Source organism: Coregonus lavaretus (genome assembly GCF_964263955.1).
Source record: "Coregonus lavaretus genome assembly, chromosome: 1".
Classification (NCBI taxonomy): domain Eukaryota; kingdom Metazoa; phylum Chordata; class Actinopteri; order Salmoniformes; family Salmonidae; genus Coregonus; species Coregonus lavaretus.
Window position 1 is genome coordinate 64,576,099 of NC_139988.1, and position 144,179 is coordinate 64,720,277.

The window sequence follows — 144,179 nt, forward strand, 5'->3', positions numbered from 1 at the left end:
GTTCCAACCGCTGTTTCTTTGTGAGACGCGGTGTGGGTGAACGAATGATCTATGCATGTGTTGTTCCCACCGTAAAGCATGGAGGAGGAGGTGTTATTGTGTGGCGGTGCCTTGCTGGTAACACTGTCTGTGATTTATTTAGAATTCAAGGCACACTTAACCAGCATAGCTACCACAGCATTCTGCAGCGATACGCCATCCCATCTGGTTTGGGCTTAGTGGGACTATCATTTGTTTTTCAACAGGACAATGGCCAAACACACCTCCAGGCTGTGTAAGGGCTATTTGACCAAGAAGGAGAGTAATGGAGTGCTGCATCAGATGACCTGGCCTCCACAATTCTCCGACCTCAACCAAATTGAGATGGTTTGGGATGTGTCGGACCGCAGAGTGAAGGAAAAGCAGCCAACAAGTGCTCAGCATATGTGGGAACTCCTTCAAGACTGTTAGAAAAGCATTCCAGGTGAAGCTGGTTGAGAGAATGCCAAGAGTGTGCAAAGCTGTCATCAAGGCAAAGGGTGACTATTTGAAGAATCTCAAATATAAAATATGTTTTGATTTGTTTAACACTTCTTTGGTTACTACATGATTCCATATCTGTTTTTTCATAGTTTTTATGTCTTCATTATTATTCTACAATGTAGAAAATAGTAAAAATTAAGAAAAACCCTTGAATGAGTAGGTGTGTCCCAACTTTTGACTGGTACTGTATGTATATGTAGATCCAGCTGAACACAGACCTTATGACTTAAGAACCACTCCTGGACATGACTCCAAAATCGAGCCACCGAAGGACAGTATCAAAAGAGATGATCTGTTGACTCTGTTTCCTCGTGGCAGAGTCTGCACAGGGCTGACTGTTCAATGCCCCATTTGTTGAGCATTCTTTATGTGGTAAGAATTTGTATCTAATAGTTTAAATTAAAAAGAACGGAGTGATGTTTTGTATATCAGTTCATAAACCCGATGACATGGTGTTGGGACATAAAAAATCTGTTCCCAACTATCTTGAATTTTATGCGGAATAGTTGTCAAACCTCTCGACCTTAAGTAAAACATGCAATTTACGATATATACTAGCTAGTCTTTTTAAGCCATGCATGGTTTTTCATTGGAGGCAGACAGACCAATTAATTCATTTCTCTTTTAAGTAATTACCTCTTCCATTTTTGTGGCAAAGCTGCAATGAGTTGCTTATACTTTTGTATTGAGGATACATCTCTCCCTCACTGTGTACCATGTGGGTCACATCAGACAGGCTAGTTCTAGAATACTTAAGTTATTATTTTTGTTCTCAAACAGTATGTACTGCAGTTTGACAATATGTTCTCTTTCTCTGTCTGACCCTCTTTCTTTATCTCTTTGTCACCTTCTCTCTCTAAAAAGTTGACCCTTGACCTCCCAGGGGCATCTCCTGTTTTCTTCCACTGTTCTGTCAGATGAACAGAAAAAAAGAGGTGTGGAGGGCTGGTAATGGATTCTCCTCTCTGACACCCCTGCCATCATCTCTGTACCACCCAGGCTGGCCCCTCCTCCCGCTGCAGTGCCCAACCCTACCGTCTTCCTCTCCTCTTACCCTCCCATATCGGTTAGACATCTGGAGAGAAGCTTCATCTTATATTAGATTACCAGTGACTGGCGACATATGAACCGGATAATTGGTAGGAGTTATACTCACCAGAAATTAAATTGATTTTTTTTTTCTTTCTCTTAACTAAATTAACAAACGTTGGTGCTGTTGAACACATAATAAACTTGACTCTCTCTCTACCTTTAACTGATGTTTACACTGTGCATTTTCTGTGATCCTATGGTTTTGGGAAAATCTGAAATTCAAGAACTGCATTGTTTTGTCTGCAGTCCTATGGTCATAGATGAGTAGTCTACTGTAGATGACATGTCATGTCATATTCAGACCAGTAGGTGCTAGAACACCTAGCTACTCGTGGTACTGTAGGGTTATTTTATGATAAAGACCTCAGTGATGGCAGGAATTAAAATAAGAAAAATAATCTCATCTATTCAATCAAAACAAAATAGCCTAAAATAAAAGCCAATAGTACTACTGATAATATGTCCGGATCAGAGCACATCCATGTTAGTGGTCTTACAGTTATTATGGCAACAAACAGACACGGTATGTATGTCTACTTAAGTGAGTGTTTACTCAAGATAGTGGTTATACCTTTACTCACATCTAATCTCAGGGGACCACTCTGGCCCTAAATTACCTGTTTCTCCAGTAGGCTACATGTGTGTCAGTGTAGACTAATCTAATGCCCGTCATTCAGTGTGGTACGAGAATAGCCAGGCTACTTAAGACGCCGGGCTTCTGGAAAGGAAGTGACAGATACTCGCTACACACAATCGGGCAGATTAGCGTTGAGGTCAGTAATCTGGTTTCAGCACCATGGATAGCGACACTCGCGGCCAGACAGCGCTCGGCCATTCATTCGAAATACACATTTTGGATTTGTTTGAGAAGTTATTTTTAAATTGCTAAAGCACTGCTAAAACAACGTATTTTCTCATCTCGATTGTGTAAAATGTAGGCATGGGAAGTTTTTGTTCTTTTTTCTTGAATTTCTACTCACGGCTCACTTTGGGTTGAATTAGGCTAGAATAATCACCAGAAAAGGGAGGACCAGCATAGCGGGGTGGACCAGCTGGTTGATAAAGGGAGGCAAGGTTTAATGGTATGTGAGTGAGAGGTTAAGGGCGGAGGGAGAAGGTGATAGTGAATAGGGCTGCGCGCTCAAGCGGGAGTGCGCGCGGACAGCAAATCGGTCGGAGCCTGGAGTCGCGAGGATGGAGATCCGACCAGATAGGTTTAAAATCGTCGCGGGCCAGACCCTCGGAAAATTACACAAGTAAGTTAAAACAACAGCTTTATTACTTTTTCTGTATGGTTTATTTGTGCAAATTGTGTAGCCTACTTTGAAATCCAGATCAGCACCATCTTGATTTTTGATTACGAAATAATCAGTTGTCATCTCGCCCGGCATGCATTTAGAGTTTATATAGAGTTTAAATAAATGTATATTCAATTAGCCTAGGCCTATTAAGCGTTGTAAAAGAGCAAGTAATACTTTTATCTGCACTTTTGGCTAAAAGGGAACCGGTGGGCCGGTAGACAAATTTGGCTATAGGCTACGGAAGATCAAGATGCCCAAAGGCCTGAGCGGGGTTGGATGACCTGACGAAACATCTGTTTGCAATTATAAATTTGGCCTTTCAGTCAATTTAGTAAAACAAACATTATTACATTTGAGGCAACTCTAACATTTTTTTTCATGTTCAGGAATGTATTTCACGAGTAGCCAACTGTTTTTAATCTGGGTTATTTGATGATCTTTCATGTTAAATTGTTCATTCAAAAAGGTTTATGGTTGCTCTAATAGAAAATATTTGATTTCCAACGTGTGTAAATGTATAGCTTCTGTTCTGTGTCAACTGTCGGAGCAAGGACATGGCAAGGAGGTACATAGCTACCTCAATTACCTCGTACCCCTGCACATAGACTCGGTACTGGTACTCCCTCTATTAGCCATGTTATTTTTACTCGTTATTTGTATTCGTAATTCACTGTGTATTTATTCCTCGTGTTACCATTTCACTGTTAGTGTACACCTGTTGTTTACGAAGCATATGACAAATATAATTTGATTTGAAGGATAGCTAACTAGATTAACTAAATTCAGGCCCTATTAATATCGACGTGGGAATGTCCTCACATTTACCTGTTAACTTGAGACAGTTTCCGTTCCGTCCATTCTAAAGTCTATGGATAGGCCTACCTCAAATAGTTTCCTAAAGGCGTAGATTTGAACCTACGGTATCTTCGAGTTCATGGACGTTTTCTGAAGTCCGACTCTAAATAAAGAAGTGAGCCTCAGCTCACCTAGGTGCGCAAAGCTCAGTTAGCTTGTGATGGGATGGATGGATGAAGAGGCCCAATAGCCTACATTAGTTTATTCTAATTTGACATGTAAATTATTTTATATAGATAGACCATAATGATCTAAACATGATTATACACTGGATGGTTTGAGCCCTGAATGATGATGGTATATCAGACCGATATAAAAAATAAATAAAATACTTTTACTGTTCTAATTAGGTTGGTAACCAGTTTAAAATAGCAATAAGGCACCTCAGGGGTTTGTGGTATATGGCCAATATACCACGGCTAATGACTGTATCCAGGCACTCCGCATTGCATCATGCATAAGAACACCCCTTAGCCATGGAATTCTGATCTGTTGTGTGAGAGAGCCAAAAAGTGTCTTGAGGAGAGAATAACAGAAGACTGAGAGGTAAGAGATACACTACATGGATTCGGCTATTTCCCCCACACCCGTTGATGACAGGTGTATAATATCGAGCACACAGCCATGCAATCTCCATAGACACATATTGGCAGTAGAATGGCCCGTACTGAATAGCTCAGTGACTTTCAACGTGGCACAGTCATAGGATGCCACCTTTCCAACAAGTCAGTTAGTAAAATGTCTGCCCTGCTAGAGCTGCCCCGGTCAACTGTAAGTGCTGTTATTGTGAAGTGGAAAGGTCTAGGAGCGACAATGGCTCAACTGCGAAGTGGTAGGCCACACAAGCTCATAGAACAGGACCGCCGAGTGCTGAAGCGTGTAACGCGTAAAAATATTCTGTCCTCAGTTGCAACACTCACTACCGAGTTCCAAACTGCCTCTGGAAGCAACGTCAGCACAATAATTGTTTGTTGGCAGCTTCATGAAATGGGTTTCCATGGCCGAGCAGCCGCACACAAGCCTAAGATCACCATGCGCAATGCCAAGCATCGGCTGGAGTGGTGTAAAGCTCGCCTCCATTGGACTCTGGAGTAGTAGAAACGCATTCTCTGGAGGAGGGAATCACGCTTCCCCATCTGACAGTCCAATGGACGAATCTGAGTTATGAGGATGCCAGGAGAGCGCTACCTGCCCCAATGCATAGTGCCAACTGTAAAGTTTGGTGGAGGAGAAATAATGATCTGGGGCTGTTTTTCATGGTTTGGGCTAGGCCCCTTAGTTCCAGTGAAGGGAAATCTTAACGCTACATCATACAATGACATTCTAGACGATTGTGTGCTTCCAACTTTGTGGCAACAGTTTGGGGAAGGCCCTTTCCTGTTTCAGCATGACAATGCCCCCGTGAAAAAAGGGAGGTCCATACAGAAATAGTTTGTCGAGATCAGTGTGGAAGAACTTGACTGGCCTGCACAGAGCCCTGACCTCAATCCCATCAAACACCTTTGGGATGAATTGGAACGCCGACTGCGAGCCAGGCCTAATCGCCCAAAATCAGTGCCGACCTCAATCTCGAGGTGAAACCACAGGATTATGTCATCATGGTAACCAAATTTGAACATAGATAAACCTTGTATAAAATATGTTGAATTTGTACCTGTTATATCAACAACAAACATAATAGGCTGGACAGCACCTACTACTGGAGAACTGATCTATCTACAACTACCCTTTGGTTTTAACCAAGCCCAGCCCAGCCCTGCTTAGCTATGATATTTGTCACTGACTATAACCAATGTGCTATCGTGAGAATGATTGTTGCGAGATCTCCACTTAAAACTACATAGATTGACTGTTGCTATCAAAGCCATTCCAAACGGTAGGTTTAACAGAGCAAATTAAATGTGGCCATACTTTATCACTCATATACATTTACATTACATTTATGTCATTTAGCAGACGCTCTTATCCAGAGCGACTTACAAATTGGTGCATTCACCTTATGATAGCCAGTGGGACAACCACTTTACAATATTTTTAATTTATTTTTTATTATTATTATTATTTGTATATATTTTGTGGGGGTGGGGTGGTTAGAAGGATTACTTTTATACTATCCCAGGTATTCCTTAAAGAGGTGGGGTTTCAAGTGTCTCCGGAAGGTGGTCAGTGACTCCGCTGTCCTGGCGTAGTGAGGGAGCTTGTTCCACCATTGGGGTGCCAGAACAGCGAACAGTTTTGACTGGTCTGAGCGGGAACTGTGCTTCCGCAGAGGTAGGGGGACCAGCAGGCCAGAGGTGGAAGAACGCAATGTCCTCGTTTGGGTGTAGGGACTGATCAGAGCCTGAAGGTAAGGAGGTGCCGTTCCCCTCACAGCTCCGTAGGCAAGCACCATGGTCTTGTAGCAGATGCGAGCTTCAACTGGAAGCCAGTGGACTGTGCGGAGGAGCGGGGTGACGTGAGATAACTTGGGAAGTGTATATATAGTATATATTATTAATTTGTAGAAAAACTGGAATTAAAGCCAGACTAATAAATCAGTGGCACAGATGGAACTATCAAAGCAGAAGAAAAATCCCATTTAAATGTTGATATTTTGTTGCGTTGACAAGCAAACACAATATATTATCAGGTTTGAAATACAATAAATAGCCTATTAATTTGTCGACAAGTTAACAAATGATATCTTGGATTAATAATAATAATATGCCATTTAGCAGACGCTTTTATCCAAAGCGACTTACAGTCATGTGTGCATACATTATTGTGTATGGGTGGTCCCGGGGATCGAACCCACTACCCTGGCGTTACAAGCGCCGTGCTCTACCAGCTGAGCTACAGAGGACCACGTCTCCAACTCAACCAAAAATAAAAGTTAAACAATGGGATTAAGCTAGTGGCTCAGATGTAATACAGTAAATAGCCTAAAGTTAAGGCTATTTTACAAACTAATGTAACATTCAACCTTAAAATTAGTAACACATCCATGGTCACATTTTGAGGTTACTGTGATTATACATTTCTTCCTATGTAATCATTTAAAGCATGCATGTTCAAGATAGCCTGCATAGGTTGTCAACAGGTCTGTGGAGATCTTCACAATTGCTTTAATAATCTGTGCAGAATCTCGAACATCATTGATCACTTGCGCCAAGTACTTTTAATGTAATCTCAACTGCAATCCAGGTCATTTGGTTCTGCTATTAGATGAAGCACAGTGATAACACATTAATCAGTTGTATAAATAAACTAAATATCTGACATTGTATTCCTATCCTATTTGACCTTTGCTGTGCTTTTAAGTGGTTGAAAGCGCAGTGATAGACATTTGGGTGACAAGTTAACAAAAAATCGGACATTGTTTTTCCATTGGAATTTGGTTGTGCTTTTAAATGATAACACATTGGAAATTCAACTATCTTTTGGCTGTCTTTTTAAGTGGTGAATATAGGTTGTAATCTCATTGATCAACGTCTCAACCAAAATAGTATCCAATTATGTGCCCAGTCGGATTGCTCTCTGCAAGTTTCAAACTTAAAGCGGTGGCATTAAATGAAGGCTATAGCCTAGAACTTCTGTATCTTCGTTTTTAGAACTTTATGAAGGACGAGACATAATGGATCATCTAAGTTTATGATTGGTTCATATTTTACCCCCCAATAATCATGGTTACATTTACGTCATTTAGCAGACGCTCTTATCCAGAGCGATTTACAGTTAGTGTATACATTATTTTTTTTCATACTGGACCCCGTGGGAAACGAACCCACAACCCTGGCGTTGCAAACGCCATGCTCAACCAACTGAGCTACATCCCTGCCGGCCATTCCCTCCCCTACCCTGGACGACGCTGGGCCAATTGTGCGCCGCCCCATGGGTCTCCCGGTCGCGGCCGGCTACGACAGAGCCTGGATTCGAACCAGGATCTCTAGTGGCTTAGACCACTGCGCCACTCGGGAGTAACAAATCAAATGATAACAAATCAAATCAAATCAATTTTTATTTGTCACATGTGCCGAATACAACAGGTTTCACCTTACCGTGAAATGCTTACTTACAAGCCCTTAACCAACAGTGCAGTTTTAAGAAAATAGAGTTATGAAAATATTTACTAAATAAACTAAAGCAAAAAAAAAAGTGACACAATAAAATAAAATAACAATAACGAGGCTATATACAGGGGGTACAACAAGCTAAGCTGATCTCTATGTGGCTTTGTGCCCAGAGTTTGTATGCATTTTAGTAGTTTTTTCTGTGCAAAAGAATGGTATACACTGAGTTTACAAAACATTAGGAACACCTTCCTAATATTGAGTTGCACCCCCTTTTGCCCTCAGAACAGCCTCAATTCGTTTGGGCATGGACTCTACAAGGTGTCGAAAGTGTTGCACAGGGATTCAAGTTGGCTGGATGTCCTTTGGGTGGTGGACCATTCTTTAAATACACACAGGAAACTTGAGTGTAAAAAAACCCAGCAGTGTTGCAGTTCTTGACACACTCAAACCAGTGCGCCTGGCACCTACTACCATACCTGTGTTGAAAGGCACTTAAATATTTTGTCTTGCCCATTCAGCCTCTGAATGGCACACATACACAATCCATGCCTCAATTATCTCAAGATTTAGTAATTCTTTAACCAGTCTCATCCCTGTCATCTACACTGATTGTGGATTTAACAAGTCAATCATAGCTTTCACCTGGATTCACCTGGTCAGTCTATGTCATGGCTGTGTTCCTAATGTTTGGTCCACCCAGTGTATAGCCTATTGTGTCCAGTTGGCAATAGGCTATACATTGTAAAAGCATTTGGAATTGGCCTAGGCCTACATGCAATAAAAGTTAGATCAGCAGCTAATTTGCCTAATGAGATACAGTGTGACCACTTGATAGAGGCAGCAAGTGCTGGCTACTCTGCTCAAGAAATGTGAAAGACACATCTTTCATAAGGGAACATAATGTTTATTTGGCACGCCCATGATGCAAGAAAAGGTATGATGAATCTTCAGAAACATTGATGGATATCGGAGCGCAAAGAGTTTGCGGTCTCTCTTTCTCTCAGGATTTGAAGATGCGTCTAAACACATAAATCCTCTTCCGAAATAACCCTCCCCCTCCAAGCTGTTGGCCCACATAAATCCCAATCACCATATACCCCACTCTCTTTCTCTCTCTCTCTCTCTCTCTCTCTCTCTCTCTCTCTCTCTCTCTCTCTCTCTCTCTCTCTCTCTCTCTCTAATTCAAAGGGCTTTATTGGCACGGGAAACATGTTTACATTGCCAAAGCAAGTGAAATAGATAATAAACAAAAGTGAAATAAACAATCAGCAATGAACAGTAGGTCTAAACAGTGCACTCAAAAAAGTTTCAAAGGAATAGAGACATTCGAAATGTCATATTATGGCTATGTACAGTGTTGTAACAATGTGCAAATAGTTGAAGTACAAAAGGGAAAATAAATCAACATAAATATGGGTTGTATTTACAATCTCTCTCTCTCTTTCTTTCAGTAGCCTACACCTCTCCAGGTTCGCCTCGTTCGATAACTCGTCATTGTCCCTTCCCCTCCCCCAAAAGCATTTACACTCAGGATTACTGTAGGTTACTGCCCTACGCGATAGTGTCCGGTAAACCTCCACTTCCACTTCCTCAGCGCGTGCGTGCGCGGAAGTGTTTCCCAGAGGTGTTGGTTTGTGGCTATTGTAACGAGCATATGCATATCAATATAAAGTTATAGTTGTTATGTGTGGATTTCTGTGACATTTACTACGGTTACTTGATAGATATTACTGCACTGTCGGAGCTATGAACACAAGCATTTCGCTACACCCGCAATAACATCTGCTAAACACGTGTACAGTGGGGAAAAAAAGTATTTAGTCAGCCACCAATTGTGCAAGTTCTCCGACTTAAAAAGATGAGAGAGGCCTGTAATTTTCATTACAGGTACACGTCAACTATGACAGACAAAATGAGATTTTTTCTCTCCAGAAAATCACATTGTAGGATTTTTAATGAATTTATTTGCAAATTATGGTGGAAAATAAGTATTTGGTCAATAACAAAAGTTTCTCAATACTTTGTTATATACCCTTTGTTGGCAATGACACAGGTCAAAAGTTTTCTGTAAGTCTTCACAAGGTTTTCACACACTGTTGCTGGTATTTTGGCCCATTCCTCCATGCAGATCTCCTCTAGAGCAGTGATGTTTTGGGGCTGTCGCTGGGCAACACGGACTTTCAACTCCCTCCAAAGATTTTCTATGGGGTTGAGATCTGGAGACTGGCTAGGCCACTCCAGGACCTTGAAATGCTTCTTACGAAGCCACTCCTTCGTTGCCCGGGCGGTGTGTTTGGGATCATTGTCATGCTGAAAGACCCAGCCACGTTTCATCTTCAATGCCCTTGCTGATGGAAGGAGGTTTTCACTCAAAATCTCACGATACATGGCCCCATTCATTCTTTCCTTTACACGGATCAGTCGTCCTGGTCCCTTTGCAGAAAAACAGCCCCAAAGCATGATGTTTCCACCCCCATGCTTCACAGTAGGTATGGTGTTCTTTGGATGCAACTCAGCATTCTTTGTCCTCCAAACACGACGAGTTGAGTTTTTACCAAAAAGTTCTATCTTGGTTTCATCTGACCATATGACATTCTCCCAATCCTCTTCTGGATCATCCAAATGCACTCTAGCAAACTTCAGACGGGCCTGGACATGTACTGGCTTAAGCAGGGGGACACGTCTCGCACTGCAGGATTTGAGTCCCTGGCGGCGTAGTGTGTTACTGATGGTAGGCTTTGTTACTTTGGTCCCAGCTCTCTGCAGGTCATTCACTAGGTCCCCCCGTGTGGTTCTGGGATTTTGGCTCATCGTTCATGTGATCATTTTGACCCCACGGGGTGAGATCTTGCGTGGAGCCCCAGATCGAGGGAGATTATCAGTGGTCTTGTATGTCTTCCATTTCCTAATAATTGCTCCCACAGTTGATTTCTTCAAACCAAGCTGCTTACCTATTGCAGATTCAGTCTTCCCAGCCTGGTGCAGGTCTACAATTTTGTTTCTGGTGTCCTTTGACAGCTCTTTGGTCTTGGCCATAGTGGAGTTTGGAGTGTGACTGTTTGAGGTTGTGGACAGGTGTCTTTTATACTGATAACAAGTTCAAACAGGTGCCATTCATACAGGTAACGAGTGGAGGACAGAGGAGCCTCTTAAAGAAGAAGTTACAGGTCTGTGAGAGCCAGAAATCTTGCTTGTTTGTAGGTGACCAAATACTTATTTTCCACCATAATTTGCAAATAAATTCATAAAAAATCCTACAGTGTGATTTTCTGGATTTTCTTTTCTCAATTTGTCTGTCATAGTTGACGTGTACCTATGATGAAAATTACAGGCCTCTCTCATCTTTTTAAGTGGGAGAACTTGCACAATTGGTGGCTGACTAAATACTTTTTTTCCCCACTGTATGTGACCAAAACAATTTGATTTGATAGCAATAGTTCTCCTTATACATATATGTTTTAGGTTGCCAGACTCATTCAATTTATTTTGAATTGTACTGTGTGCGGAAAATACTCTGAATTCTGTTGTAAATATTGTGGCATAAATTATGTGGCTTTAAAGGAAAACAACACCCAAAAACTATCTTTTGGTATTTGTTTCATAAGTCCATTGTTGACATAGTCCCAACATGTTTGGACTGTCAGCAATCAAGTTTTCAAGATATGTAACTTTCAAAATACATAAATCATCCCCATATGATGCATTTTGCTGACATTCAAAACATTTAGGACTATGTCAACAATGGACTTATGAAACAAATACCAAAATAAAGATTTTGGGTGAAATTTTCCTTTAACGTGACATTGCTCTCTGCAAGTTTCAAACACAAAGAGGCGGCATTAAATGGAGGCTATTGCCTAGAACTACAGTATCTTTGTCTTTAGAACTTTTAGAAAGCACGAGAGAGTGTCTCATCTTGTAGTAAAATACCAACGCAAGGTCAGTGGCCCTAATTTGATATAACCAATCCATGTCATAATTCATAACTTACAAAACATTGTATAAACAGTTGCATAATGACTTATCTATAACTGCTATTTTATTTTTCAGATACTCTGGACAGACGTTGGGTTGACATTGTCCCCAAGACAGAGAGTATATAGTTAGATGTAGCTGTTTTGTCAAGCATTGGGGTCTTAACAATATCAAATGTAGCTGCTGAATGCAATTGATATTCTTAAGGCTGAGTCCCTTGCCCACATGATGATAATACTCTGGGACATGTTCTGTAGATGAACTTGTGTCTGCGGTATAGTTTGTCTTATTTACACAATCCACTGGGCACACACTGGTTGAATCAAAGTTGTTTCCACGTCTTTCAATTCAATTTAACCAACGTGGAATAGACGTTGAATTGACATCTGTGGCCAGTGGGAAGTAGCGACTGTTTTTGACCATGTAATGCATTTAAAATGGATTATTCATAATGTCATGTCATTTTCACAAAATATTATCAGTCATCAATCACCCATCTATTGTGAGTTTAGAGCAGAGTTTTCATAAACTAAATACAAAATTGATGAATGTTTCTAAAGCTCATTTTGGCCTAGTACAGTGTGTGGATTGTTGAGAGAATAAGGTGTTTGGATATTGTATTCATAGAGATGTATTTTAATTCCTAAATTTATGATTGTATTATTCAAGAGAGAGTTCCATTGCCCTTAGCTGACTTTTCACTCTGTGTTGAAAGGTTTTCCTAAGCCATTTCAAATTTTTCTAAACTATTGACTTAACTATTCCGTTGTGTATTCAGAAGTCTGCAACCTCATATCAACAGGGTCTATGTCATATTCACATATAATAATATGCCATTTAGCAGACGCTTTTATCCAAAGCGACTTACAGTCATGCGTGCATAATTTTTTTGTTTATGGGTGGTCCCGGGGATCGAACCCACTACCTTGGCGTTACAAGCGCCGTGCTCTACCAGCTGAGCTACAGAGGACCACTGGTACAGTATCTTGAAAATAATACCCATACTAGTTGCTTCCCAGATCTAGTCCTACTCCACATGTACAGTAGAACTGATTCTTCAATCCATCATCTTCACCTGTTGATTGAACTCTGAACTGCACTGCTGAACTGTCCTCACGCCTGTGTCCTTGACGAATGAATTAAGAGATGAAGTTGGAGAGAACCTGGTTATTTGACAAACCAGTGAAAAGTATTCAGAGTCACTGACCTCTATTTCATTTCCTCTCCTGTAATATGTCTCAAAGAGTTTTGTGCAGACAGACTTCCACATTTACTACACAGGTATGTCTCATTCTGTCAGTTTGTGTGATATTATTTAGAGAGTCAAAATGAGAGGGGTTAGTGAAGAGCTAAGGATTCAAAGGGCTATACGTCTCAGGGCCAGACGAAGGCAACCGGAAGTTGAGACATGGTGGAAAAAAGACAGAGAAATAAATACTTTTCAAAAATCAAAGTATCTGCTGCAATGATATCAAATGAGTAATGGCCTGTCTTCTACTTCATTACTATGGGACAGTTGGCTCCTAGCACTTTTTCAACTGTTGTTTGCAAGACAATGGTGTTGAGCACGTTTCACCTTGAACACATTTCATAAACACCTGACAGGTATCAAAAGGACATTGTTTCACCAGCACAGATGTGCCCTTCTATATGTGTTGCTGTTTAGACAGGGAAGGTTTTCTCAGGACTCAGAAAGGGGAATTGGTGTTAAAAGAAGAACAGTGGTGCAAGATGGGTGTGACGATGTGAGAGGAGAGGGAATTGAGGATGAAAGGCAAGGACTGAGATGAGACCAGAAAGATGAACGAGGGACTGGAAGAATAGAGAGAAAGAGAGGCCCACAAAGACAGAAATAGGAGGAGATGTTAATAATTAATCGTCAGCGAAAGTCATTAATACTTAATCAATGTCAAAGAATGTTGGAGCCATTGCTTGTGTGAACTGTTATTGGTAAAGCACCATAGTGGTAGTCTGGCTGATACCAAATTCAAAGTCCTCCTGACTTCAGAGTCTGGAAAGGCTGTTTTGATGTTGTCGGCACAATGCGTCGATAATGAAGGGGGCTGTGCTTTTACTGGTTGGTTCTCATTCGTACCTTTCTCACGCAAAACCCACATGAACAGCCATGGACAGCCCCTGAGCACTGTCCCCTTCCATTACAACTGTTGGATCTTCAAATCCAAAAAACGAGAGGTCTCAACCCACCAAGATAAAACATTTTGTTGAGAGAACTAATCAAAACGTCCCCTTCATTTCTGAGCGAATATTGCATTATCAAACGGCTTCCTGTCCAGACCAGTGTGTCACAGCTCTCCCTCGGTGTGTCGCGTGGGTCGCGTCAGCCAGGCTACCGTAATGGCACCCATTTTGTGGATGTTGCTTCCTCACATGTCAAATCAAATCAAATCAAATGTTATTTGCCACATGCGCCGAATACAACAGGTGTAGACCTTACAGTGAAATGCTTACTTACTAGCCCTTAACCAACAATGCCGTAAAAAAAAAAGAAAAAAAAAAGTGTTAAGTAAAAATTAGATAAGTAAAAAATTAAAAATAGCAAATAATTAAAGAGCAGCAGTAAAATAAAATAACAGTAGGGAGGCTATATACAGGGGGTATTGGTACAGAGTCAATGTGCGGGGTCACCAGTTAGTCGAGGTAATTGAGGTAATATGTACATGTGGGTAGAGTTAAAGTGACTATGCATAAATAATAAACAGAGTAGCAGCAGCGTAAAAGAGGGGGGTAGGGTGGGGGGGGGGGGCAATGCAAATAGTCCGGGTAGCCATGATTAGCTGTTCAGGAGTCTTATAGCTTGGGGGTAGAAGCTGTTAAGAAGCCTTTTGGACCTAGACTTGGCGCTCCGGTACCGCTTGCTGTGGGGTAGCAGAGAGAACAGTCTATGACTAGGGTGGCTGGAGTCTTTGATAATTTTTAGGGCCTTTCTCTGACACCGCCTGGTATAGAGGTCCTGGATGGCAGGAAGCTTGGCCCCAGTGATGTACTGGGCCGTACGCACTACCCTCTGTAGTGCCTTGTGGTCGGAGGCCGAGCAGTTGCCATACCAGGCGGTGATGCAACCAGTCAGGATGCTCTCGATGGTGCAGCTGTAGAACGTTTTGAGGATCTGAGGACCCTTGCCAAATCTTTTCAGTCTCCTGAGGGGGAATAGGCTTTGTCGTGCCCTCTTCACGACTGTCTTGGTGTGTTTGGACCATGATCGTTTGTTGGTGATGTGGACACCAAGGAACTTGAAGCTCTCAACCTGTTCCACCACAGCCCCGTCAATGAGAATGGGGGCGTGCTCAGTCCTCTTTTTTTCCCCTGTAGTCCACAATCATCTCCTTTTGTCTTGATCACGTTGAGGGAGAGGTTGTTATCCTGGCACCACATGGCCAGGACTCTGACCTCCTCCCTATAGGCTGTCTCATCGTTGTCGGTGATCAGGCCTACCACTGTTGTGTCGTTGGCAAACTTAATGATGGTGTTGGAGTCGTGCCTGGCCATGCAGTCATGGGTGAAGTACAGGAGGGGACTGCGCACGCACCCCTGAGGGGCCCCCGTGTTGAGGATCAGCGTGGCAGATGTGTTGTTACCTACCCTTACCACCTGGGGGCGGCTCATCAGGAAGTCCAGGATCCAGTTGCCAGTTGCAGAGGGAGGTGTTTAGCCCAGGGTCCTGAGCTTAGTGATGATCTTTGAGGGCACTATGGTGTTGAACGCTGAGATGTAGTCAATGAATAGCATTCTCACGTAGGTGTTCCTCTTGTCCAGGTGGGAAAGGGCAGTGTGGAGTGCAATAGAGATTGCATCATCTGTGGATCTGTTGGGGCAGTATGCAAATTGGAGTGGGTCTACGGTTTTCTGGCACATGTATTGGCGTACACAGGTTCCACATACCACAGCAGTTTTTGACTTGCCACAATGTACAGTTTGTAAACTGAAGTTTGATGCCAAATATGGTATAAAGTTTGCTTTCAAAGGTGTTATAGAGGGCATGTCTATTTTAACCTCTCATCATTCTCAAGCCTCCACATAGGACGTTCACCTTCTAAAATGGCCTTGCATGTTGATGGGGTGACAGACACACACCTTGTGCCCAGTGACAGTGCTGCTGTGTGACAGATCGTTACGACATTGTGACATTGGTCTACATACTGCTTTGGTGACACTGTCAGTAGATTACCCTAGCTTGATTTATCATGGGTTTGACTAGCCGTGATTAGTCTTTCTCAGTAGATATTGCCCTGTAGGTTCTGAAATTCTGGTCAAGGTTCTGGTAGGTAAGGATATCAGAGCATTGACCCAGTATGATAAATACTTTTGTCTTGATATGGAAAAATTTATCCAAAACTGTTTTCTGTACCGTTTTCAGGGATTATATTTGCGAGACATTCCATCTAAGCATCACCTTTCCCTGTTTCATGTGAAGCTTTTTACCTTAATCAGCAGTTTCCTCCTTCCACTTCATATTACGTTGTTTCTGATACGTCATATCAAATCACAGTGTGGTTCAAGGCGGTACCCATTTGTTACCATTCCCAAGAACTATACCCAACTAGCTAAAATATATACAAAACCAATAGTCTGATTCCTCAGATGAGAAACGGTCAACTTTGCAGTTCAAACAATACTGGCTTCACCACTGACTGATTGACAGTTTAGTCATCTACCGCTTCCTACAGTCTGCTCTTAACCAATGTAAACTCTTCACTTCCAAAGCAGAGATGACATGATTGGCTCTCCTTCCCCCGAATCACTTGAGCATTAAAAACATATGACCAGAATGTAAATAAAGCAGGGGCATGTGAAACCTCAGTCTCCCCCACATCCCCCCATTCTCCCTGGCCTTGGAGCAGAGGTACAGCCTCGCACTGGGCCCGGGCAGATCTCATGCTTAATGGATGATGTGCCTCGGCTGAATACATATTTGATGTTTCCCAGACTGGAGGCTGGCGCAGGTCGTTAGCATGTTTGCTCAGTGAGCTGGATGAATCGGGAGAGAGCAGGAGAGAGCAGGGTGGAGAGAAGGGGCCTGAGATGTGCCAAAGAGACAAGTACTGTTTTCCCCGTATGGTTTCAGCTCTACTGTACTGCAGCCTGCCTGCCAAGGCCTGTCAGACAGGTCATGTCAGCAAAAAAGCTGTCTGAAAACAAATATCACTGCAGGGCTTGGCCAAGGTGACATTGAAGTATCCTGAGGTGGTTTACATTATTTAAAGAGGTTTACAGGAAGGAAAGTCTCAGTCTTGGAAGAGTCTTGATAAAAAAATAAAAAAAATACATTAGCAATGAATACAACCTCATGGAAGTTTAATACCATGCAAAATAACTTACATAACTAATGCATGGAAGACACACACAGAAACCTACACAATCATTGCCATGAGATACCTCAGACTGATGCTAACAAGAACATGCAGCTAACTGCCAAAATATAGGAAACACTTGAGTAAATTAGGGTACAAAGTATATTGAAAGCAGGTGCTTCCACACAGTTGTGGTTTATGAGCAATTCCTAAGTAATTAACCATCATGGCATGTATAAAAATGCTGGTGTCACGAATTCCGCCGAGGCTGCTCCTCCTCCTTGTTCGGGCAGGCTTCGGCGTTCGTCGTCCCCGGAGTACTAGCTGCTACCGTTTGATGTTCTCTATGTTTGTTTGGTTTTGTCTTGTTGGTGCACCTGTCTCGTATAATGTATTGATTATGCCACCTATAAGTTTCCTTTGGTTTTGTTTGCAGTTGTGTGTTGTTGTACGCCTGTCCGTTTGGTGTATCGTTATTGTGTTCTCTAGGATTTAGTCTTTTACGCACTGTTAGCGTAATCGCTCGCCTCCTGTGTTAGAGGCACGTTATTTTGGTTATTGCCTTTTTAACTATTAAAGTCGTTGCGACTAAGCTTCTGTGTCCTGCGCCTGACTCCCACACCGCATCCACATCAGCCGTGACAGCTGGGCAGGCCCAGTTGCCCATTATTTTGGCTACCATGGCTGTGCTCCCTTAGGATGACAATGCCCCCATCAACAGGGCACGAGTGGTCACTGAATGGTTTGATGAGCATGAAAACGATGGAAACCATATGCCATGGTCGTCTCAGTCACCAGATCTCAATCTTGTGGTGCCCCAATGCCCTATTAAGATACTTTGTGTTGGTGTTTCCTTTATTTTGGCAGTTACTTGTAAATGTAACATTATATGTCTCCAGATACTTTCAATTAATATCAACAAAATTCTCGACCCTGCAATGCTGCTGAATCATGTCTCTTTGACGTCTGTACGCTACAACTGTCTCTGTAAGTCACAAGCCAACTGTCTCTCTCTCTATATATACAGTATATATTCTCTCCTCTTTGTTCTCAGAATCCTAGAGAAGCGGCAGGAAAATGGCGAGACCATTGAGCTCACCGATGAGGGCCAGGCGGTTCTCGTGGAGGAGAAGGAGATGCCCGTGGTGGACTGCACCTGCTTCGGCCTGCCCCGGCGCTACATCATCGCCATCCTTTCCGGCTTGGGCTTCTGCATCTCTTTCGGTATCCGATGCAACTTGGGCGTGGCCATCGTCAGCATGGTCAACAACCAAACCATTTACAAGGGCGACAAACCGATTCTCGTGGTGAGTCCAAGAGTCAGAGATATACAGTAAAAAAAGGGTTCTAAAAGGGTTATATAAATGCAACGTGTAACAATTTCAACGATTTTACTGAGTTATAGTTCATATAAGGAAATCGGTCAATTGAAATACATTTATTAGGCTCTAATCTATGGATTTCACAAGACTGGGCAGGGACGCAGCCATGGTTGGGTCTGGGAGGGCATAGGCCCACCCACTGTGGAGCCAGGCCCAGCCAATCAGAATTAGTTTTTCCCCACAAAAGGGCTTTATTACAGACAGAAATACTCCTCAGTTTCATAAGCTGTCCGGGTGGCGGGTCTCAGACGATCCCATAGTTGAAGAAGCCAGATGTGGTGGCCCTGGGCTGGCTTGGTTACACGTAGTTTGCGGTTGTGAGTCCGGCTGGACGTACTGACAAATTCTCTAAAACGATGTTAGAGGTGGCTAATGGTAGAGAATAGAACATTCAATTCTCTGGCAACAGCTCTGGTGGACATTCCTGCAGTCAGCATGCCAATTGCACGCTCCCTCAAAACTTGAGACAACTGTGGCATTGTGTTGTGTGACAAAACTGCACATTTTAGAGTGGCCTTTTATTGTCCCCAGCACAAGGTGCACCTGTGTAATGATCATGCTGTTTAATCAGCTTCTTGATATGCCACACCTGTTAGGTGGATGGATTATCTTGGCAAAGGAGAAATGCTCACTAGCAGAGATGTAAACATATTTGTGAACAAAAGTTGAAAGAAATAAACGTTTTAATGCGTATGGAATATTTCTGGGATCTTTCATTTCAGCTCATGAAACATGGGACCAACACTTCACATGTTGCGTTTATATTTTTGTTCAGTATACATGGAACCTTTTCCATCGTTTGAGTGTTCTTTGTTGGGTGAAAACGTTCTACCTGAAACCAAAAAGGGTTCTAGGTATCACCTTTGTTTCCATGACTGATATGTGTGACTTGTTGGGAGACTGAATCCCTATTGTCAGTGGTGGTGTTGTATGCTCTCAAAGGGTCAGAGAGTTGGACCAATCTGGCTGGTTTGGCTTTACCTCCTTCTCCTAAATGGATAATGACCTTATTGGTTGTAATGACCAGCAAACACGAGATGAATGCCTTGTTGCACTAGCTAAAATATGATTTTTACAGCCAGTAAAAACGTGGTGGCTCTCAAAGCTGCTAGGTCCATCTAATCGCAATTAAATAGTTTGATTGTCAACTTTTATTGGGTTGATAAGGCTTTGATTAATGATTACCGTTGAAGGGTGCTAGAAAGGGTCACCTACTTTGGTTCAGCGATCTCACATGTATTTTTTCTCTTCCTATTTCTTTGCCTTGAACTCTCCTTTAGTTTTTTTCTCACTCTCTCCATCTCTCCATAGAAAGCTCAGTTCAACTGGGAACCAGAAACGGTCGGAATGATCCATGGGTCATTTTTCTGGGGATACATAGTAACCCAAATACCCGGGGGATTCATCTGTCAAAAATTTGCAGCCAACAGGTCAGCTGCTTATACTTATATGTGAATAATATGCTGTGAATATTTCAATAACTATTACTGTACACTCTTAGAAAAAAGGGTTCCTAAAGGGTTCTTCGGCTGTCCCCATAGGAGAACCCTTTTTGATTCCAGGTAGAACCCTTTTTGGTTTCAGGTAGAACACTTTTGAGTTCCATGTAGAACCCTCTGTGGAAAGGGTTCTACATGGAACCCAAAAGGGTTTTACCTGGAACTAAAATGGTTCTACCTGGAACCAATAAGGGTTCTCCTATTGGTACAGCTGAAGAACCCTTTTAGGTTCTAGATAGCACCTATTTTTCTAAGAGTGTAGGTCCATATCTGATTCTATTCCCTCTTTTTTCCCCTCTATCACGCAGAGTCTTTGGCTTTGCCATAGTGGCCACCTCATGCCTGAATATGTTGATCCCTTCGGCAGCACGAACTCACATTGTCTGCGTTATCCTTGTCAGGATATGTCAAGGACTTGTGGAGGTGCTTGGCTACATTCCATGGCTTCCCCTAGCATACATCAGAGTTCACACTTGCACTATGCTGACAACTGATTGTTTTCTCTATGGTGAACTGGTCACTGGCCATGTGTCATACACGACGAGAATGTTTTCTTTCTCGTGTAGAGTGCATTTCACCTGAAACACCCTATGAGAGAAAGAGTTACACTAGGAAGTGATGTCATTGATTTTAGGAGATCAATAACTTTTCATATTAGAAAGAAAACATTATCATTGCGTATGACACATGGTCAGTGGCCAGTTCACCATAGAGAAAACAATCAGTTGTCAGTAACCTTTCAGTATAACTGCAAATATGAAGAGTTCTTAGTCACTTAACTGTAATTCTTTCTCTCGCAGGGTGTTTCATACCCAGCGTGCCACGGCATTTGGGCAAAGTGGGCCCCACCTCTTGAAAGAAGTCGATTGGCCACGACAGCCTTTTGTGGTGAGGTCATCTTACTCTTCTGTCATCCTCTCTGTCTCCCCTGTCTTTGTCTGGACACTACAAAGGGTCACAGTTGTGCTCTCTACTACAATTAATATAATTTATTGTGATTACGTAATTCTCCATAACCCTACATGACTTTAACCATCTCAACATCTACTGTGACTATTTCTACCATTATAATCATTAATAATCATGCTAGGATTGCTCAATATAGTAGTTCTAGTTCCACAGAAATGCTGTTTAATGATGTGCACTTCCATATGACTGACCTTTCTGTCTCACTCATGTTTGAGTGTGTCGGTCTCTGTATCTCAGGGTCCTATGCAGGAGCCGTGATAGCTATGCCACTGGCTGGAGTACTAGTCCAGTACTCAGGGTGGTCGTCTGTTTTCTATGTCTATGGTTAGTGACCTCTGTTTGTCATAAATGTTCCTAACTTAAAGTGATACAGGTGTATGATATTAATTGTATCACCCTGTTGCAGGAGAACTTTCCTGCAATGCAGGACATTTTAAACTTGTAATGTATTTAAGGTTTAAAAAGGGTTCTGAAGTTTGTAATTTCCACTTTGTAATTTGACTTGATTTTCCCTTACGAAAAATCTATCAACCCCTACAAAAATGTCCATTAATTATAATCCTCATAATAATTCACATTTCCTGTTGCTGCAGGATTATATCCATGCTTTAGCAAACTGGCTCAGATTAAGATCCTACATGTGTAGTTCACTTTTATGTGAAGTTAAGTTTATCTTCGACTGTGGTCATTTCCTCCAAACTGTTTTAAAAGGTTCGCTGCAGGGTTGGGGTCAATTCCATTTAAACTCCAGTCAATTCAAAATGTGAACTAAACTCCAATTCAAATTCAAAATTTTCCTCATTGAAAAGCATTGAAGAGAATTTGAATTTTAGTGTACTTCCTGAATTGACTGGAATTTAAATGGAATTGACCACAACCCTGGGTAGTTGGTTATTTAGCAACGTCCAGAATCTCCTGGCTTGCATTTTTGGAGAATGTAGCAATGCTAGTGAAAATGGATTGTGTCGGATAGCGGTGCAAAAGTGAACAATCCCTCAGTTCAGTTCAAGTATGCAAATGCTACAAAGGCTTATGAATTGGTTGTGAAACGTATGCACTGTAGCTCTGACCCTCAGTCTGTCCTAGTTTTAGAAACCTCCTTTTCTCTATTCTTACTCTGTTCTCTCCACTCTTTCCACTCTACCTTCCACCTCCCAGGCAGCTTTGGGATCTTCTGGTATCTCTTTTGGATCCTGGTGTCGTACGAGAGCCCAGCAGCCCACCCCACCATCACAGAAGAGGAGCAGAAATACATTGAGGAGGCTATCGGAATGTCAGCCGCTAACTCCACACCTGTTACGGTTAGTCTACACCAATTCATCTATCCACTAACTCGCTTTTGAGCTAATCATCACTTTGTTTCACTTCCTCTCCAGATCTACTTTTCATGGCCCCTCATTGCTGTGTTCTGACGATGTGATTTAGGGTTTTTGAGCCTTTGAACTAGTATTTGTTTTTAACAGTGTCTGCATCTGAAATGGCACGCTATTCCCTATATTATGCACTAGTTTTGGCCCGAGCTCTGGCCAAAAGTAGTGCACTATATAGGGGATATGGGGTCTTTTAGAGCACACAATGGAATCATGATAAGATGATCACGATCAACCCTGGTCTCAACGTGGGGGTTGTTACAAAAGCTCTAAAGGGATAGTTCACCCAAATTACAAAATTACATATTGGTTTCCTTACCCTGTAAGCAGTCTATGTACAAAGTATGACAGCAATCCATGCTTTGGTTTAGTTTCCCTGGCACTGTTTCCAAATGTTCAACATTTTAGCATTTCTTGCACAAATCCCATGCAAGTCATGGTATTTACAGATGTAGGATCTTAATTTGATCACTCTTTTGTTGCTGAGAATTATTTTCCTGCATAGCAGGAAATGCAAACTGTGTATTCAATGTTTAAAAAGGCTTCTAAAGTTAGTAATTTCCACTTTGAAATGTCAGACTAGATTTGCCCTAATAAAAGATGTATCAACCCCTACAAAAAATTTACATTGATTATAATCCACATAATAATTCACATTTCCGGTTGCTGCAGGATAATATTCCTGCTGTAGCAAACTGGCTCAAATTCAGATCCTACATCTGTATAGTAGCATTTGTCTCACATCAAGTCCAACTCATCTGTAAATGACTTTGTTGAGATACAGAATCAATTTCAGATACTTGATTTGGATTTGGACATGATGTGCGAAAAATGCTAATATCGGTATCTTGTATTCTATCGAGTATCTACTCAATATTTTATTTTTATTTTACCATGCACTATTGCATGCCACCTTACTGTACATTGAATGTTTTCTGGTCCTTCTAGAAATGGAACACGCCTTGGAGAGCCTTTTTCACTTCGATGCCGGTTTACGCCATCATCGTGGCCAATTTCTGTAGAAGCTGGACCTTCTACTTGCTCCTCATTAGCCAACCTGCATACTTTGAAGAAGTGTTCGGGTTTGAGATCAGCAAGGTGACTAAGACAAGGAATATCCATGTAGAGCTGGCCTAGAGCTAGTGCTGTGCTGGTGCAGGTTTATCTGGCCCTGTGTGATCCCAGGGATGTGGGATCCCGGGGTACACAAATTGACTTTTCAGCTTTTCTTATAAGGACTAGTAACAAGCACTGTTATGCTCCTCTAAGTCTGGTCTTATTTGTTGTACAGTACTAAAAAATATCCTTCCTCCTCCACTCTCTGGCCACCTCCTATCCATCCACCCCTCCTCACATCCCAGGTGGGCTTGGTGTCGGCTCTCCCCCATCTAGTGATGACCATCATCGTGCCGATCGGGGGCCAGCTGGCTGACTACCTGCGCACAAACAAAATCATGAGCACCACCAACGTCCGGAAGATGATGAACTGCGGAGGTAAGAGAGAAGGTAGAAAAGAGAAGGTAGAAAGGACGAGGAAGGAAAGAGGAGGAAGGAAAGAGGTGGAAGGAAAGAGGAGGAGCAGGCAACAGGGCAAGACATGTCTTTGATTTAGTGATTCGCTATCAAGAACCATGAAAGATTATTAGTCGGTTCGTATCAGCCATTGATTGGCAGTTCGTGCCAGTTTTGTCGTATATAACCTCAGTCTACTTTTACATGAACAAAACTATTCAACTACAAGGAAAAACAGAAGGTAAAAAAAGTTTAACCAAAAAATTTACGCGAGATATTGACCTGGAAAATACAACACCTCGTTTTGTGGTAACCATGGTGTCCGGTCGGTGCGTGAGGAAACGATCACTGCATAAGGCAAATGATGACTTCCAGTAAAGCAGCATTGCTTGCCACAGTAAACTATTTTTGGACTGCATAGAATACAGGAGTGAGGGGAATGAGAAGCGTATACATATCTATATCACTGTGGGAAGCTGCACCACATGGAGCCACATTTGGGGCAGACTACCCTCAATACCTTTTAACTAGAAGGAAACAAAGGAAATAATTTCTTAAAGAAGAATATCCTCTATCCCTCTCAAGTTTCACCACTCTCTTTTTGTGCTGTTGTTTTATCCCTGTTCATTTACCTGAATATTCAAAGAATGCTCACTTGATTCTTGACTTCCTCCATTTGTTTATGTGTCTTAACGTTCTTGTGATAGGTTTCGGAATGGAAGCCACCCTACTGCTAGTGGTCGGGTTTTCTCATACGAAAGCTGTGGCTATCACCTTTTTGGTTCTGGCTGTGGGCTTCAGTGGGTTCGCTATTTCAGGTGAGACTTGGGTTGTTCTCTTTTAGATCTCTCATATCTCTCATATACACTACATGGCCAAAAGAATGTGGACACCTGCTCGTCAAACATCTCATTCCAAAATCATTGGCATTAATATGGAGTTGGTCTCCCCTTTGCTGCTATAACAGCCTCCACTCTTCTGGGAAGGCTTTCCACTAGATGTTGGAACATTGCTGCGGGGACTTGCTTCCGTTCAGCCACAAGAGCATTAGTGAGGTCGGACGCTGATGTTGGGAGATTAGGCCTGGCTCGCAGTCGGCATTCCAATTCATCCCAAAGGTGTCCGATGGGGTTGAGGTCAGGGCTCTGTGCAGGCCAGATGGTGAAGTGTGATTCATCACTCCAGAGAACGTGTTTCCACTGCTCCAGAGTCCAATGGCGGCGAGCTTTACACCACTCCAGCCGACGCTTCGCATTGCGCATGGAGATCTTAGGCTTGTGTGTGGCTGCTCAGCCATGGAAACCCATTTTATAAAGCTCCTGAAGAACAGTTCTTGTGCTGATGTTGCTTCCAGAGGCAGTTTGGAACTCGGTAGAGAGTGTGCAACCGAGGACAGACGATTTTTACGTGCTACGCGCTTCAGTACTCGGAGGTCCTGTTCTGTGAGTTTGTGTGGCCTACCACTTTGCGGCTGAGCCGTTGTCGCTCCTAGACGTTTCCACTTCACAATAACAGCACTTACAGTTGAAATTTGACGAACTGACTTGTTGGAAAGGTGGCATCCTATGACGGTGCCAAGTTGAAAGTCACTGAGCTCTTCAGTATGAGCCATTCTACTGCCAATGTTTGTTTATGGAGATTGCATGGCTGTGTGCTCGATTTTTATACATCTGTCATCAATGGGTGTGGCTGAAATAGCCGAATCCACTCATTTGAAGGGGTGTCCAAATACTCTTGGCCATGTGGTGTATCTCTTACCTCTCAGTCTTCTGTTATTCTCTCCTCAAGACACTTTTTCTCACACAACAGATCAGAGTTCACTCCAGCTCCTCACAGAAACGGATAAGCTCCGTCAGCAGAACAGCTAACCTTGATCTGTCTATAGAGAATTGCATAATCTCTCAAGCGCAGTTATTTAGGGGATTGTCTCTGCTATCTGAAATAGAGTTTGGCTACTGTTATATCATACTCTTGAAAGTTGATGGTCTGTGTCGGTACAACAACAACAACAATGACAACAACAACAACAACAATTTAATGGTGACCTTCCTCTCTGTTTCCCCATTAGGCTTCAATGTGAACCACCTGGACATTGCTCCCCGCTATGCCAGTATCCTCATGGGCATTTCCAATGGGGTGGGCACTCTGTCAGGCATGGTGTGCCCACTCATTGTTGGTGCCATGACCAAACATAAGGTACAAAATGACTCTGCTTCTACACTACATCATACAGCACACTGCCTACTGCATAGCCATTATTAACTATCACACATCATTATAAATCACGATCTATCATAACACAGCAAGTGACTCATAGAGGGATAATAGATACAAATTCTTACTCAATATTCATCCCTCTTTTATCACTTGTTTTAGTTTATTTCTCTCACTCCCATTCATTCTCTTGTTATTTTCTCTCTCCCTCACACACACACACACACACACAAACGCACACACACACACAAACGCACACACACACGCAGACACTCTCTCACTCCCTATCCCACTGTCTAACAATCACATTAGGTATTTCACTGTACTTGTGCACGTGACAATGAAACTTGAAACTCTCCTCTGTATCTTTTGTGATGGATATTTTAAATACTATCAAATGAGGAGAGATACACTTATCACACAAGTCAGAGTTCTAATTAAACTAAATCTTTATCCTAATAACTAATCGATAAGGGAGCTGGTCGCAATACCCACACAACCAAGTCGATAGAGTGACAGCCCAACGAACAAGAAATGCTGAGGTCTTATATAGTGGACCTAAAAATGCTTAGTCATGGTTGGTTCCACCCCTCCCCGTCAGATCAGGAGCTACCTTGTTTTCTTCTTGTGGCTATGTGTATCGAGTCATAGCGCACAAACAAGTGATAACGTTAGTTCCGTTACTTATCATATCCCCACACAGCTGTGCATTTGGAAGATAGTAAAAGACAGGATGAACTGAAAAACTGTGGTCACTGAGGCTCTTTGTCTTATGCCGTGTGACCAGGTTACTCAGAAGCAACGAGAAATTGAAACAAAACAGGTCTATCTGTTCCTCAAGTTTATCTCTATTCCATGTCCTAGACTACATTCCCAGACCAGCTGCAGGGAGCTATTAGGAACCATCCTTATGAAAATCACAGCATTGGTAGTTAAGAAATGTCTCTACTATTGTTAAGCATATTAATTGTTAACTATTCATATTAAACAAACCTAATTTTTCTCACACACTTTCTTCCTCCCTCACTCGCCTTAGACTCGGGAAGAGTGGCAGTATGTGTTTCTCATTGCTGCACTCGTTCATTACGGAGGTGTTATATTCTATGGTATGTATTCGCTCTGTTTTCTTTTTTCCCCCCTCCCCTATCGTCGCACATCGTAATGAAGCTGTATAATGATGCAACAATTGTTTGAATTGACCCTGAAGTAAATTGTGTTTCATTTGTATGAAACGTATTTCATGCCGAGCAAGCTAGATTATTCATTAAAAATCAAACATGTATTATCGTATTGATATTCCCTCTTGCGCGATTGTATTGCATATTGTCCTAAAATTAAGATATAATAAATGTTGGTCCTATTTTTTAATTTTTTTATGTTAATGGAACCGTTTAGAGTTGAGCTACATAATCTAGATCCAAGTCAAAGTAAGTACAGTTTTGGGAAGAATGATTTCATTTGTCTTTTGTATTCTAGGACTTTTTGCCTCCGGAGAAAAGCAGTGGTGGGCAGAGCCCGAGCAACTTAGTGATGAGAAGTGTGGTATTCTGGATGAGGATGAGCTGGCCAATGAGACGGAGGAGTTGTACCGTACAACCGGAGAAGGAGGCTACGGAGCAACGATCCAAGCTCAGGATCCCAATGGAGGAGGAGGCGGCGCAGGAACCTGGGTCTCAGACTGGGACAAGACTGAGGAGTTAGTACAACCACCAGGAACCGATAGCTACCTATACAGAGGAGAGAAAGACAGGGAGCTAACATAGAGGGACTTACAGGTAGGAGTTACGGAGTGGGGTAGCAGACAGAAAGAGTAGATAAAAGTTTCCTTTTGGCACAGGAACTTGGAAAGAGGTGGGGTGGGTGGTTGGGATGAGGGTGAGGAGTGGAAGAAGGGGGGACCAAAGTATTACGGAGAACTGAAAATGGTTGTACAACAGCGGAAATAGGATGAGCCATGTACTAAGCGTGGGTACAGTGCATTCGGAAAGTATTCAGACCCCTTGACTTTTTCCACATTTTGTTACGTTACAGCCTTATTCTAAAATTGATTAAATTGTTTTTTTCCCTCATCAATCTACACACAATACCCCATAATGACAAAACAGGTTTTTAGAAATGTTTGCAAATGTATTACAAATAAAAAACGTAAATATCACATTTACATAAGTATTCAGACCCTTTACTCAGTACTTTGTTGAAGCACCTTTGGCAGCGATAACAGCCTTCTTCCTACAGTATTCTTGGGTATGACGCTACAAGCTTGGCACACCTGTATTTGGGGAGTTTCTCCCATTCTTCTCTGTAGATCCTCTCAAGCTCTGTCAGGTTGGATAGGGAGCGTCGCTGCACAGCTATTTTCAGGTCTCTCCAGAGATGTTCGATTGGGTTCAAGTCCGGGCTCTGGCTGGACCACTCAAGGACATTCAGAGACTTGTCCCAAAGCCACTCCTGCGTTGTCTTGGCTGTGTGCTTAGGGTCGTTGTCCTGTTGGAAGGTAAACCTTCGCACCAGTCTGTGGTCCTGAGCGCTCTGGAGCAGGTTTTCATCAAGGATCTCTCTGTACTTTGCTCCGTTCATCTTTCCCTCAATCCTGACTAGTCTCCCAGTCCCTGCCGCTGAAAAACATCACCACAGCATGATGCTGCCATCACCATACTTCACCGTAGGGATGGTGCCAGGTTTCCTCCAGACGTAACACTTGGCATTCAGGCCAAAGAGTTCAATCTTGGTTTCACCACACCAGAGAATCTTGTTTCTCATGGTCTGAGAGTCCTTTAGGTGCCTTTTGACAAACTCCAAGCGGGCTGTCATGTACCTTTTACTGAGGAGTGGTTCTGTCTGGCCACTCTACCGTAAAGGCCTGATTGGTGGAGTGCTGCAGAGGTGGTTGTCCTTCTAGAAGGTTCTCCCATCTCCACAGAGGAACTCTGGAGCTCTGTCAGAGTGACCATCGGGTTTTGGTCACCTCCCTGACCAAGGCCCTTCTCCCCCGATTGCTCAGTTTGGCCGGGCAGCCAGCTCTAGGAAGAGTCTTGGTGGTTCCAAACTTCTTCCATTTAAGAATGATGGAGGCCACTGTGTTCTTGGGGACCTTCAATGCTGCAGACATTTTTTGGTACCCTTCCCCAGATCTGTGTCTCGACACAATTCTTTCTCTGAGCTCTACGGACATTTCCTTCGACCTCATGAATTGGTTTTTGCTCTGACATGCACTGTCAACTGTGGAACCTTATATAAACAGGTGTGTGCCTTTCCAAATCATGTCCAATTAATTGAATTTACCACAGGTGGACTCCAATCAAGTTGTAGAAACATCTCATGGATGCTCAATGGAAACAGGATGCACCTGAGCTAAATTTAGAGTCTCATAGCAAAGGGTTTGAATAGTTATGTAAATAAGGTATTCCTGTTTTTGTTTATCTTTTATAAATTTGCAAAAATGTCTAAAAACCGGTTTTCACTTAGTCATTATGGGGTAATGTGTGTCGATTTATGACATTTTTATTTATTTAATCAATTTTAGAATAAGGCTGCAACGTAGCAAAATGTGGAAAAAGGGAAGATGTCTGAATACTTTCTGAATGCACTGTATGTGAGTGTGTTTTGCATTTGTGCACCGTGTGTGAGACAGGATCACAAAGAATATTTAAGGGCACCAAAGCTGTCAATAGTGGTACAACACCTCTGTTCAGTATTGCTTCACAGTGTCACTTCGATAAGTACACTTTTACATTCTATCATGTCAACGAATTGTATATATTAGGCCTAACCTGTCTGCCTGGTTGAAAATGATTGTCTATTGAGATGGGAAGAGAAGGATGAGAAAAATAATTGCTTCAAAGACCAACTCAGAATCTCCACCCAATCCAAGCTCTACAAAATACAGTGAAAGAAGTATATGGTATATATTTCACATATATTTGTTGGACACTTCAGGACATTTATGATCTGTTTTACATTATATATGGCTGTATGAACGTGTTTTGGGAAAGGAACATTCACAATCGTATAAAACGTAAAAAAGTCTGCATTCCATATATACTGTATTCTCCACCTCCAATAGTCTCGTAGTTATGTTATTGTAGCATTGTATCGGTTTCCACTGTTTGTCTTGCCGGTCACGCTTGATATATTGTAGTGTCAGTGCGCTCTCACCGAAGAAGCTGTTTGCTTGCACCAAGGAGCCAAAAACCCACACACGCCAGCCTGTGCCCGCCATCACTAAGCAATAACACACAGAGGGAGAGAGACTATGGCGTCCTGATCCCAACAAGCACCCACCACGACCCTATCAATCACTCATCAAATAGTGACTGCTTTGAAGGGCAAAATGGTGCATGACACTATATACCAGTCAATGGTTGACAGTACATGTCAAACATGGGATTGATGGAGCCCCTGCCTCCCTCTCCTGCAGGGCCATGTTCATTAGGCACCAAACGGAAGAAACCAGATTGAAACAGGGAGGGACAACCTGGACTCATCCTACAAGAAATGCTCATTCTTGTTTTTCTGTTGCAAAATGTTTTCCGTTGTGCGTTCTAATGAACACGACCCTGGTGTCCATACAGAGCAGAGAAGGGTAACCGAGATCTCTCTCCTATGGAGGAATATCTCTCTCTCCAATTCCTTCCTTTATATTATAGTCTGCACTGGAGTGTTACTCTGGATATACTTAAAAACGTTGGTAGGCTAGTGCTTTTTACGCACTTAGTCAAAAAGCAATAAATAATAAATTATGTATGACACTGTAAATGTTGAATTTCTGTACATAAATAATACTTTTTCTGGTAAGCATTGTGAGTTGTTTAGTGAGCCTCACAGCCCAAAGATAAAACCCATGTTTTCATTGGTATTGCAGAGAGGTGTATCACTTTCAGACTTGGGTCAAATACATACTCTATGTCAAAAACTTGAAAGTATTTGAGGTGCCCTTGATTTAGCTTGGAGTTTGCACTTTTGGGACTATTCCATTGACTCTTTTGTAACAGGCAAACTAACTCAAGAGCAGCTCAAGTATTTAACAGTTTTTGACTTTTATATTTGACCCAGGTCCGATGACTTTGACTGGAGAGTTTCCTTCAGTCCATGGAGATACTGTAAACAATAAAAATTGTATTTCACATTCCAGGAAAAGAATAATAATAACTGTTAGGGATTTTACTGTTGTCTTTGTGAATTTTTGTTTATTTTCTTTTTGTGTGGTTCTTTCCTGTAAAATGTACAATTGTATATGTTCAAAAACATATTCATGTGAAAAAATATTGTGAAAGAAAAGCTTGAGTACAATGTTATTATTACTATATTATTACTTTTATCGTTACTACTACTATTATCAACATTATTACAAATTATTCAACATTATTTTTGAACATTACATTCTATTTTCTCTATGAGCCTGTTCAGGTTTGTATATGGATGTGAATTGTGAAATGACCTTTAAACAAATGCTTAATGAACAAATGAATATTACACAAAGCCTCCTGCTTGTCTGGTTCCCACTTTGTCAGCCCACAACTTTCCATTCTTCACCCCCTGCTTTCCTCTCCCTCTGGTTTGGCTGCTAATAGGCAGAGAACCCTTCTCTCCAGATAGGAGGTGTCATATTACTTATATGCTCTGCCTATTTATTCTCCATCTATTGATCACTGGGCTAGAGATATTACCCCAGAGAAAATGTCAGAGAGAAATAAAGATTTTGATGGGATCTGAAAGAGGCCTTTGCCACTTTGCCACTGTCCAGGGAGTACACTTTTAGAAAAAAAGGCGCTATCTAGAACCTAAAAGGGTTATTCGGCTGTCCCCATAGGATAACCCTTTGAAGAACCCTTAATGGTTCTAGGTAGAACCCTTTTGGTTCCAGATAGAACCTTTTGGGGTTCCATGTAGAACCCTTTCTAAAGAGGGTTCCATGTAGAACCCTTTTCTAAAGAGGGTTCTACGTGGAACCCGAAAGGGTTCTTCCTGAAACCAAAAAGGGTTCTACCTGGAACCAAAAAGGGTTCTCCTATGGGGACAGCCGAAGAACCCTTTTGGAACCCTTTTTTTCAAGAGTGTAGGGTTTATGTCGTCATGTCAGAGATGGAAGAGTTTTCTACACTGGCCATACGGGACAGGACTCTCTCTCGCCCTCTTTGTTTCTCCCTCTCTCTTTCTCCCTTCCTCTCTTGTCGTTGTCTCACATCAGGGAGAGATCATCTATTTGCCCGAGACAGAGAGAAAAGGAGGGGGAAGGGAGAAACATTGGTAAGTGATATCAGATAATGGTACTTTAATATGACACCTGATTTCTAGCTGTGTATTCTCTTGGCATTGCTCTGTGAGGGGAGGGGGTGGAGGGGAGCAAGACTAGGAGTGAGGCAGGAGGGAGGAAAGAGACGCTGTCAGGTTAGCTGAAGTCTCTCTCTGACACGCTGCGCCAGGCTGAGGAGCTTCCTGGAGGGGACAACAGCAGGTTCAGGAAATTAAAGTCAAGATGGATGAGTGTAGTGCAGGAGGATTCCTCCTCCTCTGCCCGCCCAGCACTCCTCTCTCAGCCTCCCGCTCAGTGGTATTTATTGGGTCAAAGCTACTGGCTTCAAGGTTGTTAAGAGCAAGATCCGTATTCACAAAGCATGACGTTAGTTAGGATCAGTTTTGCCTTCAATCATAATGAATACGATTACATGGACAGGGGGGAGCTGATCTTAGATGCTTTGTGAACACAGGCCCAGAACAGACCGAATACAGACCAGTTGTAGACCGTGTTAATTACCCATCCAGCTTGTGCTATTAAACCCTGCTGCTCATTCCATTGTTCTCAAACCGTATTTTAATATTATTATTCCAGCACAGGTAATCCTGCACCAACGTCCACCAAAGTACCATGGTAAAATGATACTGACTCAATCTGAGTGTGGGATCCAAACAACTGATTAAACATTGAGTTTCCACAAAACAACACGAGAATTGGTTATGCTAATACTTTATTTCAGCAAACAAAATTATCATAATGATATATTACCAATGTTACACTGCCGCCCACTGTAAATGACATAAATATACAGTTTGGAGTATTGCATTTAGATATCTCAGATACTGTGCAACTTAAGCATAATATGTTTTATACATTCTATATACATTACAGACAAAAAAGAGAAAGTGCTTGATTAATGAACAGTGGATGTTTATAATAATAAGCCATTTAGCAGACGCTTTTATCCAAAGCGACTTACAGTCATGTGCGCATACATTTTTACGTATGGGTGGTCCTGGGGATCGAACCCACTACCCTTTCGTTACAAGCGCCATGCTCTACCAATTGAGCTACAGAGGACCACATATTTGCCTTAAAGCTCAAATGTATACAACACAAAACATATACAAACGTTTTTTGTAAAACTTTCAATGTTATAGTCAATATCTGTCCAACAAATACTGAAAATGTCTAACTTACAAAGAAAAGTAAGTATTAAATCCCTCCTTTAAAAAATTTCACACATTACAATGATAAAATCATTATCCTACTCACTAGCGTAGCACCCCCCGCAGCCCCTGCAAGTGGGAGGTCCCACAAGCTTCCCACAACCCAGATAGCATATAGTAAGCCATGGTTATTATTGTACCTTTTTCGTGATATCCAATTGGTAGTTACAGTCTTGTCCCATCGCTGCAACTCCTGTATGGACTCGGGAGAGGCGAAGGTCGAGAGCCATGCATCCTCCGAAACTGCTTCTTGACACACTGCTCGCTTAACCCGGAATCCAGCCACACCAATGTGTCGGAGGAAACACTGTACAACTGGCAACCGAAGTCAGCATGCATGCACCAAGCCCGCCACAAGGAGTCACTAGAGCGCGATGGGACAAGGACATCCCGGCCGGCCAAACCCTTCCCTAACCCGGACGACGCTGGGCCAATTGTGCGCCGCCTCATGGGTCTCCCGGTCGTGGCCGGCTGCAACACAGCCTGGGATCGAACCCGGGTCTATAGTGACACCTCAAGCACTGAGATGCAGTGCTTTAGACTGCTGCGCCACTCGGGAGGAATTAGTTATTTTTATAACAGGAAATTACCTTTAAAACTGCTAAATGTCCTCTCAGCCTCATAGCAAAATGTGTAGAATAGCAGGAAATTAGCTCTAAAACAGCAACCTTTTCTTTCAGCCTAATAGCCTAAATAGCATGACATTAGCTAAAAAACTGCCTTGCTTGGACCTTACGGGGAGCCCTGCAATACTACGCTACACCACTGATCCTACACCCCACCTTTCCTCTTGTCATTACAGGACTTCCTATTGTATCAGATCTAGGTCCCTTCTGCTCCCAGAGATTGGTATACCCCTCTTTATACTCTCTATCTCACTCTTTGCCTCCTTCTGCCGTCAAAGTATGGAACAGATCGTCAGTTCCCCCATCTTTGGACTTTTTCAAAGCGTCATATGCCCCATCTCCCCCATCTCCCCCATCCCCACCTTTCGCCCCCACTTCCCCCAAGGTGTGGTACAGACCCTCAGTTCCCCCATCTTTGGACTTCTTCAATGCTTCATATGCCCCATCTCCCCCATCCCCACCTTTCGCCCCCACTTCCCCCAAGGTGTGGTACAGACCCTCAGTTCCCCCATCTTTGGACTTCTTCAATGCTTCATACGCCCCATCTCCCCCATTCCCACCTTCCACCACCACTTCCCCCAAGGTGTTGTACACCTCCTCTTTTCCTCCTGCTTTCTTCAGCGCTTCGTACGCTCCCCCTGCTTTCTCTCCTCCTGCTGCTTCTGCTTTCTCTCCTCCTGCTGCTTCTGCTGGAGTTGTGTTCAGGGTGTCGTACTCTCCCTCACTCCCGGTACCATGTTTTTTGCGAAGCTCCTCGTACCCCCCATCTCCTCCATCCTTCGATTTCACTGTACTCATGGGCATATCTTCGTAAATGTCTTCTAGCATACAAACAGAGAAAACACATTTGAAATGAAGAACTTTTGAATGGCAAACAATTGATGTCATGTAAAGACTTATATGTCACTTAAACAAACACACACACACACAGTGGCTGAGGAGATCAGTTGTAGGCTTACCTTCACCAGTCCTCTTGCGATATAAGATTATGGCTCCTATGACCAGTATAACCCCCAAGACGATTATCACAAAGATGATGATCAATGGCATATTTGTCCCTTGAGTGTCGACGTCAGCTGTCATAAAGAGTAAAGCAGAAAGATTATCAATGTTAGGTTTGTCTAATTCTAAAGGTTTATTCACTTTGTTTACTTTTGTTGACCAGTATATCACAAAATACAAAGCACCATCACATGCCTACTACACTGTTGAATGCTATCTCTTCAAATTACACATCAGAGTTGGCTTGAGCAACTAACTTTTATGTGCACATTTCAAACTTCTATCAGGCATGTCCTTCAACAATAATCTACTCTCATATTTTCACTCTAAAATAATATATGTTCACGTTCTCTCATTTGTGGGGAACTCACAATGATGGATATTGCTTAGTGCAGACCTCCCGACTTTCCACACTCCTCTGCATGCATAACTACCAGCCGACATGGCATGTGTGTAGCTGTCGCCAGAGCCTTTAGGTAGCCACTTCTGATTGTGCTGTTTGTAGTACCAGCGATAGGAGGTGTCAGTGGGGCATCCGGAGCAGGAGCAGGTCATGTAGGCGGTCGCAGTGAGATCTGCCTTCAAAGGGAGTGCTGCAACAATCAATTCTTGATATTCTGAGACGCCTGTGTTTGACTTTCCACTGGTGCTTCCCTTGAACCTATAGGTGGCTTCACAGCGATATTTCCCCTTGTTGGACTCGGTCACATTGTTGATATGGTAAAAAGAAAGGGCACTGTCATTTATTTGCTGATCATCCTTGTAGAATATAGCGCGGCTAATTTGGTCGGTCCCCGTCACAACACACCTCAGACTCAGTTCATCTCCCAAAAAAGCAGGCCCAGGCAGTATCTCCATCAGTACCATCCGTTCTGGAGAAGAGATAGAAACAGGGAAGGTGGAAGAAAAGAAGAGAAAGAAGGGCATAGTTGCAAAGTGAGAAGGGAGGGATCAGATAAAATAGGGATATCATTTGATGAAAACATACTGTATAGTAGGGAAAAATAGGCTAAGGAACCCAAGATAGGTAACTGGGTGGATAGATTTCACCAGGAGTACTTTTCCCCGGTTAGAGAGTAAGCAGACGACAAATTTCACACATTTCTTGAGGACTTGTGGTTGGACATGGTAAAGGTTTGTGTGTGGTTCTGCAACAAAGGAGAGACATCATGAGCAGGTTGCATAACATAAAAGGTCAAGGTGGTTAGGATAAACCTATTAAACCAATACATCTCAACTGTTGTGACTTAACTAGAATATACATGAGAAATAGGAAACAAACCTACTCTTAACTTGGACACACACAACTGGAAATAAATTGAGGAATGGCTTGACAGAATTTAAATACAAACTAGAAAAGTACTTTTCCTGAAGAAAATGTGGTTTATAGTTTATAAAGATTTTAAAGAATTTGAAATTAGGATAGCCTGAACATGTGAAAGTTTGTTTGGTGTCTCTAGCTTGAACGGTTCAAACGTTACTGTTGGTGGGTTATTTTATGCTAATTTATACAAATGTATATAGCTATAGTTGATAAAGATTAAAGTTGGTTTGGTTTCTCTAGCTTGAATGGTTCAAGAGTTAGTTGGTGAGTTATTTTATGCAAATGATTGCAAATGTATACAGTTATAATTGATAAAGATTTTGAAGAATTTGAAGTTAGGATAGCCTGAACATAAAGTTGGTCTTATAGCTTTATTGGCAAAGGAGCAGGACCATTTTGATTAGCTAACTTTGTATTCCTATGGTTCTCATTCAATCCCATGTTAATTTATGCAAAGTTTAAATGCTTATAGTTTAAAAAGTCTAAATAGTATCAAAAATCTGAATGCAAGCAATCTAAGTAGGGTCAGTCTGAACATCTAAACGTTGGATTGGTGTTAATATGTTAAATGGTATAGGAGAAGATAAAGCAGGTATAGAATTGTTTATTTGTTTTACCATTTAAGTCTATGGCCCTTTTTTTTTACCATTGAAATGCATTGGGAGCTCATTTAAATATTGTTGTAGTACAAGTAAACTAAGTTGGAGCAGTCTGCACATTTGGAAGTTGGCTTCGTGTTAATGGCTTAAATCGTTTAAGCGCTAAAGCGAGCCGAATAAATCAAATAATAATTAGAAGTACATTTCCTGAAGAAAATGTGGTGTGCATGCTAAATTGTGAAGAATGTATTGATAGGATAGGATAGCCTGAACATGTGAAAGTGTGTTTGGTGCCTATAGCATGACTGGTTCAAGACTTACCGTTGGTGGGTTATTTTATGCAAATTCTGAACTACCTAAAATTCCTAAACAAAACCACGTGTCCAAGCACGTCATTTGTTTATTGGACAAATATGCTGAAGCTTCACTTGCGTCCCAATTTTCATATTTCTTTCGCTTTGGTCTTCCGAGAACATGCAGGTGGAAACAATAGCCGATCTAACTGCGACCTAAATAAGCTATATTCAGTAGTTTATATCCCGGTATGTGCTGCTACTCACAACATGTTTCAGAGATCTCAAGTTATGAAGCGGTGTGCATTTCATCAAATGCTCACAGTCAAACAACCAATAATACTGCACGACTCTGGTTATTTTCCTTTGTTTGGTCCGGACTGCGTTCTCACCTGCAGGGAACCACACCACAGTTGAATCGGACCCCAGTCGAAACGAACTGAACTAAGGTGGTAAACGGACCATAGTTAGAAAGAAAACGCACCATACCAATTTGTTGTAAAAGCCCCCTAAGTAGGGTCAGTCTGAATATCTCAACATTGGTTTGGTGTTGATAACTTAAACAGTGAAAGAGGAGATAGGTCTAGAATTATATCTATTTTTTACCATTCTAGTCTATGGCCCTTTTTTTGCCATTGAAATGCATTGGTATCCATAGCAAAGGCTCCGTTTGGGCTGCTCAATGATGAGACATGAGAGAGCTGTTTGCTGAAGTTAGCTAGCTACTTCTGACAAACAGCTGTAACTTTTTATTGGTAGAAGATCATTCTGTTCTGATTCCAGATTTGAATAGCAGAGAAGTAGACCAAGATGTCATACCGTCTAAGTTTGTGTCTAGTTTGTGTCTAAAGTGCTGTGAAAGTGGTCAATATTTCAGTTGTTTGGAAAATGTTTTTGGGGAAAAATTGTTAATGCGGTTATTAAAACAGCTGTATCGTTAGATTGGTAGCAGATATATAATTTTTTCAACTTACTTTTTAAATTGTATTGTTAAATTCCAACATGCAGGTACTGCACTGATTGTTGTTGAAAAATGAGACATGTAACCTAAAGCAACAAATACATACTGTACAAGAAAAATTTAATTCAAAATTCAAATAAATAAATAACCATAAACCTTATCAAAAACATAAAGTGACACTAGCAAGACATAACACACACCGAGTGGGTTGGGTTGTATACAGACTTTGAAGGAATCAGTTAATACAGTGCGTTCAGAAAGTATTCAGACCCATTTACTTTTTCCACATGTTGTTACGTTACAGCCTTATTCTAAAATCGATTAAATTGTTTTTTCCCCCTCATCATTCTACACACAATACCCCATAATGACAAAGCAAAAACAGGTTTTTAGAAATGTAGCACATTTATCACAAATCAAAAACGGAAATATCACATTTACATAAGTATTCAGACCCTTTACCTGTTTTTGCTTTGTCATTATCTGGTATCGTGTCACAGGAGGGGGTCACAGTTCCGGAGCGACCCACTAGGTGTCATCCTCCGACAACCTTAGGCACCTCCTCACTCACAGTCTGGACTAATCATCATCCTATTGGTGTCACCTGTGTCTCTCTGTTCACCTGTGTATTTATGCCCTCACCTCCCTGTATTGTCTTGCTCAGTTTTCTCTGCTAGTGTCTCTATGTCCAGCAGTACTACTCAGTGTCTGATCGGAGACCTATGTACAGGTACTTGAGAAGTGTTCTCCCTGTTTTGTTATTTGTTTCAGTCATAGGTAGTCTTTTGTATTTTGGCTGTCAGCCGGTTTTGGAGACTTATTTGCTTCGCCTTTCTTATACCGTTATTTTGTATTTTGGCTTCGGGACAACCAGTAAAGATCCTTGTTTCACCATCTCTGCCTACTGCCTACTGTATATCCTGCGCAGCACCTGGGTCACACCTCACCCCAACCCTTACAGTGTTGTGTGTAGATTGATGAGGAAATGTTTTTATTTATTCCATTTTAGAATAAGGCTGTAACGTAACAAAATGTGGAAAAAGTCAATGTCTGAATACTTTCCGAATGCACTGTACATTTAGGCTACAGTCCATAAAAAGGAAGAGTTAATTGATCAGACACAACCCACTGAATCTCCATGTTCACAGTCAGTAATGACCATCTGTCCACAAATTGATCTTGCTTTAATCTTAATCTAAATGTTATTTTTTCCATTATGTATGTTCTTCTTATAATTGAGATCCACACCTCATCTGTTGGAGGTTCTTTCTGGAGTCATTTTAATGTTATAGCTTTCTTAGCTGAAATGAAAAATATTTGTAACAAATAATGTTTATTCCTTTCTAACACCATGTCCGACTTGGATGCAAGAATGGCTAACATTTGAAAACCAAACACCTTATCAATCATATTGAAAACTGACACCCAAAAGCTGTTAAATGTTTTACATTTCCAAAAATATGTAGTTTTGTAGCCACCTCCATGAATTTGCATTGGTAACTTTACGAGCTTCAGAGAATATATCTAACCATGTCTCTTCACTTATACTGTATCTTGATGAAGAGCACGTTCCCACATCTGTATAAGAATAAATGTGTTATCTTGTTTCAACGCTGATAAAGCCCTGTATAGGTTAGTTGTTGGTTTCTCAGTGTATTGATTCTCCTAAACTCTGGCTAAATATTGCTCTATGGCCTGAGGGGGTGCCTTGTAACCTTATCTAGTTTGGGTGTTTGGATAGAAAGCTTGTAGATACCTATTTGTAAATACCTGAAGAAGTATGACCTTGGTACGGTATATTCAACTCAGAGCTCAGTTTTTCAAATTATTTTAGAGTACCCTTTTCATGCTTTATACAGTGCCGTGAAAAAGTATTTGCCCACTTTTCAGATGTTCTCTATTTTTGCATATTTTATACTGACTGTTATCAGATCTTCAACCAAACCCTAATATTAGATAAAGGGAACCTGAGTTTACAAAAAAAAAAAAAAATTATACTTATTTTATTTATTTAATAATTAACAAAGTTATGCAACACCCAATTCCACAGTGTGAAAAAGTAATTGCCCCCTTACACTCAATAACTGCTTGTGCCACCTTTAGCTGCAATGACTGCAACCAAATGCTTCCTTTAGTTGTTTATCAGTCTCTCACATCGCTGTGGAGGAATTTTGGCCCACTCTTGCATGCAGAACTGCTTTAACTCAGCGATATTTGTGGGTTTTCAAGCATGAACTGCTCCTTTCAAGTCCTGCCACAACATTTCAATTGGGATTAGGTCTGGACTTTGACTAGGCCATTCCAAAACGTGACAATTTTAGCTTTTTAGACATTTTCACGTAGACTTGATTGTGCGTTTTGGATCATTGTCTTGCTGCATGACCCAGCTACACTTCAGCTTCAGCTCACAGACGGATGGCCTGACATTCTCTGTAGAATTCTCTGAAACAGAGCAGAATTCATGGTTCCTTCTATTAAGGCAAGACTTTCAGCTTCAAATTGTAGCTAACTTGCATTTTGAAAATGCATCACCATTTATGGCTGTAATGACAGGCTACATTTGTGCAGCAATTGTGCCTGCATGTTCGTGTGTGCACACATTCATGTGCGTGCGGGGGTCGCAAGTTTTGTTCCTTTTTGGGGGTCACGGGTAGAAAAGTTTGCAAACCACTGGGATACATGATAGTGGCAGTAAATGGAGTTGGGTTGGATATAGTAGGCCTAATCATAGGCTACAGTATTTCTAACAATCTTCTATTTTGACTGGAATTGTGTTGGTCATTGTTAGTAAGTGCAGCATGTTTCCAGTTCAAAATAGTTTAGCTAAATACTTTACCCATCAGATTGTGCTGATTTCCCTTTTTCTTCTTGTAATAATTGCTCAACAAGTCTGTGAACGTGGTTGCGGGAAACATATTTTTTGGGGTTCCCTTTTTTTGCTCTGTGCATTGGCCTGATTGCTTAAGTATAGGCCTACTTTAACAAATACACATTTTGTCTTTAATTATTGTTAAATTGAAGCAACTTCATGTCTACGTCATGCCTTGGCAGCAGCTAATGGGGATCCATAATAAATAAAAAATACTGTACACCAGGTTTTGCATGCCCAACTATCAGGACAAAAACAAATGTTGGCAACAAGTCATTATACTATGCCTACCAGTGGCTGCTCTGGTAAGTCATTTGCAGTTGTTTGTTATTAGACTATTTCTTGCTTTACTTCATGGCTTGGTCTTCTCATGACATATGACAATCGGCTTGTGCCTCCTGGTGAATTCTTTGCAGTCTGGTTGGGCAAATAGCTTATAGGCTACCCAGGCCTAGGCTAGGTTCGTTGCAACCAAGACACTTTTGGCATTGTGCTGGAGTCAAAAGTCTCTTGGGGGACTTTCACACCAAATTGTTTTAGAGTGGTTTTTCCGAATTCTGGCGCATTTCCCCCAATGATTTATATATTCACTAGATGACGAACAGGGAGCTCTGTTTTGAAGCCTCCACGCCTCCATCTTGGAACTCCCCCACCTTTGTAAAAAATATTTTGGCAGCTATAAAAATGCATTTATTAATGTCTACATTTGTTTTTGCCACGTTTATTCCAAAGACAACTTAATGTATATGTTTTAATTATATTATGTGAGCTAAAGATTTTTAAAAAATTAAAAAGTCTAAAAACATTTTAGAATCTTATAATAAAAATAACATTTTAAAAGTAGGCTATCATTTTTTATAAAGTACTAATGTTACTGTCCCCACTACAACAACAAAATACTTAAATACGTGTAATTGTTTCCTTGAAACATTTAATTGAAATGCTGTAGAATTCCAATCATTCCTATGGAGGACTGCTTCTTCTTCTGAGGAGTGCCAATATGGCCGACCGTTGGCTTCAAAGCCTCTCATTGGCCAACACATAGCATCAGCTATCCAGGGTTTATATACATCATTGGTTTCCCCCCTTAGTTCTCTTTGTTTGGACTGGTGTGAACACGGGATTTGGGAGTGCACTAAACAACACACCGTGGTTGGCTCGAAAAGAGTGATCTTGGTCGGATTCCATTCGTACCGTGGTACAGTTCGCTGCAGGTGAGAACGCAATCTGGACCAAACACAGGAAAATAACCAGAAGCGCGCAGTATTATTTTTTTGTTTGACTGCAAGCATTTGATGACTGCGAACGTTTGATGAAATGCACGCAGTACCATAACTTGATACTGTATGAGCACATCCAATGCAGATTAGGGGAGACTGGGGCTATAGGCACATCCAATGCAGATTAGGGGAGACTGGGGCTATAGGGGGATATATGCTGCGTTCAAAACAACTGGGAACTCCGGAAAAAATGGTCATCCAACTCGGAATTCCAAATGGACAATTCTGGCATATTTCTAGAGTTCCGACTTTCCGACCTGAAGATCAATGACATCATGATTTAACCTTTTTTGTTTTGTAGGTTAGTTCCCAGTTGTCTTGAAAGCGCCAATAGGCTACAGAATATAGCCTACTTACTTCCCAGTTAGAGCAGCTATTGCGCTGTTTGCTACCCCATGTTGTTGAAGACCAAAGTGAAAGTAATTTTTTGGGGACACACAAGTTCTGCGTTTTGATAATCATTGATTAATTTAACGTGAGCATTTTTCTTCAATAAACAATAGACTTGCATGACCACATGGTTTTGTTTAGCCATTTTAGTTCGTTTGACATTTGGCAATGTGAAACGAAGCTGACCAAAGGAAAAAAATACAATGTAAGAAATAATTGAACTCTGATTCGAACTATAGCTCAGAACTAGTTTTGAAAATGCCCTTGCATCAAAGCTAGGCCTAGGCTACAACACATGTACTTCAAACTTGGAGGTCTGATACAGAGCCTACTGTAACCGTTAACACTTTGACAAGGAGGCTATAATTAAGCAATAAGGCACGAGGGGGTGTGGTATATGGCCAATATACCACGGCTAAGGGCTGTTCTTAAGCGTGACGCATTGCGGAGTGCCTGGATATATTGGCCATATACCGCAAACCCCGAGGTGCCTTATTGCTATTATAAACTGGTTACCAACGTAATTAGAGCAGTAAAAATAAATATTTTGTCATACCCATGGTATACGGTCTGATATACAGTGGGGAAAAAAAGTATTTAGTCAGCCACCAATTGTGCAAGTTCTCCCACTTAAAAAGATGAGAGAGGCCTGTAATTTTCATCATAGGTACACGTCAACTATGACAGACAAAATGAGAAAAAAAAATCCAGAAAATCACATTGTAAGATTTTTAATGAATTTATTTGCAAATTATGGTGGAAAATAAGTATTTGGTCAAAAACAAAAGTTTCTCAATACTTTGTTATATACCCTTTGTTGGCAATGTCACAGGTCAAACGTTTTCTGTAAGTCTTCACAAGATTTTCACACAATGTTGCTGGTATTTTGGCCCATTCCTCCATGCAGATCTCCTCTAGAGCAGTGATGTTTTGGGGCTGTCGCTGGGCAACACAGACTTTCAACTCCCTCCAAAGATTTTCTATGGGGTTGAGATCTGGAGACTGGCTAGGCCACTCCAGGACCTTGAAATGCTTCTTACGAAGCCACTCCTTCGTTGCCCGGGCGGTGTGTTTGGGATCATTGTCATACTGAAAGACCCAGCCATGTTTCATCTTCAATGCCCTTGCTGATGGAAGGAGGTTTTCACTCAAAATCTCACGATACATGGCCCCATTCATTCTTTCCTTTACACGGATCAGTCGTCCTGGTCCCTTTGCAGAAAAACAGCCCCAAAGCATGATGTTTCCACCCCCATGCTTCACAGTAGGTATGGTGTTCTTTGGATGCAACTCAGCATTCTTTGTCCTCCAAACACGACGAGTTGAGTTTTTACCAAAAAGTTCAATTTTGGTTTCATCTGACCATATGACATTCTCCCAATCCTCTTCTGGATCATCCAAATGCACTCTAGCAAACTTCAGACGGGCCTGGACATGTACCGGCTTAAGCAGGGGGACACGTCTGGCACTGCAGGATTTGAGTCCCTGGCGGCGTAGTGTGTTACTGATGGTATGCTTTGTTACTTTGGTCCCAGCTCTCTGCAGGTCATTCACTAGGTCCCCCCGTGTGGTTCTGGGATTTTTGCTCACCGTTATAATAATAATAATAATAATATGCCATTTAGCAGACGCTGTTATCCAAAGCGACTTACAGTCATGTGCGCATACATTTTTACGTATGGGTGGTCCCGGGGATCGAACCCACTACCTTGGCGTTACAAGCGCCATGCTCTACCAATTGAGCTACAGAGGACCCGTTCTTGTGATCATTTTGACCCCACGGGGTGAGATCTTGTGTGGAGCCCCAGATCGAGGGAGATTATCAGTGATTTCTTCAAACCAAGCTGCTTACCTATTGCAGATTCAGTCTTCCTAGCCTGGTGCAGGTCTACAATTTTGTTTCTGGTGTCCTTTGACAGCTCTTTGGTCTTGGCCATAGTGGAGTTTGGAGTGTGACTGTTTGAGGTTGTGGACAGGTGTCTTTTATACTGATAACAAGTTAAAACAGGTGCCATTAATACAGGTAACGATTGGAGGACAGAGGAGCCTCTTAAAGAAGAAGTTACAGGTCTGTGAGAGCCAGAAATCTTGCTTGTTTGTAGGTGACCAAATACTTATTTTCCACCATAATTTGCAAATAAATTCATAAAAAATCCTACAATGTGATTTTCTGGATTTTTTTTCCTCAATTTGTCTGTCATGGTTGACGTGTACCTATGATGAAAATTACAGGCCTCTCTCATCTTTTTAAGTGGGAGAACTTGCACAATTGGTGGCTGACTAAATACTTTTTTTTCCCCACTGTACCACGGCTGTCAGCCAATCAGCATTCAGGCCTCGAACGACCTAGTTTATAATTTGGCCTAATCGTGGACAGACTAGGGACGTAACATTATGGTATGAGCACTTGACACAATATTTTAGTTCTGGGTTTCTGGGATTGAGATGATCAATTGCCAAAACATGAATTTGAGAGTTTGTCCAATTCATATTCCATAATTCCTTTGAAATGATGGAAACATTGCAGCCACCAATGGTTGGTTTACCTGAGGTCTTGATGGTGATGGAGGTGCTCCTCAGGTCAGTCTCGCCACTACACCAGTAGATGGCGATGGTGTCTCTCAGTCGGTAGGTTTGAAAGGTAATCTCTGTGTGATCGATGGTCAGATTTTTCTTTAGTTTTATTTTTTTTACTTTCTCCCCCTTGTACACCCAACAGGACCATCCCATCAGACTCTCCTCCACCTGCAGCTCCAGGACTACTGCACCTTCCCAGTTGATGACTGGCTCCCCTGACTTGATGGATAAAGTGGCAGGCGGAAAGAACTCTGTGATGCAGTCCCAGGTGAGTACAGAGTAGGTTGTAGTGGAGTGTAAGGTTCAAAAATAAAGGAAGGAGAGAGATTGTGCATGAAAACAATGACATGTATATGACGCATTTTGAACACTGCAACACTTATATTTAAAAAAGTGTAATAATTGACCAAATGTCCGTACAACCAACAAATATACTATAATATCCAAATGTTTTGCCATATCTGTTTATGAATTCTCCTTTTTGATAAAAGATATCGCCTTCATAATCAAGTCTCCAGCCTCAGGTGTCTACTTAAGACGCTTAATTTAAACTACATACATTTTTTGCCACTGAGCTGAAATGATATGTCCATGAGGCTTAGGGATTCGGGAGTTGGCATGGTATATTTACCTAGAACTGAGATTTCGAAGTTGTCACTCTTCTGTCCATTGTTCTCACACTGATAATTGCCGGCGTCCTTAGCAGAGACAGGACCTATGCTCCATATCTTGTTGTCTTGCTCTTGTACCTCATTGTTGAATAACCATTTTACCGTACCTATGCTGTGGTTACAAATCAGATTAATTGTATCCCCATTGTAGACTAGCTTGAATGTGGGGGCCATGGAAACTGAAAAGAGATAGAGGAGAGAGAACAATTTGAGGAGATGCCTTTGTCTCTTGGTGCAAATAGGAATTCTCACAATATTATGTTTGTCACTGCTGGCTACTGTAAACCGGAGTGACAGTGAACTGGACAACTGCAGTCTCAAAGGGTAGGTTTATGCTGCCACCTAGCGGTAGATTACAAGCAGCAGCGTGGGGGGGGGGGGGGGCTTCATGTTAAAAATAAAGCTTTTTGATGGTGTGTGAGGTTGTAAACCCTTGGTACTTACCCTCTGGTTTGAGTTGACTCTTGACCACAACATAAAACACTGTAAAAAAAAATATATATATATGAGTTTTGACATAATTCTGTACGCACTTCCCCTTCTCTCTATGCTGTGGGAGCATTTCACCCGTATCCAGGGGTTAGACTGGGCCGGGTATCACCGACCTATGATCCAATTGAAAGATAGGCGTAGCTGTGACCCAGTAGCCTACCTTTGGTTATGCACATTTTGAATTATCTAATGAAAAATATTGTCCACAATTAATTTTCCTGAGCCAACAACACAAGTAAGCAACAGCAAAATCACATAACCCCAGTAGAATAGTTTGGTCAGCTTGTCGTATTCTATGTGAGAAAATAATATACCTCTCGAGGCACTTTCATATGCTCTCGAGGCACTTTCATTTTGCGAGTGCCGCACAGGGAGAGAATGCATGCCCCGTCACGGTATAACATTCTTAATGCAGTCGCAGGAAAACACACCTTTGAAAGCAGTTTTGATGGCTACTGTTAAAAGAGGAGTATCACAGCACCTTCTATTGTTATTTCACTTATTTCTCATATCCAAAAGATTTGTGAACTGCACCCTTTTAGAACCTGAGTTTTTAGCAGCAGCATGGTTTATGCTTGTTAGCCCATGCCAATGGTGCCACCAGTGTTGAATGCATAGGGGAGGCCGGGGCTAAATGTAACACGAATCAGATGTAACAGGTAGGCTACATTATATCCATAGTACATGATCCTTGGCTGAGTGATATGGATGATTTTCAAGTACATATGTTGTAGAATTAAACACCTATATGCCTTAAAATGTTTATGGATTGAGAACCAGTTGAAGGGTTAATACAGAGCAGAGACATTTATGTGTTTTTCATAAACTCCCTGCAGCTGGTCTGGGTATGTCAATGACATGTGATGGCTGTGTGGAGATTGGAGTAACAATGGACCTAGTGTTATCATTTGTTTTGCTTATGACCCTATGACCTGACACATGGCCACATGCACATAATCTCAAGGGCCAGGGAGGATGGTAAATGATAAATGCCTTAATGTATGTACGTGTATTATTTGTAAAGAAAGGGTCTGCAACCATATAATGAGATTAGGGAAAGGGTCTGCTACCAATATAATGAGATTAGGGAAGAGGCTTCCTGTGGAAAAGCTCCCATGACCTTTTAGAGTAAATTACAGGTGACATCTGGACGTTGAAAGCTAAGGTAGAGTGGTACTAAAATAAGTTAATCAGTTGCCCTAAGGGGGGTAATTGTATATGCTATGTAACATGATTATGCATTTGTGTGTATAAAAGGGAGCTCTAAGCCAAAGAGAGACAGTTGTTGCTCCATGGTGCAAGCTCGGCTTTGTCATGCAAATAATACAAGTCTAAATTCACAAGTTCCAGTCTCTTGAGAAATATTTTTAAGTTGACTACTTTTTGAGTCAAATATTTCTACGACATAATTGGCGAGCTTTGCCAGGAGTTGAAAAATAGGGACCAGAGACGGTATACATCTGCAGTTGTGAAACGGCTTGGACGGACCATACAAACAAAAGCGGCCGCTTTTAACAGGTAAGCCAAGTTCTTACTTATATAGTATAACGTTTGTGTGGTCCGATCCGGGGCACGGCATCAGCTGCAGAAAAACCAAGTAAGGTCTCTCCAAATTTAAGAACCAGAAAATTAGAGACTAGGGGCTTTTGAATTTAAGAATACATGTCGATGTCACTCTGTTGTTTGTCTGAACCGTCTGTTCAATTCATTTGATTCATTTGATTCATTTGATTCATTTGATTCATCTTGCTGATCGCTCTGTCTGGGTCATTTCGACACGGGCGGCTGTCCAGCTGGTTGAGCGATCAGACAATAACATGTTAAAAAGACCTACAGATACCGCTCTAGACGTGTAGTGGAAGTGAATCGTCTTGAGGACTGCTTAGGTAGGCGAAATCCTGTGCAATAACGCTCTTTCTCTGTGTCGTGAAAGTGTATCAGAGAAAGAGGGCCGAATTTACAGGACGCTTAGGAAAGCGTAGTAGAAGTCCAGGTGTGTAGAGGAAGTGTAACACCTGGGCTAAATAAATAGAAATCCTGTGGATACCGCTTTGGAGAGCTAAAATTAGCGCTCCAGAGGACTGAACGGGCAGGTGGCTAGCTAAATGTGGGACCTACGGTACCGCTCTAATGAGGAATTCATTGTTAGAGGTCTGCTCGGGTAGGTAGGGCATCATCCTGTGTTGTGGTGATGCCAAAATTAGGTAGGGTCGATCAGGTAAAAAAGTTAGGTCATCCGGCGTAGGTGACAGCATAAATTGGAGTAACACCGGTCATCCTGAGTAGGTGAACGGGTTAAATAGCTACAAGGGCTTCAAAATATTGAGAAAGTGTTAAATAGAGTAGGTCTGCTCATCTCGTATGGGTGAATGGGTTGCTTGGGCGGCTGTGAGTCATTCAACTGTCTGATTCATTTGGGCACAAGTGGCTGCTCATCTGTATGAATGAGAATAATAAGAAATCCTGCAGATAACAGCTTATTTTCTGTGTTGAGGAGAGAAGCTGTGTTTGAGGTCGTTTGAAGTGTCGGTGTTTGGTGGAGAAAGGTTGGCGCACCTTTCCTGGACCGTTGTTTGAGTATAACCTGGTAGGAAGGACACACCCGGTCTCACACCAAGAGAGGAAGAGTGAATGGTGCGTGGATATTCATTGACCAACTGAGTGTAGAAAAATTCACGTTACCAGGAGGGGTAGAATAAATCCTGTTGGAGGAACAGGTCACGTGTACCGGTGTGGTCATATGACGTCTATGCATTGAATTTTGATAAATCTTTTAGGGTATGTTTCTGACATTATATTTAGAAACTTTAGATGTGATGTAGTATTATGATAAATTGACTACAGTAAAATAATAACTAGGATAGGGTTAACATTCCAAATTTGGGCCCTTTGATAGAATAAAATATTCCTGTAAGTTATACAAATAGTAATTAAGGGCGTTTGAGAACAACATTGTTTAAATATGGAATAAGAGTGGTATAATGATGTAAATTAGTCGCACTCTGAAGTTTGAATGATGAGATATAGAGGTGTGTTTGATAATTATATATACGTTGGAATAATAAGCTTTTCTTGTAAATTATATCTTGGAGTTTCGTACAACAATGCCTGTCATAGAATTTTGTAAGATCAGGGAATAGTGACCAGCATATATGATTCTGGGAGGATTCTATGACTGAGGGGAAGGATTTGGGAAATTTGTTGTTCGTTCCGCTGAGACTAGATTGTGATTAACAGATTGTGGCAATAAAGAATAATTAGAATGTCAGTAGCTGAGTGTAGGTGCGGTGTGGAAATCAAGCGCAGGAAACACGGGCGTACGTGAACAGACTTTAGTAAGCAAAAGCAGCACCCAACAGGCGAACAGCCAACCCAACCGGGAGGCAAAACACAAATTACGCACAATAACCACAGTGCGTAAAATGACGATAGCGCACACAGTGCGGACTCTCGAAAAACAATAAAACACGAGAGTAGTACAGAGAGCAACAGCTTGACAATAAACAATACCACACAACACCTGGCCCCACACACGAAAACTAAATAGGCAACCAAATCAAACACTAACAAGGGACAGGTGTACAAACAGACAAAACCAAACAACCATGAAACATCGAACGGTGGCAGCTAGTACTCTGGGGACGACGACCGCCGAAGCCTGCCCGAACAAGGAGGAGGAGCAGCCTCGGCCGAAACCGTGACATAGAAACATGAATGGTTTGGTAGATATGAATATATTGGAATATAATGAATTTTATGTGAGTGTAATTTAATACGAGGGATTGGATAAAATTATAGGTGTTGACTTGCCCAAACACGTACACGTAGATGTGGTAGAATTAAGCATTATAATAAACTATCTATTATTTCAGAAGCAGAGGTAAGATAGTCAAGGAATTTTAGTATATTAGGGGAAAATATAATTCATTTGGTTAGGTTGTTAGATCTGTTTCCAAATCAATGAATGTGGGGTTTGACTTGTTGACTGCTAAGTTGATTACGTTGAGCGTGTGAGATCTGTGTCCTTCAAAGCTATTTTCTGATAAAGTGTGGTATGTGCCAGATACTAAAACTACTGACCATTATCATTGAAATAAAGGAGGATTAACTTTTCTTTTCAATAAAGCATAGATTCTGCATCGCTGAACAGAGTCTAGGTTTTCTAAGTATAGTTTAGCTATAGTTGTGGGTTGTTTAGATTGAAGGAACATTCAGGATAAGACTGGACGATCTAGTAGCCTGAGTCTTTTCAGACTGAAGGACTCACTTATTCAACGGGAAAGAAGGAGGAGTGTCTATAGTCTAAATCAGAAAGGACAGTTACATTTGAATAGCGGACTGGCAATTTGGATAAGAGATTTGGCCATAATTTGAATTGTTTAGGTAGACTGGAATGAAAGTAAGGTATTATAATAGTATGAATATAAATATATTATTAGTTATTGTTGGGATGTGAATAGACTTTACTAATGCCATGAATTAGTTTCCGGTTAAAAGAGAGTCATACTTGCTTGACTGTATCTAGCTGAAAGAGATATTTGAAGCAAGTTTGAATAGTTGGATGGAAAACATTTATTTGACAAAATTCTAATTGTTATTACTTTATTCTATGGTTTGCGTGACATCAGTAATGTATGCGAATAGTTGGTGAATTGTAGAATGATAATGTATTTTCGTTATGTGAACTAGGGGATGCAAGGAGCTTTGGCTATTATGCTGAGGGAATAACACCAATTTATAGTGGGTTCTAGATTTGTTGAATAAACAAACTTATATTTTAAACTAAAGTAATGCAATAGGCTACAATTATAACATTATCAGAAAAAGGCACTATACGCTCATCTGTGGTCCTCTGTAGCTCAGTTGGTAGAGCACGGTGCTTGCAACGCCAGGGTTGGGTGTTCGATTCCCAAGGGGGGCTAGTATAAGTATAATAATGTCGTTTGGAATAAGAGCATCTGCTAAAATGTTAACGGGTATGGAGAGGAGAGTACGTGGTAGTCATTGAATAAGGTTTTGCTAGATTAAACGAGTGAAAATGGTGGAATATGTCTATAAATAAATTGGATTGTGATAAATGGATGATTTCAATATATGATGGTAAACTACAGCAAGTGTTTGGTGTTACTTGTAGCTTCGAGTGATGGTTTAATTGGGTGGCATGATTTTAGTTGATTACAAGAGAAATAGGATATAGTTTACGACGCATGGAGAAGTGAATGTCTTATATGGTAATAGATCAACTGAACCAAACATGACGTTACTACGGCAATTTAGGATGGTTAATGTTGTTAAGTTCGTTTTTAAACACTATGATAGAGGTAAATGCAGAATGCTGTTTGAAAGTGTTTTATTAGGTCTGCTAGTAAAAATGGAAGAATTTCAATTTTTGTCTGTGGGTGTTAATCATTGGGGCTTGCTGAAACGTGAGAGCGCTATGAGGGACATTATGGGTTAAGTTAGGTGTACAAGGATCGCGTATTTTGTAGGAAGTCATAGAAGGTTGAATATTATCGGCAGGAAATTGCTAGCTAGTTAGCGGTGAGAGCTAGTGCGGTTTTCGTTGGGTGACGTCATTTGCTCTATGAACTGGAAGTAGATGCTTTGTGTGGCATTTGTGGAGCGAGGGGTAACGGTGCTTCGATGGTGAATGTTGTCGATGTGTGCAGAGGGTCCCTGGTTCGAATCCAGTAAGGGACAGAAAGCAAATCTTTTACATTGATGTGAATTACTGGTTTCATTGATAACATTATAGGAAAGATGTTGTCCTACCAATCCATGTTGGATAGGATAACATAGTAATTAAAATTGCATATTGATGAATTGGATGTTTTATTGGTTTTTACTATAAATGTAAAATAATTTGTCATCAGTTGAGGTACCGTTATGAGGGAAATTAGCGGTAGAGTATGATAGATATTGTAGAGGGTTTAAAAAATAAGTTAATTGGGTGATGAGACAGGTTGACTTGATGTTGAATGGGATTGTTTAATAGAAGTAATTATTTATATTTAGGAGAATGAGAATATGTTATTAGGTAGTATTGCTTTGTGGAGACGATTTACTAATGAAGAACATGTCTCGATAGTTGAATAAGGAACGATATTTGATAATTGATCATTTTATTATGACATTATATAGTTTGTTTAAACAGCAGTGAGTTATGATGATGTTTTATTACTTCAGATAACGATAATTTGTTTATAGTACGTTGAACGATGGGAGGTAGTTGTTGCTGTTGGCCTGATGGATTAAGTAGACATATTTTTATGGGTTTTGGATTATGAAACAATAAGTTTATATTTTAAAAAAAACATCAATGCAACAGTTTGCGACGTTTAAATTACTAAAAAGGGGTTATAGGTTTATAGTGGAAGGTGTAGTTAACTTAATAAAATGTGTTATTATCTAGTGTCTTCTAAGTGGGAGTTTTCTTTTAAGGATTGATGGGAGTCTCCTATAATATTATGTTTGGGGTAAAGTAGGACACGACGTATCAAACAATTTTAAATCGATGCTGGGGTTAATGATTGTTGATCATATAGGACTGGGGATATATGTATGATGTTTTGTGTGTAATTACTATCTTTGGATTGTTGATTATATGTGAACGACATGTATACTTTCTCTTCCAGGAACATGGGGATTTCTTTATATCTCATTGACATGTTAAAAAGTCTGTAGGCTAGGGTGGAACTAGTTAGTAAAATTAAGTAGTTTTATTTTTAGGTTGTCATAGGGAGCTACCAAAATAAATAAGGCCTGGCCATTTTTGTTTGTTTATTGTTTTACTATATGGTGTTCGAATAACCACAAACTACTTAGTATGAAATATTATTCTGTATAGGATTTTATTTCTATTTTGGGTTTTGTGACGGGATGGAAGTGAAATATCTTAAAGGGGCATACACATGTAATTTGGGTTTTATTTACTGAGTGATAAGTAAATATGTGTGATTTATTTTGAAAAGAGCTGTACTAAGGACTTACTGTACACTCGGGATAGAACATTTATGAAATGTTTTGATGGTTATTAATGAGTAGTATACTATTGGATGAAACAATTAATTGAATGATTTCAATGACCTCTGAAATCTGTCCTGGCTTTATAGTGTGACCTGATCCCCCGCACTATAAATTCTAGAGGCATGCTGTATTAGGGGGTTAGATATAATAAGGATAATTGTGAAGAAGTTTATAATTTGGACAAAATCCTATATATATATATTAGTCCAAACAGGACAAGGATGAAGTGAGAGAGTTAGTCCTGAAGGAGAGGTATTCCTTGAATAGTGTTATGGGATACAGTTAAGTAAAGATATGCTCAAGGGTTGTCATTTTCAGTTCAGTTATTATTTTTGGTTTAATAGGCAATATTGTTGTTGTTTTGTTTTTTGAACACATGAATCATGATGTGATGCATGTGTCCAAGGGGGGAAGTTGGGCTTACAGAGGTTTTAATGTTTTATAATGGTTTTGTGGGGAAATATGCAAGATGTATTAAGGATATGAGCAGTAGTAATAATGTGTTATGGGTTAGGTTAAATCATTTTTGTTTTTGTGATAGGAGGCATGGTGTAGAGATGGTCTGTCTATGAGATAAGTGGACTACAACAAGCTGGAAGCAGGTGTGCTTCATAATTTCAAGGCTTCTCTTGACGGATGAGAGGACATAAGTAGCATACTGTGTCTCACCTAACCTAACAATGCTCTTAAGATTTTATTTTCATGGGTGAAGATAACTCTGCCCAACTGAGTAGGAGAATCTGAGTATTTTCTGTGCCTTGGAGACTATGTGATGGCAAAAGACTACAGAAGAAAGAGCTGGAAAGACCCTATGTGGAGGGGCTTGTACGAGGTGTTGTTGGCTATCGTAATAATGGTAGAATTGGTGGAGACAGATATTTAGATCCATGTTTCCCACTATAGGAGTGTTCCAACCTCAGCCATTGGGTAGCATTGTTGTCTTTTGTGTGTGTCTGTGCTTGTGTCTTTGCAGCAGTAACTCCGAGCTTCCCTATGGGTAGGCTGATAGAAGGACACTCATCGCAGACTGATGTCGATAGATTGAGAGGGACTCTGGCTGATCCGGAGACCCTAGTGATGGGAGAAGGTTAACATCTAAAGGTGACCATACATCATCGTCCCAGTTACACCAACAGCGGTACGGATAGAGGGGAGTGTGATCGGGTGTCATCTAAACCATTGTACCAGAGTGAGGGAACTGATGACTAGGAGACCACAGAGACTTCCAAGACCTTCCAGACCGCCGAGAGATTCCAGACCACCGAGAGATTCCAGACATTCAAGATGTTATTACAGATGGTGTTATAATCGGTGTGAACCACAATAAAAACCAAAAGACCTCTACCCGGCTGAAGAGGAACAACAAAGGCGTTGAAGACGTTCCTGTCCGACACCACCTCTGCCAGGAGACCTGAATCCAGCATCAAATCAAAGCAATCAATTGTCTTCTCTTTTGTGCCTTTTCTCTCAGGAATGTGACAGGAGTCCATGTGGAATGAGCAGGAAGTGAGAGGTCTATGCAAATGTAACGTTCTTCATAGGGTATACTGGTTTGCAAATGGACAAAACAGAATGATGGTGGAGGTGGGGCGGCTCAGGTGTGACATTGGAATTGGGACATTGCCATGGGCAATCCAAGATGAACTATGAAGCTATCTGAAGAACATAATGAAGATGCCAGAAGATTGAGTGCCGGTAGAGGAAGGGACTGTTAGTTTAGGTAGTATGTTGATTAAGGAGGTATTATACACTGCTAAATTTACAGTAATTTAGACTAGGAATGTATTAAGATAATGATCTGTTGTAATTCTTGTTATGAGGAAGTTAATGCTAGAATTATGATAGTATAAATATACATTCTGCCAGTGTCCATATGTGCCAAGGTGAGAGATTTAACTTTGAATGATGGTACCAAAGTGAATAACTAAGAATTGTCATTCTAAATTTGTTTTGGGTAATTAATCTGATAATGACTATGAATTATAAGGTGACTGGTTGATTTGAATAAGTTATTAATATGTTAATAACTAATGATGTTGACATTGCAATTAATGGATTAGATATTGATATTGATTATTTTGATTGTTATAATAATTGTGATATGGGTAAAAAAGGTTATGTAAGCTAAAGATGTTGACACCATTCTTAACATGTCCTAGATATTATGGTTAAAACATAGTTGCATTTATTTCTTATATATTTTGATGTGTTAGGATACTACCACATATATTGGAAATGCTACAACAAAACAAAAAGGGGAGCAATGGTTACAAAGCTCAACAGCAACAATTGGAGGTTAGCTTAGAGGGAAACCTTCAAGACTTGTAACCAATACCTGACTGGGCTCTGGGTCCTCATCAGGATAGGTCAAACAATGAGGAATATATATTGGTTTAAATATATGTATATGAAAAGTAACCACATATGGCAAGGGTAAGAATAAGTAAATGCACAGGCTTACATTCATTTAAAAAAATTATCTTTGTATTATTGGGACATTATTGGAATGTCCCAAAGGGGGGAATATATGGATGTAACAGGTAGGCTACATTATATCCATAGTACATGATCCTTGGCTGAGTGATATGGATGATTTTCAAGTACATATGTTGTAGAATTAAACACCTATATGCCTTAAAATGTTTATGGATTGAGAACCAGTTGAAGGGTTAATACAGAGCAGAGACATTTATGTGTTTTTCATAAACTCCCTGCAGCTGGTCTGGGTATGTCAATGACATGTGATGGCTGTGTGGAGATTGGAGTAACAATGGACCTAGTGTTATCATTTGTTTTGCTTATGACCCTATGACCTGACACATGGCCACATGCACATAATCTCAAGGGCCAGGGAGGATGGTAAATGATAAATGCCTTAATGTATGTACGTGTATTATTTGTAAAGAAAGGGTCTGCAACCATATAATGAGATTAGGGAAAGGGTCTGCTACCAATATAATGAGATTAGGGAAGAGGCTTCCTGTGGAAAAGCTCCCATGACCTTTTGGAGTAAATTACAGGTGACATCTGGACGTTGAAAGCTAAGGTAGAGTGGTACTAAAATAAGTTAATCAGTTGCCCTAAGGGGGGTAATTGTATATGCTATATAACATGATTATGCATTTGTGTGTATAAAAGGGAGCTCTAAGCCAAAGAGAGACAGTTGTTGCTCCATGGAGCAAGCTCGGCTTTGTTATGCAAATAATAAAAGTCTAAATTCACAAGTTCCAGTCTCTTGAGAAATATTTTTAAGTTGACTACTTTTTGAGTCAAATATTTCTACGACAGTGACAGTGGAACCCTCAGCCTATTTATTTATTGTCACTATGCTGCATCAGTTGGGCTACAGAAGGTGATCATGCTTATTGCTAAATAACACACCTAACTGATAATATGGACCAAATGTTATTGGGCTCATATCTGGAGGGGGAAATTATATTTTAGATAATTTTATTTTAAAAAGTCACCAGAACTGACCTTTTCACAGACCTTCTCACTTAAAATCAAATAAAATCAAATTTGATTTGTCACATGCGCCGAATACAACAGGTGTAGACCTTACAGTGAAATGCTTACTTACAAGCCCTTAACCAACAATGCAGTTTTAAGAACAAATACCAAAAAAAAAATACACAAAAAATACAATATAAAATTATACGAAATAAAAGTAACAAATAATTAAAGAGCAGCAGTAAAAATAACAATAGCGAGGCTATATACAGGGGGTACCGGTACCGAGTCAATGTGCGGGGGTACCGGTTAGTCGAGGACACAATTTGTTGCGTTACAAAATGGGATTAAAATGGATTTACAGTTGAAGTCGGAAGTTTACATACACTTAGGTTGGAGTCATTAAAACTTGTTTTCAACCACTCCACACATTTCTTGTTAACAAACTATAGTTTTGGTAAATCGGTTAGGACATCTACTTTGTGCATGACACAAGTCATTTTTCCAACAACTGTTTACAGACAGATTATTACATTTATAATTCACTGTATCACAATTCCAGTGGGTCAGTGGGTCAAGTTTACATACATTAAGTTGACTGTGCCTTTAAACAGCTTGGAAAATTCCCGAAAAAAATTGTAGACCTCCACAAGTCTGGTTCATCCTTGGTAGCAATTTCCAAACGCCTGAAGGTACCACGTTCATCTGTACAAACAATAGCATGCAAGTATAAACACCATGGGACCACGCAGCTGTCATACCGCTCAGGAAGGAGACGTGTTCTGTCTCCTAGAGATTAACGAACTTTGGTGTGAAAAGTGCAAATCAATCCCAGAACAACAGCAAAGGACCTTGTGAGATGCTGGAGGAAACAGGTACAAAAGTATCTATATCCACAGTAAAACGAGTCCTATATCGACATAACCTGAAAGGCCGCTCAGCAAGGAAGAAGCCATTGCAACAAAACCGCCATAAAAAATCCAGACTACGGTTTGCAACTGCACATGGGGACAAATACTGTACTTTTTGGAGAAATGTCCTCTGGTCTGATGAAACAAAAATAGAACTGTTTGGCCATAAGACCATCGTTATGTTTGGAGGGAAAAGGGGGTTGCTTGCAAGCTGAAGAACACCATCCCAACCGTGATGCACAGGGGTGGCAGCATGCTGTGCTGTGGGGGTGCTTTGCTGCAGGAGGGACTGGTGCACTTCACAAAATAGATGGCATCATGAGGAAGGACAATTATGTGGATATATTGAAGCAACATCTCAAGACATCAGTCAGGAAGTTAAAGCTTGGTCGCAAATGGGTCTTCCAAATGGACAATGACCCCAAGCATACTTCCAAAGTTGTGGCAAAATGGCTTAAGGAAAACAAAGTCAAGGTATTGGAGTGGCCATTACAAAGCCCTGACCTCAATCCTATAGAACATTTGTGTGCAGAACTGAAAAAGCATGTGCGAGCAAGGAGGCCTACAAACCTGACTCAGTTACACCAGCTCTGTCAGAAGGAATGTGCCAAAATGCATCCAACTTATTGTGGGATGCTTGTGGAAGGCTAAACGTTTGACCGAAGTTAAACAATTTAAAGGCAATGCTACCGAATACTAATTGAGTGTATGTAAACTTCTGACCCACTGGGAATGTGATGAAATAAATAAAAGCTGAAATAAATCATTCTCTCTACTATTATTCTGACATTTCACATTCTTAAAATAAAGTGGTGATCCTAACTGACATAAGACAAGGAATTTTTACTAGGATTAAATGTCAGGAATTGTGAAAAACTGAGTTTAAATGTATTTGGCTAATGTAAGGGATCGGGGGTTGGCTGGGTCTAGACAGAGTCTGACACTTCCCCGATCTACTGAGAGGGGGAGTCATCAGACTCGATCTGGTTCACCTGAGTTCTGAGCACACCTGTCAGTAATTAGGGTAGGATTTAAGGTGTGCTCAGAAGCTCAGTCGGTGCGAGGTATTGTTCCTTTGTGACTTGCTAAGCGTTTTGTTCCGAGAGAGAGAGAGAGAGTTTGTTGTTTTTGATTACCCGTGTATCCGACCTGTGCCTTGTTGTTTGACTCCCCGAATTGCTTAATCCTCTGCTTGTATACCCCAGTGATTACCGTCCTCTGATCCTGTGTCTGTGACCTCGACTATGACTAAGCCCGCTCCCTTGGTACCTCTGCCTGTCTCTGCCTGGCCCGGTTTTGACCACAGCCCGCCCGACCACGATTAAGCTATTCCCTTGTCTGTACTCTAATAAAGCATTGCTATTCTGCGATTGGATCTTACCACTCTGTCCGAGTATTCATTACAGCTAAGGTGTATGTACACTTCTGACTTCAACTGTAATTGTGAATTATTTCACTTCTCTACACAAAATACTTAATAATGTGTACGTGAAAATACAATTCTATAAATGTTTGCACATAAATACAAAATAAATAACAAGAATGTCTTGGTTAAATAATTATTCACCTCCTAAATCCAGGAGTAAACATTTGCTTAACAAATCACATAAGGGGTTGCATGCACTATGTGCAATGATAGGGGTTAACATGATTTCTGAATGAATACCCCATCTCTATACCCCACACACTCAATTATCTTTAAGGTCACTCAGTGGAGTACTGAATTTCAAGCACATATTCTACCAAAAAGACCAGGGAGTTTTTCCAATGCCTCGCAAATAAGGGCACCGATTGGTAGATGGGTAAAATAAAAAGCAGACACTGAATATCCCTTTGAGCATGGTGAAGTTATTAGTTCGGTTTCGGGTGGTATATCAATACACCCATTCACTAGAAAGATACAGGCGATCTTCCTAACCTGAGTTGCTGGAGATGATTTTGCTGAGGCCAATGGTGATTTTAAAACAGTTACGGAGTTGAATGGCTGTGATTGGAGAAAACTGAGGATGGATCAACAATAGCGTAATTACTCCACAATACTAATCTAAATGACAGAGTGAAAATAAGGAAACCTGTATAGAATTAAAATATTCGAAAACATGCAACCTGTTTGCAATAAGGCACTAAAGTAATACTGCAAAAAATTTGGCAAAGGAATTAACTTTTTGTCCTGAATACAAAGTGTTATGTTTGTCGCAAATCCTTGCTCTACACATCACTGAGTACCACTCTCCATATTTTCAAGCATGGTGGTGGCTGCATCATGTTATGGGTATGATTGTCATCGGCAAGGACGGGTGTGTTTTTCAGGATAAAAAGAAACGGCATGGAGGACAATAACTTAATGGCAAAATCTTCACTGGAGCTGCTTACCAAGAAGACGGTGAATGTCTATTTCCAGTTTTGACTTAAAGCTGCTTGCTATGGCAAGACTTGACAAAGCATGATTAATTCTGAAAAAAATGATGGGAAAATATTGTACAATCCAGGTGTGCAAAGCTCTAGAGACTTACCAAAAAAGACTGACAGCTGTAATCAATGCCAAATGTGTTTTAAACATGTATTGACTCAGCAGTGTGAATACTTATCTAATCAAGATACTGTACAGTGGGAAAACATAGTATTTAGTCAGCCACCAATTGTGCAAGTTCTCCCACTTAAAAAGATGAGAGGCCTGTAATTTTCATCATAGGTACACGTCAACTATGACAGACAAAATTAGATTTTTTTTCTCCAGAAAATCACATTGTAGGATTTTTTATGAATTTATTTGCAAATTATGGTGGAAAATAAGTATTTGGTCAATAACAAAAGTTTCTCAATACTTTGTTATATACCCTTTGTTGGCAATGACACAGGTCAAACGTTTTCTGTATGTCTTCACAAGGTTTTCACACACTGTTGCTGGTATTTGGCCCATTCCTCCATGCAGATCTCCTCTAGAGCAGTGATGTTTTGGGGCTGTCGCTGGGCAACACGGACTTTCAACTCCCTCCAAAGATTTTCTATGGGGTTGAGATCTGGAGACTGGCTAGGCCACTCCAGGACCTTGAAATGCTTCTTACGAAGCCACTCCTTCGTTGCCCGGGCGGTGTGTTTGGGATCATTGTCATGCTGAAAGACCCAGCCACGTTTCATCTTCAATACCCTTGCTGATGGAAGGAGGTTTTCACTCAAAATCTCACGATACATGGCCCCATTCATTCTTTCCTTTACACGGATCAGTCGTCCTGGTCCCTTTGCAGAAAAACAGCCCCAAAGCATGATGTTTCCACCCCCATGCTTCACAGTAGGAATGGTGTTCTTTGGATGCAACTCAGCATTCTTTGTCCTCCAAACACGACGAGTTGAGTTTTTACCTAAAAGTTCTATTTTGGTTTCATCTGACCATATGACATTCTCCCAATCCTCTTCTGGATCATCCAAATGCACTCTAGCAAACTTCAGACGGGCCTGGACATGTACTGGCTTAAGCAGGGGGACACGTCTGGCACTGCAGGATTTGAGTCCCTGGCGGCGTAGTGTGTTACTGATGGTAGGCTTTGTTACTTTGGTCCCAGCTCTCTGCAGGTCATTCACTAGGTCCCCCCCGTGTGGTTCTGGGATTTTTGCTCACCGTTCTTGTGATCATTTTGACCCCACGGGGTGAGATCTTGCGTGGAGCCCCAGATCGAGGGAGATTATCAGTGGTCTTGTATGTCTTCCATTTCCTAATAATTGCTCCCACAGTTGATTTCTTCAAACCAAGCTGCTTACCTATTGCAGATTCAGTCTTCCCAGCCTGGTGCAGGTCTACAATTTTGTTTCTGGTGTCCTTTGACAGCTCTTTGGTCTTGGCCATAGTGGAGTTTGGAGTGTGACTGTTTGAGGTTGTGGACAGGTGTCTTTTATACTGATAACAAGTTCAAACAGGTGCCATTAATACAGGTAACGAGTGGAGGACAGAGGAGCCTCTTAAAGAAGAAGTTACAGGTCTGTGAGAGCCAGAAATCTTGCTTGTTTGTAGGTGACCAAATACTTATTTTCCACCATAATTTGCAAATAAATTCATTAAAAATCCTACAATGTGATTTTCTGGATTTTCTTTCCTCAATTTGTCTGTCATAGTTGACGTGTACCTATGATGAAAATTACAGGCCTCTCTCATCTTTTTAAGTGGGAGAACTTGCACAATTGGTGGCTGACTAAATACTTTTTTTCCCCACTGTATATTATTAGTGTTTTATTTTTCACAAATTCACTTTTATATATACACTACCGGTCAAAAATTTTAGAACACCTACTCATTCATGGGTTTTTATTTATTTTTACTATTTTCTACATTGTAGAATAATAGTGAAGACATCAAAACTATGAAATAACACATATGGGAAATTCAGGGCCTAGAAATTAATACTAAATGTAGAATTAACTCCAGAAGTAATTACGAGGCCATTTTAAAGATCCATTTGAAAGGCGATTTATAGAGAGGAACCGGGAGTCCTTCCATAATTGGTTAAGGGTCATGAAAAACTGTGTGGATGAAGGGCGGGTGGGGGTGGGCGGGTTGAATAAAGAGAAAACAATGCATAAAAAATCCATAAATGTATAATTCTTGTGCAATTCATATCTATAGGCTACATTGAGTGTTTTCTTTCATTTTTATCTGCCGTTAGTGGATAAGCCTAAACTTTAGGGCCTAACTACTTGCGTCAAATACACGCCAATTGACTAAATGCTTTTGGGAACTTGGGCAGAAAAAGTTAATGTCGATCCACTGAGGCAAAAAGGACAATGTCAGAGTTTAATTCAATAAGGGAAAAGCTGTGAAATGTAGAGTTTACAATTAAGAGAAGGGAGGGCCAGAACAGTAGCCTAATGTTTGGGAAAGATGTGATGATTGTGAGGCGCTATACAAATTAGACAGTCACAAGATTGAGACTTCTGTCAAGAGAACTGTATTGTTCAGATGGGTTAAATGGAATAGGAACTGAAATCTGGACACTGACTCTAGGTCTATAACCTCTCACATAGCCTAATATAATATTCACTCCTGCAGAATTAAGCAGTTCTTGCAGTAAAATCATACACCAAATGTAAATGTTGTTTTGGGAACAGGTGTGGAGAAATATTATTTATTTATTTCAGCATCTGGAGAGAATTAATGCGTGGTTGGGGACCGTCTGCAAAGGTGCTATCTTCATCAGCGTCATAAAAGTTGATGGTATTTCAACCATAAAATATGCATCCAAGCCGATCTGAAATCTTATCAGAAACATATTTGGTCGTTTTCACAGCTTTTAAATCTCTTAAAACCGGTGAAACTGATGTCATTTGGAAATCTTGCATGGAAAATCTTAGATTTTTTTTTGTGTTATTGCATTGCTCCCGTGTCCCTAAACATCGTTGCTGCATGAGAGAAGCTGAGATGAAAGAAATAATTTACAAATGTCAACTAGATTGAATAATTCATTCTATCGATGTATGACATTTTCTGGTGAGCAAGGGTTTATTTAGTCTTCTAGGGCAGCAAGGAATGACAGAAGAGAAGCTGCATGTATCTAATTATAGACAAGTTGACAAACAATTAGCCTACCAAAATGTCGGAAATTATAAGCAGAAACATAGGCCTATCTAAATTAGGCTTTAAAAAAAAATCACGCATCTCTGATCGTACAATGCATTTTCCATGTTTGCGGATTAGGGTAGGGTGCGGGCCTCAGATTTTCACTTTATCACATATAGTCGGGCGGTTGTGGATGGGTTATTAACAATTGCGGGCGGGTGCGGGTGAACTAACAGCTGACCCGCGCATAGCCGTGGGAAGTAGTTTGGGGGTGTGGGTGCTGCGATTTTTTTTCACGATGGGGTCTGATAATCATCTGTACAAAAGAGTTAATCGGATAATACTTATGGAATATAAAAATATTTGTTTGATATATGTTTTCAAGTTTCTTGAAATATTTTGCAAATTAAACTTTTTTCTATGTGAAAACTGAAATGGTCTATTCATTCCTTTTCTATTAGACACTCTTATCCAGAGCAACTTACAGTAGTGAGTGCATTCATTTTCATACTAGTCCCCCGTGGGAATCGAACCTACAACCCTAGAGTTACAAGCCCCATGCTCTACCAACTGAGCCATATCATCACAAACCACTTAATGTCTCAATGTCCTCAATTACTGTATTGTGCATAGTTTTTCTCCATGGTGATGGAAAGTCTACAGGTACAAACCTAGATGACCAGCCTATGTATAATATAGTGGTTTGTAAGGATGGAAAATTAATACTGCACAAAAAGTGATTGTTTTCCATGTTATTTGATCAATAAATATATACAGTACCAGTACTAGTAAAAGTTTGGACACACCTACTCATTCAAGGGTTTTTCTTTATTTTTACTATTTTCTACATTGTAGAGTAATAGTGAAGACATCAAAACTATGAAAAACACATATGGAATCATGTAGTAACCAAAATATATTTTAGATTTTAGATTCTTCAAAGTAGCCACCCTTTGCCTTGATGACAGCTTTGCACACTCTTGGCATTCTCTCAACCAGCTTCATGAGGTAGTCACCTGGAATGCATTTCAATTAACAGGTATGCATTGTTAAAAGTTAATTTGTGGAATTTATTTCCTTCTTAATGCATTTGACCCAATCAGTTGTGTTGTGACAAGGTAGGGGTGGTATACAGATGATAGCCCTATTTAGTAAAAGACCAAGTCCATATTATGGCAAGAACAGCTCAAATAAGCAAAGAGAAACGACAGTCCATCATTACTTTAAGGCATAATTGGCAGCCAAGCACCGATCATCATGTCACCAGCATCACTCAAATGATAGTCTACCCTCGATATTTATTGAACGTTTGCATGAAGCTCATCACCGTGCACTTAATCACCATAAGTTATGAAGTTATGAAATAAGTTATGATGAGACAGTGCACATAAAAATAACTTTTGTGGTCAAATTCCCATGAACAGAATAAACAATTAAATGGGTTTCCATCGCATTTTCAATTCTACTGTTGGTTTTGTCACAAAAAATGTTTTGCGTTATATAGTGAATGTGCCCACTCTGGTCTTGGCACGTGCGCTCTAGCCAACAGTTTGCAGTTACAGTTTGGGTATAGCCTACATGATGTGTCAATTATGTTATTATGGAAAAAATAGTGAGATTATTTGTATTTGTCAAACGGCAGCCAAGCATCAATCATCATGTCACCAGAATAAAACCCGAATAAACTGCATGCTTTCCCGAGTGGTAGTGGGAGGACCACACAACATATTCTCGCGTGACTCCAGGTTTACTTAGATATGATGGTTATTATATCAATATTTGCGCCAAGTCTAGGACCAAAAGGCTCCTTAACAGCTTCTACCCCTAAGCCATAAAACTGCTGAACAATTAATCAAATGGCCACCCGGACTATTTACATTGACCCCCCCATTTGTTTTTACACTGTGGCTACTTTAGTTTATTTGGTAAATATTTTCTTAACTCTTTCTTGAACTGCATTGTTGGTTAAGGGCTTGTAAGTAAGCATTTCACGGTAAGGTCTACACCTGTTGTATTCGGCGCATGTGAGAAAGTTTGATTTGATTAAGGCTTTTCCACCACCAATTCTCGCATAATACATTTTACAGACCCAAAATGATCCATTACCGATTATTGTTTCCATTTGGCCTGTCGTAACTTTTTTTTAATGCATCAGGTCATTCATCTGCATTAAATGGCTGGATGGAAACCTTGTTACTGACCCATACCATTTTGCATCTAAACTAGTTATTTTCTCAAAAACTGCGAAAAACACCCTCAAATGCCTTTCAAAAGGCTGTCATTCACCCTCTGTCATTTCAAGTTATAATTATTTAATCTTTACATTTGATCATAATACTGAATTCAACCCAGGGAATCTACAAACCCACAAAAAAAGTGCACGCAGTTCACAATTCCAGTCATATAGTATATATTCAGTCATAATATAACATAAATCAAATTGACCGCAGAGTTAAACAGAGCGGAAGACTGGTAGCGCCATTAATTGGTGGAGATGGGGGGCTTACCTGTCAATATCAGGAAAATGTATGTCATACCCATCTCTGTTCAGTATGCCTACTCAAGATCTGCACATCAGAGAAATGACTGGGTGACTAACAATGAGAGAAGAAGGAATGGAAAATACATATGAGGGCTGTTCTACAGACACTACAATGTTGAGGAAGTTGAGGAAGTTGAGGAAGTTGAGACCTGGAAGACACCCAAAATATTTTTGTCTTCATTGATTTTAGTAGAACACTCCAGAACAAACTTCTGCACATTGGCATTCTTGTTTGTGCCACAGTATTTTCATGGGTTCCCAAACTTTTGAACTCAGGCCCCCCTTCAAGCATTGGGTAACATCCCACACCCCCCTGCGAGCGTGCGCCACGTCTTTTTCTATGGGCACAAGCACTGTTCATGACACAAACTGTTCACACCACTCTTGTTGGCGGAGAGAACGTTTTGCAGATTTAAAGCACATTTCCTGCAATTCTACACATTTTGTCATGGGGTGCAGAGAAAATGTAGCAGTTTTAAAGCTAATTTCCGGCAATTATACACATTTTGCCATGCCTTATGTGTTAATGTGATGTTTGAGTGACTCAAACATTACAACACAATCAATGGGCTGAAAGAAAACCTAGCTAAAAAACATTAGCTGACATGGGCTAGTTGATCTGGACATTTCTGAGTTATAAATAGCTCTAAGGTCTGCAATGACTGACATGACAAGAAAAACTGCTGACCCAATTTCTAAATTGCACGTTGTGCATTCTACAATTTCAACTTTCAACTTCCCACAGTTTGGGAACCACTGTCTTAAAGGGGCAATCTGCGATTGGTGAATCAATTTTTGCACTTTGAAATTAATCATATACACCCATTGATTATTGAAGAATATAACGTATAAATGCCTCATGAACTTAGTTCAACTGTCATACCCCACCAGAACCCAAAATATAAGCTTGTTTTACTTCAATGTTTGTAAACAACGTAAATGTAAACACACACTGTATGGACTCAAAACATGGTTAAAACTATTAAGTTGATGTCATGGATGGTCAGTCCTTGCATCCAGAGCTATGAATTTGAGAGTGGTTACATTTCTTTAGCCCTATCCCTTAGCTTTTCACCAAAACAGTGTCAGGGAACCCGCGTTGTTCTTTTTCAAATAATCGTTTCAGTATCTCACATATGGGACATGCGCATTCGGGGAGGGGACCACAGGAAGCTCCAATCACATAAGTGTGACGACTAGTAGGGAACCCCACTCTTTATCAGGCACCCCGGTCCTGCCCTCTGACAATGCATTTCCACATAACATGGGGGCGATGAAATAACGGAGCCCCATTCATTTTCAATGGAGGGAAGTGAAGTGGGCGGGGGGGACCGATGTGCGATACGAGCATGTGCGAGGAAGTGTGAACAGGGTGGGAACAAAGTTGGGGAAAGCTGAATTTTACGGAAATACTCCGCGAAATCGTGATGCTATTGACCAATGGAAGCTCACTATAGCTTCCAGCCCTTACTGGATTGTCTGTCAACAACTTGCCTGCTTGGGAATCCCCTCTAACATTCTCGTTTTTTTCCTTACAGAGATCACAAGCGCTCTCAAAACTCTACTCAGCACGACTTGAATCCCTGTTTTCCTGCTAAACTGTTTGCAGGTGACCCGCTAGGACTCGCCGGTGAGCGTAGGATTATAGCTTCTCATCCAGTGTTGAGTACTTTTACAGAAATACAAAGTTTGCTTCTTCTCAGTCTCCGGTCAAAGCTAGCGTCACTCGGCTAGATTCTGTACCCACTAGCACACTTAGCGCTACCTGCCTCTCAGGCTAACGAAGTGCTAACTATAGCTAAGCTTTTAGGCTGCTACTAGCTAGCTAAGCTGCACAGACCTCACGTCAAGCTTTTGAGTAGCACATGTATAACCCGGCTGACAGAACCGTCCCTCCCGGAGTTATGGCTACTGCTTTACCCTTACTGGGCGAACTAAACCAAGCACTTGAATTCCTGGAATTACTGGCTTGCTTCTCTCATTTAGTATGCCTAATGTTCATTCAGTTTTGTCGGCTAAGCTGACAGGTTACACACATGGTAATACGGTCAAAAGAGGCTCTCAAGACTAAAGAGCAACGCCATTCGCACAGTTTTATTTGGCTAATACGGTGCTAGCTATAGCTAGGCTATTAGCCCACTGGGTGAACACTAGCTATCTAATTATGGCTACTGCCACCCTCTACAGGGAGTACCATACCAGGCTCTCGTACCCCCACACTTTTGCGCGAGTGGTTCACTTATTTCAGGGAAGGATTGCCATCCTGTCTGTATTGCCTGCTTGGGAAACGAACATGCCCAGGCAGCTCTCAGCGACCCAGAGTCCTGCGGGTATTTTACAGTGTTTCTGAGAACCGTCTGTGCTAGCTTAAGCTAGGATAGCCCCCGTGGCAAACGCCAACTAGCTAACTGCCATCTGGCTATTACTAGCTTAACTCTCATATTTAGTTCACCTAACATCCAGTTGCTTAGTGCTTACTGTTTGTACCGGTCCCATTACTCAGTGATCCGGTCCACAAGACGGCATAAAACAAACTAGCTAACACGGCAAGGTTAGCATTACCACTGCTAACCTAAGCTAGGCTAAATGCTCACGCAGCTTACCTCAGCTAGCACACTGCTACCTTAGCTCTCTTGCGTAGTTCACCTACATTCAGTCGGTTTGTGCTTGCTTACTTAACCGGTCCTACCTTAACGGTACCAGGTCCAAGAGACTTTAAAACCAGGTCAGCTACCGCGTCAAGGCTGGTCTTTACCATCACTAGCTGAAGCTGGGCTAAACACGGGTGTGTTCTGTGCACAAGTGCCCTCCAAGCTAAAGCTCTCCCCTCTGCACAGCTTTAGATTGAAGCCGAGGCTGGACAGGTAAACGTCAGTCGCCACCAAGCATTGTCCCCACTCCATGCTTACAGCACTCTGCCTCCAGAAATATATCACTCTCTGTCCCCTTGCCAAGGGAAAGGGGATACCTAGTCAGTTGGACAACTGAATGCATTCAACCGAAATATGTCTTCCACATTTAACCCAACCCCTTTGAATCAGAGAGGTGTGGAGGGCTGCCTTAATCGACGTCCACTTCATCGGCACCCGGGGAGCAGTTGTTGTTGAGGGTTAACTGCCTTTCTCAAGGGCAGAACGGCAGAAGGGGCACAGTGCCTTGTTAGTTCTATATGGGCGACTCTCTATAATGCCACCAGAGGGTGCCACCACATTTCCTCTGGGGATCGCAATGTCATCAGGCTTGTGGACAGCTCTCTGCCAAGCGGGAATCTGACACACTTGCACAATTCCTCCCTTCACTTCGCTATGAAATCAACCATCTTCTACTGGGTTCCATTTTTAGTAGCGACTATACCGCCCTAACATCCCTCCCAAGGGGAGGAGGGGAAGGCCCACATACGGGTTCAGTCCCTGGCAACAGAAAGGGGCAGCAGGCAGCACAAACATCCCTTGTCCTGTGACTGTCCCCTCTCGGGTTGAGCACAGCCCTTCCCCCACCTGGCCCCAGCATTTGGTTGGTGGGCATGTCTGTATCTCGGAAACCCTGACCCCGTGCAACGGCTCATCGTTTTGCGACCGTTTACCGGTAGGATGGACGGTCCTCAACCGCTAGGGCACACTTGCTCCTCACATTTACACACACTGGCTCCCAGACTGTTAGACACAGCAGGCACCTTCCCTTCTGCTATCAATAGCTATAGGCCGGGCGTTGTTGGTCATGGGAGTTGTCTACTGTCTCTCACAACCAACCATTGACTCACAAATAGAGACACCCTCCACCCCCATCCATACACACTGACCGTCTGGGTTGGCCAGTGTTCTGTTACTACAGCCCTACCACTCAGTCTTCACATAATCCGAGGTTCCAGTGCTTTACCATAGCCTTTACATCCGCTGAGCAAATGTGTGTGCCACTTGCACTGTCATTCTGCTATTGCCGGCAGCTTGCCCGGCTTGCCCGGCTTTCTGTGCCTGGTACCGGTGTGACGTTGTCCCATTCAGGCACGTGGGTCACAGGGGCAGGTCCCCTCTCTCATCAAATGTCTGTCCCCGTGGGATAGCGGAGGTTCATTATGTTGGCATGGGAATGCTACCCCGGTGAGGCTTGAGGGTCTCTTTGCTACTGTGGTCATGGCCACTCAATGGCATCGCTTGTGGCATCTCTGTCAGGAGATTTGTCATGCGGTACTTTAGCTACCCCTCATAGGTTTTAACGTATGGATATCTTTGCACCTGCTCAGCGCATACAATCCTTAGTTTGGGGCCTCTGAGGGATGAGTCTGCCAGGACTAGCAGGCTTTGGAGCGCATATGAGCGATACAGGAGTTTGCTATATCCCATATGCGAGATACCGAAACAATTATTTGAAAGAGAACTTAAGGTTACTTGCGTAACCCCAATTATCTGATAATATGAGTGAGGTATCTCACTGCTTTCCCCCTAAGGAAAAAAACCTATGCTTGAGAATGTCAGAGAGCGGGACCGTGGCGCCTGATCGTGGGGATACCTCACTCATATTATCAAAGAACTGGTGTTACGCAAGTAACCTTAAGTTATTGTTTGAACTGCATATTGCCCCTTTAAAGCAAAGTTTAGGTCATGAGAGCTTTATCAAACCCTATTTATTTATACAGCTGGACTGCACCAAACCGACTGTTGCATAGTGTTGTACTGTAGAGACATACTCAGCCCTGCTCAGTATAACTTGGATTAAGTTATAACCCTGTAGTGCTTAATGATGTGAGGATTTTTCTGGTTGAGCCAGAACCTCAGGTTGATACTCATATCAATAGTGGGAAATTATTGTAGCAATAGTTATTTAGGATAGTGAAGATTTAGGTAATATAGTTGAATACAGAGCTGGTTAAAACATTTCATGTTTATGTTTATGCATTTCTTGTTGAAGTGTTGTGCAGTAATTTCCTCCATCTACAGAATGTGTCTCTCTTTGTCTTAGTGCTAACAGTTTCTTTGTTTTCAGTGGTTTGCATCATATGATATGAGTTATTTTGAAAGCACATAACCACATAGCCACCCACACCTAGCAATCACCACAGAAACAAAATAGATTCAGCTGTTCTGACACAGGAGATTATCTGTGAACTGATGATTAATCATGTAGAGAGAAAGAGACAAAATTCAAAGAGAATTATGGAAGGATTAATTGTAGTCAGTTAAGAGTGAACTTGGTCAAAAAAACGTTTGATTTTACCTAATCTTAACATTCTGCCATAAAGAGTACATGTTCAACTTCATAAAAAACAAGTTGTCCCATCTCAAGAGGTTAAATAAAACAAAAAACGACATAATGGGGTGAGGTTGTGTTTCTCTAAGCGGGAGGGAAGCTTGGCTTCTTCTTTATATGGTGTCGGGTAAAGCTTAAACCATGTATTTAGATTGTAGGTAGGTATTGTAGTTAGGTATTGTAGGTCGTTTATCTAGGTAGTTATTGTAGGTAATTATTGTAGGTAAGTATTGTATTCGGCTGAGCCCGGTGAAGCACGAGGCTAGCTAACCCACTACCTGGACCAATAAAGCTAGCTAGCTAGCTAGCTAGCGGGTAGCTACTGGTAACTATTAGCAACTGTGGATAGTTGTTTCCAATGTTATTTCACGCTTAAGAGTACCTGTAATTATGCCAGCTAGCTACCTACCATTCAGCTGTTTTTCTAACCTCATTATCTGAAGTGTTAACGTTAGGTAGTTAGTAGCTACTGTACTCGAAATGTAGCTAGCTTGTTGCTACCTGGATAGCTAACTAAACAATAGCTGAAACGACCTAGCTGTAATGTTTGGAGACGCTTTCTCTCCGTTGGGACAGACGCGAACTGGCTAAATCGATTAGTAGCTAGCTTTACACTTAACTAGTTAACAGTAGCTACTAAGGGTAAGTTATAACCTACATTTATTTTTACTTACTGGTAACCAGAGTCGTTCAAAAGGAATTCAAGACATGGGTGACTAGTTAACATTAGCTTGGCTCTCTCTGTGTGTTTCATACCATGGGAGGAGTTGGTTCGTTGACAGAGAGCAATGGCTAGCTAATATGCTAACTATTCTAGCTAGCTAATTAACTGGCTGAATAAGTTGATGACGTACTCACTCAAACTGTCAAAACGAACCCCAAAACTTTACACAACGTTAGACACGGACACAAATGATCTGTTTAGCGTGTTAACACACTATTGGTAGTTTGTTGTAACCGAGTATTGGTGCTAAACCGTGTTATTGGAAGCTAGCATACTAGTTAGCTATGGCGTCATAGGATACGGTGCCCTGGGCGGTTTTCACGGAAGAATACTGTACCAAGTTAGCTAGCTGAATAAACTAAGTTAGAGTCTATTCCTAGAAAACATTGAACCGCTGTAGTTTACAACAATTATAATTTATAAAGTGGAAGTTGGGAGAGTTATATTTGAGGGAGGCCCCACTCTCTCGCTTTCCCAGATGTTTAGTTAATTTCATTCCGATCTCCTTTGCATTATTGTAGCCTTTTCTGTAGCCTGTCAACTATGTGTCTGTCTATCCCTGTTCTCTCCTCTCTGCACAGGCCATACAAACGCTTCACACCGCGTGGCTGCTGCCACTCTAATCTGGTGGTCCCTGCGCACACGACCCACGTGGAGTTCCAGTTCTCCGGCAGCCTCTAGAACTGCTGTTCTGCGGCCAACAAGGCAGAGTTCATCTCAGCCTATGCTACCCTCCAGTCCCTCGACTTCTTGGCGCTGACGGAAACATGGATTACCACAGAAAACACTGCTACTCCTACTGCTCTTTCCTCGTCTGATCATACCTCGAGAGCATCTGGTCAGCGCGGCGGTGGCACAGGAATCCTCATCTCTCCCAAGTGGACATTCTCTCTTTTTCCCTTGAACCATCTGTCTATCTCCTCATTTGAATTCCATGCTGTCACAGTCACTAGCCCGTTCAAGCTTAACATCCTTGTCATTTATCGCCCTCCAGGTTCCCTTAGAGTTCATCAATGAGCTTGACGCCTTGATAAGTTATTTTCCTGAGGATGGCTCACCCCTCACAGTTCTGGGTGACTTTAACCTCCCTACGTCTGCCTTTGACTCATTTCTCTCAGCCTCCTTCTTTCCACTCCTTTCCTCTTTTGACCTCACCCTCTCACCGTCCCCCCCTACTCACAAGCCAGGCAATACGCTTGACCTCATCTTTACTAGATGCTGTTCTCCTACTAATCTCACTGCAACTCCCCTCCAAGTCTCCGACCACTTCTTTGTATCCTTTTCTCTCTCGCTCTCCTCCAACACTACTCACTCTGCCCCTACTCAGATGGTAATGTGCCGTCGCAACCTTCGCTCTCTCTCTCCCGCTACTCTCTCCTCTTCCCTAATCATCTCTTCCCTCTGCTAAATCCTTCACCCTCCGATCTCCTGATTCTGCCTCCTCAACCCTCCTCTCCTCCCTTTCTGCATCTTTTGACTCTCTGTCCCCTATACTCCCGGCCGGCTCGGTCCTCCCCTCCTGCTCCGTGGCTTGACGACTCATTGCGAGCTCACAGAAGAGGGCTCCGGGCAGCCGAGTGGAAATGGAGGAAAACTAGACTCCCTGCGGACCTGTCATCTTTTCACCCCCTCTCTGTTTCCGCTGCTAAAGCCACTTTCTACCACTACATTTCAAGCCTCTGCCTCTAACCCTAGGAAGCGCTTTGCCATCTTCTCCTCCCTGCTGAATCCTCCTTCTCCTCCCCCTCCCTCCTCCCTCTCTGTGGATGACTTCGTCAACCATTTTGAAAAGAAGGTTGACGACATCTGATCCTTATTCATTAAGTCAAATGACACCGCTGGTCCTGCTCACACTGCCCTACCCTATGCTTTGACTTCTTTCTCCCCTCTCTCTCCAGATGAAATCTTGCGACTTGTGACGGCCGGCCGCCCAACAACCTGCCCGCTTGACCCTATCCCCTCCTCTCTTCTCCAGACCATTTCCGGAGACCTTCTCCCTTACCTCACCTCGCTCATCAACTCATCCTTGACCACTGGCCATGTCCCTTCCGTCTTCAAGAGAGCGAGAGTTGCACTCCTCCTCAAAAAACCTACACTCGACCCCTTCGATGTCAACAACTACAGACCAGTATCCCTTCTTTCTTTTCTCTCCAAAACTCTTGAGCGTGCCGTCTCTAGCCAACTCTCCTGCTATCTCTCTCAGAATTACCTTATTGATCCAAACCAGTCAGGTTTCAAGACTGGTCATTCAACTGAGACTGCTCTTCTCTGTGTCACGGAGGCTCTCCGCACTGCTAAAGCTAACTCTCTCTCCTCTGCTCTTATCCTTCTAGACCTATCTGCTGCCTTTGATACTGTGAACCATCAGATCCTCCTCTCCACCCTCTCCGAGTTGGGCATCTCCGGCGCTGCTCACTCTTGGATTGCGTCCTACCTGACAGGTCGCTCCTACCAGGTGGCGTGGCGAGAATTTGTCTCCGCACCACGTGCTCTCACCACTGGTGTCCCCCAGGGCTCAGTTCTAGGCCCTCTCCTATTCTCTCTACACACCAAGTCACTTGGCTCTGTCATATCCTCACATGGTCTCTCCTATCATTGCTACGCAGACGACACACAATTAATTTTATCCTTTCCCCCTTCTGATAACCAGGTGGCGAATCGCATCTCTGCATGTCTGGCAGACATATCAGTGTGGATGTCGGATCACCACCTCATGCTGAACCTCGGCAAGACGGAGCTGCTCTTCCTCCCAGGGAAGGACTGCCCGCTCCATGATCTCGCCATCACGGTTGACAACTCCATTGTGTCCTCCTTCCAGAGTGCAAAGAACCTTGGCGTGACCCTGGACAACACCCTGTCGTTCTCCGCTAACATCAAAGCGGTGACCCGATCCTGCAGGTTCATGCTCCACAACATTCGCAGAGTACGACCCTACCTTACACAGAAAGCGGCACAGGTCCTAATCCAGGCACTTGTCATCTCCCGTCTGGATTACTGCAACTCGCTGTTGGCTGGGCTCCCTGCCTGTGCCATTAAACCCCAACAAACGTATCCAGAACGCTGCAGCCCGTCTGGTGTTCAACCTTCCCAAGTTCTCTCATGTCACCCGCTCCTCCGCACACTCCACTGGCTTCCAGTTGAGGCTTGCATCTACTACAAGACCATGGTGCTTGCCTACGGAGCTGTGAGGGGAACGGCACCTCCTTACCTTCAGGCTCTGATCAAACCCTACACCCAAACGAGGCCACTACGTTCATCCACCTCTGGCCTGCTAGCCCCCCTACCTCTACGGAAGCACAGTTCCCGCTCAGCCCAGTCAAAGCTATTTGCTGCTCTGGCACCCCAATGGTGGAACAAGCTCCCCCACGACGCCAGGACAGCGGAGTCACTGACCACCTTCCGGAGACACTTGAAACCCTACCTCTTTAAGGAATACCTGGAATAGTATAAAAGTAATCCTTCTACCCCCCACCCCCCCATAAAAAAAAAAAAAAAAAAAAAAAAAAGTGGTTGTCCCACTGGCTATCATAAGTTAAATGCACCAATTTGTAAGCCGCTCTGGATAAGAGCGTCTGCTAAATTATGTAAATGTAATAAGTGCCTATAAAGTGCCAAATAAAGTAACAGGGTTGACCTTAACAGGGTTGACGATTTCATCTTAAATAAAATAAAATACAATTGTATTTGTCACATGCTTACTTAAAAGCCCTTAACCAACAATGCAGTTTTAAGAAAATAGAGTTAAGAAAAATATTTACTAAACAAACTAAAGTAAAAAATAAAAAAAGTAACACAATAAAATATCAATAATGAGGCTATATACAGGGGGTACCGGTATCGAGTCAATGTGCGGGAGTACAGGTTAGTCTAGGTAATTTGTACATGTAGGTAGGGGTAAAGTGACTATGCATAGATAATAAACAGCGAGTAGCAGCAGTGTAAAAACAAAAAGGGGAGGGGGGGGGGGGGGGGGGGGGGGGGGTTGTCAATTCAAATAGTCCGGGTGGCCATTTGATTAATTGTTCAGCAGTCTTATGGCTTGAGAGTAGAAGCTGTTAAGGAGGCTTTTGGACCTAGACTTGGCGCTCCGGTACAGCTTGCCGTGCGGTAGCAGAGAGAACAGTCTATGACTTGGGTGACTGGAGTCTTTGACAATTTTTTGGGCTTTCCTCTGACACCGCCTGGTATAGAGGTCCTGGATGGCAGGAAGCTTGGCCCCAGTGATGTACTGGGCCGTACGCACTACCCTCTGTAGCGCCTTACAGTCGGATGCCGAGCAGTTGCCATACCAGGCAGTGATGCAACTGGTCAGGATGCTCTCGATGGTGCAACTGTATAACTTTTTGCGGATCTGGGGACCCATGCCAAATCTTTTCAGTCTCCTGAGGGAGAAAAGGTGTTGTCGTGCCCTCTTCACAACTGTCTTGGTGTGTTTGGACCATGATAGTTTGTTGGTGATGTGGACACCAAAGAACTTGAAACTCTTGTCCCACTCCACTACAGCCCCGTCGATGTGAATGGGGGTGTGTTTGGCCCTCCTTTTCCTGTAGTCCACGATCATCTACTTTGTCTTGCTCACGTTGAGGGAGAGGTTGTTGTCCTGGCACCACACTGCCAGGTCTCTGACCTCCTCCCTATAGGCTGTCTCATCGTTGTCGTTGATCAGGCCTACCACTGTGTCATCATCAAAGTTAATGATGGTGTTGGAGTCGTGCTTGGCCACACAGTCGTGGGTGAACAGGGACCACTGTAGGGGACTAAGCCCACACCCCTGAGGGGCCCCCGTGTTGAGGATCAGCGTGGCAGATGTGTTGTTGCTTACCCTTACTACCTGGGGGTGGCCCGTCAGGAAGTCCAGGGTCCAGTTGCAGAGGGATGTGTTTAGTCCCAGGGTCTTTAGCTTAGTGATGAGCTTTGTGGGCACTATGTTGTTGAACGCTGAGCTGTAGTCAATGAACAGCATTCTCACATAGGTGTTCCTTTTGTCCAGGTGGGAAAGGGCAGTGTGCAGTGCAATTGAGATTGCGTAATCTGTGGATCTGTTGGGGCGGTATGCAAATTGGAGTGGGTCTAGGGTTTCCGGGATGATGGTGTTGATGTGAGCCATGACCAGCCTTTCAAAGCACTTCATGGCTACCGATGTAGTCATTTAGGCAGGTTACCTTCGCTTTCTTGGGCACAGGGACTATGGTGGTCTGCTTGAAACATGTAGGTATTACAGACTCGGTCAGTGAGAGGTTGAAAATGTCAGTGAAGACACTTGCCAGTTGGTCCGCACATGCTCTAAGTACATGTCCTGGTAATGCATCTGGCCCCGGAGCCTTGTGAATGTTGACATGTTTTAAGGTCTTGCTCACATCGGCTATGGACAGCGTGATCACACAGTTGTCCGGAACAGCTGGTGCTCTCATGCATACTTGAGCATAAAAGGCATTTAGCCCGTCTGGTAGGCTTGCGTCACTGGGCAGCTCGCAGGCTGGGTTTCCCTTTGTAGTTCGTAATAGTTTGCAAGCCCTGCCACATCCGACGAGCATCAGAACCGGTGTAGTAGGAATCAATCTTAGTCTTGTATTGACACTTTCCCTGTTTGATGGTTTGTCTGAGGGCATAGCGGGATTTCTTATAAGCGAGCCGGTGACTGAGGTGGTACTCCTCAATGCCATTGGATGAATCCCGGAACATATTCCAGTCTGTGCTAGCAAAACAATCCTGTAGTGGAGCATCCGCTTCATCTGACCACTTCCGTACTGAGCGAGTTACTGGTACTTCCGGCTTTAGTTTTTTCTTGTAAGCAGGAGGATAGAATTATGGTCAGATTTGCCAAATGGAGGGTGAGGGAGAGCTTTGTACGCGGCTCTGTGTATGGAATAAAGGTGGTATAGAGTTTTTTCCCTCTGGTTGCACATGTGACATGCTAGTAGAAATTAGGTAAAACGGATTTAAATTTGCCTGCATTAAAGTCCCCGGCCACTAGGAGCGCCACTTCTGGATTAGCATTTTCTTGTTTGCTTATGGCCTTATACAGCTCGTTGAGTGTGGTCTTAGTGCCAGCATCGGTTTGTGGTGGTAAATAGATGGCTACGAAAAATATAGATGAAAACTCTTGGTAGATAGTCTGGTTTACAGCTTATCATGAGGTGCTCTACCTCAGGCGAGCAATACCTCGAGACTACCTTAATATTAAACATTGTGCACCAGCTGTTATTGACAAATAAACACACACCCTCACCCCTCGTCTTACCGGACATAGCTGTTCTGTCCTGCCGATGCACGGAAAACCCAGTCAACTGTATATTATCTGTGTCATCGTTCAGCCACGACTCGGTGAAACATAAGATATTACAGTTTTTAATGTCCGGTGGTAGGATAGTCTCGAACGGAGCTCATCCAGTTTATTCTCCAGTGATTGCATGTCGGTCAATAGAACGGATGGTAGAGGCGGGTTACCCACTCTCGCCGACTAATTCTCACAAGGCACCCTGATCTGCGTCCCTTGTACCTTCGTCTTTTCTTCATGCGAATGACGGGGATTCAGGCCTTGTACGGGAGCAACATTATATCCTTCGCGTCAGACTTATTAAATAAAAAATCTTCTTCCAGTATGAGGTGAGTAATCGCTGTTCTGATATCCAGAAGCTTTTTTCGGTCATAAGAGACAGTAGCAGCAACATTATGTACAAAATAAGTTACAAACAATGCGAGAAAACACATAAAATAGCACAATTGGTTAGGAGCCCGTAAAACGGCAGCCATCCCCTCCGGCGCCATTATCTAGCCACACATTTCTAGCCCGTCTATCTATTTGTAACAGGGTTGATGTGTTATGCTCGACCCGCTCAGTTTTCCACCACAAAACACCAGAAAATTGCCAAAAAGAGTAGCACTAGCTCACCTGCTTTTCAGTAGTGGTGTGTGGGGGTAAAATCACTAGGGAAGCCTCCCCCCAAAAAATAATTGCGTTGTGTGCTCTATAACCTGTTAATTCATATGCCTTGCGACTGTGCTATATAGGCCTAAAGGCCAAGACAATAAAAAGACACAGTGGCACAATAAATTCAACCACACCTTTGTTTTATCACAAAACTGGATAGCAACCTTTGTCCAGTGAAGTCCACAAAGCATATTGCATGTACAGTAACAGACAGTTACATGACCTACAGCATGGTCAAGCAAGTTAATGTTTCCGACATTTTCGGACCACTAAACAACTATTGATTTAGAACAACAGAGAGTTACCGCAAGTCGCAAAGAAAACAGAAGCTACCTCCACTATTCCAGCACCATTTCAACTTCAATACTTCAACATCATCAAATCACCTCTGCTTAGTCTAATATAGTGACAACTAAAAGATACCCAAAAAACGTAAGCTAAAATATGATGTGGCAGTCCATGGTTCTGATTTCTGTGTGTGTGTGCGCGCGTTCGTGCAAGTAGAAAAACATGTTGACTCACCCTACTTGTAGAGAAACGCCAATGCCATCCTCCTCTCTTTCATGTTGACGAAACAGTCTATCAGTACACGCTTTTATTTTTTGTTTCCTAGGCTACCTGGCTAAAATGCTTGCTCGCTAGCCTAACTTCCATTCATGGGCAACATTAGCTAGTTAACATTAGCCTTCTACATCTAGCTACATAATGAACTTCCATCCTCTCAGGCCAGTAGCACAACAATGTATGAATTAATGGTTGGATCAGAATCACCTTTATAATCATTGGCCAGTATGGAGAATTAAGTAAGACCACAAGTCCAAATCCCTATCTCCATCCATGGCTAATTTAGGAAAGCCGGCTAGCTAACCACCGGAGGACAACAACAACGAGACAATTCAAGTTTTTCTGTCAGGGACATATGCTCTCAATGGGATTTGACAGGAGTGACACCAAATCCAAGTTGGCTTCCCTTGACACTTTTTTTTGGTGCGAAAGGACCATTCACAGTTGAGCTCCCTCAGTTTAGCTCAACGCTGATTGGCACATTTCCTATACTTTTCTATACTCAAGGGAGGCCAGATGCTCTCTGGCTTCCCTTGCCTTCAATGCTATGGGAGGCAACAATGTCATACTTGTTTGGACCAGACAGCATCAGATAGATGGCCTACACGTAGAGAAACAAAGAGAAGAAATATAAAAAATTGGGAAGGCTGGCTTCCCTTGGCAACCATGAATAAACGCCACTGCTGCTTTTACACTATGATGTGACTGTTAGATGTTTAATGTTTCTTAAGAAATTCGTTTTTTAAAAGGAATAGTGTCTCCATATTAAAACGAGAGTTCAGTTCACGTCACAGGGTTGACCTTAAAATGAGGGACAGATGTAAATGATTCACTAATCACATGAAATAAATAATCTTCAGAAATGACTTTGTGAAAGCAACAAAATAACTAGGTCTTTACAATGATGGTGAAACTTGGATAAATTTTTGGAGTAAGTGGGTTGACGCAGTGTTTTAGAGTCCGGTCTAGAGACCATATATTGAGTGTCTAGGTCTTGTATCGGATACATTTGTACTCAGTCTTGATTCGGTCTCGGACAGTGAGGACTTTCTTCCAGAGACCAGCCGAGACCAGCGGAGTAGAAAACTCATAATTATCAGCTTCCATTCAGTCAGTGCATAAAACCGCTTCGCCAGGCCAAATATATATACACTATTTTCTTTAAAGATTAATACAGTATCTTAACAGCTTTGATATCTATTATAGACATGTTTGCGCAGTGGCGAACCTATAGGCCTTCAGTGTGTGACAGGTTTGTCATTCTGAAAAGAAAGTAACCGTAAAACCAGCGCAATCGTATAGAAGAGTGCACTTTTTGTAAAACAAAGGGCCAGTGTTGTAGTGGAGGTTATACGCAGGTATAAACCGTATACCTACATTTTTTTCAGTGGGCATTGCGTACTTCTTAATTCTTATTTCTTAATCCCTACTGATGCGTATCAAAGTAGGGTAGTGGAGGTATACGATGTATCAATGATATAGTACAATAGAGAAATCATTCACAATGTAGCCTACACAATCGGAAAGCAATGTGCGCCGCACACATAGCCTAGTTTCATCTGCCAACACATCTGCAGGCAGCAAGCGTGTGCAGCTCTCAACTGGTTTTGGCATGGAGCAGCTCACAGAAGAATGATATCAGTAGCCTGTAGGGTAGGAAAGACGTTTCAATTGATGATATCTACCAGTAAGTGCTAACTAAGGCAACAATGGTTATGGAAACCAGGTATTGAAAAAGTTAAGACCAAAGTGTTGGTTAGTAGGCTATTTGTGGTGCGCAATTGTCATCATGCTCTGTTTGCATCAGGGGTGTAGACAAAAATATTGCTATCAGGTTGAAGAAGGCCATTGAAGGCCGAAACATCAATATTTTAAACTTGTCTAATAAAACTACATATTTTTTTATGGTGAGCGAGTGCCTTTTCCTGTCCAATCAGGTTGAAAATCACAACTGGCCTGCTACATTGTTTGCTGCCTCCATTCAGGATGCACTGCTTCAATTTCAATGACTCAATATTCTGGACAAAAACGGATGAATGTAACTAAGGCTGGGAATGTCAATACAATCAAACTAGCAATTGCAATGATCAGAAGTCAGTCATAATGTGGCTAATAGGCAAGCGTATCTATTTATGTAGCAAGCTAAAAACACGGAGCCTAACGTTAGCTAGATAGCTAGCTGCTAGGAGGAAGTCATGTCAAGCCATTGGAGGAGTGGGTGAGTGACTGACTTTTTCCCCTCATATAGTGTTTTGGTGGCTATACACAGCTAGAGATGCAGGTTAGCTAGTGTCATAGAAATTCAACACCAGGGACACCCAGTCAATATTAAATGAATCGTTCTTTATTATCAGCAAGCTGTAGAGGTTCCAACAAACTTAATGCACCATAGTACACGTCGGTCGGGAGCTCTGCCGGGGCAATACCGTCAGTTCTCTTATATACTGCTTACACAGACAAGTTATATCTGCATGATTTACATTATTCATTACTCATCGTTAACTTTGGTTCCTGCACGTGACTGACCAATACCTCACAAGGCTTCCTCCCTCCAAGCTGAGACCTTGAAACTGAGATACCCCTTTCGGTTCTCATAGCAATGCTCTGGCCGAGCTGCCAAATTGCTTATACTGATAGTGAGGATTCCTCCCAGGCACGATCGATCAGTCACTTGCATCAACTCAGATAAATTAGTTATTAGATAAGCACAAACATTTTCCCTCACACTAGCAAGAACTTGAACGACTGTTATCCAGTTAGCATTTCTCTTGAGTTCGCAAATTCACTCTGGCTATCTACTCCGATTTCAGAGCACTCTCCTCTGAGTGTGCGAGAGCGCAGAACAACTGATTAATTTACGAATGTGCAACACCCGCTGAATATGACCGCTGTCAGTAAACATAGACCAAAAAAGTAATAGTTAGTCAAGAACGCTCTAGATAACATGTAAATAGCCTAACCAGCTCTGCTACGGCGAGTAAAATGGTCAGAGTGAGGTGTTCTCTCATTTGTGTCTGGAGCCAGGGTTGTGGGTTCGTTTCCCACGGGGGGCCAGTATGAAAATGTATGCACTCACTTAACTGTAAGTCGCTCTGGATAAGAGCGTCTGCTAAATGACTAAAATGTAAATGTAAGTAGCTAGCTAGCAAGCCAACTTTAGCCAGTTAGCTTGGGTGCTTTGTTGGGACAAGCATGCATTGGCAGGCAAGCTGCAGAAGGACGAGGAGGCTACAATTCCCCATTGTTTATCAGTGCAATTTTGACGGCCAACAGCCAACTAATCCATTCAGGTGTATTTTGTGGTTTTTGGCGAATGCGTTTTCATGATCTAAAGTCGCGCTGTTGCAACTGCCTGTAGACACACAGTTCAGTTCAAAGTGAATAATGGCAGGCCCGTGTGGCAAATGGCTTCTTTCTATAAAGGCCTACAATAGCTCTGATTGGCTATATCACACCGGTCTGTGTAGACTCCGGTCCTGGACAAGACAGATGTTTTTGTTCGGTTTCATTTACTGCAGTGTCTATTAATTGTCCAAACGCACGGACACTTTCCCCACTTTATATTACTATAGAATTTTCACAAATGCCTCAGTATACGTAATTCCCAAACATTATAAGAATTTATTAAAACGTGAAAATGACTATATCTAAGTGGTTACTTGTTTAAAAAAGTGTCATATTCTTCCAGATAAGGTTTCATGTTGCTCAAATGCTGACAGTTCCACTTTAAATGCAACAATGTTTCACACTCATAAGTTATTTTCAAAGAGATGGCTAACAGTTCCACTCACCAGATGATGATAATTTGAAACTTAACTTCTTGTTGAAAGTTATTCTTGAAAAGGGAGAAGCTAACAAAATAGCAACAACATCGTCTTTGAAAACACCTGCTGCAGCCGCTGCAATCTAGCCGACAACAAATGCTATCTAGCTAGATCGCGGCAAAACTACTGCTCGCTATTGCACAGTGACCTGTTGGCCTTCAAGAAGGCAGAAGTTTCAATACGTTTTTGTAAAAACAGTCTCACCCATTAAGCCAAAATGTGATTGGTTGATTCCACTGTCACGCCAACATTTTGCCCTAATACAGTTGAATAGCAGATGCCGTTATCTAGCTTCTGGCCTAGCCAGTGGCTGACTTATCTACTCCCGAGTGGCGCAGTGGTCTAAGGCACTGCAGCGCAGTGCTAGCTGTGCCACTAGAGATCCTGGTTCGAATCCAGGCTCTGTCGTAGCCGGCGCGACCGGGAGACCCATGGGGCGGCGCGCAATTGGCCCAGCGTCGTCCAGGGTAGGGGAGGGAATGTCCGGCAGGGATGTAGTTCAGTTTATAGAGCATGGCGTTTGTAATGCCAGGGTTGTGGGTTCGATTCCCACAGGGGGTAGGAAAAAATGTATGCATTCTGGATAAGAGCGTCTGCTAAATGACTAAAATGTAAAATGTTAGCTAGCTAGATTTATCTCCCCAGAGACCAGCAAAGAAAAATCCTGACTGGATCTTTTTTTCTCTTTAGTGTTTACCCTTTCCTTTCTAACAAAAACGTAAGAGATTAAATCAGAACATCATTGAAAATAATAATAAATAATCATTATTATTATATTATTATAATCATTATTTTATAAATCCTTAGCCCTTCTCTGAAGGCATAGAAGGCCCATTGTTCCCCACTGTGTTTGGGTTAGTAATACTTTGTTAAGTGTCTCTATTTTCCCTCAGCATGCATTTTTTTCACTATTTTGAATGTCTAAAGAATCCATATGTTGTTCTCAAATATGAACACAGAAATACTGGACATTTTGAACTATTATGGTGGTGATTTGACAAAATTGCAATCATGGTCTTGAATTGGACTCTCATTTTTCTATGTCTCGGTCTTGACTCAGTCTCACCCCCCATTCGGTCTTGGTCTTGACTCGGACTCGATTTGCTCCGGTCTTGGTCTTGAATCGGTCTCAATTTAGGTGGCCTCGAACACAGCACTGGGTTGATATCTTCCTAGAAGTGACACAGAGTTGACGGATGGACACTTTAGCAAGCTATTATTCATATACAAAATCTGATTTATTGAATTCTCCATGTGGTCTATATTAAAGGGCACTTCATTTAATATAACAGGATTTTAGAATTCAATATTGGTGCACAATTTCTACTTAAAATATCAAAGGCACTCTCTTCGTGGAACGACCCAATTATATTTTGTGGTTCCTTGCATCATACAACACAATTTTCAGTCACCCTTTTGGCCCATGGTGTTACAGACCATTTTTTTTGGGGGGGGGGGGGGGACAAGAGACTTGAGCATTGAGAGAAGTAAAAAATCGGTCCTACTTGTCCGAAGGACAAGTCGCTAAAAAAGTTAATGTCAAGTCCTGGGTAAGAGAAATAACACTGTTCTGCTCCTTAGAAAAGTGTGTCTTCATTAGCAGAGAAATTGTCTCTTTGTTGCTGTGCCATGATGTCTGATGAACGGCTGTGTCTCCCATCCATAGAGGCTGATGGCGGGGAATGGAATTATAGAATTGCAATGTTACTGGCCTCCTGCAGTTGTTGGCATATTTTTCTCAAACAATTTAGCTTAGCTATTTATTGATTGTTGAAGGTCGGGATGTTGGAGAGACAGGATTTCAACAGAGATGCTAAGATTTTATTGTGTGTGTGTGTGTGTGTGTGTGTGTGCGGCAGTGTGCTTTCATCTTGTCCTGTTTAGATCATTCTCACATGAAAGACTGTCTTTTTGCTGGTAATATTAGCATGGTTTTCATTGAGATTAGCAAGAGGAGGAACTGTGATTAGCAGTCAGCCTTGTCCACTTCCCCATTGAGTCCTGTAATATTGGGACATTCTTCTTACCCTATAACCCTTTGAGTTTTAATCTGTGTCATTTTGAATAAGGAACATTCAGATGGTAGTGGTTAATTGTGTGAATGCGTGTGGACATTGCATTGCTGTCTCATGTGACATTTGTATGTGTGGGCAGGGTTGCTTCCCTTTCGCAGGATAAACATTTCCTGTCAGGATAAACATTTCCTGTCAGTAAACGATGAAGAAACACAAACACACACACACGTTTTGTTCTTCTACTCTTGTGGGGACCTAAAATTGATTTCCCTTCAAAATCCTATTTTCCCTAAACCTAACCTTAACACGTAACCCTAACCTTAATTCTAACCGTAACCTTAATTTGAACCCTAAATCCAGTGTTGTAGTACTAGCTCTCGAGACCACATATTGAGTGTCTAGATCTTGTCTTGTTTTGGTGTCGGATACATTTGTACTCGGTCTTGACTCTGCGTAATTTCTTGCCGAGACCAGCCGAGTAAAAAACTCATAATCAGCTTCCATTCAGTCAGCGCATAAAACCGCTTCGCCAGGTAAAATATATACACTCCTTTCTTGAAACATTAATATCTTAATAGCCTTTATATCTATTATAGACATGTTTGCGCAGTGGCAAACCTATAGGCCTTCAGTGTGACAGATTCGTGATTCTGAAAGAACAGCAACCGTAATACCAGCGCACTCATGTAGGAGAGTGCACTTTTTGTAAAACACAATGGACCAGTGCTGTAGTGGAGGTTATACGCAGGTATAAGCCGTATACCCACTTTTTTTCAGTGGGCATTGCGTATACTCACTTTTTAATCCCTACTGATGCATATCAATGTAGTGTAGTGGAGGTATACAATTTATGAATTATGTAGTACAATAGAGAAATCATGCACAAAGTAGCCTGCACAATCGCAAAGCACGTGAAATATATTGACACATTTTTGTATTTTTTCTATTTAAAAAGGTTTGATTTTGAGAGTGAAAATCTGAAAAATCTATAGGAAAACATAGGATCTTTCACACAGGGTGCCTTTCCTTCGCTGGTCGGGCCGTTCGGGAAGTTTTTGGCAAAATTAGAGTATACCCACTTCTCCAGGCACCACTACACCACTGCATAGGGCCGATGGAAAGACAGCAGTCACACACAGTATGATGTTAAAGGATAAGCAGTCCATAAACTCGGACGTAATAAGCCAGTAGGTCCGAATCATAAGAATACAAAAACAACATTTCAATGACTCAATATTCTGGACCAAAACGGACTAATATAACTAAGGCTGGGAATGTCAATACAATCAAACTAGCAAGGGCAATCAAAAGTCAGTCATAATGTGGCTAATAGGCTAGCGTATCTATTTATGTAGGAAGCTAAAAACACGGAGCCTAACGTTAAGTAGCTAGCTAGCTGCTAGGAGGATGTCATGCCATTGGAGGAGTGGACGAGTGACTGACTTTTTCCCCTCATATAGTTTTTCGGTGGCTATACACAGCTAGAGATGCAGGTATCATTTGGTTAGCTAGCAAGAACTTCAACGACTGTTATCCAGTTAGCATATCTCTTGCATTTACAAATTCACTCTGGCTATCTACTTCGATTTCAGAGCACTCTCGTCTGAGTGTGCCAGAGCGCAGAACAACTGATGAATTTACGAAAGAGCAACACCCGCTGAATATGACCGGTGTCAGTAAATGTAGGCAAAAAAAGTAATAGTTAGTCAAGAACGCTCTAGATAACATGTAAACAGCCTAATCAGCTCTGCTACGGCGAGGAAAATGGTCAGAGTGAGGTGTTCTCTCATTTGTGTCTGTTAGGCCTACTGCTGCTAGGTAGCTCTCTCTCTGCTCTCCCCCTCCCCTCTGTCTGTCCTTGATTGCAGGAGTGAAGTCTGGTGTGCGGGAGTCAGGGTTCCAGCTGCAGCTCATTCACCATAATCACCTCAGCCTTTAAGACCCGGTCAAACTTTCCACTCATCGTCAGATCATAGTCAAGACGACCATATTATGGGAACCTGACTTCTGCCTCCGCTTCACTCCTGCCACCACCATCCTGCTCCCCACTACCGGACCTCCCTTTTGGACTCACCACGGACACTAGGACATTACGGTACCACACCTGCCCTGACCTGGATCTGTTACCCTCCCTGTAACCTGGACTTGCTCTTCCCCTATTATTGGAAACCTGGACTTTTTGAACATTGTAAATAAACCTGTTAAACCTTCTCTGGCTTGGTGTACTTGTCTGCATTTGGGTTCTAATCCAGTTAAATCATGACAGTGTCTGGAAGTAGCTAGCTAGCAAACTAGCCAACTTTAGCCACTTAGCTTGGATGCTTGGTTGGGACAAGCATGCATTGACAGGCAAGCTGCAGAAGGACGAGGAGGCTACAATTCCCCATCGTTTATCAGTGCAATTTTGACGGCCAACTAGCTGAAAAAGTTTGAGAGGGTTTATCTAATGTTCCTTCGTTAGATTTTAGCTCATCTTGCTCTAGCTAGCAGTAGTTGTTGATCTTGTTGTTGTTGTTGATGTGCATAACTGGGGGAGAGAGAGCCTACCTTTCATGGTTGTTTGATCAATAGGACTGTAAAGTTCCCAAATGTAAGAGGACTCCCATGGTGTTTACATATTTGCAGAAATCCATTCAGATGTATCTTGTGGCTTTTGACAAATGCATTCTAATGATCTAAAGTCGCGCTGTTGCAACTGCCTGTAAACACACAGTCCAGTTCAAAAGTGAATGATGGCAGGCCCGTGTGGAAAATGGCTTATTTATATAAAGGCCTACTGTAGCTCTGATTGGCTATAGCGCACCGGTCTGTGTGGACAAGACAGATGTTTTTATTCGGTTTTATTTACTGCAGTGTCTTAATTTTCCAAACGCATGGCCGCTTTCCCAATCTAGATTACTATAGAATTTTCACAAATGCCCTAGTATACGTAATTCCCAAACATTCTACGATTTTATTAAAACGTTAAAATGATCATATTTACAGTGCATATTGGGTAGGTAACAACACATCTGCCACACTGATCCTCAACACGGGGGCCCCTCAGGGGTGCGTGCTCAGTCACCTCCTGTACTCTCTGTTCACCCATGACTGCATGGCCAGGCACGACTCCAACACCATCATTAAGTTTGCCGACGACACAACAGTGGTAGGCCTGATCACCGACAACGATGAGACAGCCTATAGGAAGGAGGTCAGAGATCTGGCCGTGTGGTGCCAGGACAACAACCTCTCCCTCAACGTGACCAAGACAAAGGAGATGATTGTGGACTACAGGAAAAAAAATAGGACTGAGCACGCCCCCATTCTCATCGACGGGGCTGTAGTGGTACAGGTTGAGAGCTTCAAGTTCCTTGGTGTCCACATCACCAACGAACTATCATGGTCCAAACACACCAAGACAGTCGTGAAGAGGGCACGACAAAGCCTATTCCCCCTCAGGAGACTAAAAAGATTTGGCATGGGTCCTCAGATCCTCAAAAAATTCTACAGCTGCACCATCGAGAGCATCCTGACTGGTTGCATCACCGCCTGGTATGGCAACTGCTTGGCCTCCGACCGCAAGGCACTACAGAGGGTAGTGCGTACGGCCCAGTACATAACTGGGGCAAAGCTTCCTGCCATCCAGGACCTCTATACCAGGCGGTGTCAGAGGAAGGCCCTCAAAATTGTCAAAGACTCCAGCCACCCTAGTCATAGACTGTTCTCTCTGCTACCGCACGGCAAGCGGTACCGGAGTGCCAAGTCTAGGTCCAAAAGACTTCTCAACAGCTTCTACCCCCAAGCCATAAGACTCCTGAACAGCTAATCATGGCTACCCGGACTATTTGCACTGCCCCCCCACCCCATCCTTTTTACGCTGCTGCTACTCTGTTAAGTATTTATGCATAGTCACTTTAACTCTACCCACATGCACATATTACCTCAACTACCTCAACTAGCCGGTGCCCCCGCACATTGACTCTGCAACGGTACCCCCCTGTATATACAGTGGGGGAAAAAAGTATTTAGTCAGCCACCAATTGTGCAAGTTCTCCCACTCAAAAAGATGAGAGAGGCCTGTAATTTTCATCATAGGTACACGTCAACTATGACAGACAAATTGAGGAAAAACATTCCCGAAAATCACATTGTAGGATTTTTTATGAATTTATTTGCAAATTATGGTGGAAAATAAGGATTTGGTCACCTACAAACAAGCAAGATTTCTGTCTCTCACAGACCTGTAACTTCTTCTTTAAGAGGCTCCTCTGTCCTCCACTCCATTACCTGTATTAATGGCACCTGTTTGAACTTGTTATCAGTATAAAAGACACCTGTCCACAACCTCAAACAGTCACACTCCAAACTCCACTATGGCCAAGACCAAAGAGCTGTCAAAGGACACCAGAAACAAAATTGTAGACCTCCACCAGGCTGGGAAGACTGAATCTGCAATAGGTAAGCAGCTTGGTTTGAAGAAATCAACTGTGGGAGCAATTATTAGGAAATGGAAGACATACAAGACCACTGATAATCTCCCTCGATCTGGGGCTCCACGCAAGATCTCACCCCGTGGGGTCAAAATGATCACAAGAACGGTGAGCAAAAATCCCAGAACCACACGGGGGACCTAGTGAATGACCTGCAGAGAGCTGGGACCAAAGTAACAAAGCCTACCATCAGTAACACACTACGCCGCCAGGGACTCAAATCCTGCAGTGCCAGACGTGTCCCCCTGCTTAAGCCAGTACATGTCCAGGCCCGTCTGAAGTTTGCTAGAGTGCATTTGGATGATCCAGAAGAGGATTGGGAGAATGTCATATGGTCAGATGAAACCAAAATATAACTTTTTGGTAAAAACTCAACTCGTCGTGTTTGGAGGACAAAGAATGCTGAGTTGCATCCAAAGAACACCATACCTACTGTGAAGCATGGGGGTGGAAACATCATGCTTTGGGGCTGTTTTTCTGCAAAGGGACCAGGACGACTGATCCGTGTAAAGGAAAGAATGAATGCGGCCATGTATCGTGAGATTTTGAGTGAAAACCTCCTTCCATCAGCAAGGGCATTGAAGATGAAACGTGGCTGGGTCTTTCAGCATGACAATGATCCCAAACACACCGCCCGGGCAACGAAGGAGTGGCTTCGTAAGAAGCATTTCAAGGTCCTGGAGTGGCCTAGCCAGTCTCCAGATCTCAACCCCATAGAAAATCTTTGGAGGGAGTTGAAAGTCTGTGTTGCCCAGCGACAGCCCCAAAACATCACTGCTCTAGAGGAGATCTGCATGGAGGAATGGGCCAAAATACCAGCAACAGTGTGTGAAAACCTTGTGAAGACTTACAGAAAACGTTTGACCTGTGTCATTGCCAACAAAGGGTATATAAGAAAGTATTGAGAAACTTTTGTTATTGACCAAATACTTATTTTCCACCATAATTTGCAAATAAATTCATTAAAAATCCTACAATGTGATTTTCTGGAAAAGAAATTCTCATTTTGTCTGTCATAGTTGACGTGTACCTATGATGAAAATTACAGGCCTCTCTCATCTTTTTAAGTGGGAGAACTTGCACAATTGGTGGCTGACTAAATACTTTTTTTCCCCACTGTATAGCCTCCCTACTGTCACTTTATTTTACTTCTGCTCTTTTTTTTCTCAACACTTTTTTTTGTTGTTGTTTTATTCTTACTTTTTTTGTTTAAAATAAATGCACTGTTGGTTAAGGGCTGTAAGTAAGCATTTCACTGTAATGTCTGCACCTGTTGTATTCGGCGCATGTGACCAATACAATTTGATTTGATTTGATTTGAATTGGACTCACATTTTTTTGGTCTCAGTCTTGACTCTGTCTCAGACCCCTTGTCCCCCTCCCGGTCTCGGTCTTGACTTGATCTTGCCCCCCCTCTGGTCTTGACTCAGACTTGACTTGTGTCGGTATTGGTCTTGAATCGGTCTCGCTTTCGGTGGTCTCGAACACAACACTGCCTAACCCTAAACCTAACCCCTAAACTTAAAGTAGCCTTTGTCCTCATGGGGAAGTGGGGAAGCATACATTTTTTTTTGCCCGTGCTGAAGACGTCTATATATCGGTCCGCTAATACAGGATAAGTAAAGAACCAGTACTTTTGTGGAGAAAAAAAGTAAACGAAATGTATTTGAGTGTTTACCAGCATTTGTAACTTGAGTCTGATAATTATCTGTACAAAAGAGTTAATCGGATAATGGAATATAAAAATACTTGTTTGATGTACAGTACCAGTCAAATGTTTGGACACACCTACTCATTCAATGGCTTTTCTACTACACAAATATGTTCTACATTGTAGAGTAATAGTGAAGACACTATGAAAGAACACATATGGAATCATGTAGTAACCAAACAAGTGTTAAACAAATCAAAATATATTTGAGATTTTTCAAATAGCCACCATTTGCCTTGATCACATCTTTGCACACTCTTGGCATTCTCTCAACCAGCTTCACCTGGAATGCTTTTCCAACAGTCTTGAAGGAGTTCCCACATATGCTGAGCACTTGTTGGCTGCTTTTCCTTCACTCTGCGGTCCGACTCATCCCAAACCATCTCAATCGGGTGGAGGTCAGGGGATTGTGGAGGCCAGGTCATCTGATGCAGCACTCCATCACTCTATTTCTTAGTAAAATAGCCATTACACAGCCTGGAGGTGTGTTGGGTCATTGTCCTGTTGAAAAACAAATGATAGTCCCACTAACCAGATGGGATGGTGTATTGCTGCAGAATGCTGTGGTAGCCATGCTGATTGAGTGTGCCTTGAATTCTAAATACATCACTGACAGTGTCACCAGCAAAGCACCCCCACACAATCACACCTCCTCCTCCATGCTTCATGTGGGAATCACACATGCGGAGATAATCCGTTCACCTACTCTGCGTCTCACAAAGACACGGCGGATGGAACCAAAAATCTCAAATTTTGACTCATCAGACCAAAGGACAGATTTCCACCAGTCTAATTTACATTTAAATTTTTGTCATTTAGCAGACGCTCTTATCCAGAGCGACTTACAGGAGCAATTAGGGTTAAGTGCCTTGCTCAAGGGCACATCGACAGATTTTTCACCTAGTCGGCTCGGGGATTAGAACCAGTGACCTTTCGGTTACTGGTACTACGCTCTTAACCTCTAAGCTACCTGCCGCCTAATGTCCATTGCTCGTGTTTCTTGGCCCAAGCAAGTCTCTTCTTCTTATTGGTGTCCTTTAGCAGTGGTTTCTTTGCAGCAATTTGACCATGAAGGCCTGATTCACGCAGTCTCCTCTGAACAGTTGATGTTGAGATGTGTCTGTTACTTGAACTCTGTGAAGCATTTATTTGGGCTGCAATTTCTGAGGCTGGTAACTCTAATGAACTTATCCTCTGCAGCAGATGTAACTCTGGGTCTTCCTTTCCTGTGGTGGTCCTCATGAGAGCCAGTTTCATCATAGCGCTTGATGGTTTTTGCGACTGCACTTGAAGAAACCTTCAAAGTTCTTGACATTTTCCATAATGACTGACCTTCATGTCTTAAAGTAATGATGGACTGTCGTTTCTCTTTGCTTATTTGAGCTGTTCTTGCCATAATATGGACTTGGTATTTTACCAAATAGGGCTATCTTCTGTATACCAGCCCTAACTTGTCACAACACAACTGATTGGCTCAAACGCATTAAGAAGGAAAGAAATAACACAAATAAACTTTTAACAAGGCACACCATTCCAGGTGACTACCTCATGAAGCTGGTTGAGAGAATGCCAAGAGTGTGCAAAGCTGTCATCAAGGCAATGGGTGGGTACTTTGAAGAATCGAAAATCGAAAATATATTTTGATTTGTTAATACTTTTTTGGTTACTACATGATTCCATATGTGTTATTTCATAGTTTTGATGTCTTCACTATTATTCTACAATGAGTAGGTGTGTCCAAACTTTTGACTGGTACTGTATGTTTTCCAGTTTCTAGAAAAATTTACAATTACCTTTTTTGCCAAAGCGGAGATGCTGAAAAAATGCTTTTGCCCGCGTTACAGACGTCTATATCGGTCCGCTAATACTAGTAAAGGCCCAGTGCACTCCTTTTGTGAAAAATATATTATAGATTTTTTTCAGGAAGTGCTGCAGCACCCCTACTTCCCGCGGCTATGCCATACAAATTTCATCAAACTTTCTCCATGAATTATACAGAGGCCTCCTGTAGCTAGACATGCTCCTGTGTACCTGGCTGTAGCTAGACATGTTCCAGTGTACCTGGCTGTAGCTAGACATGTTCCAGTGTACCTGGCTGTAGCTAGACATGTTCCAGTGTACCTGGCTGTAGCTAGACATGTTCCAGTGTACCTGGCTGTAGCTAGACATGTTCCAGTGTACCTGGCTGTAGCTAGACATGTTCCTGTGTACCTGGCTGTAGCTAGACATGTTCCTGTGTACCTGGCTGTAGCTAGACATGCTCCAGTGTACCTGGCTGTAGTTAGACATGCTCCTGTGTACCTGGCTGTAGCTAGACATGTTCCAGTGTACCTGGCTGTAGCTAGACATGCTCCAGTGTACCTGGCTGTAGCTAGACATGTTCCTGTGTACCTGGCTGTAGCTAGAGACACGCATGAGGAATAGAAAGTGTCTTATATTTTGTCTAATGTTGGTAAAGCAATGGGTATTCTTACATTATATATAGTGTGTATTTGCAGATGCTCTATGGCATTGACTGTTTGTATTTGGTTTGTGTTTGAACAGGTGTGTGTGTGCACCTGTGTATCAGAGTGTCTTACATGTCTTGGCCTGTGAGTAAACATTGCCACAGAAACCCCCATGTGTTTAACCTTTTACTGCAGTGGGCTAAATCAGGGTCACACAGAGTGTTTCTTGGTAAGTCTTAAACAAATCTACTTTTAAACAAAAGTATACACTTCACACACATGGTTATCACACACATGTACTCAATTTTGATATTATTACACTTTATATACATCACAGAAGATTGAAATATAACAGACGTTACATTGGAGTAATTTATACCAAGTGTCACCACAAGGGGAGACTGTTATATTGGGAGCTCTGGTTTGTGATGTACTTTGACCTTGGCGCTACTTCCTCATTCTGAGCAAAGCTCTCCAGGAACCAGACACCTTATTTCCAGTCTCATCATTTCTCCTGTTTTACAGGTCGGTATTATGTATAAACCTATGCACTTTATCGTTACTGGTCTAAGGCACTGCATCACAGTGCTAGCTGTGCCACTAGAGATCCTGGTTCGAATCCAGGCTCTGTCGTAGCCGGCCGTGACCGGGAGACCCATGGGGCGGCGCACAATTGGCCCAGCGTCGTCCAGGGTAGGGGAGGGAATGGCCGGCAGGGATGTTGGTAGAGCATGGTGTTTGCAACGCCAGGGTTGTGGGTTCGATTCCCGCGGGTGGCCAGTATGAAAAATAAATACAAATATGTATGTACTCACTAACTGTAAGTCGCTCTGGATAAGAGCGTCTGCTAAATGACTAAAATGTAAATGTAATTATTAATTAGCTGAATCAGCTTAATATTGCAAATAGATTGTGGCTTCTATCAATATAATTGTCTGCATCATTTCCAATCGCCCATATACAGTTGAAGTCGGAAGTTTACATACACTTAGGTTGGAGTCATTAAAACTCGTTTTTCAACCACTCCACAAATTTCTTGTTAACAAACTATTGTTTTGGCAAGTCGGTTAGGACATCTACTTTGTGCAGGTACAATGTAAATGTATTGCATGACACAAGTAATTTTTCCAAAAATTGTTTAAAGACAGATTATTTCACGTATAATTCACTGTATCACAATTCCAGTGGGTCAGATGTTTACATACACTAAGTTAACTGTGCCTTTAAACAGCTTGGAGAATTCCAGAAAATGATGTCATGGCTTTAGAAGCTTCTGATAAGCTATTTGACATCATTTTAGTCAATTGGAGGGGTACCTGTGGATGTATTTCAAGGCCTACCTTCAAATTTAGTGCCTCTTTGCTTGACATCATAGGAAAATCAAAAGAAATCAGCCAAGACCTCAGATATTTATTTATTTTTTTGACCTCCACAAGTCTGGTTCAAACTTGGGAGCAAATTCCAAAAGCCTGACGGTACCACGTTCATCTGTACAAACAATAGTACGCAAGTATAAACACCATGGGACCACGCAGCCATCATACCACTCAGGAAGGAGACGCGTTCTGTCTCCTAGTGATGAACGTACTTTGGTGCGAAAAGTGCAAATCAATCCCAGAACAACAACAAAGGACCTTGTGAAGATGCTGGAGGAAACGGGTACAAAAGTATCTATATCCACAGTAAAAACGAGTCCTATATCGACATAACCTGAAAGGCCGCTCAGCAAGGAAGAAGCCACTGCTCCAAAACCGCCATAAAAAAGACAGACTACAGTTTGCAACTGCACATGGGGACAAAGATCATACTTTTTGGAGAAATTTCCTCTGGTCTGATGAAACAAAAATAGAACTGTTTGGCCATAATGACCATCGTTATGTTTGGAGGAAAAAGGGGGTTGCTTGCAAGCCGAAGAACACCATCCCAACCGTGAAGCACGGGGGTGGCAGCATCATGCTGTGGGGGTGCTTTGCTGCAGGAGGGACTGGTGCACTTCACAAAATAGAGGCATCATGAGGAAGGAAAATTATATGGATATATTGAAGTAGCATCTCAAGAGATCAGTCAGGAAGTTAAAGCTTGGTCGCAAATGGGTCTTCCAAATGGACAATGACCCTAAGCATACTTCCAAAGTTGTGGCAAAATGGCTTAAGGACAACAAAGTCAAGGTATTGGAGTGGCCATCACAAAGCCCTGACCTCAATCCTATAGAAAATGTGTGGGCAGAACTGAAAAAGCTTTTTCCGAGCAAGGAGGCCTACAAACCTGACTCAGTTACACCAGCTCTGTCAGGAGGAATGGGCCAAAAGTCACCCAACTTATTGTGGAAAGCTTGTGGAAGGCTACCCGAAACGTTTGACCCAAGTTAAACAATTTAAAGGCAATGCTACCAAATACTAATTGAGTGTATGTAAACTTCTGACCCACTGGGAATGTGAAATAAATCATTCTCTCTACTGTTATTCTGACATTTCACATTCTTAAAATAAAGTGGTGATCCTAACTGACCTAAGACAGGGAAGTTGTACTAGGATTAAATGTCAGGAGTTGTGAAAAACTAAGTTTAAATGTGTATGTAAACTTCCGACTTCAACTGTATATATTTTTATACAGTGGGGAGAACAAGTATTTGATACACTGCCGATTTTGCAGGTTTTCCTACTTACAAAGCATGTAGAGGTCTGTAATTTTTATCATAGGTACACTTCAACTCTGAGAGACGGAATCTAAAACAAAAATCCAGAAAATCACATTGTATGATTTTTAAGTAATTAATTTGCATTTTATTGCATGACATAAGTATTTGATACATCAGAAAAGCAGAACTTACTATTTGGTACAGAAACCTTTGTTTGCAATTACAGAGATCATACGTTTCCTGTAGGTCTTGACCAGGTTTGCACACACTGCAGCAGGGATTTTGGCCCACTCCTCCATACAGACCTTCTCCAGATCCTTCAGGTTTCGGGGCTGTCGCTGGGCAATACGGACTTTCAGCTCCCTCCAAAGATTTTCTATTGGGTTCAGGTCTGGAGACTGGCTAGGCCACTCCAGGACATTGAGATGCTTCTTACAGAGACACTCCTTAGTTGCCCTGGCTGTGTGTTTCGGGTCGTTGTCATGCTGGAAGACCCAGCCACGACCCATCTTCAATGCTCTTACTGAGGGAAGGAGGTTGTTGGCCAAGATCTCGCGATACATGGCCCCATCCATCCTCCGCTCAATATGGTGCAGTCATCCTGTCCCCTTTGCAGAAAAGCATCCCCAAAGAATGATGTTTCCACCTCCATGCTTCACGGTTGGGATGGTATTCTTGGGGTTGTACTCATCCTTCTTCCTCCAAACACGGCGAGTGGAGTTTAGACCAAAAAGCTCTATTTTTGTCTCATAAGACCACATGACCTTCTCCCATTCCTCCTCTGGATCATCCAGATGGTCATTGGCAAACTTCAGACGGGCCTGGACATGCGCTGGCTTGAGCAGGGGGACCTTGCGTGCGCTGCAGGATTTTAATCCATGACGGCGTAGTGTGTTACTAATGGTTTTCTTTGAGACTGTGGTCCCAGCTCTCTTCAGGTCATTGACCAGGTCCTGCTGTGTAGTTCTGGGCTGATCCCTCACCTTCCTCATGATCATTGATGCCCCACGAGGTGAGATCTTGCATGGAGCCCCAGACCGAGGGTGATTGACCGTCATCTTGAACTTCTTCCATTTTCTAATAATTGCGCCAACAGTTGTTGCCTTCTCACCAAGCTGCTTGCCTATTGTCCTGTAGCCCATCCCAGCCTTGTGCAGGTCTACAATTTTATCCCTGATGTCCTTACACAGCTCTCTGGTCTTGGCCATTGTGGAGAGGTTGGAGTCTGTTTGATTGAGTGTGTGTGGACAGGTGTCTTTTATACAGGTAACGAGTTCAAACAGTTGCAGTTAATACAGGTAATGAGTGGAGAACAGGAGGGCTTCTTAAAGAAAAACTAACAGGTCTGTGAGAGCTGGAATTCTTACTGGTTGGTAGGTGATCAAATACTTATGTCATGCAATAAAATGCAAATGAATTACTTAAAAATCATACAATGTGATTTTTCTGGATTTTTGTTTTAGATTCCGTCTCTCACAGTTGAAGTGTACCTATGAAAAAAATTACAGACCTCTACATGCTTTGTAAGTAGGAAAACCTGCAAAATCGGCAGTGTATCAAATACTTGTTCTCCCCACTGTATATATATTTTATTTTTATTATATATTCATTTATTATTTTCCCCTAACCCTACCACCCCTCCCCTAATTGGAGTAAACTAATGGGCAACAACACTTACGCTTCTACTTCCAGCTTATACATACTATATACATTTTACGGACACTGTATATTTTACGTTAGTTATCTTTAGTTTGTTTTTAGACCCATCCTTCAGCTACCCTCAACACCTCCCATCTATCTCTGAAGACCATCCAGTTTTGATTTCTATTTGCCATATATTTTTCAACTGTGCTGTGATGTTTCACAAAAGTTCTGAACCCTTGACTTTTTCCACATTTTGTTACGTTACAGCCTTATTCTAAAATTGATTAAATTGTTCCCCCCCCCCCCATCAATCTACACACAATACCCAATAATGACAAAGCAAAAACAGGTTTTTAGAAATGTTTGCAAATTTATTACAAATAAAAACACTGAAATATCACATTTACATAAGTATTCAGACCCCTTTTTTACCAAATCCCAATCCTCTTCTGGATCATCCAAATGCACTCTAGCAAACTTCAGACGGGCCTGGACATGTACTGGCTTAAGCAGGGGGACACGTCTGTCACTGCAGGATTTGAGTCCCTGGCGGCGTAGTGTGTTACTGATGGTAGGCTTTGTTACTTTGGTCCCAGCTCTCTGCAGGTCATTCACTAGGTCCCCCCGTGTGGTTCTGGGATTTTTGCTCACCGTTCTTGTGATCATTTTGACCCCACGGGGTGAGATCTTGCGTGGAGCCCCAGATCAAGGGAGATTATCAGTGGTCTTGTATGTCTTCCATTTCCTAATAATTGCTCCCACAGTTGATTTCTTCAAACCAAGCTGCTTACCTATTGCAGATTCAGTCTTCCCAGCCTGGTGCAGGTCTACAATTTTGTTTCTGGTGTCCTTTGACAGCTCTTTGGTCTTGGCCATAGTGGAGTTTGGAGTGTGACTGTTTGAGGATGTGGACAGGTGTCTTTTATACTGATAACAAGTTCAAACAGGTGCCATTAATACAGGTAATGAGTGGAGGACAGAGGAGCCTCTTAAAGAAGAAGTTACAGGTCTGTGAGAGCCAGAAATCTTGCTTGTTTGTAGGTGACCAAATACTTATTTTCCACCATAATTTGCAAATAAATTCATTAAAAATCCTACAATGTGATTTTCTGGATTTCTTTTTCTCAATTTGTCTGTCATAGTTGACGTGTACCTATGATGAGAATTACAGGCCTCTCTCATCTTTTTAAGTGGGAGAACTTGCACAATTGGTGGCTGACTAAATACTTTTTCCCCCCACTATAACTCCAGGTAAATGTTGCAATACTTCAGCCATTTCTGAACCTGCGACCAAAAACAAGCTACATATGGACAGTACCAAAACAAATGATCTAATGATTCTGTCTATTCGCAGCAAAATCTGCATGTCTGGGATGGTTTTATCCCCCATATATATAACATTATATTGGTTGCAATAATTTTGTATAATCATTTAAATTGAAAAACTCTACGTTTTGAATCCGACATCTTTTTGTGTATCAGATCATAAACCATGTGCCATGGAATCTGTACATCGAAAATCTCTTCCCAACTATTTTGCAATCTGTATTGGTCCTTAAATGAAACTGGTATACTTTATTATTTATCACAATTTTCTTTAACCAATTTTGGTCTTTAATGCAGGGCCGACAGCCAAGTTCCTCTCTTTCTCCCCCTTCAACTTGCCTATTACATTTTTTCGGTAATGCTGCAATTAGTTGGTTGTAATTTTGGATACAGCAGACATTTCCATCCATATATTTCTGTTAGCTGCATGTGTGACATAACTCTACCATTTATGGTATCATTTAGAAAAATTATACAGTTTAAATAAAATCAATTAATATATTTGAGTTTAACCATAATATTTGTTGTAATATTTGTTCTGTCTTTTCTGGTGGATTAAACTTAAATTGCGACCAACTTTCAATGGCTTGTTTTAAAAATAGCAGTATTTTGGAGATTATTTCATTTTCAAATAACCGAAAGTGAGAGGTTGTAATCTGAATAAAGGGAAAAAGGCCATTCTTGAACATGGGGTGAGACATTCTTAATAATCTGCTAGAGAACCAGTTCGGATTTAAGTATAGCTTTTGTATGACTGAAGCCTTTAGTGAGAGGTCTAATACTTTAATATTTAATCATTTCTACCCTCTGAATTAATATTCATTATGCTTAGCAGGACAGGAACATTTTCCAATTCACACACTAATCAACAGAAAAATCCCCGGTCATCCCTACTGCCTCTGATCTGGCGGACTCACTAAACACAAATGCTTTGTTTGTAAATTATGTCTGTGTGTTGGAGTGTGCCTCTGGCTGACCGTAAATAAAAAAAAATAAAAAAAATTGTGCTGTCTGGTTTGCTTAATATAAGGAATTTGAAATGATTTATACTTGTACTTTTGCTTTTGATACTTAAGTATATTTTAGCAGTTACATTTACTTTTGATACTAAAGTATATTTAAAGCCAAATACTTTTAGACTTTTACTCAAGTAGTATTTTACTGGGTGACTTTCACTTTTACTTGAATCATTTTGTATTAAGGTACAGTTGAAGTCGGAACTTTACATACACTTAGGTTGGAGTCATTAAAGCTATTTTTTCAACCACACCACAAATGTATTGTTAACGATTTATAGTTTATTATAGTTTAGTTTATGAACGTGGTACCTTCAGGCATTTGGAAATTGCACCCAAGGATGAACCAGACTTGTGGAGGTCCAAAAAAAAATATCTGAGGTCTTGGCTGATTTCTTTTGATTTTCCTATGATGTCAAGCAAAGAGGCACTGAGTTTGAAGGTAGGCCTTGAAATACATCCACAGGTACACCTCCAATTGACTCAAATGATGTCAATTAGCCTATCAGAAGCTTCTAAAGCCATGACATTTTCTGGAATTTTCCAAGCTGTTTAAAGGCACAGTCAACTTAGTGTATGTAAACTTCTGACCCACTGGAATTGTGATGGAGTGAATTATAAGTGAAATAATCTGTCTGTAAACAATTGTTGGAAAAATTACTTGTGTCATGCACAAAGTAGATGTCCTAACCGACTTGCCAAAACCATAGTTTGTTAACAAGAAATTTGTGGAGTGGTTGAAAAACAAGTTTTAATGACTCCAACCTAAGTGTATGTAAACTTCCGACTTCAACTGTATCTTGTTTTACAAAATACTATTATATGGTCATAAACCGGGACCTGTTACATGGTGTATCACTAGTCACAACGCTTCCTATCTTTCTACGACAGACAGACAGTGTTTGGAGCTTCCTGTGGTTCCCTCCCCGAAGGTGCATGTCCCATATGTGAGATAACACACTCATATTATCAGAGAACCGGGGTTACGCAATTAACTTCAAGTTATTGTTTGAACTGCAGATTGCCCCATTAAAACAAAGTTTAGGTCATGAGGCATTTGTCAAACCCTCTGTTTATTTATACAGCTGGACTGCACCAAACCAACTTGCAGAGTGTAACGAGACATACTCAGCCCTGCTCAGTATAAATTGGGTTCAGTTGTAGCCCTGTACTGCTCAAGTGATGTGAGGATTTCTCTGGTTCAGCCAGAGATACTTATATCAATAGTGGGATATTACTGTAGTGATAGTTATTTAGGATATTGAGTATTTGGGTAATATAGTTGAATACAGAGCTGGTTAAAACATGTCATGTTTATGCATTTCTTGTTGAAGCGTTGTGCAGTCCTCTATCTACAGAATGCGTCTCTCTTTGTCTTAGTGATAAGTTACTTCGTTTTCAGTGGGTTGCAACATGATGTGTTATTCTTTTGAAACTGCACTTCCCCTCTTTCGGGAAGTTTCACACTAAACACAGAACTGCAAAGTCCAGCCATCACCACAGAATCAAAATAGTACATTCAGTTTCACTGTTCTGACACATCATATTATCTGTGAACTGATGATCATGTACAGTTGTGGTCAAAAGTTTTGAGAATGACACAAGTATTGGTCTTCACAAAGTTCGCTGCTTCAGTGTTTTTAGATATTTTTGTCAGATGTTACTATGGTATACTGAAGTATAATTACAAGCATTCCATGAGTGTCAAAGGCTTTTATTGACAATTACATGAAGTTTATGCAAAGAGTCAATATTTGCAGTGTTGACCCTTCTTTTTCAAGACCTCTGCAATCCGCCCTGGCATGCTGTCAATTAATTTCTGGGCCACATCCTGACTGATGGCAGCCCATTCTTGCATAATCAATGCTTGGAGTTTGTCAGAATTTGTGAGTTCTCAATGGGATTAAGGTCTGGGGAGTTTCCTGGCCATGGACCCAAAATGTCGATGTTTTGTTCCCCGAGCCACTTAGTTATCACTTTTGCCTTATGGCAAGGTGCTCCATCATGCTGGAAAAGGTATTGGTCGTCACCAAACTGTTCTTGGATGGTTGGGAGAAGTTGCTCTCGGAGGATGTGTTGGTACCATTCTTTATTCATGGCTGTGTTGTTAGGCAAAATTGTGAGTGAGCCCACTCCCTTGGCTGAGAAGCAACCCCACACATGAATGGTCTCAGGATGCTTTACTGTTGGCATGACACAGGACTGATGGTAGCGCTCACCTTGTCTTCTCCGGACAAGGTGTTTTCCGGATGCCCCAAACAATCGGAAAGGGGATTCATCAGAGAAAATGACTTTACCGAGTCCTCAGCAGTCCAATCCCTGTACCTTTTGCAGAATATCAGTCTGTCCCTGATGTTTTTCCTGGAGAGAAGTGGCTTCTTTGCTGCCCTTCTTGACACCAGGCCATCCTCCAAAAGTCTCCGCCTCACTGTGCGTGCAGATGCACTCACACCTGCCTGCTGCCATTCCTGAGCAAGCTCTGCACTGGTGGTGCCCCCATCACGCAGCTGAATCAACTTTAGGAGACGGTCCTGGCGCTTGCTGGACTTTCTTCGGCGCCCTGACGCCTTCTTCACAACAATTGAACCTCTCTCCTTGAAGTTCTTGATGATCCGATAAATGGTTGATTTAGGTGCAATCTTACTAGCAGCAATATCCTTGCCTGTAAAGCCCTTTTTGTGCAAAGCAATGATGACGGCACGTGTTTCCTTGCAGGTAACCATGGTTAACAGAGGAAGAACAATGATTTCAAGCACCACCATCCTTTTAAAGCTTCCAGTCTGTTATTCTAACTCAATCAGCATGACAGAGTGATCTCCAGCCTTGTCCTCGTCAACACTCTCACCTGTGTTAACGAGAGAATCACTGACATGATGGCAGCTGGTCCTTTTTTGGCAGGGCTGAAATGCAGTGAAAATGTTTTTTGGGGATTAAGTTCATTTTCATGGCAAAGAGGGACTTTGCAATTAATTGCAATTCATCTGATCACTCTTCATGACATTCTGGATTATATGCAAATTGCCATCATCAAAACTGAGGCAGCAGACTTTGTGTAAATTAGTATTTGTGTCATTCTCAAAACTTTTGACCACGACTGTAGAGCGAAAGAGACACAATTCAAAGAGAGTTAGGAAATAATTAATTGTGGTCAGTTTAAGAGATAGTAATGACAATTTGAAAAATCTGTCAAATGCTGGAGCAAAAGGTCAGCATATAGGGGATTTGTCTCCTCCAACATTTGTAGATGTCAACAGGATGTAATAGACTTTTGTCTGTCTAACCCAGGGGTTCTCAAAGTGGAGTCCAAGGTACTGCAGGGGGTCCGCGGACAGATCTCAAAATGTATTTTTAAATGAATATTACTAACAACAGATTACAAACATTTTGGACAAGGGATCCGTGGAATACGTTTAGGGGCTGTAAAACAATACAATGTAATATTATTAATCTACAATTTATGTTCTTAACCATGGGCAACATGGGCAAATGTAATTTAAGCTTTAAAACTGCGAAGTTTTCTCTCTGCCTCATGACAAAATGTGTAGAATAACAGGAAATTAGCTTGAAAACTGCAACATTTTCTCTCTGATGCCAAGAGACAGGCTTTTAAAATGTTCCTCCCCAGGGCCCGAGACTTGGTTCGTCCAGCCACGCACTGCCAAAGTCATAGTAAAACTCCTTGTATGCTTTTATTTTTTATTTTTTTTATCACACTCGAGTTTTGTTCTGAATGTGAGGGAGTCCCTGAAACAGACCATGAAAGCAAAAACAAGGCTACCTGTGAGGACAGGGAACTGGGTGTACAACCAACAGGTCTAACTTTTGGCTAAGATTGACATGGTTTATTCTTTAAGTTCATGATTGCTTCCATGAGCTTTGCAACACCAAAGAGTGGTAGTTATTAGACTAAAAGTGGAACACTTGATCTTGTCGTCCGTCACAGACAGGCCATAGATTTTGTCTGATGGTCAACCAGAGAGGCTGAGGAGATGTGTTTTCAATGTGATGACTAAAATTGACAGTAAATAGCTTTTCGCTTCCTGTGAACTTCTGAGAAGTACAACATGAAAAACTGTTTATTCATTGTGAAAGTGTGAAGCTGATGTCCTGTGGAGAAATATCAATGCAGTCTCATTGAAAGCGGAAACAGTGGCCAAACCTCAAGCTTGCCTTAAACTCCTGCGGAAATCAAATTAGCATAAAAAAAAAAATCCCATACATATCTGTCACAGTCAACTTAGTGTATGTAAACTTCTGACCCACTGGAATGGTGATACAGTGAATTATAAGTGAAATAATCTGTCTGTAAACAATTGTTGGAAAAATTACTTGTGTCATGCACAAAGTAGATGTCCTAACCAACTTGCCAAAACTATTGTTTGTTAACAAGAAATTTGGTTGAAAAACGAGAGGTTGAAAAACGAGTTTTAATCACTCCAACCTAAGTGTATGTTAACTTCCGACTTCAACTGTAGGTACAACCGATCTGACAACTTCTGTCTGTAGCGTCCGAACAGTTTGGGCAGTTCACACTAATATGACCCCTCTGTGGAAAGGTGTTTTCCTTGAGGACGCCTATAGGCCTCACAAGACTCATCTGAAAGTCCCCCGGTACCAGTTACAAAAATAATTGGAGACTGTTTAGTGCCAAAAATAAGGGGTTAAGTGATTTTTTAAAAATATATACAGTTCCAGTCAAAGGTTTGGACACACCTACTCATTCAAGGGTTTTTCTTTATTTTTTACTAGTTTCTACATTGTAGAATAACAGTGAAGACATCAAAACAATGAAATAACACATATGGAAACATGCAGTAACTAAAGAAGTGTTAAAAAAATCAAAATGTGTTTTATATTTGAGATTCTTCAAATCGCCACCCTTTGCCTTGATGATAGCTTTGCACACTCTTGGCATTCTCTCAACCAGCTTCACCTGGAATGCTTTTCCAACAGTCTTGAAGTTGTTCCCACATATGCTGAGCACTTGTTGGCTGTTTTTCCTTCACTCTGCTGTCCGACTCATCCCAAACCATCTCAATTGGGTTGAGGTCGGGGGATTGTGGAGACCAGGTCATCTGATGCAGCACTCCATTACTCTCCTTCTTGGTAAAATAGCCCTTACACAGCCTGGAAGTGTGTTGGGTCATTGTCCTGTTGAAAAACAAATGATAGTCCCACTAAGCCCAAACCAGATGGGATGGCGTATCGGTAGCCATGCTGGTTAAGTGTGCCTTGAATTCTAAATAAATCACCAACAGTGTCACCAGCAAAGCACCCCCACACAATAACACCTCTTCCTCCATGCTTCATGGTGAGAACTACACATGCGGAGATCATCCTTTAACCCACACTGCGCCTCACAACGACATGGCGGTTAGAACCAAAAATCTCCAATTTGGACTCCAGACCAAAGGACACATTTCCACCGGTCTAATGTCCATTGCTCGTGTTTCTTGGACCAAGCAGGTCTCTTCTTCTTATTGGTGTCCTTTAGTAGTGGTTTCTTTGCAGCAATTCGACCATGGCCTGATTCACACAGTCCCCTCTGAACAGTTGATGTTGACATGTGTCTGTGACTTGAACTCTGTGAATCATTGATTTGGGCTGCAATTTCTGAGGCTGGTAACGCAAATGAACTTATCCTCTGCAGCAGAGGTAACTCTGGGTCTTCCATTCCTGTGGCGGTCTTCATGAGGGCCAGATTCATCATAGCGCTTGATGGTTTTTGCGACTGCAGAAAGTTCTTGAAGTGTTCCGTATTGACTGACCTTCATGTCTTAAAGTAATGATGGACTGTCATTTCTCTTTGCTTATTTGAGCTGTTCTTCACATAATATGGACTTGGTCTTTCACCAAACAGGGCTATCTTCTGTATACTCCCCCCCCCCCCCATTCATTTTACATTTACATTTACATTTTAGTCATTTAGCAGACGCTCTTATCCAGAGCGACTTACAGTTAGTGAGTGCATAAATTTTTCATACTGGCCCCCCATGGGAGTCGATCCCACAACCCTGGCGTTGCAAGCGCCATGCTCTACCAACTGAGCTACAGGAGGCCTAATGATTGACTCAAACTCATTAAGAAGGAAAGAAATTCCACAAATTAACTTTTAAGAAGGCACACCTGTTAATTGAAATGCATTCCAGGTGACTACCTCATGAAGCTGGTTGAGAGAATGCCAAGAGTGTGCAAAGCTGTCATCAAGGCAAAAGGTGGCTATTTGAAGAATCTCAAATATAAAATGTATTTTGATTTGTTTAACAGTTTTTTGCTTATTAAATTACATGATTCCATATGTGTTATTTCATAGTTTTCATGTCTTCACTATTATTCTACAATGTAAAAAATAGTAAAAATATAGAAAAACCCTTGAATGAGTAGGTGTGTCCAAACTTTTGACTGGTAGTGTATATGTTTCCTGATATTTCTTATATCTCTCAGATATAGGACAGATACCTCAGTCCACCCAAAAAATCTAAAGGAAGTTTGTTCTATCTGTTGTTCCATGTAGTGAATCTGTTATTCGGTGCGTCTGTATGGGCGAATAGCAGTAAGGCTATTCGCCCATACATGTAATATATATTTTTGGGATGCTTCAAGGAGTCTTCAAAATCAAATAGCTAAATGATCCTTGGTATGACCTTCTTAAAACAATTCCATATAGCTTAGTAGAACCCCACCCCCTCCCGCGGCTTAGACAGGGCTTAGTCTGTAGAGCAGGGTTCCCCAACTGGCGTCCCGTGGGCCAAATGGATTTATTTGGCTCCTCAAGCTTTCTAAGCAGAAAATAAAAAATAAAATAAAAAAGACTGTAAAAACCCCAGGAAATCAGCTCTAAGTGATTTTAATTCAAGAAATCTGTTCCCAAATATTCTCACACATAATAATGAGATGTGATCAAATACAAATGTAAGCAAGGTTTTAAATGATTATGTTTTAATCAAACATTATATCTGTTTGGGCTTCTTGCAGTCAATTTACAGTCTACAAATTATTTGTAATTCTGTTCGGACAAGTAGGACAGATGTTTTACTTGTCCAAAAGCTCAAGTCATTTTTAAAATTGAAAATGGTCTGTTAACACCATGGGCCAAAAAAGTGATTCAATGAACCAGGGATCAAATGGCTAAGGTGGGTGACGTCAAAGCAAGTTAGCTAACTAAGACATGTTTATCTATTTGTACGGCTAAAATATTCCGTTTTCAGGGGAGAGCTTGACAGCATAGGAGTTACTTGTCAAGTGTCAGAATAATTTCTCAACAACCAATTTTGAGAGTTTGAGAGACGGTTTTACAACCAGAGTATGCAGCATTGGTTTCATCAACTGCGCACCCGTATCAAGTGTGTGTTGGTCATTTGTGGCCATTTGCAGTTATACACGAGTGCCGGTGGATTTTTTTTTAGTACATTGGACATGACAATGAAATTAATACATGTTAATAGCTAAATACAGTGAGCTCCAAAAATATTGGGACTGTGACACATTTGTTGTTGTTTTGGCTACCTCAAGATTGTGACTCTACAAATTTGTTGTATGCATTTGCTGTTTGTTTTGGTTGTGTTTCAGATGATTTTGTGCCCAATAGAAATGGATGGTAAATAATGTATTGTGTCATTTTGGAGTCACTTTTATTGTAAATAAGAATATAATATTTTTCTACACTTCTATATTGATGTGGATGCAACCATGATTACAGATAATCCTGAATGAATCCTGAATAATGATGAGTGAGAAAGTTACAGACACACAAATATCATACCCGTGTAGCTCAGTTGTTGTGGGTTCGATTCCCATGGGGGGCCAGTATGAAAATGTATGCACTCACTAACTGTAAGTCGCTCTGGATAAGAGTGTCTGCTAAATGACTAAAATTTAATAAATACCCCCAAGACATGCTAACCTCTCATCATTACAATAACAAGGGAGGTTAGCATTTTACCTCAGTGTGCGCAACACATCGCATCCAGTGGACACTTTGATCCAATTCTGATTGAGTAGCCCATTGTTTGATATTGTGATTATCGCGGTATTCTTGTTACTTGTCCATTCGCATTCGGACAACTTAAATCTATAATCTGCTTGTCCAACGATTTGTTTGACTTGCCCCAGGCAAGCAGACAAGCTTTAATGTCGAGCTCTGAAACCCTACTGGTGTCAGGCCCTTAGTTTACCACTGTACTGCAGATATCAGGAATTGAGTGACTTAAAGTAAGTGCCTGTAAGCTTTTGACGTATTACTCCAGTCTATTGGCTCACAGGCAGCTTATCTTCTTTCAATTACTCATAACCACCACTTTTTCTTCACTAAATAAGTTGTATACATAGCCTACATTACATACACCAGATTGCTTTGTGATTTGAGGTCAAAGTTGAGTGTAGAAATGACCAAACTGGACTGCAGAAATGCCATTAAACCGTATGGTGGCAATTGCTTTTGTGGCATTTGTTTGCAATGAATGGATAGATAATAAGTTCTAATATAAAAGTGATTTTGGCTATGTATTCTCCCTGCGTAATGAAAGCTATTTTTTACATTTCGTTCCATGAGCTATATATACAACAGTATATAAGCTCAACCTTCCTTTCATCCTAATCATGAAATCATTTTTATCCTCTCCCTTTACACACACCACAGATATACACACAATCCCTGCTCTCTCCTCTGTCTGCCCATGACCCACTTCTTCTCCTTCCCATTGGCATGTGAAGGGTTAACTCCGAAGGCAAGAGGAAAGCATGACAGAAGAGCGAATGTGTGTGTGTGAGAGAGGTTTGGAGGAAGGGAGGGAGAAAAGCAAGGGACAAGGAGAAGGAGAGTGTGTGAGAGGGAGGTAGAATATTGATGCAGAATTTACAATACAATATAGTTTAATTCACTCCCATGGGGAAATCATAACTGGAGTGCAGCAGATGGGACACACAGTAGTTGTGTACATAACTAAAGAAACACATTAGAGTGAAAAAACGTATGGTTAATCAAGTTAAACATCCTATATGCTCTGTTGTTTAAGTGCCATCAATGAAAGGCCTTGAGAAAGCTATCCTCAGATATATCATTTTAACGAGCGTTCGATTGTTGTTTACTGTAACTGGCATAACAGCCTTCCAGAGCGACACTCATTAAGATATAAAAAAGAGTTGTTCCTTCCATCTGACTCTGCAATCCTTTCATATTACATAGGACAGCCCCTAGAGCAGGGGTAGGCAACTAGATTCAACTGCAGACGGATAATAATAATAATAATTTGTACACTAGAAATTGATCACAACTAAACCCAAAATTAGATTGTATTTGAAAATAACAATCATTTCATACCTTGTTTACATTGAGACATGATCATATATATATATATGATTCCTGGTGATTCCTGGTGATTTTAGTATTTTCTGACCAAAAACTGAAATCCAATTTTGCGGGACAGTTTTGGCCCACAGGATGCCTGTTGCCGACCCCTGTCCTAGAGTAAAGATGTAGACTAAAGGACAAGCCAACAAAGCTGGAGCTAGTAAACTGCTACACAACCATCATAATAGAGCACTCTGAAAACATTCCTTCGGTTCAAAAACCGAATCATACAATATCAGTTGAAAATGCTCTTATATTCCAATAACAAAACCATAATGTAGGTTTAATGACAGTATTGTACTCTAGTAATTTAGTTTCCCTTCTGCTGAAACACCACAATTCCTAGCTAATGATTCCACTGTAGTAACAGCCTTTAAAAACTAGTCCAACACAGAGCCAGATGAAGAGCAATCATCAGTGGCCTATACTCCATCCCTCAAAAGTGCCTAATAGTCAATACTCTCTAGTAATGAGTTACAGAACAAACCTTAACAAGACCCGACAGTCACTTCTTTTCACACTTCTACTCTCAGGCATCATCATAGTCCCACTGTTGTCACCCATATCTGACAACGTTTATTAGGATCTTGTATTCTTCTGTTACTCACAAATGCAACCAGAATCCTTTGGAATACATATTACAGGAATACATATTACAGAAATATTACAGGAATACATAGTAATATTTTTCTGCAGTCAAATGACCAAATCACCATCTTGTGGCCTCATGGGTGGAATGTTATTCATATTTTTCATAATTAATAAACGGTTGTTTTTTACACACCGGAAATCTGGTGTTTCTATGTCAAATGGTTTTGTTATATTACAGTCTCCTGTGATGTATATAAAGTGTAATATTGGGATGCAAACTCAAAATGTAATACATTTCAACTCTATATCTGACATGGTACATGTGTGAATACTTTTGTTTCAAAGTAGATTGGTTTAAGACTACCAAGAAACACTCTTTGTGACCCTGATTCAGCCTACTGCAGTAAAAGGATATAAGTGAGTCTGTCAGTCAGCTTCAGTGGAAGATTGGGCCATGATGATCCATAATCAAAATGACCTAGAGAAGGGTTCTCTACTTTCTCTCAACCTGAGGGAGTTTTTTTTATGCCACTATTGTCCATGGCCTGCTTTGCTAGGGCTTCAGGCCACGGTTCTTTAGTGAAGAGCTCTAAGACCAGATCTGAAAAGCAAAACATGCCCTAAGAATATGCACGTGATAATGGGTAGACGGGGATGAACTGTTGCGTAGACAGATATATTTCCACTGACCCTCTGTGTTTCTTTATTTTCTTTGTGGATGTGAAACAGTAGGATCACCACAGAACCAAAATTGTGCAGCAAGTTTCAGCTGTTCTGACATGTCATATTTTCTGTGAATTGAAAGCTAATCATGTAGAGCGAAAGAGTAAAAATTCCAAGCGAATTAGGGAATAATTAATTGTAGTCAGATAACCGGTTCGTTCCACCGATTCAGTGCCTTTTGAGAAGTGTAACTTGGTAAAAAAAAAAAAAGATATATATTTCAACTAATTTTAACATTCTGTCATAAAGAGCACATGTTCAACTTCATAAAAAACATGTTTTCCCATCTCTAGGTTAAATAAGAAAATGACTATAGTAAGTGCCTATAAAGTGCCAAATAAAGCAACAGGGTTGACCTTAACAGGGTTGACCTTAACAGGGTTGACGATTTCATCTTAAATCCCCCATAAATCACCTTGTGACAAGGGGAATGGAAGCTTGTTGTGTGCAAGAGGGAGTGTCAATTGAATGCAAGCTTCACACCAAACATTGAATTGCTAAAACATTTCTAGCCTTTCTATCTATGGGTAACAGGGTTGACATATTATGCTCGACCCCTCAGTTTTCAACCACAAAACACCAGAAAATGGCAAAGAGTAGAACCAGCCCACCTGCTTTTACACTATGATTTGACTATTAGATATTCAATGTTTATTTAAAAAATATATATATTTTAAAAGGAATAGTTTCACCATATTAGAGTTCAGTTCACATAACAAAGTTGAACTTAAAATGAGGGACACATGTACATGTAAATGATTATCTAATTACATGAAATAAATTATAATCTTCAGAAATGACTCTGTCAAAGCAACAAAATAACTAGGGCTTTACAATGATGGTGAAACTTGGAGACATTTTTGGATTAAGTGGGTTGAAATCTTTCTAGAAGTGACACAGGTTTGATGGAGGGACACATCAAAATGCTGAATTTTGGCACTTTAGCAAACCTTTATTCATATACAAAATCTGATTTATTGAATTCTCCATGTGGTCTATATTAAAGGGCACTTCATTTAATATAACAGGATTTTACATTCAATATTGGTGCACAATTTCTACTTAAAATATCAAAGGGAGGCAAAAGGCACTCTTTTCGTGGAACGACCCAACCATTACCATTTGTAAAATCTGTAAAATGCTGGAGCAGACGTGCAAAAAAGGTCAGCAAACAACAGATGATTTGTCACCACCAACATTTGTAGAATGTGATTAGACTTTTGTCTGTCCAGCCCACACAGGGACAATAGAGCCCCACTGGTGTCTTAATTTTAGCCACGTCCCAAAACAAAAAGCAGAAACAAGTCTATCTGTGAGGACAGGGGACTGGGTGTACAGCCAACAGGTCTAACTTAACTTTTAACGGAAATCATTTTGGGTTAAGGTTGACATCATTTATTCTTAAATAAATTCATGATTGTGTCTGTGAGCTTTGCAACACCAAAGTCTGATAGCCATTACACTAAAAGACGAACACTTGATCTGGTCTTCTGTTACAGACAGGCCATAGATTTTGTCCAATGGCCAACCAGTGAACTAAAAGTGACAGTAAATAGCTTTTAGCTTCCTGTTAACTTTTGAGTCCTGTGTAGAAATAGTAATGTAGTCATACTGAAAGAGGAAGCAGTGGCCAAACCCTACTGGTGTTAGGCCCGTTGTCCACGTCCACTGAAAAGTGTTTACCACTGTACTGCAGATAACTGCAATTGAGTGACTTGTAAGCAACAGTTCGCTGTTATTCAGTCTGTATGACTTATTACCCCAGTCTACACTGAGTATACAAAACATTAGGAACACCTGCTCTTTCTATGACATACACTGACCAGTTGAATCCAGGTGAAAGCTATGATCCCTTATTGATGTCACCTGTTAAATCCACTTTAATTGGCGTAGATGAAGGGGAGGTGACAGGTTAAAGAAGGATTTTTAAGCCTTGAGACAATTGAGACATGGAGTTTTTCCTAGCCACTGTGCTTCTACATCTGTATTGCTTGCTGTTTGGCGTTTTAGGCTGGGTTTCTGTATAAGCACTTTGTGACATCTGCTGATGTAAAAAGGGCTTTATAAATACATTTGATTTGATTGTGTATGTGCCTTTTATAACGGGGTATGGTAGTAGGTGCCAGGGTCACCTGTTTGAGTGTGTCAAGAACTGCAACGCAGAATGGTCCACCACCCAAAAGACATCCAGCCAACTTGACACAACTGTGGGAAGCATTGGAGGTCAACATGGGCCAGCATCCCTGTGGAATGCTTTCGACACCTTACAGAGTCCATGCCCCGACGAATTGAGGCTGTTCTAAGGGGATGCAACTCAATATTAAGGTGTTCCTAATGTTTTCTACACTCAGTACAGCGTTTATCAAACTCGGTCCTCAGGACCCCGAGGGGTGCACGTTTTGTTTTTTTGTCCTAACATCACACAGCTGATCAAAGCTTGATGATTATTTGAATCAGCTGTGTAGAGCTAGGGCAAAAACCAAAACGAGGACCGGGTTTGGGAAACCCTGTTCAGTGTATTGGTGCACAGGCAGCTTATCTTCTTCCAGTTACTAATAACCGCCACTAGAGTTCACCACTGTGTTGTTTTTCACTAAATAAGTTGCATATTGGCTTTGTGATTTGAGGTCGAAGTTGAGTGTAGCAATGATCAAACTGGACTGATATCTTTTTTGTGCTCCTTTGTCACTGCAGAAATGCCATTAAACCGTATGGTGGCAATTGTTTCCATGGCATTTCATTATTTTCCACTAACCCCACCACTCCTCCCCTAATTGGAGCAAACTAATGAACAACAACACTTAGACTTCTACTTCCAGCTTATACATACTATATACATTTTATGGACACAATCTATTTTACAATAGTTATCTTTTGTTTGTTTTTACTCCTATCCTTCCGCTACCCTCAACCTCTCCCATCTGTTTCTGAAGATTTCTATTTGCCATATATTTTTAACTGTGCTGTTTCACAAAATTTCTGAACCTATATACATTTTACGGACACAGTATATTATCTTGTTGTTTTAAGTCCCATACTTCAGCTCCACTCATCCCCTCCCATCTCTCTCTTAACACCATCCATATTGGATTTCTATTTGCCATATATTTTTCAACTGTGCTGTGATGTTTCACAAAAGTTCTGAACCTTTCTATTCTCATAGTAACTACAGATTGTTAATTAAAGATAAAATGTTTTGCTAAAAGTATTATTATATTATTGATCGATTGACTATGACTATTCAAGTCACCCAGTAGTGCTATCTGCAGGGTTAGCTCCAGGTAAATGTTGCAATTCTTCAGCCATTCCTGGACCTGCGACCAAAAACAAGCTACATATGGACAGTACCAAAACAAATGATCTAATGATTCTGTCTCTTCGCAGCAAAATCTGCAGAGCTGGAATGGTTGTATCTCCCATATATATAACATTCTATTGGTTGCAAGAATTTTGTATAATAATTTAAATATAACAATTATATGTTTTGAATCCGGCGTCGTTTTGCGTATCAGTTCTAAAACTATGTGCCATGGAATCGGTACATCGAAAATCTCTTCCCAACTACAGTGCATTTGGAAAGTATTCAGACCCCTTCCCTTTTTCCACATTTTGTTACGTTACAGCCTTTTTTTTTTTTTTTTTTTTTTTACAAATCCTCATCAATCTACACACAATACCCCATAATGGCAAAGCAAAAACAGTTTTTTTGAAATGTTGGTAAATGTATTGAAAATAAAAAACAGAAATACCTTATTTACATAAGTATTTAGACCCTTTGCCATGAGACTCAAAATTGAGCACAGGTGCATCCTGTTTCCATTGATCATCCTTGAGATGTTTCTACAACTTGATTGGAGTCCACCTGTGGTAAATTCAATTGATTGGACATTATTTGGAAAGGCACACACCTGTCTATATAAGGTCCCACAGTTGACATTGCATGTCAGAGCAAAAACCAAGCCATGAGGTCGAAGGAATTGTCCGTAGAGCTCAGAGACAGGATTGTGTCGAGGCACAGATCTGGGGAAGGGTACCAAAAAATGTCTGCAGCATTGAAGGTCCCCAAGAACACGGTGGCCTCCATCATTCTTAAATGGAAGAAGTTTCGAACCACCAAGACTCTTCCTAGAGCTGGCCACCCGGCCAAACTGAGCAATCGGAGGAGAAGGGCCTTGGTCAGGGAGGTGACCAAGAACCCGATGGTCACTCTGACAGAGCTCCAGAGTTCCTCTGTAGAGATGGGAGAACCTTCCAGAAGGACAACAATCTCTGCAGCACTCCACCAAGCAGGTCTTTATGGTAGAGTGGCCAGACAGAAGCCACTCATCAGTAAAAGGCACATAACAGCCCGCTTGGAGTTTGCCAAAAGGCACCTAAAGGACTCAGACCATGAGAAACAAGATTCTCTGGTCTGATGAAACCAAGATTGAACTCTTTGGACAGAATGCCAAGCGTCACGTCTGGAGGAAATCTGGCACCAGCCCTACGGTGAAGCATGGTGGTGGCAGCATCATGCTGTGGTGATGTTTTTCAGCGGCAGGGACTGGGAGACTAGTCAGGATCGAGGGAAAGATGAACGGAGCAAAGTACAGAGAGATCCTTGATGAAAATCTGCTCTAGAGCGCTCAGGACCTCTCAGGACCTCAGACTGGGGCGAAGGTTCACCTTCCAACAGGACAACGACCCTAAGCACACAGCTAAGACAACACAGGAGTGGCTTCGGGACAAGTCTCTGAATGTCCTTGAGTGGCCCAGCCAGAGCCCGGACTTGAACCCGATCGAACATCTCTGGAGAGACCTGAAAATAGCTGTGCTGCGACGCTCCCCATCCAACCTGACAGAGCTTGAGAGGATTTGCAGAGAAGAATGGGAGAAACTCCCCAAATACAGGTGTGCCAAGCTTGTAGCGTCATACCCAAGAATACTCTAGGCTGTAATCGCTGCCAAAGGTGCTTCAACAAAGTACTGAGTAAAGGGTAAGAATGCTTATGTAAATGTGATATTTTTTATACATTTGCAAAAATGTATAATGCTTTGTCATTATGGGGTATTTTGTGTAGATTGATGAGGTGGAAAAACGTTTTAATCCATATTAGAATAAGGCTGTAACGTAACAAAATGTGGAAAAAGTCAAAGGGTCTGAATACTTTCCGAATGCACTGTATTTTGCAATATATATGGCACAGCTGTGAATTTTTTGGTCTTTAAATAAAACTGGTATACTTTTTTATTTATCACAATTTTCTTTAATCAATTTTGGTCTTTAATGGAGGGCCGACAGACAAGTTCCTTACTTTTCCCCCTTCCACTTGCCTCTTCCATTTTTGTGGTAATGCTGCAATTGTTGGTTGTAATTTTGGGTAGAGCAGACATTTCCATATATTTTTGTTAGCTGCATGTGTGACAACTCCACCAGTACTAATAATTATATAATTTACAAAGATTATACATTTGTAAAGATTTTCTTCAAAAAATAATGTTTTTTTATCAATTAGTATATTTGAGTTTAACCACAATATTTGTTGTATAATTTTTCTGTCTTTTCTGGTGGATTAAACTGAAATTGCAACCAACTTTCTATTGCCTGTTTTAAAAATAGCAATATTTTGGAGATTATTTCATTTTCAAATAGCAAAAGTCAGAGGTTGTAATCTGAATAAAGGGGAAAAGGCCATTCTTGAACATGGGGTGAGACATTCTTAATCATCTGCTAGAGAACCAGTTCAGATTTAAGTATAACTTTTGTATGACTGACGCCTTTAGTGAGAGGTCTAATGCTTTAATATTTAATCATTTCTTCCCTCCGAATTCATGTTCATTTTATAAATAGGCCCATTTAATTTTGTCTGGCTTGCCATTCCAAATAAAATGGAATATCTTTTGCTCATATAATTAAAAAAACAGGTCGCTAGGTGTAGGCAAGACCATAAGCAAATAGGTAAACTGGCACATGGCTAAAGAGTTAATCAGGGTGATTTTTACACAAATAGACAGGTATTTTCCTTTCCATGGTAGCAAGATCTTATCTATTTTTGCTAACTTTCTATTAAAATGTATTGTAGTGACATAATTTCTTTCTTTTGGGATATGAATACAGAGTATGTCCACTTTACCATCAGACCATTTTATTGGTAAACTACTAGGTAATGTAAAAGTTGTATTTTGTTAGTGATCCAATATGTAATATAGTACACTTATCATAATTTGGTTGTAATCCAGACAGGTAAAAAGTATCTAGATCCTTCTATGAGGCTGTGGAGGGATCGAAATTGTGGATTTAAAAGAAAATATGAATCATCAGCGTACAATGTGTCACGTTGTATAATGGTTAGAAGACAGGTGCAGGAGTACGTATTAGGATGTTTTATTTCTCCACCCAACACAATGTACGTCATGAAAAACGACGGGGACGAAGCCCAAAACAAACACGTGTGTATATATATATATATAACACAGGGATGTAACCCGAACAGAAGAGCGAGATGCAGAGGCGCAGTTCCCCATCTTTCTTCTTAACATAAAATAAGCTTGAGGAGGCTGGTGACTTAGAGGGGCTGATAAACCCCTGCTGGAGGCTCTCCTGTACGTCGGTCTCCGTGTAGGAGAGGGGATAGACGTGTCCTCTCGGGAGGGCTGCGTCAGACAGCAGGTCAATGGCACAGCCCCAGGGGCGATGAGGAGGCAGGCGTATAGCCTGGGTCTTAGAGAAATTACCCCTTTCTCCACAATAGGAGCAGAGGCCCAGATTCCTCCTCCTCCTACGCTCTGCCTCGGGCAGAGCCCACCTCCATCGGCTCTGGCCACGGAACAGGTGTAGCCATGGGCTCCGGATTCCGCGCACCTCCATCGGCTCTGGCCACGGAACAGGTGTAGCCATGGGCTCCGGATTCCGCGCAGGTCTTCCCAGAGACTGCAGGAGCCATCGCCGTGCTGATGAGCTGGTCGAGTGACAGGTTGTCATCACGTCAGGCTAACTCCCTCTGTACCTCCTCCTGCAGTCCACTGCGGAAAATGGTGACCAGAGCCGACTCGTTCCATTCGGTGGAGGCCGCGATGGTCCGGAACTCCAGGGCGAACTCCGACACGGTCCTAGATCCCTGGTGTAGTCGGAGTAGATGCTCACTCCCCTCTCGGCCCTCCTCGGAATGATCAAACACCGAGCGGAAGAGGAGGGTGAAGCGCTTGTAGGACTCGACTTCGGGTCCGCCTGTTTCCCAGACCGCAGCACCCCAGTCCAGGGCCCTTCTGGTCAGTGCCGAGATGACTGCGGCAACCCTGTCTCTCACAGAGACAGCCTTGGTGTAGCGAGCGAGGTACAGGTCGCATTGCAGAAGGAATTCCTTGCATCTCGCTGGCACGCCATCGAAGCGCTCTAGGAGTGACAGGGGTATTGCGCGGACCGGCTCAGATGGGTCGGAGGCAGGTAGTGGTGGTGTGGGGGCTGGTGCCAGAACCGGTGCTGGAGACAGGAGGGACTGCACATTCCTTTCCAAACGCAGGATGGTTGCCAGCACGCTGTCCATGGTGCTGCCGAGTCTGGAGAGACAGTCCTCGTGATGCTGGACTGTCTCTACGATGGTCGCCTGGTCTCCATTTTCCTGTGGTTGATTATTCTGTCACGTTGTATTATAATAATAATATAATATGCCATTTAGCAGATACTTTTATCCAAAGCGACTTACAGTCATGTGTGCATACATTTTTTGTGTATGGGTGGTCCCGGGGATCAAACCCACTACCTTGGCGTTACAAGCGCCGTGCTCTACCAGCTGAGCTACAGAGAACCATAATGTATAATGATAATGATTAGAAGACAGGCGCAGCAATACGTATTAGGGTTTTTTATTTCTCCACCCAACACAATGTACACTAGCGTTCAAAAGTTTGGGGTCACTTAGAAATTTCCTTGTTTTCAAAAGAAAAGCATTTTTTGTTGTCCATTAAAATAACATCAAATTGATCCGAAATACAGTGTAGACATTGTTAATGTTGTAAATGGCTATTGTAGCTGGAAAAGGCAGATTTTTTATGGAATATCTACATAGGCGTACAGAGGCCCATTATCAGCAACCATCAGTCCTGTGTTCCAATGGCACGTTGTGTTTGCTAATCCAAGTTGATCATTTTAAAGGCTAATTGATCATTAGAAAACCATTTTGCAATTATGTTAGCACAGCTGAAAACGGTTGTGCTGATTAAAGAAGCAATAAAACTGGCCTTCTTGAGACTAGTTGAGTATCTGGAGCATCAGCAATTGTGGGTTCGATAACAGGCTCAAAATAGACAGAAACAAATAACTTTCTTCTGAAACTCGTCAGTCTATTCTTGTTCTGAGAAATGAGGGCTATTCCATGCGAGAAATTGCCAAGAAACTGAAGATCTCATACAATGCTGTGTACTACTCCCTTCACAGAACAGCGCAAACTGGCTCTAACCAGAATATAAAGAGGAGTGGGAGGCCCCGGTGCACAACTGAGCAAGAGGACAAATACATTAGAGTGTCTAGTTTGAGAAACAGGTCCTCAACTGGCAGCTTCATTAAATAGTACCCGCAAAACACCAGTCTTACGTCAACAGTGAAGAGGCGACTCTGGGATGGTGACCTTCTAGGCAGAGTTGCAAAGAAAAAGCCATATCTCAGACTGGCCAATAAAAATAAAAGATTAAGATGGGCAAATGAACACAGACACTGGACAGAGGAAGATTGGAAAAAAGTGTTATGGACAGACGAATCGAAGTTTGAGGTGTTCGGATCACAAAGAAGAACATTTGTGAGACGCAGACCAAATGAAAAGATGCTGGAGGAGTGCTTGATGCCATCTGTCAAGCATGGTGGAGGCAATGTGATGGTCTGGGGGTGCTTTGGTGGTGGTAAAGTGGGAGATTTGTACATGGTAAAAGGGAATTTCCTCCTACAACAGGACAATGACCCAAAGCACAGCTCCAAACTATGCAATAACTATTTAGGGAAGAAGCAGTCAGCTGGTATTCTGTCTATAATGGAGTGGCCAGCACAGTCACCGGATCTCAACCCTATTGAGCTGTTGTGGGAGCAGCTTGACTGTATGGTACGTAAGAAGTGCCCATCAATCCAACTTGTGGGAGGTGCTTCAGGAAGCATGGGGTGAAATCTCTTCAGATTACCTCAACAAATTGACAACTAGAATGCCAAAGGTCTGCAAGGCTGTAATTGCTGCAAATGGAGGATTCTTTGACGAAAGCAAAGTTTGAAGGACAAAATTATTATTTAAATGAAAAACCATTATTTCTAACCTTGTCAATGACTACATTTCCTATTCATTTTGCTATATTTCATATTCAAACTCATTTCATGTATGTTTTCATGGAAAACAAGGACATTTCTAAGTGACCCCAAACTTTTGAACGGTAGTGCACGTCATGAAAAACGACGGGGACGAAGCCCAAAACAAACACGTATATATATAACACAGGGATGTAACCCAAACAAAAGAGTGAGGTGTAAACCTCTAAACAATACACGGGACGAGACCCGTAATAACAAGAGCACAATACACAGTGCTCACGAGACCAACGGACATGGGACAATAATCGACAAGGACAATGGGGAACAGAGGGCACATATATACACATACTAATCAGGGGGAATGGGAACCAGGTGTGCGTAATGAGACAAGACAGTCTGGGGTTGGTGGTAATAATCCATGTCAGAGACGCCTAGAAGACCGGTGACGTAGACCTCCGGAACTGGTGAACGGAATGAGCAGCAGTGATCCGTGACACAATGACACCTTTGTTTTTTAGCCCTGGATTTCTAACCCCTTGATATTATTGTTGGATCAGATTTTAATCGCTAACATTTCGATAGCCGTAATAAATAGATATGCCGATAGTGGACAACATTATTTTACTCCTCTTGACAGTTTTAATACTTTCTGAGAAGTAGCCATTATTTACTATTTTACACCTAGGGTTACTATACATAACTTTAACCCATTTTATAAGAGATTCTCCAAAATTGAAATATTCAAGGCATTTATATATAAATTCCAGTCACTTTATCAAAAGCCTTTTCAAAGTCAGCTATGAATACTAGGCCTGGTTTCCCAGATTTTCATAGTGTTCTATTGTTTCCAGTACTAGTCTTAAATTATCTCCAATGAATCATCCATGTAAAAAACCTGTCTGATTGGGATGAATAATATCCGACAATACCTTTGTAATTCTATGCGCTATGCATTTTGCTAGAATTTTTGCATCACAACTGTCACGCCCTGGCTCTGGGGACACTTGTATGTTGAGCCAGGGTGTGAGTTTCCTTTGTGTATGCTAGTTGGTGTATTTCTATGTTGGCCAGAGTGGTTCTCAATCAGAGGCAACGAGTGTCAGCTGTTGCTGGTTGCCTCTGATTGGGAACCATATTTAGACAGGCTGTTTTCCCACAGTGGTTGTGGGATCTTGTTCCAGTGTGGTTTGTGTTAGACCGTGGACGTCACGTTATCGTTTTGTTCGTGTAATCACTAATAAAAGAGTATGTTCGCCTTCAACGCTGCACCTTGGTCCTCCTCTGTTCCCGACGATCGTGATAGAAGATCCCACCAAGACTGGACCAAGCAGCGTGTCCAGGAGCCATCGCCAGGGAGATCTCTAGCGGATCTCCTTCGCCTCCTCGACTGGGTCAAGCCGTGTGAGGAAGAGAGGGGCTTGACTTGGAAGCAGAAGGGCGAAAGGCTGGCGAGAGATATGGAGACCTGGTCCACGGGTAGGAGAGAAGCCCAGAATTTTTTTAGGGGGGGGGGCTCACGCCGTGGACGACGGGGCAGCAGGAGACCACGATAGAGCGGCCCAGCGGGTTGGCAGAGGAGGCCGCCAGGTTACGGGGGCCACTGGTCAAAGAGGGGAAGGAAGGTGTAGAGGCACGGCGAGAGGTACTGGGGTGTGTTACCAGTCCGGTCCGGCCCGTTCCTGATCCCTGCGTAGGTCCAGTGGTGTGTGTCCCCAGTACGGTCCGGTCTGTTCCTGTCCCTTGCACCGAGCCTGTGGTGCGCGTCGCCAGCCCAGTCCGGTCCATTCCTGCTCTCCGCACCAAGTCAGTGGTGCGCTTCGTCAGTCCGGTCCGGCCCGCTCCTGCTCCCCGCACCAAGCCAATGGTGCGCGTCGCCAGCCCGGCCCGGCCTGTGCCTGCTCCCCGCACCAAGCCAATGGTGCGTGTCGCCAGCCCGGCCCGGCCTGTTCCTGCTCCCCGCACCAAGCCAATGGTGCGCGTCGCCAGCCCGGCCTGTTCCTGCTCCCCGCACCAAGCCAATGGTGCGCGTCGCCAGCCCGGCCCGGCCTGTTCCTGCTCCCCGCACCAAGCCAAGGGTGCGCGTCGCCAGCCCGGCCCGGCTTGTTCCTGCTCCCCGCACCAAGCCAATGGTGCGCGTCGCCAGCCCGGCCCGGCCTGTTCCTGCTCCCCGCACCAAGCCAATGGTGCGCGTCACCAGCCAGGTCCGGCCCGCTCCTGCTCCCCGCACCAAGCCTATGGTGAGCGTCGCCAGCCCGGTCCGGTCCGTTCCTGCTCCCCGCACCAAGTCAGTGGTGTGCGTCGTCAGTCCGGCAAAGCCCGTGCCTGTTCCACCGGTGTCTGGTCCGGCACCGGTCAGCTGCTCCACGCCGGAGCTAGAGCAATCCGCTCCACCAGTGTTCAGTTCAGCTCCGGTCAGCAGGGCCAGACCGGACCAGGGGTACTTTGGGGGGTTAGAGAGGGAGTGGGGATCATGCCCGGAGCCGGATCCGCCGCCAAAGCGGAGTGCCCACCCGGTCCCTCCCCTGTGGTATTTAGTTGGCGCGGTCAGAGTCCGCGCCTTTAGGGGGGGGTACTGTCACGCCCTGGCTCTGGGGACACTTGTATGTTGAGCCAGGGTGTGAGTTTCCTTTGTGTATGCTAGTTGGTGTATTTCTATGTTGGCCAGAGTGGTTCTCAATCAGAGGCAACGAGTGTCAACTGTTGCTGGTTGCCTCCGATTGGGAACCATATTTAGACAGGCTGTTTTCCCACAGTGGTTGTGGGATCTTGTTCCAGTGTGGTTTGTGTTAGACCGTGGACGTCACGTTATCGTTTTGTTGTTTTGTTCGTGTAATCACTAATAAAAGAGTATGTTCGCCTTCAACGCTGCGCCTTGGTCCTCCTCTGTTCCCGACGATCGTGACAACAACACTGAAGTGTAAGAGGCCTCCAATTTTTGTAATGGACTGGATCTTTATATTTACCACTTGGATCCTGTTTCAGTAATAATAAAATCAGACCTTCCTGTTGAGTATCTGATAATCTACCATTTTTTATAGGATTGGTTAAAAAATGCTAATAATGGTCCTCTGAGTTTATCAAAAAAGGTTTGGTATACCTCCACTGGTATGCCATCCAGCCCTGTAGTTTTCCCAGACTTAAAGGCTTTAATTTCATCAAGAAGTTCCTCCTCTGTAATTTGGCCTTAATTTTACATTATTAATAGAAAAAATGTGGTTAGTGGAGATGGAGACTGAAATGAAAACATATGCTTAAAGTACTTTGCTTCCTCTTTCAAAATATTGTTTGGTGAATGTAGGGTGACTCTGTCATTTGTAACAAGTTTCAGTAAATTATTTTTGGTAGCATTTCTAGGTTGAAGATTAAAAAATAATTTGGTGCATTTTCCCCCGTATTCCATCCAGTTCGCTTTATTTTGTATAATATATTACACTCTTGAATAAGTTCATCCATTTCTTTTTGTTTTTCCTCTAACATATTCTGTGCCTCTATGGTACAGTTTTTATTGCTATCTATCTGTACTGTTAGTCCTTCCATTTCCTTTGTTAATATGGACTCTTTTGACCTAAATTGCTTTTGTTTTAGAGATGAGTACTGAATTGCATGGCCTCTAAAGGCACATTTAAAAGTATCCCATACAATAAGGGGATCTGCTGTACCTATGTTATGTCGGAAAAAGTCAGTTATAAATTATTCTGTCATAGTTAAAAACAAGTTATCATCCAACAGGCTTTGATTACATTTCCAATATCCTCGCCCATGTGGAAATTCTGTAAGAGTAATGTATATGCCAATTATTTTTTTCCGCATTCTGTCCCCATCAACACTTTTATTTACTTTTGGTGCCAGCGAGAATGACATATGAAAGTATTCACTAGCTTGATTGAGTCTCCGCCATGTATATCTCACTAGGTCAAGGCATTTGTTTGTAATGAATTGATGGATAGTAAGTTCTAATATAAAAGTGATTTTAGCTATGTATTCTCCCTGTGTAATGAAAGCTATTTTTTTTTACATTTCTTTCCATGAGCTATATATACAACAGTTTATAAGCTCAACCTTCCTTTCATCCTAATCATTAAATCATTTTTCTCCTCTCCCTTTACACACACCACAGATATACACACAATCCCTGCTCTCTCCTCTGTCTGCCCATGACCCACTTCTTCTCCTTCCCATTGGCATGTGAAGGGTTAACTCAGAAGGCAAGAGGAAAGCTTGTTTCTCAGAATCAGGACATAGGACAGCAAAACCAGATAGAGCGCCAATGTAGGACTGGATTTTAGTGTATTAAATAGAACAAGTGTGCCATCGCAGGCTCAGAGAACAGTGAAGCAGAGAGCCCTTATGAAGGCCCTTACCGTATATGTACTGTGAAACAGTACTACAGAGGCTGGATATGGCAGGTTCAGTGGTTGATGTACACCTGAGGGGAGAAGAGAGAATGTGTGTGAGAGAGGGTTGGAGGCAGAGAGGGAGAATTGCAAGGGACAAGGAGAAGGAGAGTATGTGAGAGGGAGGTAGAATATTGGGGGACAAGAGGGAATATGAAAGGCTGTTTGTGTGTGTGTGTGTGTGAGAGAGAGGGGTAGGATGAGAGGGAGAGAGTGGGATAGAAAGACAGAACAGAGAGTAACAAGAGCAGCTAGAGTGAGTGAGTGAGTGGAAAATGGAGGTAAGGGGAGAGGGAGGAAAGAGAGGGAGGAAAGAGAGGGAGGGAGGGAGAGAGAGAGAGAGAGAGAGAGAGAGAGAGAGAGAGAGAGAGAGAGAGAGAGAGAAGGGCTGTTTGAATGAGCCACAGTGGAGAGGGAGAGTGCGTGTCTGTGTGTGTGCGAGGAAAAGATGGAGACAGCGCTATAGAGGGGGGTAGGGTAGGTGAAAGGGTGTGTGTGAGAGAGGTCGTCAGATCCCCCTCGAAGTAGAGGCTGCTGCTCAGTGCAGTTGCTCTGGGTCCCATTGATACTCATTTATAGAGTGGGAAGAGCTGAAAATGTCATTTTGAATGGAGGGAAAAACATTTGTTATTTTTTCCTCTTTCCTTATTTGTCCTTCTGGATCTTTACTCATCTCCACTGGTCCTCCTTGCTCTCTTTGTGGTTGTATAAAGGAGGTCACTGCGGATACAAAGAAACGGAACACAGTCCAAACAATACAGTAAAAGGTATTTATGCTTCAGGTTTCTTTTTAGTTATATGCTGATGTATTATCTTAAAGAATGATTAATATAGTAACATTAGTAGCTAAATCATAAGAGCAACAGCATGTAGAGCAGGTGTTGGTGATTGGGGACCGACCGAGATAGTTGACAGGAAAGGTGTCGCAAAGGCACAGTGAGTAATAGGATAGGGGCGGATAGTTTGATGACAGAGACCCACTGTGCAAAAAGAGAAAGGTAAGATGCTTAAAAGCAAGCTTGGATATACATGAGAGGTTTGTGGCATAGTCTCAGCGATGCATGTTTTAAACAGAGAGGGGTGTGAGCTGGAAAGTCTCTGTGTTCTTCAGAGAGGGAAGTGAGCGCAGCGCTGGAGTCTGTGTTGTAAAGAGCGGGGGGGGGGGGGGGGTCAATAAGTATTCAACCACTTTGTTATGGCAAGCCTAAATAAGTTCAGGAGTGAAAATGTTCTTAACAAGTCACATAATAAGTTGAATGGACTATGTGTGCAATAATAGTGGTTAACATTATTTTTGAAAGACTACCTCATCTCTGTACCCCACACATACAATTATCTGTAAAGGCCCTCAGTCGAGCAGTGAGGAGGTTTTTTACAATGCCTCACAAAGAAGGGCACCTATTGGTAAATGGGTAAACATTTAAAAAGCAGACAATGAATATCTCTTTGAGCATGGTGAAGTTATTAATCACACTTTGGATGGTGTATCAATCCACCCATTCATTACAAAGACACAGGCGTCCTTCCTAACTCAGTTGCCAGAGAGGAAGGAAACCATGAGGCCAATGGTGACTTTAAAAACAGTTACAGAGTTGAATGGCTGTAATAGGAGAAAACGGAGGATGGATCAACAACATTGAAGTTACTCCACAATACTAACCTAAATGACAGAGTGAAAAAGAAGGAAGCCTGTACAAAATACAAATATTCTAAAACATACATCCTGTTTGCAATAAGACACTAAAGTAAAACTGCAAAAAATGTATCCTGAATACAAAGTGTTGTGTTTGGGGCAAACCAACACAACACATCATTGAGTACCACTCTTCATATTTTCAAGCATTGTGGTGGCTGCATCATGTTTTGGGTATGCTTGTCATCGGCAAGGACTAGGGATTTTTTTTAAATAAAAATAAATGGAATAGTGCTAAGCACAGGCAAAATCCTAGAGGAAAACCTGGTTCAGTCTGCTTTCCTAAAGACACTGGGAGATAAATTCACATTTCAGCAGGACAATAATGTAAAACACAAGGCCAAATTTACACTGGAGTTGCTTACCAAGATGACATTGAATGTTTCTGAGTGGCCTAGTTACACTTTTGATTTAACCTTTTACTGCAGTGGGCTAAATCAGGGTCACACAGAATGATTCTTGGTAGTCTTAAACAAATCTACTTTGAAATAGATATAGATATAACATTTTGAGTTTGCATCCCAATGTTACACTTTATATACAGAAGACTGAAATATAACAAAACTGTTTGACATGGAAACACCAGAATTTTGTCAGGTTTAATTTTTTTATTTTAATTCATGATGAAATTATGACAAATATTAATAACATTCCACTCATGAGGCCAAAGAGGGCTCTTTTGGTCATTGACTGCAAGAAAGGGCTACTACATCGGCTTGAAAATCTATGGCAAGACATGAAAATGTCTGTCTAGCAATGTTCAACAACCAACATTACAGAGCTTGAAGAATTTTTAAAAGAATGATGTGAATATTGTACTATCCATGTGTGCAAAGTTCTTAGAGACTTACCCAGAAAGACTCACAACGATAATCGAGTTGCATCCAAAGAATACCATACCTACTGTGAAGTATGGGGGTGGAAACATCATGCTTTGGGGCTGTTTTTCTGCAAAGGGACCAGGACGACTGATCCGTGTAAAGGAAAGAATGAATGGGGCCATGTATCGTGAGATTTTGAGTGAAAACCTCCTTCCGTCAGCAAGGGCATTGAAGATGAAACGTGGCTGGGTCTTTCAGCATGACAATGATCCCAAACACACCGCCCGGGCAACAAAGGAGTGGCTTCGTAAGAAGCATTTCAAGGTCCTGGAGTGGCCTAGCCAGTCTCCAGATCTCAACCCCATAGAAAATCTTTGGAGGGAGTTGAAAGTCCGTGTTGCCCAGCGACAGCCCCAAAACATCACTGCTCTAGAGGAGATCTGCATGGAGCAATGGCCAAAATACCAGCAACAGTGTGTGAAAACCTTGTGAAGACTTACAGAAAACGTTTGACCTGTGTCATTGCCAACAAAGGGTATATAACAAAGTATTGAGAAACTTTTGTTATTGACCAAATACTTATTTTCCACCATAATTTGCAAATAAATTCATTAAAAATCCTACAATGTGATTTTCTGGAAAAAAAATTCTCATTTTGTCTGTCATAGTTTACGTGTACCTATGATGAGAATTACAGGCCTCTCTCATCTTTTTAAGTGGGAGAACATACACAATTGGTGGCTGACTAAATACTTTTTTCCCCCACTGTAAGTCAAGGGGTATGAATACTTTCTGAAGGCACTGTAGGGAGTGGTAGAGGAGCAAAGTGGGACAGTACAGGGATTACATGATCACAGGGGCTTCTTCAAAGCCAACACTTGTGTAATCGGAGATATCACTTAAAGGGATACTTAGGGCTTTTTGCCTTTTATATACTTCCCCAGAATCAGATGAACTCATGGATATAATTTTCATGTATCTGTATCCAGTATGAAGGAAGTTAGAGAAAGTTTCGCAAGCCAATACTAACTAGGATTAGCGCTATGACTGGAAGTCCATGGTATCTACTAGCGTGCTAGTTAGCAATTACGCTACTGCTTGTTAGAATCTTCCTTCAAACAGCATGCAGAGACATAAAAATGGTATCCATGAGTTCATCGGACTCTGGGGAAATAAATAAAGGGCTTCATTGCCAAAATGCTGAAGTAGCCGTTTAAGAGTAGATTAATATAACTCCATCACTTAATATCACTCAACAGATTTGTCAGGACTTACTTGTGCCCTGTACACCATGTTTCCATGTGATTTCCATGTAATTATTGTACAGTATGTAGCCAAACGCTTGTGTACAGTTGTTAGGTAAAACAGTTCAACCACTGAAATATGAACTAGTAGAAATGTACAGTGTATACACCTCGACCATTTAAATTGAGTCTTGATAGTGTGAATAATTCCTTAATACGTACTGTAGTGCCCCACCTGGACCAGGGTTGGGAAATGGTTGAGTATGTACAAATTAGAGGCAGAGAACGAGTAAGGTTGCAAAGCTACCAGTAATTTACCAAAATTACCGTAATCTTCTGTAATATTGGTAATTAACGTGTAATCTCTGGTAATTGAGGTAATTTATGCTTGAATAACTTTTTACTAATATATTTATATTATATTTGTTTTACATCTGTGACAATATTGTCCATGAATTTCTAGTGGATAGACCATATGGTTCAAGAGAAAATAGCCTAATTAATGAAAAAAGCATCTAATCAACAATGGCATTATTTTCAATTAACTCTGCAACTCTTCCAACTATTGACTTTTTTTCACAACTGCAACAAGTTTGGCATCAAAACATTTACAACAAAGACATATTGACATAGTAAAATAAATAAAAGTGTGTTAAAAAAATTAAGGATATTTCATGCTGAAACCCTCATATTAAACACCAATGGTATTCGCTAAGTTGATGTTTTATATTTAGGAGAATGTTTTACAGCTTTGTCATTCTATTTTTTATTTTAATATCATATTATTTGATTATTGTATATATTTTACATGTGATAATGCCACAAAGAGGGCCGGAGATTAGAAATAATTAGACACCTGTGATAATCGGAGGTACCCAAGAATGCCACTTGAAGTCATCTGATAAAATTCCCATCCTAAAAATGTAAAGTTACCAAAATTCTGTTAGTTTACTGGTAAACTTAGAACGTTTCCAGTAATATACCCTCCCTTTGCAACCCTACATCCTATATATTACAATTTTGGAAAGGCAAAATACCAATGGGTACATCATCTATTAGAGTTTTAAAATGTGTTGTATTTTGCTGTGGGAGTTCAGAGGGGTAGAATGAGGAAATGGAAAGGTGAGGAGAATCATTGCAGAACTCATCAACACCCAATTTCACACACTTCTTTTTCTGATGCTTGTCAACAAAATAGATATCATTACCTGATCTCTCTATTCATGGTTTCAGGCTTTGCAGAGAGCACTAAGTAACAGTTTACTTGAAGACAGCCACACACCATTTTATTTGTATCTCTGGGGTCACGGCCAGGTATAAAAACCAGTCATATTAGCTAGCCAGGTTGTGTGTGGCAGAGGTTGTTATATGATGGGAAATGTGCTATGCATCAATGGTGTAAGACATGCACATGAGCTGCAACTCAAGGAGACGTTGATCTTACAGATACAGAAAGCAATTGTCTATGCCTGCCTCGGTCTAGACTTAGTGTACATTGTACCAGTCTTACTACCAACGCTTATATTAATTTACAGAGAGGAGAAAATATACAACGAAATGCAGTTTAATTCCACAAAGACGGTGAAATTACTATCAAACCGTAATGAGATCAAATTAACATAAATAACGTGTGCATACCGAAAGAAAATGGGATTCATGGAAAGTATGACAATGAAAGAAAGCATTCATTTAGACCACAATACTTGGAGTCTCATTGGGCGCTTTTCTTCTCGACAGAGCTGGGAAATATCCCTCTGTACCCCTACTATCATTTCTGAATAAAGGAGAGTCATGGACAGGCCACTGTGTAGGAGATTTAACTCTGGGGTTTGCTGCAGTATCTCTCAAGGGTTTATTATGGAGAGTGGGGAAGACAAGAGGGAGACATGTTGACAATGTTTTTGTGGCAGCGAGACTCCTACAAGGAATAAAGAGGGCAAATTCCGAGCTACTGCACAGTAAGATGCAGAATTTACAATACAATATCGCTTAATTCACTCCCATGGGGAAATCATAACTGGAGTGCAGCAGATGGGATAAACACACACATGCGCACACACACAAAACACACACACACACAAAAGGTAGTTGTGTACATAACTAGATCAACACATTATTAGAGTGAAGTTAAACGTCCTATATGCTCTGTTGCTTAAGTGCCATCAATTAAAGGGCTTGAGAAAGCTATCCTCAGATATATCCTTTTAATGAGAGTTCGATTGTTGTTTACTGTAACTGGCATAACAGCCTTCCAGAGCGACACTCATTAAGATGGTGGAACACAACAAAAGAGCTGTTCCACCTGACTCAGCAGTCCTTTCATATTACATAGGACAGCCCCTAGAGTAAAGATGTAGACTAGAGGACAAGCCAACAAAGCTGGAGCTAGTAAACTGCTACACAACCATCATAATAGAGCACTCTGAAAACATTCCTTCGGTTCAAAAACCGAATCATACAATATCAGTTGAAAATGCTCTTATATTCCAATTACAAAACCATCATTTAGGTTTACTGACAGTACTGTACTCTAGTAATTTCATTCCCCTTCTGCTAACGATTCCACTGTAATAACAGCCTTTAAAAACTGGTGCAACACAGAGCCAGATGAAGAGCAATCATCAGTGGCCTATACTCCATCCCTCAAACAAGTGCCTAATAGTCAATAAGTACAGTTTCCAAAACGAATCGCACTACAGTAATGAGTTACAGAACAAACCTTCACAAGACCCGACATCATAGTCCCCGGTTGTCAGCCAGATCTGACCACGTTTATTAGGATCTTGTATGCTTCTGTTGCTCACAAATGCAACCAGAACCCTTTGTACTAACAGGCATACACTACTGGGCAAAAGTTTTAGAACACCTACTCATTCAAGGGTTTTTATTTATTTTTACTATTTTCTACATTGTAGAATAAGAGTGAAGACATCAAAACTATGGAAGACATCAAAACTATGGAATCATGTAGTAACCAAAAAAGTGTTAAACAAATCAAAATATAACCACCCTTTGGCCTTGAATGAGTAGGTGTTCTAAAACTTTTGACCAGTAGTGTACATACAGTGCCTTGCAAAAGTATTCATCCCCCTTGGAGTTTTTCCTATTTTGTTGCATTACAACCTGTAATTTAAATTGATTTTTATTTGAATTTCATGTAAAGGACACAGTCCGAATTGGTGAAGTGAAATTAAAAAAATGACTTGTTTCAGAGAATTCTACAAAATAAATAACGGAAAAGTGGTGCGTGCATATGTATTCACCCCCTTTGCTATGAAGCCCCTAAATAAGATCTGGTGCAACCAATTACCTTCAGAAGTCACATAATTAGTTAAATAAAGTCCACCTGTGTGCAATCTAAGTGTCACATGATCTGCCACATGATCTCAGTATATATACACCTGTTCTGAAAGGCCCCAGAGTCTGCAACACCACTAAGCAATTTTGCTGTACACCAGCGGAACCCATCCAACTTGAAGGAGCTGGAGCAGTTTTGCCTTGAAGAAAGGGCAAAAATCCCAGTGGCTAGATGTGCCAAGCTTATAGAGACATACCCCAAGAGACCTGCAGCTGTAATTGCTGCAAAAGCTGGCTCTACAAAGTATTGACTTTGGGGGGGTGAATAGTTATGCACGCTAAGTTTTTCTGTTTTTTTGTCTTATTGTGAAACAAAAAAAAATATTTTGCATCTTCAAAGTGGTAGGCATGTTGTGTAAATCAAATGATACAACCCCCCCAAAAAAATATATTTTAATTCCAGGTTGTAAGGCAACAAAATAGGAAAAATGCCAAAGGGGGTGAATACTTTCGCAAGCCACTGTATTAAGTGAATCTCATTCAGATTCAGTGGAATATTGGGCCATCAAAACGACCCAGAGACAGGTTCTTCTCTTTCCTTTCTCTCAACCTGAGAGATATATATTTCCACTGACCCTATGTGTTGCTGTCTTTCTGCTGTGGTTGTGAAACAGTAATATACCTGCAGCAGAGATCCCTTTAATGTTAACTTGCTCTTTTCATGGCATTTTAATGCACTCTGTCAAACCGTGCCAGCCATGAGAGGATGGGGCTGGGGAGAGAGTGTGCTGCCTCGTGTACATATTACGCTACTGTATAAGAGTCATTCTACAGAAGTGGTGAAAATTGGGGGTAAAACCTTTTTTCAACTTTCAGCACACGTCTTACAACAGGTGTACAGTGCATTCGAAAAGTATTCAAACCTCTTCACTATTTCCACATTTTGTTATGTTACAGCCTTATTATAAAATTAATTAAATCAATTTTTTCCTCATTAATCTACACACAATACCCCATAATGACAAAGCAAAACAGGTTTTTCGAAATTTTAGCAAATGTATTACAAATAAAAAATTGAAATACCTTATTTACATACATTACCGTTCAAAAGTTTACCAGTCTTAGATATGGCTTTTTCTTTGCAACTCTGCCTAGAAGGTCAGCATCCCGGAGTTGCCGCTTCACTGTTGATGTTGAGACTGGTGTTTTGCGGGTACTATTTAATGAAGCTGCCAGTTGAGGACCTGTGAGTCGCCTGTTTCTCAAACTAGATACTCTAATGTATTTGTCCTCTTGCTCAGTTGTGCACAGGGCCTCCCACTCCTCTTTCTATTCTGGTTAGAGACAGTTTGCGCTGTTCTGTGAAGGGAGTAGTACACAGCGATGTACGAGATCTTCAGTTTCTTGGCAATTTCTCGCATGGAATAGCCTTCATTTCTCAGAACAAGAATAGACTGACGAGTTTTAGAAGAAAGTTATTTGTTTCTGTCCATTTTGAGCCTGTAATCGAACCCACAATTGCTGATGCTCCAGATACTCAACTAGTCTCAAGAAGGCCAGTTTTATTGTTTATTTAATCAGCATAACAGTTTTGCAAAAGGGTTTTCTAATGATCAATTAGCCTTTTAAAATGATAAACTTGGATTAGCAAACACAACGTGCCATTGGAACACAGGACTGATGGTTACTGATAATGGGCCTCTGTACTCCTATGTAGAAATTCTATAACAAATCAGCCGTTTCCAGCTACAATAGCCATTTACAACATTAATAATGTCTACACTGTATTTCTGATCAATTTGATGTTATTTTAATGGACAAAAACATTGCTTTTCTTTCGAAAACAAGGACATTTCTAAGTGACCCCAAACTTTTGAACGGTAGTGTAAGTATTCAGACCTGTTGCTATGAGACTCGAAATTGAGCTCAGGTGCAAAACAATTTAATCAATTTTAGAATAAGGCTGTAACGTAACAAAATGTGGAAAAAGTGAAGGGGTCTGAATACTTTCCAAATGCACTGTAAATATGATCATTTTCACATTTTAATAAATTCTTAGAATGTTTGGGAATTACGTATACTAAGGCATTTGTGAAAATTCTATAGTAATCTAGATTGGGAAAGCGGCCATGCGTTTTGGAAAATTAATAGACACTGCAGTCAATAAAACCGAATAAAAACATCTGTCTTGTCCAGGACCGGAGTCTACACAGACCGCTGCGCTATAGCCAATCAGAGCTACAGTAGGCCTTTAAACAAACAAGCCATTTGCCACACCGTCCTGCCATCATTCACTTTGAACTGGACTGTGTGTTTACAGTCAGTTGCAACAGTGCGACTTTAGATCATTAGAATGCATTCGCCAAAAGCCACAAGATACACCTGAATTGATTTCTGCAAATATGTAAACACCATGGGATTGTTTTGCAAATGTATTAAAAATATAAAACTGAAATATCACGTTTACACAAGTATTCAAAACCTTTACTCAGTACTTTGTTGAAGGACCTTTGGCAGTGATTACAGACTCAAGTATTTTTGGTTATCACGCTACAAGCTTGGCACACCTGTATTTGGGGAGTTTCTCCCATTCTTCTTTGCAGATCCTCTCAAGCTCTGTCAGGTTGGATGGGGAGCGTCGCTGCACAGCTATTTTTAGTCTCTCCAGAGATGTTTGATCGGGTTCAAGTCCAGGCTCTGGTTGGGCCACTCAAGGACATTCAGACACTTGTCCCGAAGCCACTCCTGCGTTGTCTTGGCTGAGTGCTTAGGGTTGTTGTCCTGTTGGAAGGTGAACCTCAAATCAAATTTTATTCGTCACATGTGCCAAATACAACAGCTTACTTACAAGCCCTTAACCAACAATGCAATTCAAGAAATAGAGTTAAGAATATATTTGACCAGCCTTTCAAAGTACTTCATGGCTACCAATGTGAGTGCTACGGGGCGGTAGACATTTAGACAGGTTACCTTCGCTTTCTTGGGCACAGGGACTATGGTGGTCTGCTTGAAACATGTAGGTATTACAGACTCAGTCAGGGAGATGTTGAAAATGTCAGTGAATACACTTGCCAGTTGGTCCGCGCATGCTCTGAGTACACTTCCTGTTAATCCGTCTGGTCCCGCGGCCTTGTGAATGTTGACCTGTTTAAAGGTCTTGCTCACATCGGATACGGAGAGCGTGATCACACAGTCGTCCGGAACAGCTGGTGCTCTCATGCATGCTTCAGTGTTGCTTGCCTTGAAGCAAGCATAAAAGGCATTTAGCTCGACTGGGCAGCTCGCGGCTTGGTTTCCGTAATAGTTTGCAAGCACTGCCACATCCGACGAGCGTCAGAGCCAGTGTAGTAGGAGTCAATCTTAGTCCTGTATTGACGCTTTGCCTGTTTGATGGTTCGTCTGAGGGCATAGCAGGATTTCTTATAAGCATCCGGATTAGTGTCCCGCTCCTTAAAAGCGGCAGCTTTAGCCTTTAGCTCGGTGCGGATGTTGCCTGTAATCCATGGCTTCTGGTTGGGATATGTATGCACGGTCACTGTGAGGACGACGTCGTTGTTGCACTTATTGATGAAGCCGGTGACTGAGGTGGTATACTCCTCAATGCCATTGGATGAATCCCAGAACATATTCCAATCTGTGCTAGCAAAACAGTCCTGTAGCGTAGCATCTGCGTTATTTGACCACTTCCGTATTGAGCAAGACACTGGTACTTCCTGCTCTAGTTTTTGCTTGTAAGCAGGAATCAGGAGGATAGAATTATGGTCAGATTTGCCAAATGGAGGGTGAGGGAGAGCTTTGTATGTGTCTCTGTGTGTGGAGTAAAGGTGGTTTAGAGTTTTTTTTCCTCTGGTTGCACATGTGACATGCTGATAGATATTAGGTAAAACGGATTTAAGTTTGCCTGTATTAAAGTCCCCGGCCACTAGGAGCGCCACTTCTGGATGAGCATTTTCTTGTTTGCTTATTGCTGTCACGATCGTCAGGGAGAGACCAATGCGCAGCGTGATGAACAAACATACTTTAATTAGTTAAAGTTTAAACATGATACAAAACAAGAAACGACTCGTGAAGTCCACGGTGACAATGACCGAACACGGAAACAAAAACCCACAAACACAAAGGGAAAACAGACAGTTTAAATATGGCTCCCAATCAGAGACAACCAGCCAACAGCTGACACTCGTTGCCTCTGATTGGGAGTCACTCAGGCAAAACATAGAAATAGACGAACTAGAACCCCCAACATAGAAACACACCACATAGAACAAACACACCCTGGCTCAACAACTAGAGTCCCATAGCCAGGGTGTGACAGTACCCCCCCCTAAAGGCGCGGACTGCGACCGCGCCTCAAAAAGAGCAAAACAGGGGAGGGCTGGGTGGGCATACCTCCTCGGCGGCGGTTCTGGCTCCGGGCTTGCCCACCACCCTCCAACAAACCCCCCATAGCTTGGTGCGAGTGGCAGGCACGGGCTGGACCAGGCTGACGACTCGCACCGTAGACTTGGTGCGAGTGGCAGGAACAGGCCGGGCCGGGCTGGCGACGCGCACCGTAGACTTGGTGCGAGTGGCAGGAACAGGCCGGGCCGGGCTGGCGACGCGCACCGTAGGCTTGGTGCGTGGAGCAGCAACGGGCCTTACCGGGCTGGCGATGCGCACCGTAGGCTTGGTGCGAGGGGCAGGAACAGGCCGGGCCGGGCTGGCGACGCACACCGTAGGCTTGGTGCGGGGAGCAGGAACGGACCGGACCGGGCTGGCGAAGCGTACCACAGGCTCGATGCGGGGAGCAGGAACAGGCCGGACCGGGCTGGCGACGCGCACCACAGGCTCGATGCGAGGAACAGGAACAGACCGGACCGCACTGGGGACACACACCCCTGGCCCTACGCGGGGATCAGGAACGGGCCGGACCGGACTGGTAACACACCCCAGTACCTCTCGCCGTGCCTCCACACTTTCCTTCCCCTTAGTGACCAGTGGCCCCCTTAACATGGCGGCCTCCTCTGCCAACCCGCTGGACCGCTCTATCGCGGCCTCCTGCTGCCCCGACGTCGTGAGCCCCCCCTAAAAAATTTCTGGGGGTCTCTCCTCCCCGTGGGCCAGGCCTCTATAGTTTTCGCCCAACTCTCGCTCTTCTGCCTCCAACTCCAGCCATTCTGCTCTTCATTAGGCTTGACCCAGTCGAGACTCTTCCTCCACTGTTCCCAAGTCCACCCTCTCTGCTCTTCACTCGGCTTAGCCCAGTCGAGACCCCTACTCCATCGATCCCAAGTCCTTCCTCTCTCTTCTTCACGCTGCTTGGTCCAGTTTTGGTGGGTTTTTCTGTCACGATCGTCAGGGAGAGACCAATGCGCAGCGTGATGAACAAACATACTTTAATTAGTTAAAGTTTAAACATGATACAAAACAAGAAACGACTCGTGAAGTCCACGGTGACAATGACCGAACACGGAAACAAAAACCCACAAACACAAAGGGAAAACAGACAGTTTAAATATGGCTCCCAATCAGAGACAACCAGCCAACAGCTGACACTCGTTGCCTCTGATTGGGAGTCACTCAGGCAAAACATAGAAATAGACGAACTAGAACCCCCAACATAGAAACACACCACATAGAACAAACACACCCTGGCTCAACAACTAGAGTCCCATAGCCAGGGTGTGACAATTGCCTTATACAGCTCGTTGAGTGCGGTCTTAGTGCCAGCATCGGTTTGTGGTACTCTACCTCAGGCGAGCAATACCTCAAGACCTCTTTAATATTAGACATCGCACACTACCTTTTATTGACAAATAGACACACACCCCCACCCCTCGTCTTACCAGATGTAGCTGTTCTGTCCTGCCGATGCACGGAAAATCCAGCCAGCTCTATATTATCTGTGTCGTCGTTCAGCCACGACTCTGTGAAACATAAGATATTACAGTTTTTAATGTCCCGTTGGTAGGATAATCTCGAACAGAGATCATCCTGTTTATTTTCCAGTGATTGCACGTTGGCCAATAGAACGGATGAAGGAGGCGGGTTACCCACTCGCCGACGAATTCTCACAAGGCACCCCGATCTCCGCCCCCTGTATTTCCGTATTTTCTTCACGCGAATGACGGGATTTGGGCCTGGTCTCGGGGAAGCAGTATATCCTTCGCTTTGGACTCATTAAATAAAAAATCTTTGTCCAGTTCGAGGTGAGTAATCACTGTTCTGATATCCAGAAGCTCTTTTCGGTCATAAATGAGAAAAAAATAACAAAATAGCACAGTTGGTTAGGAGCCCGTAAAACGGCAGCCACCCCCTCCGGCGCCATTATAGTGTTCGCCCCAGTCTGAGGTCCTGAGCGCTCTGGAGCAGGTTTTCATCAAGGATCTCTCTGTACTTTGCTCTGTTCATCTTTCCCTCGATCCTGACTAGTCTCCCAGTCACTGCCGCTGAAAAACCTCCCCACAGCATGATGCTGCCACCACCATGCTTCACCGTAGGGATGGTATTGGCCAGGTGATGAGCGGAGCCTGGTTTCTTCCAGACGTGACGCTTGAAATTCAGCCAAAGAGTTAAATCTTGGTTTCATCAGACCAGAGAATCTTGTTTCTCATGGTCCGAGAGTCCTTTAGGTGCCTTTTGGCAAACTCCAAGCGGGCTGTCATGTGCTTTTTACTGAGGAGTGGCTTCCGTCTGGCCACTCTACCATAAAAACCTGATTGGTGGAGTGCTGCAGAGATGGTTGTCCTTCTGGAAGGTTCAACCCATCTCCACAGAGGAATGCTAGAGTGACCATCGGGTTCTTGGTCACCTCCCTGACCAAGGCCCTTCTCCCCCGATTGCTCAGTTTGGCCGGGCAGCCAGCTCTAGGAAGAGCCTTGGTGGATCTTGGGGACCTCAATGCTACAGAATTGTTTTGGCACCCTTCCCCAGATCTGTGCCTCGACACAATCCCGTCTCGGAGAGAATGCCAAGAGTGTGCAAAGCTGTCATCAAGGCAAAGGGTGGCTACTTTGAAGAATCTAAAATATCAAATATATTTTGATTTGTTTAACACTTTTTTGGTTACTACATAATTCCATATGTGTTATTTCATAGTTTTGATGTCTTCACTATTATTCTACAATGTAGAAAATAGTAAAAATAAAGAAAAACCCTTGAATGAGAAGGTGTGTCCAAACTTTTGACTGGTACTGTATATATTTATTATTAGAAAAGATTACCGAGGTCCAGACCTCGGGGTCCTCATAATGTAGTTAATGTCATAAGACTGGACGGCAGGGCATACGGTATGTGCGGTTGAGTCTGTTTCTGCGGTATAATGGACTCTTAAGAAGGTGTCTTTGGTTGCCTAGGCAATGCCCCTCACAATGCAGCACACATAGAAATAGAATGATATGAATGGGTTTGGAACCTCTAACTCTGGCAATGGAGGAAGACATGTTTGTGTCATCAATGACGTGAGGCCCATTGTTTAGCTTCGCAACGACCATGAAGGGTAAAGAAAACTTCAGAACGTTTGAAAACCCATTCACTTACATGTGTTTTGCTTGAAGTTAACATGCTATAGTTTTTTATTGAAATCGTATCCATGCCATCTTAACTGGCTGTATAATAGATCCTTTACTACAGCACTACTAATATCCAACTTCGACTTGAATAATTGATTTTCTGTACTATAAATATTTCACTAACTAGCTGCCCATTGCTAGCTGGTTGGATGGGCAGCTAGGCAGGTTGGTACTGCATAGCTAGCTAGCATTACAAGTCAACAAACAAGGCAAAAGTATTATGCAGGCTAGATAAAGCTAGCTTGCAACCTTAGCTAGATGGGTTATGAAACGACTGTCTAATTCGAAAGTAATTAGCTAACTACTGTAGCTATCTTTCTGTCTTTGTGTTGCTTGAAAGTTGTCACGTTCAAAATGTTGACCAGCTAGCATCAGCTTGATCACTCGCTTTCGGCCGTGCAGTCCATTTCGACTGTAAAACACATGTTTAGGTTATTCAAACCTGATCTGTCATCGATGACATTTAGCTGGCTCGGGTCTTTGAATTGCACAAAGTGGTGATGTCATTTTCTAATCAATATTTTGGGATTTATGCTGATGAAGAGTGACACTGCTTCTTCCTTGCCTCAAGCTATATAGCTAGCTAGGTATACATAACATGCATAAGTCGTGACACTTGATGAAAATTCCTCTTCTTGTTTTTGTCTCGTCGATATTAGCTAGCTACTAGTGGTAACTTTACTTAGCAGGCGATTTTCTGACTGGCTGGCTATCCAACCAGTTAATGTGTACGATATATTTCCAGTCCTAGCCTCCAGAAATACACTGCAGTGGAGAAGAAGCAAAGCAAAAACTCGATGATAATGTTCCCACTCACACTAGATACGGACCCAGCAAACGTGTCTGTTTTTATAGTGGCACAGGAGATGCAGTTATTGCATAGAATTTTACCACCTCAGCTTCATAGCTTGAAATAAGTGTTTTGTTTTTGTATTAGACTTGCTGGTTCTACACATCACAGATCAGTCATCAACTCAGTTATAGATAGAACACATGGTTATTTGAAAATATTATATTTAAGCCATTTAACACAGCACTAAAATGAATGCATTTCATTGTGAGATTCCTTTTTCTTTACCCTTTGTGGGTTGGCGAATATATTGCTAGGGACGCGCATTTCGAAGGTTTAAACCTGTCTTCCTCCATTTGACTGGTAAACTCATGGGTACACTCGCAATGGCTGCCTGATATTGTGATGCAATAATTTACAATACGAAAGCACCTCCGACAATTCCCTATGAAATGACCCACTGTAAACAAGCAAAACAGAGCAGCGAATTTAACAGACGTTTTTATTGATTTAACATTCGGGATAATGTGTATGTAATGTCAGTTGAGTTTAATGTGTATGTAATGTCAAATGAGTTGAGTCAACAAATCACAGCACATATCGAGCAGAATTGCATTAGTGGAAATCAAGGCTGTTCTCAGGGCAGGCCTGGTTGTAGCTAGATATTTTCGTGTCACATCTTGGACAATTTTAGCATTTTAGCTAGCCCTAATCCTTTTCCTAACCTTAACCTAATTCTCCTAACCTACCATGCTAATTATCCTAACCTGCTGCATAAGTTCTCCGAACCTGCTATGAAAAGTCACTTCTGCTAGTCAAAACCGGCAGACCGGCCCTGAGATCAGTGTGAGCACTGTTTTGCTAGCACAGACTGGAATATGTTCCGGGATTCATAAGATAAAAAATACATTAAAATCCATCCTGGATGGGCAAAAAAGTTTTATTCTATTTTATTCTATTGTGGAGTTTACCACATCAGTCACTGGCTTCATTAATACAGTGCCTTCAGAAATTATTCACATCTCTTCACTTTTTCCACATTTTGTTGTGTTACAGCCTGAATTTAAAATAGATAAAATTGAGATTGTGTCACTGCCCTACACACAATACCCCATAATGTCAAAGTGGAATTATGTTTGTAGACTTTTCTATAAATTAATTAGAACATTTACATTTGCTTAACACATCACATAATACGTTGTATCATTTTGATTTACACAACATGCCTACCACTTAGAAGATAAAAAGTGAAACAAACAAGAAATAAGACAAAAAACTGAAAACCTGAGCGTGCATTACTATTCACCCCCACCAAAGTCAATACTTTGTAGAGCCACCTTTTGCGGCAATTACAGCTGCAAGTCTCTTGGGGTATGTCTCTATAAGCTTGGCACATCTAGCCACTGGGATTTTTGCCCATTCTTCAAGGCAATACTGCTCCAGCTCCTTCAAGTTGGATGGGTTCCGCTGGTATACAGCAATCTTTAAGTCATACCACAGATTCTCAATTGGATTGAGGTCTGGGCTTTGACTAGGCCATTCCAAGACATTTAAATGTTTCCCCTTAAACCACTTGAGTGTTGCTTTAGCAGTATGCTTGTCCTGCTGGAAGGTGAACCTCCATCCCAGTCTCAAATCTCTGGAAGACTGAAACAGGTTTCCCTCAAGAATTTCCCTGTATTTAGCGCCATCTATCATTCCTTCAATTCTGACCAGTTTCCCAGTCCTTGCCGATGAAAAACATAGCGTTTTCCTTGATGGCCAAAAAGCTCAATTTTTGTCTCATCTGACCAGAGTACCTTCTTCCATATGTTTGGGGAGTCTCCCACATGCCTTTTGGCGAACACCAAACATGTTTGCTTATTTTTTTCTTTAAGCAATGGCTTTTTTCTGGCCACTCTTCCGTAAAGCCCAGCTCTGTGGACTGTACAGCTTAAAGTGGTCCTATGGACAGATACTCCAATCTCCGCTGTGGAGCTTTGCAGCTCCTTCAGGGTTATCTTTGGTGTCTTTGTTGCCTCTCTGATTAATGCCCTCCTTGCCTGGTCCGTGAGTTTTGGTGGGCGGCCCTCTCTTGGCAGGTATGTTGTGGTGCCATATTCTTTCCATTTTTTTATAATGGATTTAATGGTGCTCCGTGGGATGTTCAAATATATTTTTTTATAACCCAACCCTGATCTGTACTTCTCCACAACTTTGTCCCTGACCTGTTTGGAGAGCTCCTTGGTCTTCATGGTGCCGCTTGCTTGGTGGTGCCCATTGCTTAGTGGTGTTGCAGACACTGGGGCCTTTCAGAACAGGTGTGTATATATACTGAGATCATGTGACAGATCATGTGACACTTAGATTACACACAGGTGGACTTTATTTAACTAATTATGTGACTTCTGAAGGTAATTGGTTGCACCAGATCTTATTCATAGCAAAGGGGGTGAATACATATGAACGCACCACTTTTCCGTTATTTATTTCTTAGAATTTTTTGAAACAAGTAATTTTTTTCATTTCACTTCACCAATTTGGACTATTTTGTGTATGTCCATTACATTAAATCCAAATAAAAATCCATTTAAATTACTGGTTGTAATGCAACAAAATAGGAAAAACGCCAAGGGGGATGAATACTTTTGCAAGGCACTGTATTCAAACTCTTCTTGACCCAGTCTGTAATACCTACATGTTTCAAGCAGATCACCATAGTCCCTGTGCCCAAGCACGCCAATGTAACCTGTCTAAATGACTATCGCCCCGTAGCACTCACATTTTAGCCATGAAATGCTTTGAAAGGCTGGTCATGGTTCACGTCAATACCATCAGCCTAGACACCCTGGACCCAATCCAATTTGCATACTGTCCCAACAGAGCCACAGATGATGCAATCTATATTGCACTCCACACTCCCACCAGGACAAGAGAAACACCTACGTGAGAATGCTGTTCATTGACTATAGCTCAGCGTTCAACACTATAGTGCCCTCCAAGCTCATCATTAAGCTCAGGACCCTGGGACTGAACACCTCCCTCTGCAACTGGATCCTGGACTTCCTGACGGGCCGCCCCAACCAACAGGACCCTTATAACCCCAAGCCATAAGTGACTGCTAAATACTGTAGTTAGTCTGGGTAGCTATTGGTTAACTATTTAACTATCTGCATTGACCGTTTTTGCACTAAATATTTTGACTCATCACATACGCTGCTGCTACTGTTTATTATCTATCCTGTTACCTAGTCACATTATCCCTACATTTTTTGTAAACAAATTTTTTTAGCAGACGCTCTTATTCAGAGCGACTTACAGTAGTGAGTGCATACATTTTCATACTTTTTTCGTACCCTACCTATATGTGCATACAGTATCTACCTCAATTACCTCGTACCACTGCACATTGACACAGTACTGGTACCCTGTGTATATAGCCAAGATATTGTTACTCATTGTGTATTTTTTCCTCTTTTTTTTCTCTCTGCATTGTTGGGAAGTAATGATTTCACGGTTAGTCTACACCTGTTGTTTACGAAGCATGTGACAAATCAAATTTGATTTGAGTATCCACTACTGCGATACAGCATATATTGATGGGAACACTTCCTGCTTTTACATCCTGCTTTGCTCCAATAGGTACACTCGCAATGGCCACCAGTCCACCCATTATGCCATCGTTGACTTGAATGGGGACGCCCGTACTATTCATTCTATTTCTATGGCAGAACATGCAGTCAGGAGCGGAAGAGAGGACAAAATGTCAGTCTAAAAACGGTTATTATGGTGACCGCGGTCATTTGGCTGGCTAATTACTGTCATCCAAAATTCCATGACTGTTGCTGCCCTA

At 41.9% G+C, this 144,179-nt stretch overlaps 2 protein-coding genes across 2 annotated transcripts; one reads left to right on the top strand and one right to left on the bottom strand.

Annotated features, from left to right (window-relative positions):
- Positions 1-2,808: 2,808 nt before the first annotated feature.
- LOC311137762 (vesicular glutamate transporter 1-like) lies at positions 2,809-27,815 on the top strand (the record flags this gene model as incomplete). The annotated part of the gene is made up of 13 exons (XM_084172346.1): positions 2,809-2,870; positions 18,161-18,413; positions 19,800-19,918; positions 20,296-20,410; positions 20,788-20,875; positions 21,194-21,284; positions 22,119-22,257; positions 23,275-23,424; positions 23,688-23,820; positions 24,546-24,656; positions 25,907-26,034; positions 27,089-27,158; positions 27,529-27,815. 13 exons carry the CDS (start codon positions 2,809-2,811, stop codon positions 27,813-27,815), a joined length of 1,746 nt encoding a protein of 581 aa, XP_084028472.1.
- Positions 27,816-34,391: 6,576 nt separating this feature from the next.
- On the bottom strand, positions 34,392-66,116 carry LOC311133656 (uncharacterized protein; the record flags this gene model as incomplete). Its single annotated transcript, XM_084167190.1, has 7 exons — positions 66,040-66,116; positions 46,553-46,591; positions 46,069-46,287; positions 45,407-45,688; positions 35,516-36,016; positions 35,102-35,218; positions 34,392-34,963 (listed from the first exon to the last, which is right to left on the bottom strand). The coding sequence occupies exons 1-7, from the start codon at positions 66,071-66,073 to the stop codon at positions 34,392-34,394; spliced, it is 1,764 nt and encodes a 587-aa protein (XP_084023316.1). The 5' UTR covers positions 66,074-66,116.
- Positions 66,117-144,179: the final 78,063 nt, after the last annotated feature.